The sequence below is a fragment of the Onychostoma macrolepis genome, chromosome 08, assembly GCF_012432095.1.
Source record: "Onychostoma macrolepis isolate SWU-2019 chromosome 08, ASM1243209v1, whole genome shotgun sequence".
NCBI classification, from domain to species: domain Eukaryota; kingdom Metazoa; phylum Chordata; class Actinopteri; order Cypriniformes; family Cyprinidae; genus Onychostoma; species Onychostoma macrolepis.
In genome coordinates this window covers 26,373,509-26,488,196 of record NC_081162.1, presented here as the reverse complement: position 1 = coordinate 26,488,196, position 114,688 = coordinate 26,373,509, and the positions used below count along the sequence as shown (strand labels likewise).

The window sequence follows — 114,688 nt, the reverse complement described above, 5'->3', positions numbered from 1 at the left end:
AGATTTTTCAGCTTTTAAATTGTAGTATATCTCAATATGGATTGGATCATATGGATATGATATGATTTTATAGTTTACATTTATGGTTTATATAAATACACACAGACACACACATTTGGTACCTTGGTGTAAATGGATTAATTGATTAAAGTTTATATATATACTTTACAATAATTAACAAAATTGTTCTTTTCTAATAATCAATTCATTATAATGTATAATTATAAAATATATAGTATAGAAAATAATATTAACTAAAATAATATTAATAATTAATATAGCAAATAAAAAAACTAAGAGGAAATTACACGAACATATAAATTGTATATTTTTTATAATTATACATTATAATTTATCATTATAAATTGACATTTTTAATTATTAATTCTTGTAAATTATATAATTTAAGTTGACCAATTTATGCAAAGGTACCTTTTGTCATTCTGCATTTAATTTGGTCTAATTTAATTTTTATATTTAAAAAACATTATGACTGTATTACAGTAATGAAAATATAATGAGATGTATTATTGAAATTAATGAGACTATAAACAAGCTCAAAATTAAATCATCTGGATGCAGATCCGGGAGAAATGTGTTTAATTAAAGTGTTACCATGCAAGAAAAATAAAAAATAAAATAATAATAATAATGAATGGTCTCATAATAGTATTTATTTGTTTGTTTGTTTGTTTGTCTTTTAATTCTTAGAGTGGAATATGGAAATTTTAGGATAATATACATTAAAACAATATAGATGAATGTCACAACTACAGAAATGAATTACCAAACACATTAAGCTGTTCTGTTTAGTGTATTATTTGTTTATTTAGATATTTAATTATGTTTAATTATTTCAGAAATATAGTTGAGTTCAAATGGATTTAAACTTTATTTGACAACTTCAGACAAGCATGCTAAAAGACATGAATGTAATTATCAGGACAGCACACATTCATGACATTCATTGTTTTGAAAGGGTTTGACCCCATTATTACAGCATGAACATACAAACACCAGATTACAAACAGTCAGATTACTGAAAACATTCCACAGCAGCAGAAGTTGAACATCTGTAGGGAACACAGGATTGCCTTCCACCCCCTTTGGCACATCCCTGTGATCTGATCTGCTTGAGTGTCCGGATCTAACGGATGTCATTTAATCTCATCTCACTGTGTTGAGCTCAATCATGGTGCGAGACATGCTTCAGTGCGCTTGTTTTCTATTGGTTCAGTGCTGCTCCTGTAGCATGTGATGAATGTGTTTCAGTGAGAAACAAAGACTTCACTTGTGGACCATAATATTGACATACAAAGGAAAGTGGGTCACTCATTCCGGAGAACAAACTGTCCGATCACTGTAGGGTCATTTACTGAAGGATGAATGGGAGAAACAACATGTTTGGAGGAGCTTCAGGGGATTGAGGCTGCATTTGTAATCCTGGTGATTAAAGCACAGTCGCTCACATATGAGATGATCAATCTGCTCAGCTTTTGTTAAGAGTTAGTTAATGCACTGCAAAATGGTTATCATCATGCAAATTTACAGATGTACATATATTCACAGATTAGTTGAAGATTTTAAGTATAATGCATTATAAAAGCATTCATGTTTTAAATGCATGTTCAATATTCAATTTAACATTCATTTAAGTACGTTATAATGCATCACATCTTTTCATAAATAATTGCTACCAAAGATACAGTGCATTTTAATATTTGCAGATTCCTTGTTACATCTGAAATTGGTTGTTTGTCATGTTATTTAATAAAATATACCTTTTAAATGTGCAATCATAAATAGATTAGTACTATTTTGGATTATTAATGTTACACAATTATTCAGTACATTACAAGATGCATAACAAGGCATTAATTAATGCATTAAAATAGTTTTATAATGCATTATAAGGCTTCAAGTAAAGTGTTACCAAAATGATAAACTACAATAATATTAATAGAAACTTCCTTAATTTGAAAGAGGAAAGAATAAACCAAAAACTAGAAAAAAAGAAAAATAATAATAATAATACATTTTGGTGTTAGAAAAAGTAAACATATAAAGGAGGAAATAAATAAATAAATATATTCTCTCTCATTTTTGAATACATATGAAAATAACAACACATAAACAAAGAATTGTATCTGTAAATAGACAGATTAAAATATTAAAACAGTAAATAAAACATATAAATAAATAAATATATTCTTTCTTGATAAAAATAAATGGAAATAAAAACACTTGTAAACAACTTGATCAGTAAATAAATAAATAAATAAATGTTCATACAATTGTTTTATTAGTCCAAAATAACTGTTTTTATTTTTTATTTCCAAGATGATATATCAATGCTGCTCGCAGAAATCTTAGCATTATACAGTACATACAGGTGCTGGTCATATAATTAGAATATCATCAAAAAGTTGATTTATTTAACTAATTCCATTCAAAAAGTTAAACTTGTATATTATATTCATTCATTACACACACTGATATATTTCAAATGTTTATTTCTTTTAATTTTGATGATTAGAGCTTACAGCTCATGAAAGTCAAAAATCAGTATCTCAAAATATTAGAATATTTACATTTGAGTTTGAATAAATGACCATCCCTACAGTATAAATTCTGGGTATCTCTTGTTCTTTGAAACCACAATAATGGGGAAGACTGCTGACTTGGCAATGATCCAGAAGACGAACATTGACACCCTCCACAAAGAGGGTAAGTCACAGAAGGTCATTACTGAAAGGTGTGGCTGTTTACAGAGTGCTGTATCAAAGCATATTAAATGCAAAGTTGACTGGAAGGAAGAATTTGGGTAGGAAAAGGTGCACAAGCAACAGGGATGACCGCAAGCTTGAGAATACAGTCAAGCAAAGCCGATTCAAACACTTGGGAGAGCTTCACAAGGAGAGAACTGAAGCTGGAGTCAGTGCATCAAGAGTCACCACGCTCAGACGTCTTCAGGAAAAGGGCTACCAAGCCACTTCTGAACCAGAGACAACGCCAGAAGCATCTTACCTGGGCTGTGGAGAAAAGAACTGGACTGTTGCTCAGTGGTCCAAAGTCCTCTTTTCAGATGAAAGTAAATTTTACATTTCATTTGGAAATCAAGGTCCCAGAGTCTGAAGGAAGAGTGGAGAGGCACAGAATCCATGTTGCTTGAAGTCCAGTGTGAAGTTTCCACAGTCAGTGATGATTTGGGCTGCCATGTCATCTGCTGGTGTTGGTCCACTGTGTTTTCTGAAGTCCACAGTCAACGCAGCCATCTACCAGGAAATTTTAGAGCACTTCATGCTTCCTTCTGTTGACAAGCTTTGTGGAGATGCTGATTTCATTTTCCAGCAGGACTTGGCACCTGCCCACACTGCCAAAGGTACCAAAAGCTGGTTCAATGACCATAGTGTTACTGTGCTTGATTGGCCAGCAAACTCGCCTGACCTGAACCCCATAGAGTATTGTCAAGAGGAAGATGAGAGACACCAGACCCAACAATGCAGATGAGCTGAAGGCCACTATCAGAGCAACCTGGGCTCTCATAACACCTGAGCGGTGCCACAGACTGATCGACTCCATGCCACGCCGCATTGCTGCAGTAATTCAGGCAAAAGGAGCCCCAACTAAGTATTGAGTGCTGTACATGCTCATACTTTTCATGTTCATACTTTTCAGTTGGCCAAGATTTCTAAAAATCCTTTCTTTGTATTGGTCTTAAGTAATATTCTAATATTTTGAGATACTGATTTTTGACTTTCATGAGCTGTAAGCTCTAATCATCAAAATTAAAAGAAATAAACATTTGAAATATATCAGTCTGTGTGTAATGAATGAATATAATATACAAGTTTCACTTTTTGAATGGAATTAGTGAAATAAATCAACTTGTTGATGATATTCTAATTATATGACCAGCACCTGTACTGTGTAGTAAGCAGGACACAAGTATTCCATTCTAAACACATGCATGATGCTGAACCACAGACTCAAAGAACAATACTGCCATCTGATGGAAAACAAGTGCGCTTCATAAATTCTACAAATTGCTGAATATTTTTCCTGTGGGTCAGCCTTAAAAAGTGCAAGAATAATACATTTATTCATGAAGATAAATTGAATAATTAATATATTGCCTAAATAGTTGCACCAGTAGCCTATACAAGGCAACATCCTACATACTATCTTGTAGGATCTTCTCTGAATGCATGCTAAATCTATACATTACTAGACATTTAGTTGCATCCTTACAATTAAAATATTAAATAGATCATCCTTTTCTTATGCTGTTCGGCAATACGCGAATCAATTTACATATCAAATTTACAGTGTGCAGTTATTTAATTTGATTTCAGCACTTGTTTTCTGTGCTCTTGAAATCCCTGGAGGACAAGAGCTCTTAAATGTCCTGATGATTATTATCCCAGTCTGATTGATTTATGATGCATTTGCTGAAGCTCTTTGCTGAATACATTAGAGTTTATATAATGCTCTGAGTCATAGTCCTGAACTAGTGACTATCCCACGGCTCTCTTCTACAGGCCTAAGAGAAAATACAAAGACTTTCAGTGCTGTTACACAATCCATACACAATCCACACTTTTACAGATAAAGAAGCATATGTTAAAGAAGCATATCTTCAAATACTCAACATTTATTACTTACATAAGAACTTCAATATTTCTGTGCAATTCCTTCCCAATCCATTGGAGGGAGCTGCGCTCTTCCTTATCTGAATATATTTTCCCAAAGTCATTCTGCTGTTAAAGTGCCTAGTCAAGCAGAACAAAATAAAGATTATTTAGGATTTCATAAAGCTCAGCCTAATGCTGTTACAACTGTCATCGTAAATGATTGCATACTGCTTCACTGCTGGTCTTAACCGGTTTAAGCCAGTCTGCCAGCCTGGTCAAGCTAGTGTTTAGCTGGTTAAGTCTGACCATCTAAAAAGTGCCCAAACCCCCATCAAAACCAGCCATCAGCCATCAGGGTCAGGCTGGGAGACCAGCAAACCATGTCTGGTTCAAGATATAAATATTTTTTCAGCAGGGAGTTTATGTAGGCTACAATACTGCATGGCCTTACTGTTTACTACGGAGCCCGGGAAGTCACATGTAGGAGAAAAAACAAACAGACAAACAAAAACAAAAAAAACAAAACAAAAAAAAAACAATCCGTGGCGACGGTTTTCCAATCCGTCCTCTGAGTTTATAAACCGTACTCACGAATTCTTAAACTGCTCCCTCGGTTTAACAAATCGTGCCCACTGATGCACGAATTTTGAATCAGTGCGCTCAAATTTTGTAAACCATAACGTTACCTTCGGTTTTTGAATCCATACCCACAAATTCATGGATTACTATGTCGCTGGATATCTGAGTAAGTTTGGTGATCGTATCCCGGAGGACGTGATCAGTTCACCTAAACATGGAAATCATGACAGAATGAATGATTCGTTTAAAGGGATAGATCACCCAAAAATGAAAATTCTGTCATTAATTACTCACCCTCATGTCGTTCCAAACCCGTAAGACCTTCGTTCATCTTTGGAACACAAAATCCGAGAGCTCTCTGACCCTCCATAGACAGCAAGAGTACTACCACGGACAAAGCACAGAAACATAGTAAGGACATCGTTAAAATAGTCCATGTGACATCAGTGGTTCAACCATAATTTTATGATGCTACGAGAATACTTTTTGTGCGCAAAGAAAACTAAATTAACAGCGAAGGTCTTACGGGTTTGGAACAACATGAGGGTAAGTAATTAATGAGAGAATATTCATTTTTGGGTGAACTATTCCTTTAATGTCATCAGACAATGGTTTTATTCAGTAAGTTCTCTAAAGGACGTTTAGTAAGGTGTCAATGGGAAAACGTATATAATTTTTTTTTAGAAATGCAACTTTATTTTAATTTCATTTAGGCTACCTGTATTTAATCTCACTTAATATGTTAATATGTTTATACAAATTTTTGTATACCTATTTTTTTAAAATCGACTTTAACCTGTTCTTGCCAGGTCATGGACCGAAAGGTTGTGACCATGAAATCAGTTATTATTAAGTTAATGACGCAAATTATTCTTTATATTAAAAACTTTTTTTTTTTTAAATCAACTGAATAAATGATTCAATGACTTGTGCATCGTCATGTAATGATGAACTCTTACGTCAGCAATTAAATGTTTTTATTTTTCAACAGTTAGTTCTACTCTCTCAGAAATAAAGGTACAAAAGCTGTCACTGGGGTGGTACCATTTCAAAAGGTACACTTTTGTACCTATTAAGTTCAAATATGTACACTTTAAGTACTAATATGTATCTTTAAGGTACCAAAATGTACCTTTTGAAAAGGTACCGCCCCAGTGACAGCTTTTGTACCTTTATTTCTGAGAGTGTAGTGGTCTAATTTGATCCCTACCTTTAGTATCCCTTCACTTGTTTGTGTTTGCTACATGTTTCTTCAACTTCCTTGAATCTTTTGAAAGTATTTCCAATGGCAGAGTGAAAATAAACAATACAGATATTCAGTAACTAACAGCACTGTTACTCGTGAGATATTGATTAAATATTAATAATATTGAGAAATAAGTAAACCCCCACACCACACATTTTCATAGTGCCGTGTATTATAGAGCTGGCGAGAGATGTTTGAAGGCTACATCCACCCCACGCAAACAACTTCAGACTGCAATTAATCAGCAGGTGATCATTCTCTCTCTCTCTCCTCAAGAATTCAACCTCTTCCTCGCTTTATGGCTGCACACTTTCTTTCATATCACAGCATTACACAGTAGACTTTACATCAGCACATTTTCAGTACAATGCAAGATTTACAAAAGTGGCTTCTCTTCAAATTCTACCTGTTTAATCTGTTTTTCAATTTCTCCATCACTTATTCAGGTTACATTGAATACTTCATCCAAAAATAAATATTTATATTTAAATTACTTAATTACTATTCACAGTCATCACGTCTGAGGCAACAATATTGCTAAATAACTTAAATATCAGCCTGTTTCTCACACAAAACATTATATGACTTCAAAATACTTTGAATGCAATTAATTTGGACCATTTATGATACATTTATGATACATTTATGCGTTTTATGTCTCTTTACGAAGATGATAGTTATGGTTTCTATAAGTTGTGTGTGGAGATTCTTAAAAAAAAGTCTCATTTTGTTATATAGTAGACTAAATTATGAATTTATTTTATCCCTTTAAAGGTACTTGACGAATCATCCCAGAATGCCATCTGACAGCCAAACAATCAGTTTGGGTGAGTAATATTTAAAAAAAAAATCATACTTGGTATTTTCAGCTATGCTGTGCATCATAATTGACATGCTATGATGTAAATGGGAAATGATGTAATTGTAGCCCTAAACAATCTATTATTAAAATATGAATGAAAAATGGCCCTTTTTTTCCCACTGTCCACCATTTCCCTTATAAATACTCATTTGTCATTGGCTCAGATAACAGCAATAGCCTGTTGCCTGGTAACATTTCTAGAATGCTTGTGTTTGAGAGAGAAACACTGCTTTTGTGTCTCTGTCCCTTTTCCTTTATATTTCTAACAATAATGTTTATACTACACAACTATCTAAATTTCTAACAGTACACCCACTGATGATGATCTTTATATGTAACAATCAGTCTGGACATTATTTTGCAATCTGTTATCAGTGGAATTATTTAGCAGCTTGATATGAAGCATAATGCAGAAGCTGACAGGAAGCATCACACCACATGCCAAAACTTTGTCACACTTCCCTGGCTATTAATGAACACTCTCTCCTCAGTCGATAAATCATGGAATGATGTAAAATAAGCTAGTCTTTCATTAAGAAATGTGTCGGTCTTTAGTTGTGAAATTGACTAGGACAACTGCGGCTTTAATGAGTTTTGGCTGAGAATGAATTCATACCAAAGAGTTCCTGATGGCAGTGCCAACAGCTGCTAATGAGCACGTTAATTTGCACAGTCGAGTTTGTCATCAATGAAAATAATCCAGATGTAACTCAGTTAATGCCAGAAAGGCAGATTTTCTCGGATACTGGAATCTTTTCAAGGTAAACAAAAGTCAGGAAGGATGAAACTCCAAACTCATGATGTCATTTTAAAGTTGTCGACCACTGAGTTTAATGGAAGGAGCAATGACACCATCATAATCTGAGATTATTACACTGAACAAAATTATAAACGCAACACTTTTGTTTTTGCCCCCATTTTTCATGAGCTGAACTCAAAGATCTAAGACTTTTTCTATGTACACAAAAGGCCTGTTTCTCTCAAATATTGTTCACAAATCTGTCTAAATCTGTGTTAGTGAGCACTTCTCCTTTGCCGAGATACTCCATCCACCTCACAGGTGTGGCATATCAAGATGCTGATTAGACAGCATGATTATTGCACAGGTGTGCCTTAGGCTGGCCACAATAAAAGGCCGCTCTAAAATGTGCAGTTTTATCACACAGCAAAATGCCACAGATGTTTGAGGGAGCGTGCAATTGGCATGCTGACTGCAGGAATGTCCACCAGAGCTGTTGCCCGTGAATTGAATGTTAATTTCTCTGCCATAAGCCGTCTCCAAAGGCGTTTCAGAGAATTTGGCAGTACATCCAACTGGCCTCACAACCGCAGACCACGTGTAGCCACACCAGCCCAGGACCTCCACATCCAGTATCTTCACCTCCAAGATCGTCTGAGACCAGCCACCCGGACAGCTGCTGCAACCATCAGTTTGCATAATCAAAGAATTTCTGCACAAACTGTCAGAAACCGTCTCAGGGAAGCTCATCTGTATGCTCGTCGTCCTCATTTGGGTCTCGACCTGACTGCAGTTCGTCGTTGTAGCCGACTTGAGTGGGCAAATGCTCACATTCGATGGCGTCTGGCACTTTGGAGAGGTGTTCTCTTCACGGATGAATCCCGGTTTTCACTGTACAGGGCAGATGGCAGACAGCGTGTATGGCATCGTGTGGGTGAGCGGTTTGCTGATGTCAACGTTGTGGATCGAGTGGCCCATGGTGGCGTTGGGGTTATGGTATGGGCAGGCATATGTTATGGACAACGAACACAGGTGCATTTTATTGATGGCATTTTGAATGCACAGAAATACCGTGACAAGATCCTGAGGCCCATTGTTGTGCCATTCATCCACGACCATCACCTCATGTTGCAGCATGGTAATGCACGGCCCCATGTTGCAAGGATCTGTACACAATTCCTGGAAGCTGAAAACATCCCAGTTCTTGCATGGCCAGCATACTCACCGGACATGTCACCCATTGAGCATGTTTGGAATGCTCTGGATCGGCGTATACGACAGCGTGTTCCAGTTCCTGCCAATATCCAGCAACTTCGCACAGCCATTGAAGAAGAGTGGACCAACATTCCACAGGCCACAATCAACAACCTGATCAGCTCTATGCGAAGGAGATGTGTTGAGGAAAATGGTGGTCACACCAGATACTGACTGGTTTTCGGACACCCCCCGGACCCCCCCAATACAGTAAAACTGCACATTTTAGAGTGATATTTTATTGTGGCCAGCCTAAGGCACACCTGTGCAATAATCATGCTGTCTAATCAGCATCTTGATATGCCACACCTGTGAGGTGGATGGAGTATCTCGGCAAAGGAGAAGTGCTCACTAACACATATTTAGACAGATTTGTGAACAATATTTGAGAGAAACAGGCCTTTTGTGTACATAGAAAAAGTCTTAGATCTTTGAGTTCAGCTCATGAAAAATGGGGGAAAAAAAACAAAATGTTGCATTTATAATTTTGTTCAGTGTATGTATGTCATGGCAGGTTGTAATTTATACACATGCTACATCAATATTTACATAAATGGTGCAATCATTTTCTTTAGCTTTTGTCTGTCTAACTTTCTGTTTATAAAGATATGTGACCCTGGACCACAAAACCAGTCTTAAGTCACTGTAGCAATAGCCAAAAATACATTGTATGGGTCAAAATTATCGATTTTTCTTTTATGCCAAAAATCATTAGGATATTAAGTAAAGATCATGTTCCATGAAGATATTTTGTAAATTTCTTACCATACATATATCAAAATATAATTTTTGATTAGTAATATGCATTGCTAAGAACTTAATTTGGACAACCTTAAAGGCGATTTTCTCAATATTTTGATTTTTTTGCACCCTCAGATTCCAGATTTTCAAATAGTTGTATCTCAGCCAAATATTGTCCAATCCTAACAAACCATACATCAATGGAAAGCTTTCAGATGATGTATAAATCTTAATTTTGAAAAATTGACAATTAAGACTGGTTTTGTTGTCCAGGGTCACATATTGTAGATAAATAGATAGATAGATAGAGTGACAGAGCAGCAGGTAGATATTGCAACATGTAGATAGAGTGACAGATCATGATAGATAGATAGACAGATAGTGTCAGATAGCATGATAGAGCGACAGATATGACGAGAGGTAGATAGAGTGATAGATAGAGCAACAGAGTGCAATATGTAGATAGAGTAATAGGCAGATAGGTAGACAGATAAATAGAGCATCAGATAGCATGATAGAACGACAGATTGCAATAGGTAGAGAGAGTGACAGATGTGAGTGTGATATGTAGCTAGAGCGTCAGATAGCATGATACTGTAGATAGAGCACGATAGGTAGATAGAGCATCAGATATGTGGATGCAACAGATAATAACAGTGCGATATGTAGATAGAGTATAAAAATTTGAATTTCGAATATTCATAGAATTTAAAATAAAAATCCACATTCGAAAGCAAAAATGCTGCATTCGAATTTTAGATGTGCATCAGGCAGCATTATCAGTGGCGCACAAGATGCGATGGTAATGTAATTGTTGTTGCATTGTAATGTTTTTGTTAGCCTATCCAGGTGAACCCACTAGATGAGGTGCTGCTGCATTATTCATTCAAAATATTGCGAAAAAAGAGAACATCAGTGCGGAGAAGATCTTGTTTACGTCGAAACTGAAAACAACGAAATCTGTTTACGCAGAACACATATTTTACGCATTTTCTATAGGGACATATATCATCGTTACACAAGAGAGCCACATGTTTAGAAATCCATGTAAAATTAATGTGAATTCATCTTTTAGAAAAAACATGTCTAGAGACTTAATGGTGTTTTTACTTAATAGATAAAGTGACAATATGTAGATAAAACATCAGATAGCATAATAGATAGAGGGACAGACTGTGATGTCGATAGAGTGATAGGTAGATAAAGTTTCAGAGATAGCATGATAGACCGAGCAACAGAGCACGATATGTAGATAGAGGGGTCAGTAGATAGAGTGACAGGCAAATAGAGAGTGATATGATAGTGTGACGTAGATAGAGCAACAGATAGAGCGATAGAATGTGTAATAGAGCGACAGATATTGAGAGTGGCAGAGTGTGATATGTAGATAGATAGACTCTGAAAATTCTCTGAATATATGGTATGGAAATAAAGACATACGTAAGCAGCGAGGCACAAAATGTCTAAATTGGAATCAGATGTGGGGAGAAAAGATACATATCAGTTCTGAGTGAGAGAGAGTGAGAGAGTGCTGACTTTCAACAGTGAGTCAGTCTGCTTGTGTTACTGTGATTATTGAGAGCTTCTGCAGTGGAGAGACAGAGAGTGAGAGAGAGTGAGAGAGAGAAGGCTGTGCACGATTCACGGTCTTCTCTAGGATACAGCTCGCTTCTCTCCTCGTCTCAGTGCTCCTCTCTCTTCCCACTCAAGTGTATCTGATCCGTCTCTCCCGCAGCACAACTCCTCTGTTTCTCAAGAACTCTAAGGATGACTCCTCCAGAAACCTCCAGCCACAGATGCCTGTTCTCCAGCTCATGGCTGCCCAGGACGACTCAACACTCTTGGGCTTCCCTCGTGCGGACTTGCCCTCTTTAAAGTGGATCCAAAGCAGAACAGCAGCTCAAGCCGGTCTCCTTTAGGGTGAGTATCATTGACAAGATATGAGTTTGTTAATGTTGTTTACTGAACCACAGAAAGAGATTAACACAATCCAGTGCTTTTTTGTGGATGTGCGTTTCATTGTTTTGCTGTAAGCAGTTATTAATGTGCAACTCCTTGTTGCATATTGTCATTAGTGATCGTATAAAAGCTGAGAATACGTCCAGGTGGCGTCTCAGATGGGTGCAGAGAGAGAGTTGAGGCTAGTGGTGCCAACACAGATGCCAACACTGTCAGCGTGTGAACTCTCACTGCGTGTCATGACACCAGGTCTGTACAGAACATCACCATTGTGCTGGTCATTAGTAATCCCAGTACAACACAACCGCTCAGATATCAGCTGCTGACTTATTCTGTAGTGATTCCATCAAAAGTATTGAAGTCGAGCGTGTGCATTATGTGCTGGTACTTTATTAAGTGATCAGATGCACCAATTTCACCAGAAAACAGGTGAAAAATCCAGAGCACGGGGTCTTTTGACCCTAGCAACCACATCGCAATGCCCCAGCAACCAGCCTAGCATCGTGACAGAGTTTTGCACCACTCGCATTTTTTTCAGCAAAATCAAATATTTATCGATTCCCGACCGTGTAGTTCAGGTAACTGGTCTGTAGAGTGCTCAGGGAGACAAATGCAGTATGTGGGTGTAGTGAAATAGAAATGTATGCGGAAAAGAGTAGCAAGAAGGTGACAGAATGGACTTATTTCTATGGAAACAGCACTTTCCTCTCTTTCTCCCTCCTCCCTCCATGCACTGCTACTGAAGACTCATATGGATGTTTTTATGTTCCCCATTGAAAAGAATCCGATAATGCATTTGTTTGCTATTTGAAGGGAAATGCATCTACAAATGCCGATAATTTCTTAGATGTGTTAACAAACTAAAAAGTTGCTCTCAGACATGCCCATATACCGCATCACTTCCTGTGTTTACCTCATTCTGCTACCACTGAAGTGAAGTCCTCTAATCCGGCTGCTGGAGATTTCAGGAGAATCGTGTCTTTCTGTCACTCAAGCTGTTATTAAGCCACTTAAACTGTCTGAATCTCACACTGGATTGGCTCTGTTTCAGAACACATGCCCAAGCAAATAGACGAACATTTGGGACTTGAACCTTGCTAAACCTGCTAATATTAGTATAGTTAGTCAATTCAGTTAATCTCTGCTGCTTTTTGGTTTTAATTGCTCTCATAATCCTAAACCAGCAAACACTCCTAAATAAGCTTTGTTGACCTGTTATATTTGTATTTTTTGTGGTCGTATCTATTAGACAAAATCTGCGCAATACAGCCTGTAGAGATCAGTATGGCACGATTATGGAATTATTGATACAGTATTTGAATGGCATTAAGGATGTGCAGTGATCCTCATTAACATTAATACAGAGCTGTCTGAAAGTGTCTGTAAGTTTGACAGTGAGATGATTTCATGCAGCAGCCTGCGGTGTGTCGTGATGCACATGCTCAGTAATCCTTGAGAGCTTTTCATCCGCTCTCAAACACGATCCCCCCCCACACACACTGATAACTGAATATTATTTTTGGGAAATAATAATGTTATTGATGCGAGCACTCACGCATAAGTGCTGATCAGGTAAAGGGATCTTGTGGTCGTGACTGCAGCTCAGACAGTGTCTATTCTATGGTTATAGAGAAAAGCATGCGAAACAGTGTTATTTTTATCTTTACGCACAGAAAGTGTTACTGTGAATGAACTCGGTGCATGACCTCAACACCAGATGCATGCATCTGTTTGTGCATTCATGAGGATGCTGCAACAGGCTCTTCAGAGAATCAATCAATCAATCAATCAATCAATCAATCAATCAATCAATCTATCTATCTATCTATCTATCTATCTATCTATCTATCTATCTATCTATCTATCTATCTATCTATCTATCTATCTATCTATCTATCTATCTATCTATCTGTCTGTCTGTCTGTCTGTCTGTCTGTCTGTCTCTCTATCTATCATCTTTTGGAGCTTGACAGTGCTGTATAATAAAAGTGGATGGTATCTATCATATCAGTCATCCATGTTCAGATTTAGGTGATCACTCATAATTCCCTACTGTTTGTTTGTTTGTTTGTTTATTTATTCATTTTATTTGATTATATATTTCAATTTGTTTATTTTATTTCAATGCATATTTATTTCAGTTTTTGATTTCTTATTTTGTTCATTTTATTTTATTGAATATTTATTTATTTGTAATTTGTTCATTTACTTATTTTTATTTTATTGAATATTTATTTATTTGTAATTTGTTCATTTACTTATTTTTATTTTATTGAATTTATTTATGCATTTTTACTTTAATTTGTTCATTTTATTTTATTGAATTTATTTTAATTTATTTCGGTCATTTTATTTTTGTTTTATTTTTTATGTTTTTATGTTTGTTTATTTTTTAATTTCTTGATTTTATTCTATTGAATATATTTAAATTTCTTGATTATTCATGTATTTATTTTTATTTTGTAAGATTTAGCTAGTTCTAGCCACATCAAAGAATGACGGTCAAGTGTCAGACCTGTTGTCCACATATTAAACATATCAGTTATACCTTATCTGTCAATCATCACAAGTTCTTGTTTACATTAATGCTCCATGATGTTAGATGATCAGTGATTTCATATTCATTCAAGCCTTCGGCATGTCAATGTGTCATAACTTTTAAAAAATTCTGCTTTGAGAGCTGTTGTGATTTTCATCCCCTTTGGTCAGAGTTTTTTGTTTGTTTCCTATTTCTCCACAGCTGAATTTCTCTTATTCCCCCTCCCCAGAGATCAGTATTAGCCGAGAGATCAGAATAATTAAATCATGCCTCATCTTGAAACACTGTGTTGATTTTCCACGTACTAAATTATGCATCCAGCTGGCTTCAGAAGAATAATCATATTTTTGCATGACCATTTGCATGTTCTGGTGATGTAACCTGCAGTATGTTTTATGGCGGATTGGATGCAGTTTGTTTTAGTGTTGAGGAAAAATGCACTAAATATTATGTTCACTTTCAAACTTTTGAACTTTGATCACAGGATAGTTCTAAACATCAAATGAAGATCATAGTTAAAATCATGCATATTATCTTTTTTTTTTAAATTTAATGTAAAAGTGGCTTGCAAGTTTCGAAGTGATGTCATCATCTCATAAATAGCATCTGTGAGAATGTTAAACACTTGCATGACGTGGCTGTAGTCACGGGCTTGAGTCTGTATCGCACATGTGTGAATCGAGTCACGGGACCTTCAGCAGGTTTTACGTGTTTAGTGTGTGTGTTCTTGAAGGCTGCACGTTTCTGTGAATGTGAACATGAGTTCATACCGCTGTTTTGGGTTCAGAAAGCGATTCCATAAGCATCTTTTGGGTTGTGTGTGTGTGTGTGTTTTGTAATCTATAAGCCTCCTAACGCTGAATTGTAAAGCCTCAGGCTACTGAAAGAAAAAGCTGGAGAGAGAGAGAGAGGGAATGATATGGAGGAGTAGAGATGCTTGTGCTTTTATTAGGAGCTCTTTTCTTCTGTCGTTCATTTTTTCCCTCCATCTCCGAGGATGCCAAGTAGAGAGTGGCAGTTAGAAACAGTCTGTGCATATCTAATATGATTGGGCTTGTTAAAAATAGACTGCACTATACGCTCCGTGCTGAGCTCGTATGCGCAGAAAATACTTGCTTCTGTGGGATTCGTAAAGCAAAACACAGTAAGGATTCAGTATACGTTTAGAGACTAGAGAGGATTTGATTGGACAAAAATTGTATGTTCCCCTGAGTGCAAGATGATGTCAACAGTATTTTGGTTTCTATGGTAGAGAGCTTGTGCTACATAAACTACCGTTAAAAACTGTTTTTTATCAATAATTATTTGATCAAAAATACAGCAAAATACTGTAATATTGTCAAATATTATTACAATTTCAAATAAGTGTTTTCTATTTGAATATATTTTAAAATGTAATTTATTCCAGTGATGCAAAGCTGAATTTTCAGCATCATTACTACAGTCTTCAGTCACATGATCCTTCAGACATCATTCTAATATACTGATTTGCTGCTCAAGAAACATTTCTGACGATTATCAGTGTTGAAAACAGTTGTGCTGCTGCATGTTTTTGTGGGAAATGTGATATATATTTGATTTTTCAGGATTCTTTGATGAATAAAAAGTTTAAAAGAACAGCATTTAATTGATAGAAATTAATTAAATGAATTAATAGAAACCTTAGGATGTATTTTCTATTAATCTTAATAGCAATGAATATAAATATTTTGTAAGATTGACTATAAATGTCTTTACTGTCACTTTTGATCAATTTAATGCATCCTCACTGAATAAAAAGTGCAGCTTGTTGACTCCTCTAAGCAATCGGACTTAGAGGATGCTAAAAATGTGATCAAATCTGACTTGCGTTGAAGCAGGGCCATAAATCACACAGATTTGACAGATTTAATTCAGATCTACTTGGATAATAAATAAATTTAATATCTGAATGCAGATCAAATGTGTGTCCTGGCATCATGTTTCTTTTTCCTTTTGGAATCAAATCATGTGCCTTTTTGTAATTGCAGTGATTAATTATTGGTTGTTTGCTCTCATCTTTTTGGAGCTTCTTAGATTTGTGTTGCAAAGTTTAATCAATTCACATATCTCTTGGCTTAATTAGAGCTGAAATGGAGCATTTAACTGTTTTGCTGGCTTTGTGGATTATCAGACCGGTAACGTTTACTATTAACAACAGTAGTTTAAGTAATTTGTTTTGGTATAATTAAAATTTAAATGTGGTTTCATGTTCTTCAGCATCTCCTGTTTTTTCTTTCTTTCTTCTAGAAAGGGCACGTTCATTCAGACCTCGTCTTTCAGCATACAATCACACAAAGAACAAGACCTTCAGAGCCGAAGCTTTCAGATTGCTAGAGGAAGGGCAGACAATCATATGTAAAGGTACAGTTGACAGTGACGTCTTAAGTAATTTTATGGATAATTCAATCCCTCATATGTGTACCGATGCCTATTTTCCTTCTTGTTTTGAAAGATGGAGCAGGAGATTTCAAAAGTGCAGCGTAAGATGTCAGACCTGGAGTCCGTTCTGCAGCAGAAGGACGTGGAGCTCAAGGCTTCAGAAACCCAAAGAACCATCTTAGAACAAGACTTGGCCACCTATATCACCGAATGCAGCGTGGGTTTACTGTTTGCATGTGGAAATGTGGCGTGATCTGAATTGCACAGATTGGTTTGTGAAATGTTTTGTGTGTATTTCAGAGTTTGAAGCGCAGTTTGGAGCAGGCCCGCATGGAGGTGTCGCAGGAGGATGATAAAGCTCTGCAGCTCCTGCACGACATACGGGAGCAGAGCAACAAACTGCAGGAAATTAAAGAACAGGTTTGAATTCACTTCAGACATTTCTGTAGCATTTTTGACAATGTATATTATTCCAGTGAGTGGAGAGCTCTAAAAACTGCAAAAAGAAGTTCCTTAATCAATATTTTTGTCTTGTTTTCTAGAAGACATTAACATTCATGCAATTAGCAGATGCTTTTATCCAAAGTGACTTAGTTTGCATTAATACATTTAAAGCTGTATACATTTTTATCAATTCATACATTCCCTGATTATCAAACTCATAAAGCTGTCATTGTAAAGTGGTACCAACTTGTTTTTGGAGAATATGCAGGGACTTTAAAGGAATAGTTCACACAAAAATGAAAATTTGCTAAAAATGTCCTCACTCTCAGGCCATCTAAGATGTAGATGAGTTTGTTTCTTCATCAGATTTCGAGAAATGCAGCATTCCATCACTTGCTCACCAATGGATCCTCTGCAGTGAATGGGTGCCGTCAGAACGAGAGTCCAAACAGCTGATAAAAACATCACAATAATCCACAAGTAATCCACACCACTCCAGTCCATCAGTTAACGTCTTATGAAAAAAGCTGAGTGTCTCTAAGAAACAAATCCAGCATTAAGATGTTTTTAACTTCAAACTGTTGCTTCTGGTCAAAATATGAGTCCATAATCCATAATAATGCTTCCTCCAGTGTAAAAATAATCTGGTCTGAATCAGGAGAGAGATCTGCACAGATCAAGTAGTGTTTACAAGCCAAAACAGTCCAAAAGAGCTCTAAACAAATATGTTTGTGTGTTACTATTGATTATGGACTCGTATTTTGGCAGAAAGCAACTGTTTGAAGTTAAAAGCATCTTAATGATGGATTTGTTTCTTACAAACACAAAGCTTTTCTTTTCATAAAACGTTAATTAATGGACTGGGGTGGTGTGGATTACTTGTGGATTATTGTGATGTTTTTATCAGATGTTTGGACTCTCGTTCTGACGGCACCCATTCACTGCAGAGGATCCATTGGTGAGCAAGTGATGGAAAGCAACATTTCTCAAAATCTGATGAAGAAACAAACTCATCTACATCTTGGATGGCCTGAGGGTGAGTATATTTTCAGCAAATGTTCTTTTTTTTTTGCTGAACTGTTTACTAATTAACTAAATCACAACACAAACACAAAATGTTTTTAAAACAAAACATTTCACAATACATTTTTTTATGTTTGTGTGTCTGCAGTGGTTTATGTACCTCTGACTGACATAACCAGAGGTTTCAGGATAGTGTGCATTGTGGTTCATTAAAGTATGTTTATATACTGGAGCATCTTGTGACATGTGTCTTTGTTTAGCACTGGGGGGTCTGAGTGAGCATTTCACAGATTTCTCAGATTATTCCCATAGAGCGTCACAGGCGTCTGCTAATAAGAGCCCTGCTGATAGAGTCCACAGTATGAGTACAAATGATCTCTGTCCATGTCAGCTTCTGAAACACTATCTGAAATAGCGATGGCCACTTACAGCCACGAGTAAAGTAATAGAGAACGTAAGGCTGAAGAATGAGATGTGAAGGTAAGAACATAATGGAAAAACAGCCTGCTTTCTGCCGCTTCTTGCACGTCTCCCCCAGAGCCAGGCTCCATCGCACTGCGGTTGCCATGGAGACAAAAATGGTACCTCGCAGTGAAGGATGTTGCAGATGCAATGGAAATGCTGTCGTGACAAACTGGCAAAGGTCTCAAATTAGCAGCAATCAGACTTTAAATGAAGTGTTCACTTTTCATTTATCCTACAGATTTGACCAAACTGTTTGGTTTGATAAATTTTCAGTTTGGTTTCACAGAACTTTGCTGCTAGTTGATGCTTTCAAACTCTGCTGCATAGAGTCATGTTGTCTTTGTGCATGTGTTTTGTTATATTTATGAATATTTATGAACTAAACAAGGAAAAGCGATAAGATATATAATTATTTTTTTAAAGACTCAACCATATACTGTAAATATATATATATATGTATGTGTGTGTGTGTGTGTGTGTGTGTGTGTGTGACCCTGGATGACAAAACCAGTCTTAAGTGTAAATTTTTCGAAATTGAGAATAAATAAGAATAAATATTCTTTCCATTGATGTATGGTTTGTTTGGATCGGACAATATTTGGCTGAGATACAACTATTTGAAAATCTGGAATCTGAGGGTGCAAAAAAATCTAAATATTGAGAAAAACGCCTTTAAAGTTGTCCAAATTAAGTTCTTAGCAATGCATATTACTAATCAAAAATTAAGTTTTGATATATTTACGGTAAGAAATTTACTAAATATCTTCATGGAACATGATCTTGATATCCTGATGATTTTTGGCATAAAAGAAAAATCGGTAATTTTGACCCATACAATGTATTTTTGGCTATTGCTACAAATATACCCCAGCGACTTGAGACTGGTTTTGTGGTCCAGGGTCATATATATATATATATATATATATATATATATACACACATATAATACATACACACACACGTTTGTTTCTGTGGACTTTCCATAGATTTCTATTACTTTTATACTGACCAAAGATATTTTCTATCCCCTAACCCTAAACCTATCTCTTACAGAAAACTTGTTTGCATTATTATACTTTCGGATGAACAGATTGATGGTCCCCACAATGTAAAAAAATTCAGGTTTTACTATCCTTGTATGAACATTTGATCCCCACAATGTGGCATAAACAAGTACACACACACACACACACACACATAAACATACATTTTAGTGCAACTGTCAAGCAATTATTTTTTTTTTTAATCTAATTACATGATGTGCTGTTAATTAATCACATCAAAAGATCATTTAAACTCATTATTGTGTTAGATGAGAAGAGCATTGAATAGACATTACAAAAAGTAGCGTTAGAAATAAATATTTTGATTTAACATTATATAAATAATGATTTGATAACACTTTACTTAAAGCCCTAATATAAAATGCATTATAAATGTAGTTTTAATGCACCTTATAATGCATTGCTTGATCTCATTAATAATTGTAACCACAGTTATAATACATTATAATATTTATCCGTTGTTACACCTTTAGAATGTTTAATCCATTAAATCAAATGAAAAACAACTTTCAAATATTATAATTCAATTTAAGTTTGATTGCAGTTATTTATGAAAAGTTATAATACATTACATTATGAGTACTTTTATAATGTATTCTACATAAATGCTTTGGTGTTTACCAATGTTTTTTTTTTTAATTTTATGAATGTTGAATAATGAAAATAAAAAAATAAAAAAATTTAAATGATATGCTCAATATGAAACTAAAACTGCCTTGCTTTTGCTCTCTGTTTCTGTTGTATGTATTATTATTATTATTAATAAGTTACTTTGTAAGGACATACATTTTCACGTTAGTCTGAAATGTTTGAATGCACTAAAAAATAAGTTAATATTTAATAGAAAACGTGTTAGACGTAATATTGTCTGTTTTTGCTCCACCGTGAAAATATATTTACAAACAAAGACAAAGTAGAAGCAGAAACAAAGTGTTTCTTTGCGAATAAATCAAGTGTTTTCCAACAAATCAGTTACATGAACGATTCAATGACTCATTCTTAAAAGCAGTCACTTGTGTCCTTCCTTAATGAAGTGGTACTTTTGAACGAACCGGTTGAGTGAATGAATTTAATGACTCTTTCTTAAAGAAAGTCATTTGTCGCCACCTCCTGATTAAAAGTAACTTGCAGAAACAACGTATGCTTGGAATTTGCACAAAACACCAACAAGCAAAAAAATGTTAATAGAGCTTTTATTCTCATATAAGTGACTTGTAATCAGCAGTTTTACAGTTAAGTTATTAAAGTTAAAGTTATTAGCAGTGCTTTATATGGGATAGTAGTAGGTCATTTCCTCATCACTGCTGACTTTTGAAAGCCTTTATTAAATTTTAAGTTTATAATGTTGTGTTTCATCTTGGACCAGGTTTTGGTTAATGACTTGGAAGTCTTTACTAAAGTTTTTGTTTTTAAAAAATGACTGTAGTTGTTGGGCTGTCTTATGCTTAAAAAAAAAAAAGTGGCACAGAAAGGCGTTTGGTTTCATGAATATGAAGTTTGTTAAGCTCAGGGGGGAATCGGTCCATTAAGCTGTCAGTTCAGAGCAGAGCTGCTTTTAAAGGGTGATTTCCAGTTCAGATGGAAGTTTTAGCGGCTGACAGATTCGGTTTGTGCTTTGGCTTTTAGCTTTTGGGCTTTTTGGGAACTCGCTCATTTGAAAGTTGCTTTGGATAATGTGAATGGTGTTTAAAAGACTAAAATTTTTGTTTATTAACTGCGTTCAGTTTGTAGTCATGAATTAAGGCGTGTTCATTTGAACTAACTTTAATTATACTTTAAATTTACAAAATTGTAATTTTCTTCTAAATATAAATTTCGTCTCTGTTCTTCTTAAAAGTAAATGGACATTAATATCAGATTTTAAGACATTGTTAAGATCTATTGTTAAAGTCTAGAGGAGATGCATTTTAGATTATGTACTGTAGTGTTTGATCGATATGGGTTTTTCAATGTCTGATGTTGATATATAAAGTGCTGTATTTCTGAATTGCTGAAATGACAAAAAAATCTAAAAAGAAAACGTGAGATTTAAGCAAAAACATCATTTGGCTTTTCATTTAATCTGATCGGCATACAATTGATGTATTCAAGAGGTCTCATTTGTGGTTTTCTTTCTGATGAATGAATGTTGCATTTGGGATCTTTTTAGTGCTTGCAACTATTATGGATGCTGTAATTCCAGGCACTTTCTGGCAAAATGTCATTGTCACGATTGACGTTATTTGTGCAGGAGAGCAATTAGCTCACTATTGATAATTAAGCAATCACATTAGCATAGAGGACTGACAGATGAAGATTGTGTTGACTCACTTTGAGCTGTTTTTTTTTTTTTTTTCATATTATGACTTTCATTTGGGAGGCAATTTTACAAAATGTCAAGCACCTCTTTTCTGTCATTTCTGGTGCATAATTATAAATCTCATTATGGTGATGTAAAGCAAAAAGCACAAACATGCTTTTCCATATCTGTTTTTGTGAACTTCATTGTTTTTCCTCTGCACTCATGTAGCATGGTCTCAAGTGCCATATGCTTTTTTTTTTTTTTTTTTTTTTTTTAAAGGCTACTGCATAATATATGGGACAACAATAATATTAACGGAGTAGTTCACCCAGAAATAAAAATTTCCTCACTTTCAGGCCATCCAAGATGTAGATGAATTTGTTTCTTCATCTGAATAGATTTGGAGAAATGCAGCATTACATCACTCGCTCACCAATGAATGCTCTGCAGTGAATGGGTGCCGTCAGAATGAGAGTCCAAACAGCTGATAAAAACATCACAATAATCCACACCACTCCAGTGGATCAGTTAACATTAAAAATGTCTTAATAATGAATTCGTTTCTTTCAAACATGCAACTTTTCACTTCACAAGGCATTAACTGATGGACTGGAGTGGTGTGGATTGCATGTGGATTATTGTGATGTTTTTATCAGCTGTTTGGACTCTCATTCTGACGGCACCCATTCACTGCAGAGCATCCATTGGTGAGCGAGTGATGGAATGCTGCATTTCTCCAAATCTGAAGAAACACTCTTCTACATCTTTGATGATCTGTGGGTGAGAACATTTTCAGTCAATTTTCATTTTCAGGTCAACTGTTACTTTAATGCTTGGTCTCTATGAGTGCAAACTACCCAAATTCCACAGGTGCATGTCCAACATGCTTTACAACAATGTTTAATAAACACAGACAGTTACTGATTCTATCTTCTATGCCTGTCATGCTAGATTTCCTTTTCCCCTTTAACGTAGCCCAGGCTGTCGTTTATCACTAAACGCCGTAAGACGTCTCGTTAGGCGATTGTGGCCTCGTCACACATGGCGTGGATGTGATTTGTGACCTGTAGCTAATGGCTAATGAAACGACAAGGGCCGATTTGGACTCGGACTGGCACACTCACACCGTCCGCCCACTCGCTGGCCTTTCACCCACTCAGCACACTTATGTATCCACTTCTCCGCTCTGCTTTTCATGTGCTGGTCTCTCTCTATATCCCGCAGTTGGTTACTCAGACTGATTTCATCTCCTGTGCCTCATGTTCTCTCACAAAGGTCTTCTGATTCTCCTGTTTAATTTGATTCTGCCATTTTGCACGAAGCGGTTTGCTTAGTGCTGCATTCAAAATGGGTTGCATGAGCTCAGTCTGATTCCTTTATACTTTTTGTAATGCTTCTTTAGCCGTATGAATGTTTTGCCGCGTCGAACGCAGGAATATTCCACTAAAATAATCTCATAAATGCCCTTAAATGATCAAGGTTGTCAAATTTTTGTTGAAAAACCTGTTGCACATAATCTACTACATGCTTTCTGTCGTCTGATTGATAGTTAAGATTTTTTTATAATTAAGTATAATTAGTATAATTGCAAAAATGTTCACTTTCAGCTCATGCTTCACGTGTCTTTTTGCTGGAAAATCTTTGCGTGAACATAATAAGTAAACGTAATAATAACTTTTATATCGTTAGTAAGATTTCAAGGTCACTTACTGGACTGAAGTAGGTTTACTTGATTATTAATAGATGGTTGTTTTTGTTTTTTTTAGAAAAATCATGTTCAAATACATCAAATAGTCAGGCCTTTGAGGAACATTTATTTGTTCATCTCTCAATCATCACTGCGATATGTTTTGATCATAAAACTAAGCATTTAAATATCATCTTACTAAGACATATTATTGGAGATATGGAGTGAGGACTGATATTTATATGAATTTTATGTCAGTCTGTTATACAGTTATAAAGTTCTCATTGAGTTACTTTACAGGCATCAGAATTTCATACTTTTTGGTCATAAAAATATCAGTATCTGCACCAAATTGCATATTTTTGCTCAGATTGGGCCTCTGAATAAAACTGACGTTTATTTTTTATCATATGACACTTTATGGGCCGTAAAAGCCTGATGTATCAAATATGATGCTCAACAAAAAACCTCATACAAACTTTTATTTTAAATTATATTAAATTGTTCCATTAAAAAAAAAAAAAAAAAAAATATATATATATATACATATATATATATATATATAATTTCTTTTGTCAGACTTGACAGGATTAAATTGCAATGCAAAACTTTGGATAAAAGCGTCTGCTACTTCCAGTACTTGTCCATATGAGCTAAATAATAAAACATTTTGAGCGTGTTTCTGTTCTTTATAGACACGGACACAGAGGACATGTCCCTCAGTAACTAAAGTGCCATTTTAACCATTTATGACCCTGCAGGAGTACCATGCTCAGCTGGAGGAAATGCGCGTGTCTATTCGTCAGCTGGAGGAGAACCTGTCCGCTGCTCGCCGCCGCAGCGACCTGTACGAATCCGAGCTGAAAGAGTCCCGCCAGACCAGCGAGGAGCTCAAGAGGAAGGCTGTGGAATACCAGCAGAAGATTCAGAAGGTTTGTTCACGTTCAAAGCGAGAACCGTCCTGCTGATGCACGCTAGATGAGATGCGATCAGTCTATGTTTTGATTTTGCAGGCCAAAGAACAAGGCAAAGCCGAGATGGAAGAACTTCTGACCAAATTGCAGAAGGTAATTTAATCACTATTTACTCTCTGTTTCCATTGGTAAGAAGACCAACATATTTTGGTGCTAGACTTCCTAACTTGCTTAACCAACGATACCTTTACTTTATTTGTAAATGTCTCAGACCAATGCAGAGCAACAAGTGAAGATTGAAGAACTCCAGGAGAAGCTTGCCAAGGTACCATGCGCATTTATTTAAAAATCAGCCCTTCTTGAAGAACTGAAACACAATTTGTTTATTTTAAATTCAGTAATATTATTAAGTTAAATGTATTGATGCTGTCATTGAACTGAACTGAGATGATAATGACAATAACTTTGCAACATCAACACTGTTATTGATTTGAATTGAATCAACACTGAACTGACTTGAACTGAATAACAACACTATTGTGTTTTGTAGAGATGCTTTACCGCTGAAATATAAAGTAGTTTTATAATTGATTAATTTTACAACATTAACACTTTTATTTTCCTGTTTATTTGAGGGAAGCCAAATAAATAAATGAAATACAAATAAAAACAGTGTTTCCGATACTACAAAATGAAATATTGATGCCTATATATATTTTATAACTTATAACCTTATATTTCATTAGGTGATATAATGTTATAATATATGTTATAATATATAATATAATATAATTTATATTTATAAAATATGAAGCTAATTGGTTAAACCAAAATCTGCTTTTTACCTTAAAATGTAATAATACCGAACACTGTAAAAAAAGAAGATTTTTTGAAGTTAAATAAAGTAAATAAAACAAAGTACACAAAACAAAGAAAATGCTCTTTCAGTTTTTCTACTTCAAATGTCATTTATTTCATAAAATTGTGCAGCAGTCCTTGTACTGTTTGCACTGTAAATTATATGTTAAATTATAGTTTGTAGTTTCAAAAACTATAAATTTGACTGCATTTCACTGGATAATTACATACAATGCCTTGTTGAAACATTTACAGTTTTTCACTGTCTATGGTAAGGTCATTTACAAACCAATTAACAGGTTTTTACTCTAGCTGTTTTAGTCTTTTCTGTACGTTTTGTACAATGTTTCCCTCTCTCTCAGGCCGTGAAGGCGAGTACAGAAGCCACTGAACTCCTGCAGAACGTCCGCCAGGCTAAAGAACGTCTGGAGAGAGACCTGGATCGTCTGCAGACCAAAGAGGACTCCACCGACAGCCTGCGCAGACGCCTGCGAGAGACTGAGGTGACGTACTGATCTATTATGATTAGATCAGATTCCACTTTATTGTCATTGCACAAAGAATAAGCAGGAAACAATATCTGTACCTCAAACAGTATATCCTGAAGTGATTAAATAAAAATAGACATTGAATGCAGTTACTCGCTTAGGATAAAATCATCTGCCAAATTCATGACTGTAACTGCAAATCTAAACATCATAATTAATTAACCTATTGTAATCCACTTTTGCTGACATTTAGCCTCAAGCTCACAGCTGATTGGTTCATTGTTGATGACTCTTCTGATGTGATTTTCCATTTCAACAACTGCAGAAAATTATTTTCTTACTTCGTATTGTTGTCTTGTTTTCAAGTACAAATATCTAAATGTTCCTTAATCAAAATATATTTACTAAAGAAAAAAAAATGACGTCAGGTTTTAATTTTGCATTTTGCATCTCAAGTAAATGTATCTTGATTAAAGAATGATTAGATATTTCTACAGGGAAACAAGACACAAATACTAAAGATATTGGATAAAAAAAACTGGATACGAAATTGCTTAAAAGCAGAAAGAATATCTGCCAGTGGGTAATAATAATATTCTTGTTTTCCCTTTGAATTACTTTTATTTTTCTTACCCAATTGGCAGATATTTTTTCTTGTTTTAAGCATAAACTCACTTAATTTTGACACGTTTTGGGAAACAAGGCTTAATTTTGTTAAACTTTTTTTGCCTGTGAAGTACATTTATTTTGATTAAAGAATGTTTAGACATTTATATAAATGAAAACAAGACAAAAATACAAAGAACATTTTTTGCAGGTATTTAGTTTTTTTTTTTTTTTTTTTTTTGAAGAATATTTAGATATTTGTACTAGAAAACAAGACAACAATACTAAGTAAGAAGATCATTTTTGCAGGGTATTTGGTTAAAAAATCCTTAAAACAAGAAGAATACACAAATAATAATACAAATATCCTTGTTTTCCCTTTGAATTAATTTTATGTTTCTTACCCCATTGGCAGATTTTTTTTCTTGTTTTAAGCATAAACTTCCTTAATTTTGATACATATTTCAGGAAACAAGACTTAATATCTTAACTAATTTTTCTTCTCAAGTAAATATATCTTAATTTAATGTTTAGACACTTATGCTGGAAAACAAGACAAAAGTACTAAGTATGATAATCAATTTTTGTGGTATTTAGACCACCTCAGGTCGTCGTTTACAGTTTAACAAAGCGTAACCTTAATTTTAAAATCTGATTTATTAATAGTAATACTGTTCCAGGGGCTATTTATTGGTGAAATTCATTTAAGTTGAAACTGTGATGCTAAGTAATATTTTTGACTTGAATAAAATGAGTTCATTTAGATGTTACTACATAAGTTCATTTTTTCCAGTGTAAGTTGCCATGAGAACATCATCAAAATGAGGTTTTTCCTTTTTTGGGATGGAACAGGATGACAAGAAAACCCTGGAGAACCAGGTGAAGAGGCTGGAGATGGTGGAACGGAGAGAAGCTAAACTCAAAGAAGACATTCAGACCAAGTCGCAGCAGATCCAACAGATGGCTGATAAAATCATGGTAAGCCTGAGACGCGAGGGAGTGCTGAACTCCTGCTGATTTACACATTCTGTATCTTAAACACACACAAACAAACAGGTAAACACTGGAGCTGTTCAATCAACACGACGTGTTGATGAAATGCGATTGCTGCGCTCCAGAAACATCTTCTGGAGGTGTCACATGCACATAGTAAAGCTACTTAAGACGCGTAACACCTCTTAGTCACACGTGGTATACCTCCTCAAACCCTCACGCTTGCATTAAACACACATGTTTTCTGTTTTATTCGTTTTTCTTCGACCTGCTTAGCCTGGCAGTGTCAGCTCTTCTTTTCCTCAGCTCCCAGCATGCTCTCTGGCCCTGTCACGGCTCCAAAAGTGACAGATTGCAGTGGATCATCTCAGTCTTTGGCCACAATCATGTGTGTCACAATGACGATGTGTTTTTAGCTGGATGATTTATACCGCACATTATTGATTTTTATGAATTAGTCATGATTAACAAGTGCTTCAAAATGAAATGGCACATTTTGAGTTCATCTGGAGACCAGAGTTGTTATCGTTAATTAATAATAAAACTATTAAATCTATTAAATCTAGACTCAAAACAATTGTTTAGCTGGATTACCTTACTTTGGATTACCATTTTGTATGAAATGTGCTATATACACAAACGGTAACACTTTATTTTAGGGTCTCTTAACTAGTTGCTTATTAGCATGCATATTACTAGAATATTAGCCATTTATTAGTACTAATTAAGCACATATTAATGCCTTATTCTACATGACCTTATTCTACATCCCTAATCCTACCCAATACCTAAACTTAACAACTACCGCACTAACTATTAATAAGCAGCAAATTAGGAATTTATTGAGGGAAAAGTTGTAGTTAATAGTGAATAAGTGTTCCCTATTCTAAAGTGTTACCAAACAAACTTGCCTTGCCTATTAAAAATAGTTTTATTTAAATAAAATAAGGCTGAAATAAAATTAATTATAAATATGTGACCCTGGAGCACAAAACCAGTCTTAAGTCGCTGGGGTATATTTGTAGCAATAGCCAAAAATACATTGTATGGGTCAAAATTATCCATTTTTCTTTTATGCCAAAAATCATTAGGATATTAAGTAAAGATCATGTTCCATGAAGATATTTTGTACATTTCTTACCGTAAATGTATCAAAACTTAATTTTTGATTAGTAATATGCATTGCTAAGAACTTCATTTGGACAACTTTAAAGGCGGTTTTCTCAATATTTAGATTTTTTTTGCACCCTCAGATTCCAGATTTTCAAATATTGTCTGATCCTAACAAACCATACATCAATGTATAAATCTCAATTTCGAAAAATTGACACTTAAGACTGGTTTTGTCGTCCAGGGTCACATATTGTGTGTAAAAATTGAAATACAAAAATGACTAAAACTGAAAGAAAAGTAAATTAAAGCTAAATAGAAATATTTAAAAGTACTATAAAATTACAAGAGCACATAATAGAATTACTAAAACAAAAATTAAAATAAAAACTGAAAATACATTACTACATAAAATACATACAATACTGTATACATACAATACATAAACAAGGAAAAACAAAACTATTTAAAGGAGTGTTTGATTGCGATTTCCCTTTTTTAACGTTAGTTAGTGTGTAATGTTGCTGTTTGAGCATAAACAATATCTGCAAAGTTGCAAAGCTGAAAGTTCAATGCAAACGGAGATATCCTCTTTTAAAATTCTGGCAGTGTAATGCCTACAAAAACGGCTCATAGGGACTACAACGAGTTACTTCCCGGGTTTGTGACATCACAAACCCAGATAAATCCCGCCCCGGGGAATATGCAGTGAAGGGGGCGGGGCCATGCTGCGCTGCTTTAGAGAAGAGGAAGAGAAAACTAGGGGTGTACGTAAAAATCTATTCATATATGAATCGCAATTCTGTCTTCTAACGATTCTAATGGATTCACAAGTTTCAAAATCAATGTTCTACAGCAGCGGTTCTTAATACTGCTCTGCACACGCTCTGCATCTCTCTCTCTCTCTCTCTCTGTCTCTCTCTCTCTCATTCAGATCATCAGCTTAGCTCCAATAATGAACTGTTCCAATAATACACATATTTTCACATAGCAATGAGAAGCGTTATACATGGACATGTGTGCGGTTGCCGTGCTGTATTAAAGCTTTAATCGGGATAAAACCATATATTAGAAGCTAACATGGAGTAGCATTTTCAAATAACAGCGTATCTAAAAGTATGAAACAACAACAAACAAAAAACATACCATTAAGAGCCGTGCTTGCACAGGTTCTGCGCGATCCTCTTCACTAATATCCTCTGCGTCTCATTCGGGCTCAAATTGATAAGCAATATTGACGACGCCATTGTTTACAATACAACCGGAGCACATGCCGCTGAGCTGAGGGGCGGGACGTTAAGATGCACACTAGAGGTGGTTTAGCCAATCACACAATCAAGCCTAGAAAAAAAACAGTCAACCACCCCTTTAAATAAACTATCTGCTGTATACAAACTAATAACTAAAATGATAAACTAATAACTTTTACTGTATTTCACAGTAAAAGTTATGGTTTGTACTTCCAAAAATGATACATTTGACTGTATTTTACTGTATAATTACATGTAATGCAATATTAAACCATTTATAATCTTTAAAAATATATATGGTAGGGTAATTCGCAATTAACTAACTAACAGGTTAATTAAAACTATTAAAAATGTTTCATTAATTGAATTAAAGCTCAAATAAAATATTATATAAATATTATATGAAAAACTAAATTGTACTAAATTGAGATAAAAATAAATGAAAGCTAAATACACATATTTAAAATATATTTAATATGAATGACAAAGGCACAAAAATTAAAATATAAACTGTAAAAGTATATAAATAATTCAAAAATAGCACTGATGGAGACCTGTTAGGGCAATATGTTATCAACTAAAACATGACCTACAGTTTTTCCTAAAATAAATTAGATTAAATAGAGACTTTTACTGAAGTCCCACACTTTTGAATTTTTCTTCTGGGAAAAATGCCCTAGCAATTCTTCCTCTATTGTCTGTACGCAGGAACTCGAAGAGAACTTGCGTGAAACACAAGCATCAGCGCAGCGTATGGAAACCCACCTGGAACAGAAGAAAAAGCTTTATGAAGACAAGATCAAGGTCAGGCCACACACACACTTCTGCTTGACAAATATCAATGATGTTCAACAGAGCGGTTTACCGCCATCGTTGAGTTTACACAGGACTGATATACAGTACTTTAGTGCTCGTTATTAATTTTATAGCTACTGAATAAAAGATCCTGACTCCTTGTTTATCTTTGGATTTAAATGAAACCTTTAAAGGCCTCATTTTGAAGGTACTTTCTGTTCGTTTATCAGGTGTAATAACCCAGTGCTTGTGTTTTGTAGGTTTTAGAGACTCAAATGAAGGCTGATTTGGCTGAAAAGGAGTTGCTAGAGTCCAAGCAGAACACGTATGAGGAGGAATCTCGCGAGCGGGGAAAAGTGATCAGCGACCAGACAGCGGTAACATGTTATTTTGCTTTTTCTGAGAGACTATCATTTTTCATTGGGAAAAATTGCATAGTCTGACCCCTGCTGTCAATTTGTTGATTTAAATGAAAAATCATTGTATGGCAATAATTGTTTTCCTCTAGTGCAATAAAAAAATACTGTATTGACAATATTAGAATAATCAAAGATAATAGGAATTACAAAAAATGTGTTGTGACAATAACAACTAAAATTTAATTTTCCTCTGTACCAATTTCACTACCATACCAAACACTATTGGACCTATTTAAATATTTTATTTAGTGTTAAAAAAAATTAAATGAGTTAATTAATTCTCCTAATAATTTTAAGTAAATAATACATTAAAGCTTTAGCATGTAGACTGAAATATTTTTATATTAAGTAAGCACTGGTTTAAAAAGGTCAAGTTATTAATAAAGTTAAATGAAGAGCAAAACACCTAAGTGACTCAGTAATCCGTATCTTTTTGGTAAGATTAAGAAACTACTATAGTTTTAATTAATAGTTTAAATTCATTTTTATTTGTATATTTTCACTTTAATTTTAGTTAACGTTTTAGTAATTTTGTAGTAAATTTATATATATATATATATTAATAATTGTGTGTGTTTATATATATATATATATATATATATATATATGTGTGTGTGTGTGTGTGTGTGTGTGTGCACGCGCGCGTTTTTGTGACAAATCAGGACATAGATTTGTATAATGACATGGGTATGATAGGTATTACAAGGAGAAGGTGACTTTTCAGGACATTAAATCCGTGTCCCCACTTTTCAAAACGCTTATAAATCACACAGAATGGAGTATATTGAAAATCTGAAATAGCAGAAAGTTTCCTGTAAGGGGTAGGGTTAGGTGTAGGGTTGGTGTAGGGCAATAGCACATACAGTTTGTACAGTATAAAAACCATGGGATGTCCCCACTTTTCACAAAAACGAACATGTGTGTGTGTGTATTAATAATTTTATTATTACTTTTATTTTAAGTACGATTTTTTTTGTTATGTTTTAGTTAACTATAATAACCCTACTCAGTATCATTGGTACTGTAGGAAGACTAGTATTGTTACTTTTGTAAAATTTGGTACTAAAGCACCAGTACTTTTGACAAGACAATACTATACTTGGTTGACTATACTGATTCACCAGCATGACCTGCACTAACCAGCTGGCCTCGTAAAGAAATCCAAGCTGGTCTGTTCATTATTGAACTAAGGTTCTGCTATGTCTAATTTACTCATCAGTGACTCTGTTTCATGTAGACAATCAATGCCATGGAGTCAAAGATGACCAATCTGGAGCAGAGGATCTCTGAGCTTTCCGAGGCCAACAAACTGGCAGCCAACAGCAGCATTTACACCCAGAAAAACATGTGAGTTTACATCCATGAACACACAGACTCCAGCTGATTCAGTGATGGATGGAAATCATTTACAGTTGCTAACCATAAACAGCCTACAGTTAGACTAACACATTATATTACTTGACTGAAGAGTTGTTTGTTTGGATTATTTTTAGTAACACATTTAATTATTAATTCAGTTTTAGTTTTTTATCATATTGCGGGTGCTTGTTGTTGTTATGTAAAAGCAATTAGCCATTCTGCTTCATGATGTGCTACATAATGTCATAAAATACACAGTTTGTATTGGATATGGTATTCTTTGCAAATACATTTTTGCATTTAAGCATATATCAGTCACTTAAAATAATGTTGAAGTGCTAAAATTACTAAAACTGAAATAAAAATAAATTAAAGCTAAATAGAAATATAAAAAAAAACTAAAAAACTAAAACTTGAACTATAATGAAGACTGAAAATAAAAAAAGTACATTGCTGCTAAACAAAAATAAGAAGAAACAAAACTATTTAAATAAACTATAATCATATGTAATATTGTGAAGGGACTTCTGGGAATGTCCTTTTATTGTTACTGTAAATTGTATCGTTATTTATAGTGTATAAAATCAAGTAAAAATTAAATAAATATTATATAGATACTTTTAATATATATATATATATATATATATATTTTTTTTTTTTTTTTTAAATAAAAAATACATTAATAATAATATTTGTATGTATCTTGTTACAGTGACTTTACTGCAGTACCACCGTAGTAATTATTTGCAAGAGTCTTGTGGCTTCTTGCTTTTGCTGCCATGTAATATTAGTATTAAGACAGTATTTTCAAAGCCAATTTCATGCCGATTACATGAATGAACTGTAGACATTTGGATATGAAATGTGTTTGAATGTAAAGGTTAATTTCGAGCTAATGTGCCATGATTGCAGATTTTCAGGGTTAAGCACAAAGTTAATGAACGATGAACTGGTATATTTGCATTATACTGAGGCCTCTTAACAGCTTCATATTATCCCTGATGAAAAGGAACGGTAGAGTTTGTCACCAGTATACGTTGTGGTTTAGATGCTGCTGTGCTGATGATGTTCCCACTTGACTAGCTTAACCAGCATGGTTATTCAGTTTTTGACTGATTGACTAGCTTTATAATTTTCAGCAGGGTTTTTCTCCAAAAACTCTTCAAATCTTGTTTGTAATCTTTAGGAAAGCCCAAGAGGAAATGATCTCTGAACTCAGGCAGCAGAAGTTTTATCTGGAATCTCAGGCAGGAAAGCTGGAGGCCCAGAATGCAAAGCTGGAGGAACACCTGGAGAAACTGACACAACAAGAGCAGACTAACAAGAGCAGAGTGCTGGAACTGGAGGCCAGACTGCGAGAGGTGAGTGATGACCAAGACTATCATATGATGACGATGATGATGATGATGAGACAGTTTGATGAACTTGAGGAGAGTTCTCCAAAACAAACAAAAGAATCAGAAGAAATGTATAAGAAGTTGAAAACAGTTGTGCTGCTTCTTATGTTTGTGGAAACAGGGATCTTTTTTTTTCAGGTTTCTTTGGTGAATAGAAAGTTCAAAAGAACAGCATTTATTTGGAATTTTCTGTAACATTAAAAATATCTTTAAAGTCACTTTTGATCAATTTAATGCATCCATGCTGAATAAAAGACCTAATTTCTTTCAAATGATAACAAAAATTGAACTGACCCCAAACTTTTGAACGTTTCTTGTTTTAAATCATTTGAATCGTGCCTTTTTCAGTTCATTTAAATAGCCCAGCAGGGTGACAAATATTCCATGTAGTCTCTTAATTAATATGATTATTATGAGCGCTAATCTGCAAAATATGACTGTAAGGCATGAATATATTATATATTACAAAAATTAACATCATGAATTTCTGTAAAGTTGCTTTGAAACAGTTTGTATTTTGTAAAATGCTGCACAGATACAATTGACTTGATGCACTGAGGGAGAATTCTGAATCATGTTTCACCCAAAAATCAACAGAAATAAATAAATTAGATTTTGCATATAGGCGATGAAGTCTAAAAAAAACTATTAGAAAACTATATATATATATATTTCTATATTATTTTCTATTTCTCATCACTGTAAAAAATAATTTGTTGATTTAAGTAAAAAATCATTGTAATATGGCAACAATTGTTTTACTGTGATGCAGTAAAAATGACTATATTTACAGTAAGGAGAGTAATCAAAGATAATAGGAATTATAAACATTTTACAATAATGACAATTTTGGGGAAATTTGTGCCTAAAAGAAAAGTTCACCGAAAAATGAAAATTTGCTGACAGTTTATTCACCTTCAGGCCATCCAAGATGTAGATGAGTTTGTTTCTTCATCAGATTTGGAGAAATGTAGCATCACTTGTTCATTAATGGATGCTCTGCAGTGAATGGGTGCCGTCAGAATGAGAGTCCAAACAGCTGATAAAAACATCACAATAATCCACAAGTAATCCACACCACCCCAGTCCAGCAATTATGTCTTGTGAAGCCAAAAGCTGCGTGTCTGTAAGGAACAAATCCATCATTAATGCATTTTAACTTAAAAACGTCACTTCTGGCCAAAATACCATAATCCATAATAACTCTTCCTTAAGTGAAAAAGTCAAAATCAAAATCCACCCAAATGTTTGTTTAGAATAAGTCTGCTTTGGCTTCTAAACAGTGCTTGACCTGTGCAGATTTCAGCCCTGATTCAGACCAGACAACTTTTCACTGGAGGAAACAATATTATGGATAGAGTGCTTGTATTTTAGCAGGAAGCAACGGTTTAAAGTTATTAACGTCTTGATGATGGATTCGTTTCTTACAAAACACACGGCTTTTGGCTTCACAAGATGTTAATTGATGCACTGGAGTGGTGTTGATCACCCAGTAACTACGGTCCTGCTGTGTGTTCCTCCACAGATGGGTCTGGAGCACGAGGAGCAGAAGCTGGAGATCAAGAGGCAGGTGTCGGAGCTCACGCTGTCCCTGCAGGAGAGGGAAGCTCAGATCAGCAGCCTGCAGGCGGCCCGGCACGCGCTGGAGAATCAGCTACAGCAGGCCAAGACCGAGCTGGAGGAGACGACCGCGGAGGCTGAGGAGGAGATCACCGTCCTCCGGGTGAGAGATTACATTGTGACGAATGAACCTGAAGTGACCATGATCCAGATCCAATCCATCTCTTCCTTTCCCCATCATTTACTAGGTAACAGTTTAGTTTGGAGACCAATTCTCACTATTAACCAGTTGCATATTAGCATGCATATTGCTAAAATTTTGGCTGTTTATTAGTACTTATAATTAAACCACATATTAATGCCTTGTTCTTCATGACAATATTTTAGTTCCCTAAACTTAACAATTACCTTACTAACTATTAATAAGCAGCAAATTATGAGTTTATTTAGGCAAAAGTCATAGTTAATAGTGAGAAAAGTGTGATTAACATTAGTATTTTACTGAGGTCAGCGATTAAAAATGTCTTGCTGTTTCACACACTACTTTTTAGAAAATAGGAGGCAGAGTACAGCAATAAATAAATGTGATTTTAGTTATACACATATGGGAGATGAAACAGTTTATTGAACCTAAATTCTAAAAGAAGAAAGTTTCCATATGTGTTTTTATTGTTGAGTATCATATTTGATTCATCAGGCTTTTATGGCTTGTATAATGTAGTGAGAATATGGAGAATATGGAGCAAAAAAAAAAACAATTTTGTGCAATGCTGACATTTATATGGACAAAAGTATGAAATTTTGATGCTTGTAATGTAAATCTTGATAAAAAAAAAAAAAAAAGTAGATCGAGTCCAACAAGTTTTTCAGCAAAGTTTTGATCGTCTTGATTATTTAGAGACCTTTGAAATTTCCGTATCAAATATAATGCAGTAGTTTTTTGTAAGTAACTTAAGGAAAAGGCAGTTTAACTAAGTTTGTATCTCAGCAAGCTAAAGTTTCAAAGTAGCTTGTGAAGGATCAGCAGTCGATATAATCGCTATCATTTCATACCACAGACTCCACGCATCTCCTTTATATGGTTCAGTCGTAATGAGTAATCATGTGGCGAATCTCTCAGAGGACCATTGTGTTCCTCTTCTTCACAGTACCGTAAACATCTTCCCACGCTCTTCTGCGGTACGCGAGGGCTGTGGTGCTCCGTTTCAATGCATCTATGACACGGTTTCATCCTCGTGCCCTGCCGCTCTCATGCATGACACTTGAATTCATTTCACAGCGCCGCTGCTATCTGCTCAAATGCACTTTACTGCAGAACTCCACGCAGCACTCTGGCAGAGTGAGCACTTCTTGCAAACATGGCAATTTTCACTCTCATTTCATTTCTTTTTTTTTAGGCCCATCGGGATGAAATCCAGCGCAAGTTTGATGCCCTGCGAGACAGCTGTGCGGTATGCAAATCAGCTTTTCTCTGTTTTTGACTCATCACTTGTGACCCACACCAGTTCTACCTGTACAGATAGAAAGTGTGGATGGTGCAGTTTCCATAAGCAGCAGTCAGAACTAAATCCATAAATAAAACTTTTTTTCCAAATATCACCATTTTAGTTTAAAATGTATATGAATGTAGACTAATGTTTAAAAGTTTAGGGGTGGTAAGATTTTTGAAATATTATTGAAAACAGTTGTTTTATGTATACCAAGGCTGCATTTGATCAAGAATGCAGTAAAAACTGTAATAATGCTAAATGTTTTTACAATTTAAAATAAGTGTATTTTCTTTGAAAATAGATTCAAATGTAATTTATTCCTGTGATGCAAAACTGATTTTTCAGCATCATTACTCCAGTCTTCAGTGTCATATGATCCTTCAGAAATCATTCTTATATGCTGCTCAAAAACATTTATTATTATTATCAATGTTGAAAACAGTTTTTTAAAAGGTTTTTTTTAATGAATAGAAAGTTAAAAAGAACAGCATTTGTGTGAAATAGAAATATTTTGTAACATTGTTTTATTTATTTTAAATACTTACGTTCACTTTTGATTAAATTTAATGCATCCTTGCTGAATAAAAGTATTAATGTCTTTTAAAAAAAACACTCCTTGAAGTGTAAAGGCAAAAGTGTGTCTTTTGAATCAGTGACTGGATCTGTATCATTTTAATCAAGCTTTTTTCAGTTCATTTAAATAACCCAGCATGGTGGCAAATAATCTCTTAATTAAAAGGAGCTCATAAAAATGGCATGTACTCTGACATTTAGAAAAAAATTTGAAAAGAATGATTTAAAATAATTTTAGATGAAGAATAGCATTTCACACTGCTGTTGCAGTTTAATAAATCATGCCATGCAACCCATTTACCAAGATATTGAAAAATATATATTTATATTTTATATATTTTTTGCATTTGTCACTTTTATCCAAAGCACTTTATTATCCCATGTAAACAATAACCAAAAATTACCAAAAAATAAAAATAAATTAATTTAAAAAAAGAAGGATTTCTGAGGGATCGTGTGACACTGAAGACTGGAGTAATGATGCTGAAAATTCAGCTTGGATCACAGAAAATAGTTATTTCAAATTGTTATAATATTTCACAATATTACTGTTTACTAGACCTTTGTGAGCAGAAGAAGCTTAGGAATATATATATACTATATATATATATATACATACACACACACACACACACACACATTTTTGTTAGTGGAAAGTAATGCTTTCCACCATTTTATTTTCAAATGCATCTGTTTTCAAGCATCCTGAAAGTTGTTCCTCCAGCAGTCATTGATTTGGGGAACGGTTGCATTTTGAAGTGCTTTTGTTTGCGTTGCCCCTGGAGTGTGTTTCATTATTATCAAGCACAGAGCATCTCTGCCCTACTTTCACTGTCCACCCACACTCAAGCTGTTTGAGCGTCTCCACCGATGCAATATTCTCACCCGGCCCCAGCGCTGTTTTTAGACGCCCATCTTCTCCACCGCGCTGAGGAGTTATATTACATTTTTCCTTCATCATACTCCTTTGCAATCATAACTGGAGCTCAGATGAACGTATAAACTTGGAAATGAGAATTTGATTAAAAAGAAATATGAAATTATTACTTATTAAAATGAAAACTTCTTTTTGTATGTATGGCAAGTCAAGTATCGCTATTACTATTGCTCATACTTATGGTTAAGGGCTTGTGTGAGTGCTAATAATAGTTATTCCCAGCTTTAAAGAGTCTGAAGCCTCGCTGTCAGTCTCGGTGAGTTTTGCTGATGGTGGGACTACAGACAGACAGGAGAGCGGCGTTTGCTCTTCGATCTGTCTTTCGTAAGCTCTTATAATCCCAGCCCCTGGTGATGGCTTCTTTCCACCAAACACGCTTTGATCTTCTCAATTTTTGAGCTGTATTATGTATAGAAAGGGTATAAAATAACATTGTATTCCTTTGCACTTTTATTTGACTAATTACATGCATTTTAAATGCATGTGCGACTCTAAAATCAAAGCTAGGGTGTTGTGCTGTGGTTGCTAAGATGATTTTTTTTGTTTCTCTTGATCATAGATGGCATAAATCTTATTTAATGATATGCTCTTAATGTTTTTGTCATTACATCTGAATATCAGAATTTGTGAGATTTAGTCATTTGAAACAGTTTTGAGGTTAATATTTTACTAGAAAATAGAAAATACATATATAGAAAATATATAAAATAATTATATTATGTTGAATATCAAAGGTTTTTTGTGTGTGTGTCTGTTTACTAATGTGGGCACATTAATGTTTTATGGATTTATGGAGTGCAAAATATTGTTTGGATTTTTAATGAAAAGATAAAATTCGACCCAGAAGGCCCCAAGTGGCATCTTATGTTTGTTTGTTTTTTTGTTTTGTTTTTTGTTTTTATTTAATACTTATTGTAATATATTGGGTTTTTCATTTTAGACATCCATATAGGATAACTGAGTGAAATCATTCAATTTGAAATAACAGTGTTGCTGTTATGCAATATTTTAACTTAAATATGAGTAATGAAACATGTATATATTCATATTCCTTTACAGAAGTCGTATAATAATTTACCTTTCAGATGAATCTCTTTTACTGGGATTCTGCTTTATCTGATATTGGTTATTCAATTATTCAAACAAATGTAAAAATAAATGAATGAATAAATAAAAAAGTATTTTTACAGTATTTTGAAACAATATTTTACTTTAATGACACTTACAATTTTATAATATAAGAATATAAGATAATATAAGAATAATATTAAAAGTAATGCATTCAATGAAAGTTAGTGAGGTGGCTTCTTTGAATAATTTTACATTTAAAAATTGAAATGGAATAGTTGATTTAGTATTTTACATTAATGAAAATGTAAAAAATATATAATGTTATACTAATATAAAAAAAAATATGTAATATAAAAATCATTTATACATTTTGTGAAAGTTAAATGGTGAGATGGCCTCGAAATAATTTTACACTTTAATAATTTGTCCAAAAAAATTGAGTAGTTGATTTAGTAGTTTACATTAATCGCACTTAAAATTATAATAAAATGTAATACAATATAATGAATAATTTGTGCTATGAGAACTATTTATTTTCGTTAACACATTAGCTGATGCATCATCATCATCATCCTGCACATGCTTAACTTGCATCTAAATACATTGCAATTTCTACCTGAACAATAAAAAAATGCCTAGCAACCTTGCATAACACCCTAGCAACCACACGGCATTGTGCAAACAGCAATTCAGAAGGCGGCAAACTGGTGAAAGATGATAAAAAGCTAATTACAGGGCAAATAACCTAGAGCGGGGTAAAAAAAAAAAAAGGTTTTTTGGTCAGTAGTTAAAGTGGGTCAGTGTGTGTGAGCGTGGCGCTGTGCCTTTAACAATAATGACAATAATAATGAGCGCAGAAACCTCCTCCGCACCAGAGAACTGCTTGGCACTGCCGCGCGCCAGCACTCTTGACCAGCACTGCAATTTCATGCAAACCTGCTTCTCTTCTGCTTGTCAGATGGAGGCTTTGGAAATGTGTGAAGAAATGAGAAAACGCTTCTAAAAAGGGTTTTAGTCAAAGAAGGTTTTCTGAAGTTCAGAGTACACTACCAGTCAAAAGTCTTTGAACAGTAAGATTTTTAATGGTTTTTAAAGAAGTCTCTTCTGCTCACCAAGCCTACATTTATTTGATCCAAAGCCAAGCAAAAACAGTAAAAAAAATTATATTTTTACTATTTAAAATAACTGTTTTCTATTTAAATATATTTTCAAATGTAACTTATTCTTGTGATTTTAAAGCTGAATTTTTAGCATCATTACTCCAGTCACACGATCCTTCAGAAATCATTCTAATATTCTGATTTGCTGCTCAAAAAACATTTATAACAGCGGAGTAGATTTTTTTTTCAGGTTTCTTTGATGAATAGAAATCTTTTGTGACATTATAAATGTCTTTATCATCACTTTTGATCAATTTAAAGCATCCTTGCTAACTAAAAGTATTAATTTCTATAATTTCTTTCCAAGCAAGGACAACAAAAAAAAAAAAAATTATACTATAAAATTATATTATAAAATAGTATAGTGTATAATGTTACAAAAGCTTTTCATTTCAGATAAATGGTGATCTTTGGATCTTTATATTCATCAAAGGATCCTGAAAAAAAATTTACTCAACTGTTTTAAATATTGATAATACTAATAAAAAATGTTTTTCTTGAGCAGCAGATCAGCATATTAGAATGATTTCTGAAGGATCATGTGACACTGAAGACTGGAGTAATGATGCTGAAAATTCAGCTTTGATCACAGCAGTAAATTACATTTTAACATATTCACATAGAAAAAAGTTATTTTAAATTGTAGTATTAATTCACAGTATTACTATATTTAATGTATTTTCGATCAAAATAAATGCAGGCTTGGTGAGCAGAAGAGAATTCTTTAAAAAAAAACATTAAAAATCTTGCTGTTGAAAAACTTTTGACTGCATCTTGCTTTGAGTGATGTTAAAGTCTTTAAGAACATTTCTGGCACTCGACAGGATTAAATACACGGCAGGAGTTTTTAAGGACAGGACACGTCTAGAGCAACAGGAAAATGTTAGGAAGAAAAACGGAGAATGGCATCGGGACTGTTCTTTAGTAGGAAAGCAGTAAATTCATACAGGTCTGAGTCGTGCTTTAGTGGTTTTTAGCAACTTCAACTTATTCTGGCTTTAAACCGCCCATTTGTGATGTAATAATGTCCAGTCAAAGTTTCTTTTGTTTTGAAAGTAAATCTGAGTTCAGTCATAAAACAAGAATACTATTATGTAGAAAAAGAAAAAATTATCCAAATTTACTAATGCCATGTTTTTTTGTTGTTTTTTTTTAAATTAATTAATTAATTAATTTATTTTTGTAGTATAGTATTATAAAACAAATACTATGGGGTTTGGGTTTGGTATGTTTTTGAAAGAAATGCTCTCCAAATATGCATTTATTTAATAAAAAATACAGTAAAAACAGTAATATTGTAAAATATTACTACAATTTCAAATAGCTGTTTTCTATTGTAATATATTTTAAAATGTAATTTATTTCTGTGATCAAAGCTGTATTTTCAGCATCATTACTCCAGTCTTCAGTGTTACATGATCCTTCAGAAATCATTCTATTATACTTATATGCTAATATTTAATATGATTTGCTGCTCAAGAAACATCTCTGAATCTGAAAACAAACTTTTGTAACGTTATACATGTCTTTGCTGTCACTTTTAATGAATTTAATACATCTTTGCAGATTCATCTAAATTTTATATTATTTACATCTATTTTTACTTTTTTTCATCAAATTTAGTCATGATTTTTAAAATATTTAATAGGCCTGCAAATAACTATTTTAAAATGTCCAGATATTTATGGGTTTCTGTGACACTTACCTGTATGTTATAACTTGTATCAGCAATCATTTCATTTTCTATTATTTTTCCAGTTTCATAATGACTAGACATTTTTTCATTATAATTTTGTAGTTTTATAGAGCTTCACAAAGAACAATGTTTAGAAGATAAAATTAGTAGATAAGTATAACTTTTTTGAGGTTACATTTTATTTAAATACATTTTATGTACATTTTAAGTATGCATAGGTTTTATTTGAAATAGAAATCTACAAATGTCTGTACTGTCACTTTTGATGAATTTAAAACATCTATTTATTTTTATTTACATTATAAACTAAATTTAATGAAAATAAATGTAAATAAAAATATTTTAAAATTACCAAATATTTCTGGGTTTCTTTATTCGCAATTCTATTATTTTTCAAGTTTGACTGGACAAATATTTTCATCATAATTTTGTAGTTTTATAGAGAACACATTTACAAAAAAATAACGTTAAGTAAAGTAAGTTTTTTTTTAAGAAACCGTAATTTTATAGTAAATTTTGAATAAATCTTTTTTTTATGAGTTATCAATTTTTTTGACATGCTTTTGTTTCTATTGGTCCTGAACATAGACAGAAAATGCACGTATACATTTACAATGTTACATACTGTATGTGGTTACATATATTTAAAAAAAAACATTTATGTAATTTTCTCAATGTTAAAATACTTTCTCATATCCAAATATTGTAGTTTGGCTTTTTTTGAACTACTCTTGTTGCGCCTATCTCAGGTGATCACGGATCTGGAGGAGCAGCTGACGCAGCTGACGCAGGAGAACGCCGAGCTGAACCGACAGAACTTCTACCTGTCCAAACAGCTGGACGAGGCCACGGACGAGAACGAGGAGAGACTGCAGCTCAAGCAGGATGTGGAGCGCCTGCGCCGGGAGGTGGCCGACCGAGAGATGCACCTCAACAACCAGAAGCAGGTAGAGTCCACACACACACACACACACACACACACACACACTGTCTGGTGTGCTATCCTTGTGGGGACTCTCCATAGGCGTAATGCTTTTTCTACTGTACAGACCGTAAATTCTATTGCCCTACACCTAAACCTACCCCTTACAGGAAACTACAGATTTTCAAAAAAATTCATTCTGTGTGATTTATTCTGTTTACCCGTGGAGACCTCAATTTAGGTCCCCACCGTGACACGAGTCCCTATGAGTCTGTGTGTATTCAGGTTTAAGTCCCCACCTGAATAGAAAAACAGGTACATACACACACACACACACACTCCCATTGGCAGGTGTGAGAGTCACAGACACACTTGGACGCAGCGGGAGAGAGATGTGGGCTGAATTTAAGAGCCCACCGCAGGTGCTGCTCACTCTGAGAGGATGTTTAGCTGTCATTAGCATCTCCAAAATGAGCGGAATGTAAGAATTTAACACATTAGGGGGCTAAAAGCTGTTCTGTAAAACATCCTGTGAATTTAAGAGTTTAAAACATTCTTTCCATTCCAAAATGATCATTTATTGAAATTAAACCACAAAAGTGAAGAATTCTGAATTCTGAACTTATTTATTTTAGTTCTTCTGGTGTTTACTGTTTAGCATTGATAATGTTCTGTAAGTAATAGTTCAGTAATAATAATGGCATGTAAACTTTGTTCAACAGTTTAAGGTCTTTTTTTTTTATTTAATTTTTTAATAAGATATTCAGCAAATATGCATTAAATTGATCAAAAGTGACAGCAAGGACATTTATAAGATTAAGGATTAAAATATATTCTATTAAAATATCTTTTAAATGTATTTAAATAAAATGTAGTTCATAAAAAGTTATACGTGTCTGCTAATCTCTAAACATTTTATCTGCTAAACATTGGTGTGAATTAAAATGATTTAAACTTATAAAAAGTTATGCTTATCTACTAATCTACTTTCTCTTCTAAACATTGTTCTTTGTTATTGTATTCTCTATAAAACTACAAAATTATGATAAAAAATTGTCCATTCATTATGAAAACTGGAAAAATCATGCAATATTAAATTTACTTTATATAAAGTTATACAATTATAAGTGTCATAGAAAATTACCATTTTAAAATGGTAATTTATTGGGTCTGAAAAACATAGGAAATTACTAAAGTATTTTTATAAATATTAAAAAAAAAACTAAAAGTAATAAAAATAATTAACGTATAATTCAATAAAATTTATTTAAATTAAATCAAAAACTAAAAATAAATACATTTATAATGTTACTAAGATTTTGTTTTCAACTGATAATAATCAGAAATGTTTCTTAAGCAGCAAATCAGCATTTTAGTGATATAATGATTTTATAATGAATCATATAATGATTTCTGAAGGATCAAATGACTCTGAAGACTGGAGAAATGATGCTGAAAATTCAGCTTTGATCACAGCAATCAATTACATTTTACAATATATTACAATAATAATAATATTTCACAATTTTACTGTTTTTACTGTATTTCTGACCAAATAAGCCTTAGTGAGCAGAAGAGACTTCTTTCGAAAACATTAACAAATATTACCAACTCCAAATTTTCTGGCCTGTCATATATATGGTGGTCATATAATTATTTATTCCTCGATCTGATGGCTAAAAGTTTATGGAAGTTTGTAATGCATCATATTTGCAGTTTAGTTTCTGTAAAAGCTGTTTCTTCTGTGGAAGACATTTAAATGATAAAGCATAGTACGTTTTCTCAATTTCTCATGAGATGACTGTTTTATAGTTTGAAAAGTGATGACACAACACATGAACAGCAAATCACAGCTGTCCTCCTCAGTGCCAAAACAAAGCTGTTTAATAAGCTGGAAAATGATGCTCGCAGGTTCCATTGTTTTGCGCGATGATGCCGCAGCGAGCTGCGCGCGCGTGTGTGTGTGTGTGTGTGTGTGTGTGAGGTGATGTATGCGCGTGGGACGCGTGTGTAGGTGTGCAGTCCTCGCTGTTGTATAACAGCAGCGGATGGTAATCATAGACGCTGGTAGGAGGCAGAGATGTGTCATATTCTCCCCTCTGCCCTGCCAGCGTTGGACTTCACAGGGGCAAAAGCACGCCGGCTATATTTGGAAACTCTCTCTCTCTCTTTCTGAAACGTGGTGATATCCAGTCCTGCCACTGAGATGCACTTCCGAGCACATCTGCCTGATTCAAGACACCCTCGATCCCCCCACCGGCTCTCTGAGGATCAATTCCGATTGGCAGCAACTCTGAAATCCGGACCTGCTAATGAAAGTCGAAAAGAAAAAAATCTGCAGCTTCCTTTCCACATCTATCAGCATAATTTCGGCGTTACATCCTGCAGTTCCTTAGATGCCGTCTGTTGGTTTGTAGCCGATGTATTGAATAAGTTATCACTGATCTGTTTTTTTAATCAAGGTTCCTGCCGTCATAGAGATACGGAAAAATCTGACCATTTTAAAATAGTGATTTCCAGGCCTGGAAAAGTCTTTAAAAATTATTTTAAATGAAATAAGAATTGAATTAATAAAAATGTATAAAACTTTAAATTATTTAAAACTTTAAAAATCATAGAAACTTTTATGATGACAGTAAATGTGAATAAAATAAGATTGATTTCATTTAAAGTTAAAATTATTTCAAATTAATTTAAAATTTAATTTTAAATAAATAAAATTTTATTTGAATAAAATATTCAAATGAAATTTATTTAATTCATAAAACGTATGTTGATCTAAATTTCCAGACCTAGAAAAATCTTGGACATTAAAATCTTGGACATTTCTATAATGAAAATAAATGTAAATAAAATGTAACTTAAAATTGTAATTGAATTTAAATGAAATTACAATTATTTACAATTTATTTAAATACAACTTATTAAGCTTATAAATTTCAGGGCTTGGAAAAGTCTTGAAAATTAATAAAATCTTTCAAATAAAATGGAAACCTCTGTAATTAAAATAAATGTAAATTAAATAAAATAAAATATATTTAACTTAAATTATAATTTAATTAAAGTATAAATTAATTAAAGTTTATTTATGCTAAAAAAAGGACAAAATAAAAATGAATGAAAATAAAATAAAAATCTAAAAAAAAACTGAAAAATCTAAAATTTTATAGCTTCTTACATTTTTAATTCTTGTTCTTTTCTAAATAGCTACTGTTAAATTGAAAGGAGTTGTTGTGGAGCGAGGGGAACTAAAATAGTTTATAATGTTTGTAAACATTTTGCGTCGGTATTAGGCCTATTTCTGAATGAAATAATAAAATGCGACTCTTATGTTTTTTTTTTTCTCTAAAAACGCATTTTTTTAATAGGTGTAGCATATTTTAACCGTGCAGCAAACCTTTTAAAATATTTTGATAAATTAGGCCTACTGAATTTTTTTTTTTTAATAAATTACTTTTTAAACCTTTTAACTGATTGTAATAATCGGTCAAATTCTATGCGTCGGTTAACCGGTTAAAATGAACATCCCTAATTGTTGTTTGAGTAACATTATTATGAGCAGTGATGGGGAAAGTTACTTTTAAAAGTAATGCATTACAATATTGCATTACTCCACTAATTACGTTACTTAGTTACTTTTAATGGAAAGTAATGCGTTACATTAATTTTGTGTTACTTTTTAAATCTGGGCAGGGCTTACTTGTTTGTTTTTAATATAAAAAGTTGTGTTTTTGGCAAACGTAAAAGCCCTTTCACACCAAAAGTGAAATGAATAAGCCTCGGGCTGAAGGGAAAGAAAATTCACGTCTGTACAGTAGAAAAAGTGCAACACACTTCAATCAGTAATAAAAAAAAAGAAGCACAAATGTTTATCTAGAGTCATTTTTGCTTAGTATGGTTGAATTGGATCATCGAAGGTCAGCAGCAAAGACATTGTGTATTTAATCCCATTTTATTAACCAAAGGATATTTATGTTATTTAACCTTTAATTATAGCAGGTTTGGGTCATATTCTGAGTTTGCATTTCACTGTTTTTATTGATTTTGAGGAATACTGAGTCTGTTTTTTTGGGGGGTTTTTTGCAAGTGAGATGAATTAATACATGTTCACATTTATTCTAGAACTACAGTAACATCTTACATGGGGACAGGAGAGCTGTCAATCAATAAATGGGAAAAAAAAAGTAACTCAAATATTTTCTTAAAAAGTTATGCGTTACTTTACTAGTTACTTGAAAAATCTGATACGTAACTCGCGTTACCTGTAATGCGTTACCCCCAACACTGATTTTGAGTGTATTTATTTGCTACAAAAGTGTGATGTGTGATAGCATAGAAATGATCCATGTGCTTGTGTGTGTAGAACATCGAGACGCTGAAGACCACATGTACGATGCTGGAGGAGCAGGTGCTGGAGCTGGAGACACTAAACGATGAGCTGTTGGAGAAGGAGAGACAGTGGGAGAACTGGAGATCTGCCCTGGAAGAAGAGAAGAACCAGGCAGAGCGCCGAGCCAGAGACATACAGAGACAACTGGACAATGAGAAGCAGAACAGGTACAGAAACACACGCGTCAGCACTGTGAGAGCTGGATGACAACTGGACAGTGTCAGAGCCGTGGTCTAGCCGTTAGTGCATGACACAGACTCCTACATAATGAGCTGTGAGTTTGGATAGTCAAAAATAACATTGCAGTTTATTATGTTAAAAAGTCAGTCAAGTCAGCTGTATTTTTATAACGCCTTATACTTTACAGATTGTTTCAAAGCAGCTTTACAGTGATAAACAAGAAAATAGTTTCAGTGATGCAAACAAAATTCAATTCTGCTGTAAAGCAGCTCTAAAAATACAATAGTAAACAAAGCACTCCAATCTAGCTTTATACAATGAAACCTGTAAACTGAGAAGCATTAAGATTTATTAGTTTAGAATATAAAAATTTTAAAATATATAATTTGAGAATTTCATATAAAAAAGATTAAATATAATATATGTATAACAATTATGCAAATAAAATTATCAAATAAAGTTATAAATAATTTCAGAACTTTAAAAATTTTTTTTATCAGACTGTCATTTATTTCTGTATTTATTAATGCTAAATTAAATTGAATAAATAAATGCATATATTTAATGCACATAACTACATTATTTCAGTACATATGTTTAGGATATAAACAAATACTAGCTATGCATATAGCCTTACTCCAGAAAAATGTTTCCTTGCATATTGACATGATAAAATAAATAAAATTAATTAATTAAATTAAATTAAATAAATAGATACATACACAAAATCATTTTGTTGGATTTATGATGATGTCAAAGGACTTTATACAATGAAAACGGAAAACTTAGATATAATAATAATTATTATTATTATTATTATTATTATATAACATATTAAATATTTTATATTGTTAAATAATTAATAAATAAATATAGATATAAATAAAGGCATGATAAAAATGTTGACATTAATGCAAATATAAATGAATGGATGCATATCTTTAATGCAAATCAAAATATATTATTAAATTAAATGCATACAATTCTAGATTTGTATATAGCCTCTAAAAAAAACAAATTCTGCTGTGATGTTTATATATAACTGTTGGACATTATCAGTGTACAAAATAAACTAGAAAGTGTGTTAAAAGTTTGTTAAAACAGTTTATTTTTTAATGTCTACAGGGCCAGAAGTGTCCATAGTTATATAAGAGTTACATAATGAACGTTAAGTATAGAGATAGAAACACTGAGTAAGAGACATACTGTGTCCAACACTTCATTGTTCTATAACTCTCTCTCTCTCGGTCTCCAGACTCCGTGCAGAGCAGCGCAATTCTGAGTCTCGTCAGACTGTTGAACTGGCGGTCAAAGAGCACAAAGCTGAAATCCTGGTATTGCAACAGGCCCTGAAAGACCAGAAACTCAAAGCTGAAGGTCTTTCTGATACTGTAAGTGTGCCAGTGCATGTTTGTGTCACTGTGGATAAAAACATCTGCTTAATGACAACAGGAATACTTATTCTGTATCAGGGTCAGAAATGAACTTTTCCATGAAGGGGCAATATTTACCCTCTTGAATTGATTTCCAGGGGCAGTTTTACTTTATTACTTGTGTCTGTGTTGTCAACCCTCTGGTGCTGTTTGGTCATTTTCGATTTTTTTCTTTAGAATTTTTGGTATTGAATGGTACAAAATGGTTGTGAACACACACACACACACACACAAAATAACGTGGACCTGATTTGAAATGGTTAAGTGGTCCTGAAAAAGTTGTGGTATTGTGCCTAAACTCAAAGGACATTTTTTGAGATATCAACCTCAAATTTGGAACAAAGCTTGTTTAGATTTATGGCTTTGATTTTGGAAAATATACATTCATATAAAATTTAAAAAATAGTATATTTGTATATTTTTCATAATAATCTTAAACTTCTGTAACTTTTTTAAAACTTATTTTTTTCACTTCAGCAAAAATCTGCCAAGTGTCTCTTTTAAAAAGAGACTAAACTTAAGTCTGTGCTGATTTACATTTAGGTTGGAAATTTCATTTTCATATTCCATGAATATAATTTAGTACTACAGAATCACCAAAAAATATCAAATATTTTAAAAATATATATATCGAACTAAAATGTAACACATTCATTTAATTTTTAAAAAAGCCAAAAAAAAAAAACAGAGATTTTTGACCGCCACACGAGCAGCACCAGAGGGTTAAATTTAACCAATTACTTCAATGAATCTGAATACAGCAATAACAACAAACTGATTAAAATTGTATGTAAATTATAATTTAAAAAACTTAATTATTATTGCTAATATTGTAATAATTATGATTAATGTAGATTAATGAAATATTTATAAAAACAAATTTGTGTTTGGAGAATATGTCATATTCTGGTGTATTCTCAATCTCTACACAGACAAACAAGTTGTTGCATGACGTTAGTCTAGCACTAATTATGCAATGTTATTATCACTAAAGCTGTTTACAAGGTGAAATTAAGCTCTTACATCTATCTGAAATTTGTTTATGCCCCATTTTTGTCCTATTATCTTGATTTTGTGAGGCATTTTTGCCACCAGCCCCCATTAATTTCCCTCCATGCTCTATCTTCATCAGCTGAGCGATCTGGAGAAGAAACACGCCATGCTGGAGATGAACGCACGCAGCCTGCAGCAGAAGCTGGAGACGGAGAGAGAGCTCAAACAGAGGCTCATGGACGAGGTGCTTCACTTTACTAGCACTCAAAACATGCACTTACTGTACCAAATGAACAAAATATTCGAGCAGAATTCATCACGCGTGTAATCGTGCATCCTTACCATAACCAGTGTATCTTTTTCTCTCAGCAAGCAAAACTGCAGCAGCAGCTGGACATGCAGAAGAGCCACATCTTCAGACTGACTCAAGGACTTCAGGACGCGCTGGACCAGACGGACCTTCTGAAGACCGAGCGGACAGACCTGGAGTACCAGCTGGAAAACATACAGGTGCACACATACACCTGGACCCATGCTTACTGCAGAAGAGTAGCTTTGGGCGTTTAGAATGGCAGTCAACTATACTACTCATACTAGGCATGCAGTATTTATGCTGTGTATAGTATGCACAATTATCTGTCCCCATCAGCTACTATAGTTGCCAAAATGTACAGTTTGCAACCATAATAGTTCCACAGTGCAGTGCGCTCTACTTGAACTTTAATTTCAAGAGTGATGAATTACACAATAAGTGAATGCTGTCCTCTTTCAATATTTGATTGGATTTACAAAAGATTCTTTTACACAAAATTGGTAAAAAAAATTAAACAGGCAACATAGCGAGGTGACAGTATTGCAGCATAACGCCCACTGCATGCTATTTTTAAAAATAACACTATTTGCTGCACTGTATACAGTATGTTGTATCAGGATTATTTTACTATTATCAATACACAATTATAGCTTTTATTAATTTTTCGATTTTTTTATTATTCTATTTTTAAGAAAATTCAAGTTTTTGTAATTACGTTGAGTGTTTTTGTCAATTATTTATAGTTTCTATTCATTTTATTTAATTCAGTTTTAGTTATTTTAGTACTTCAACTTAAACTAAATGAATGGGTTAGGGTTAGGGTTAGGCACCTCCTTTTGATATTTTAATTCAGTTAATGTTTATTTTATTTCAAGTAAAAATAAATGTAACAAGGTTTTAGTTTTAGTTAATGAAAATTAATGACAAAATATATATATTGTATATTAATAATAATATTTTGTATGTTAAAATGAATAGTATTTTAATAATAGTAATTTAAGAATTGATTTATTTTTGAATATATATATATATATATATAATAATAATGTTATTATAATTTTATTAATTATAATGATTATAATTTTATTATATAAATATTTCTATTTATCTTATATAATATTTTAAATATATTTTTAATTATTATTTAATTATTTAATTAATTTTAAATAGATTTATTTTATATAGCTGCCAAATGTTAGGACACTTTCACACAAAATTGGATTAAATAATGCAAAATAATATGCCATATTATACCGGATAAAATTGCTGCATACTACATACTGTTTAAAAATAGTATGCGGTGGCAGGAATGCTAGTGTTCCATTCCAAACACAGAGGTGTGTTCCAATAGCGGTGTGGCTCCCTCTGCAGGCGGCGTACTCTCACGAGAAGGTCAAGATGGAGGGGACCATCACCCAGCAGACCAAGCTCATAGACTTCCTGCAGGCCAAGGTAGAGCACCCCTCTAAGAAGAAAAAGGTCAGAGTCATCCGCTGTAAATTCACTTCATTAACTAATCTGACTAACTGCTTGCTGAGCTGCGCATTAGGTGTCCCTGGAGCTACACACACAAATAACCGCATACTAACCGCGTCATCCGTCAGAAATCTCATATGTATTCATATATACAGAAGCCCTGAATAAGTGAGTTGTAGAAAGGGACACCTAATTTGACTGGATATGTAGGGATCGAATGGCAGGATAGAGTCCTAGCATGTCTGTGGGCGTGAGCCTGGGCGATTCACTTGCTCTCGTGTTTTGGGTGCAGGGGCTGTTTGGCGGACGGCGTCGAGAGGATCTGCTGGCGGCGCTGGCGGCGCAGGGACAGACGCAGGTGCCCCCTGTGCCCACCGTGGCCCCTGTCCCCCTGCAGTACAGCGACCTGAAGACCGCGCTGGAGAAGGAACGCGCTCGCTGCTCGGAGCTGGAGGAAGCCCTGCAGAAAACACGCCTGGAGCTCAGAGAGGGTGGGACCATCATACTCTGCTTTCACATTCAGTTGTGTTGTTACATTTGGAAACTGGTTGCTTGTTTTCTTGAAGTTACAATGAACAGGGACTAAAGTTTTGTCAACAATTACACAAAAGCAACATGAAACAGAATCATGAAATTGTCTTTTTGTGTTCCTCAGCAGAAAGTAAGGGTTTTTTTTTTTTCAAGATGAGCCTGAGATAAAATATCATGAAATACAGATTAAAAGCGAAAGAGAAACTTCTTAAAGGAATAGTTCACCCAAAAATGAACATTTGATGTTTATCTGCTTACCCCCAGGGCATCCAAGATGTAGGAGACTTTGTTTCTTCAGTAGAACACAAACAAAGGTTTTTAACTCAAACCGTTGCAGTCTGTCAGTCATATAATGGCAGTCAATGGGACCCACGGCTTTGAGAGTAAAAAAAAACATACACAGACAAAGCCAAATTAAACCCTGTGGCTCGTGACGATACATTGAGGCCTAAAGACACGAAACAATCGGTTTGTGCAAGAAACTGAACAGTATCACGTGCCCTGGCATAGTAGACGCATGTGCGGAAGCGATCTAAACAATGAGTGACGTATACATGCGACAGAACGAGCTCAGGACAGTTGGACATTGCGGTGGCTCAGAGGTAAAAAATGATATAAATACTGTTCAGTTTTTTTTTTTACTCACTGGGTTGGCAGTCATTGAATGGCAGTCAGACTGACAGACTGCAACGGTTTGAGTTAAAAACCTTCGTTTGTGTCACATCACATTCATTTTTGGGTGAACTATCCCTTTTAATGTAATTTCCTCATATGCTGTCAGAAATGTTTTTAAAAAGGGAAATGTCACTGCATAATGGAATTTAAAAGAAAGTTAGGGACAGATTTTTGCATAAAATGCATAAAGAATTTCAGAAAATATAGTGAAAGTTTGATAGTTTAATTTTAAATATAAAAGTTAATATTAATATAGTTTTACATAAATGTACGGTTTTGTATTTTTACATGGAAAATGCTTTTAGAGTTTAGAAGACTCGAATTCTGACTAGAAAGAATGTTAATGCAGACTAATTATATTATAATAATGTTTTTATAGACTCTAAATTACAATATATAACTTACAATTATTGCAATATATACTACTGTTTAAAAGATTGAGGTCAGTAAGTTTTTTAATAATAGTTATACTTAAGTATTAATAGTAATAGTTTTATTCATCAAGGATGCATGAAAGTGATCAAAAGTGAAGTAGGTAAAAATATTGCTTTTAAATGCAAATTGTTGCTTTTGAATATATTCTATTCATCAAAAATATGTAAAAAATGTATTGCTGTTTCCACAAAAATATGTGATTTTTTTTTTAAAGATAATTTAATAAATTTGTATTTTCATTTATCAAGGATGCATTAAATTAATCAAAAGTAACAGTAAAGACATTTATAATGTTACAAAAGATTTCTGTTTCAAATAAATGCTGTTCTTTTGGAGTTTCTACTCATTGAAGAATAAAGCATCACAGTTTCACAAAATATTCAATATGGCTAATAATGGCTAATAATCAAAATGGCTAATAATTAGAATGATTTCTGAAGGATCATGTGACACTGAAGACTGGAGTAATGATGCTGAAAATTCAGCTTTGATCACACTTTTACATTTTACAATATATTACAGTACAGAAGTCATTTAAATTGTAATATTTAACTGTTTTTACTGCATTTTTGATCAAATGAATGCAGCCTTGGTGAGCAGAAGAGACTTTTGAGCGGCAGTGTAATAAAGGGTTTTTTAAATGACATTTATTAAACAATAAGCAAACGTGCCACACACTGTGTGTAATGTTCTCAGACATGCTGGTTTTCTCACTGTATTCCCTCCACTCAGCAGTTCAGTTTAATAAAGCCCTGGAGCACAGCGGTACTCCAGCCACCCCGGGTTTGGCTCGTCAGCAGCTCATGATGTCCACCAAATCCAACAAATCCCCCGAGCACCAGCCCAGCAGCGGCCTGATGTCGTCCAGCTCCGGCCGCAGGAAGGACGCTGCCAATCCTGAAGGTTAGAAGCCAGACGCAGAGCTTTTGCAACCTTTTTAATATTCAAAACATAAGCAGAACAACAATTGTGTTCTCTTGGTCCTTCTTGCCATTTCATCTCATGCTATGAAAAAGGAAATGAAATCAGAAGCTTGTAGAATCAAAATGTTGATTTGATGTGTATTTTGATGCTGTTTCAATATAAGATAAGGAGGCTCCAGAAATGTTTTCGCTCATGTCTGTCCACACTCACTGTCCTCTCTGTTGTCGTTTCACAGAAATAAGGAGAGTCACCTCTGAAAGTAAGTTCTTACATAACAGGCTCAGGCGGCCCACTCTCAAGAAACCGTGCCATTTGTGCTTGAAATATCAGGATTTTTTATTTATTTCATTATTTACACTTTTATTTCTAAAGGTTACTGATGAACCTTCAAGATGAGGCTGATACATGCCTAAAAATCCTGCAATACAGATAAAAATAACAAACTAACGTTTGAACTATATGGTCAGAAACACTTTGACATAATTTCTCAAATATAATGTCAGAAAGGTCAAACCATTATTTTAAAATGTGGAAATTTATCAAAATAACAGTTTCACATTCACAGCAGACACATTCTAAATTAGTGTAATAAAGCATTTTAGATTTTTTTTAAATGTACATACTATTAATGTTTTTATTATACATATTAATATGATTATATATATATATATATCCGTTGTGTGTACATATACACACACACACACACACAGACATACGCACACACAATATTTGACACAATATACACAATATATTTGAAAAATATGTATTTTATATATATATATATATATATATTTGCATATTTACTATTTCAAATATATGTGTTTTAAATGTGACAGTGTTCAGTCATGGAGACACAAATGGCACCGTTTTCTGAGAATGAAGCAGGCGTCTCTCCAATATCTTTTCTTTCTTGATATGATCTTTATATCCCTGCAGAGATAAGCTCTCTGGCCAAATCCAAACATGTCATTCAAGGAAATGCTTCAGTTGAAGTCTTTTGGCTGTTCTATACCCAATTTATTGAACGAACACTTGCTGTGTCAGGTCATCACAGTTTGATGACAGCAGACTTCCACTCAGGACATCATGGCATGATTGTGGATCTTCAAAGCTCCTGCACGCAGATCTGTCAGGACACTGAGCTTATCTCGTATATATGGCCATACTCCTGCTGTATGCCATGCGGAATGCCAGAACTCCGAAATCCTTGCATGCTCGTACCCAAGCTCCTAATGACAGCTTGGACACTTCAGTGAGCTGGTTTCACCCTCTGGTGGAGAAATGTTCTCAGGAGAGGACATTTTCAGCTTGCTTTGGCCTGTTTGCATAAGTTATATAGACGTGCATAAAAGACACAAGACCGTTTTTAAGAAAGCACATTTGATTGTTTGATCCTGTAGAGTACACCAGACGTGTGAAGGACAGGATGCATCACAACACTCCTCACCGCTTCACGCAGGGGCTCAACATGAGGGCGGCTCGTTGCACCGTCTGTCTGGACACTGTCCATTTTGGACGGCAAGCCGCAACATGCATCGGTACGGATTACATGTAGACCATTTCCAAATACATGGTCACTATACTTACAAGTAGGGATGTGCCGATACGACTTTTTCCATGAGTACGATACCGATACTTATATTTTTGTTACTTTCCGATACCAGTACCGGTATTGCATTGCACAAATATTGGGTAGAGAAACCACACAGAAAAATGGTAACATTAAAATTAAAAAACATTTTCCCCAAGTATTATTCAAAATAAAAAGTATGTTATTATAACATCATTGAATCAGCCTAATTACATTATTTATACTATCAAAGCTATTTTTATGGGTTAAACTAAGTAGAAATAGCTTAAGTAGTACAGGTTAACACTTTTTGTTGTGAAAAAGGGTATCGTCATTGTTTGGTTTAATTTTTTTTAGTAAATAAATGATTCCTTTAGTCACTTTATTTCTTATTTTTTCTTGTCAACCCTGTAAAACCTGAAGCTAAATGAAGTTGTTTTTTCATATTATACATCATGTGAAATGTGCTTTCTTCAATTGCAACATGTCATTTTTTCAGGAAACAAATGACTTTTAATATATTACAGTTACTGGTCATTACTATTAGGGATGTAAAAATTTCCAGAAACTTTACATAATTGGAACATTTTATAAAATCTTGGAAATTTTCTGCCTCTTTGCAACCCTAATAACTATGTGTGATGAGTTTCTAAATAGAATTTAATAGGAGAAAAATGTAAAAAATGGAAATAGATTTTTTTTATTAAGAAAAAAATGTTTTTCCTCCTGTTCCTCCTCAAGCATGATCCCTTTTCTGACAAGTTTACAGTTATTAAAATCTAGCAGTTTTTTATATTTAATAAAAAAAAAAAAAATGCATTTATTACACTTTTGTGTTATACTGCCTTAAATTGCATTACATTTCTAAAAACTAGTCAGTGCTGCTGCATTAGTGTATCTAATACAATGGCTGAGCAAATGTATATGTTTTTTTCTTCTTTTGGAAAGTCATATTGGGTTTTATTTCTTTTGATAATGGAACCTCTCATGAGAATGCAGAAATTATTTGTTGTATTGTTCATTCACCGCTATAGAAGTTACTATGATGACTTGTGCTTCTGAAGAACACAGAAATAGGAAAAGGGCCAACTGTTGTTTTTAATAGATCGCTGACCCAAGCAGGTCAACCTGGGCTAAAGCTGAAGATGCTGATCCTCTTTCTGTGTTGGTTTAACCATCTTCTCTCTCCTGCTTCAGAATGTCACGCTTTGTGCCACCCAAAATGCTCCCCGTACCTTCCAGCCACCTGTGGTGTGCCCACCGAGTACGCGCTGCACCTGTCCGAGGCTCTGTGTCGGGAAAAGGGAAGCACCTCTGGTCTGAAAGATGTTGGTGGACACATGAGGCTGGAAGGATGGCTGAAGCAGCCCAGGTGAGCCGTGTGCCGTGAGCATGAACACCATCAGAAGAGAAGCAAACACTAAGTGTACATGGAACTGTGGTTGTCCTCCTGCAGAAATGGGAAGCGTGGTCAGGGCTGGGAAAGGAAGTACGTGGTGCTGGATGGATATAAAGTGATCACCTACGAGACAGAACCAAGAGATGGTTTGTGAATGTTTTTACTTTTCCCAGTGTGCAATGGTTGTGTTTGCACACAGCATATTATTACAGAGCAACAGTTCATCCCTGCTGGAAAATCTTTAATCATACTAGGATATCCTGGTCAAGCTGGTTTTTGGAAAGTGGTAGCTTGTTTTGGCTAACTCTAGGCGATTAGTTCCTCCTGATCAACTATCTAGACATCTTAAACCAGCTTATGGAGGTCTGCTGGTCTCCCAAACCGAGCAGCTGGCAAAAATCCAAACCAGCCTGACCATCGGAAACCAGATTGATGACCATGTGAAAGTTTGATCTATTTTCCAGCAGGGATAAACAGGTGTGGAATGATGTACCTTGATGTGAATGATGTATAATCATATAATAATCAATAATCTTCTCAGAGTCAGTGAAGCCTCTGGATGAGTTTGAGTTGTGTCTCTCTGATGGAGACGTGACTGTTCATTCTGCTGTTGGAGCCTCTGAGCTGCCCAACACAGCCAAGACAGGTGACAGACTTTCTGTAGAATTACATTGTACCATGTACCTACCTATCAAAGTTTTTAGTCTGCTGCATATCAATTCAGAAAGTATTCCATGTCTGGAAGATGTAACATATTTTTCTGCTTCCTAACATACTTGTATGTGTTCAGATGTGCCATATGTGCTGAAGTTGGAGTCGTCTCCACAGTCAACATGCTGGCCCGGTCAGACTCTGTACCTCATGACCTCAGGGTTTTCTGAGAAGCAGCGCTGGGTGGCTGTGCTGGAAGCCATTGTGGCCAGCAGTCGTGGGGCGAGAGAGAAAGCCGAAGCAGACGCTGTGAGTGAGAGGAAACAGAAACACCCACGGACTGTTCACAGTGACATTTAAAGAGTCAGTGCAGTGACATGTAAGGCGGAAACTGTAGGTTTGTCTCTTTTTACCAGTATAGCGGGATGCAGGGAAACATACTGATAATCCTAAAAGCTCTGCGAAGTGCATGAAACATTGAAACATACTGCTCACATCCTCTATAATGGTGTTTTTGGTTCTGTACAGAAATTGTTGGGTAACTCCTTACTCAAGCTAGAAGGAGATGATCGCCTGGATATCAACTGCACCCTCCCGCTGACTGACCAGGTACCTGCGTCGTCCACTAATACCACAATCACTTTGAATTTTCAAGATTTATTTCATTATTTTCAGTCTATATTTGTTAAAGTTTAATATACTGTCATCTTGTTTTTGCCATCAGATTGTGTTGGTGGGCTCTGAGGAAGGGCTCTATGCCCTGAATGTGATTAAGAACTCCCTCACTCACATCCCGGGTATGGGATCCGTGTTTCAGATCCACATCATCAAGGAGCACGACAAGCTGCTGATGATCGTGGGTGAGCAAAGATCACAGCCCTTTACTGCTCGTTTCAGAAACCAAAACTGAATGAATTTGACTAAGAGTCCTTGTGTAGTGGTCCTACTCGCCCCGCGGCAAGCGGGTTTCAAACCGCAGTCTCCGGTGTGGGAGGCGTCGCTCTAACAAGGAGGCTAAAAGCCACGGCCTATAGCGTCAGTCGCTAGAGCGCCACTTGAGATCGGGGAGTGAGGTTTTACCTGCACAGCACTCACCCGCTGGCCTCTGCTACACTTGCAACAGCGCAAAAGAAAATTAGCATGGTATACTGTTTTATTTAAGTTTTGTTGAAACTTAAGTTAATATTATGCGTTTGCGCACTAAGTACCATGATAATACTATTTTATTCTTTAAAGTATTCCCATAGCTCAAACAGTAGAGCATGGCGCTTGCAACACAGAGAACTATGTAAATACCTTGGGATGTTAATATGGTAATCATTAGATCAAAATACCATGATATTTCGCTGACACTTTTACCCAAAGTTACTTACAAATGAGGACAATAGAAGCAATCAAACCAACAAAAGACCAACAATATATAAGTGCTGTGACAAGTCCTGGTTGGTCTAACAAAGTACATGGAGCAAGCTTTTTTTTTTTAAAAATAAATTAAAAAACAAGTAGATAGAATAGAAAAAGAATAGTGAACGCTAGTGTTAGAGGGTCCAACTGCAACTTCCTGGCTGTTCTGGAAGGTGTTATGGTTGATGAGCGTAGTTGGATGGAGAAATTGTGATGAAGTCATGGGCTGGCTGAAACCACAAGCAGTTCTGTCTTGGCAAGGTTGATTTGAAGGTGATGGACATGTTGAGATACGAGCAGCTGCAATCGTCGGATCATCAGGATGGAAGGAGGGGTAGTGTTGAGTGTCATCAGAATAGCAGTGATATGAAAAGCCATGTTTCTGAATGACAGAACCTTGTGATGCTATGTAGACAAAGAGAAGTGGTCCCAGAACTGAGCCCTGAGGTGCCCCAGTAGTTAGATGTTATGACTTGGACACCTCAGTCCTCCAAAATAACTTATTGCATAATAGCATCACTGTGCCATAGTAACAACACAGTACTATTTGACAAAGGATGCATTTAAAGTAAGTTGATTATGATGATGTGTTGCAGGGGATGAGCGGGCACTCTGTCTGGTGGAGATTAAGAAAGTGAAACAGTCTCTGTCCCAGTCTCACCTCCCCACGCTACCTGAGATTGTGCCGTATATCTTTGAGACAGTCAAGGGCTGTCATCTGTTCGCCGCGGGCAGGGTAAGGCTGCAGTTTGCGTTTCACTGCATTGCAACTTCCTCTCTGTGTATTTTTAGTGCACTGTGTTGCATCATGCCTTTTGTGACGTGCAATGCAACGAATTTGTACCTTACATGATATTTTGTGTCTTTTCTTGCTTTAGATAGAAAATGGTCCATGCATTTGTGCTGCAATGCCCAACAAAGTCACAATTCTACGATACAATGACAATCTGAACAAATTCTGTATACGGAAGGTAAGTGATATTCGAGGTTCTGGGTCTTGAAGCAAAATAACTCATACGTCACAAGAATTTTAGCAATGGCATTCCTTTGCAAACAGCTGCGATGTTCGACATGCTGTTGCCTACTGGTCTGACTCCAGAGATCACTCACACGAACACACCCCTAATGATAAGCCTTTTTATCTCTCAGGAGATTGAAACGCTCGAGCCGTGCAGCTGTGTCCACTTCACCAGCTACAGCATCATCATTGGTACCAATAAATTCTACGAGATTGAGATGAAGCAGTGTGTTCTGGACGGTACGTATATCAATGACGTCCTGTGGGCACAGATGATTGTTTTTAACCTTCAGGTCAGTCCACAATCTACTGACGTCTGATATCTCCTGTGATGGATCTGTTATTGAAAAGGATTCAGCTAGTCATTGCAGTAACATTTGCATATTCCAGGTTGGACCGGCTGGCGGACCATTTGTGAGAACATGATCAGGCACTTATAATTTGTAATTGTGCATTATGTAAACAGCATTTTGCGTGATGGGCTGTTTTTGGCAGAGTTCCTGGACAAGAATGACGTGTCTCTGGCATCGGCTGTGTTCACTGGATCCTCCCACTGTTTCCCAATCTCCATCGTCCAGGTGTCCAGCACTCCACAGAAGGAAGAATATCTGCTCTGCTTCCACGGTCAGACACCCATCACACCATCTAAACTACAGCAAGTTCCTGTTGCATGAAAATATTAGTTGCATGAGCAACAGTTCATACAAAATCATTACAGTCATGTTGTTCCAAACACAATGTTTTTTTTTGTTTTTTTTGCTGTTCTATGGCTGTTTAAATACTCCATTTTCTCACATTGCAACACTCTACTTCAATTTTTAAATCTGACGAATGAACAAAAAACATCTATTTATTTGATTCGCCAAGAGAGATTTTTTTTAAATCTCTGATTAAATATGCAAAATAACTGAATATTTCAGTTATAAAACCCTATTTATAAAACTGTTTATATCGCATCTCTTCACTGGATGCCGCCAGCTGCTGAATTAAACATTACATACGATGACAAAGCAGTACTCTGTATAGTACATGCTGTACTATGAAACATTTTTCAGTATTCTTTGTTACTAACTGCATACTCTTTTAAAATAGTGGGCAGTATACAATAGTAGGGTCCTACGCAATTTGTTTCTTTTGTTCCCCCCCCCCCCCCCAAATGCCATTTTATTTTGTCCATTAAAATCTTTCTGGATTCCTTTTTAATCTCCATTTAAATATTCCTGACTCTGTTTAAATGGTTAAATTCAATTTTATTAATCAAAAAGCATATCTAATTAATTGAATTAAAAAAATGATTGTAATTATTTACAATAACAGCGCCCTGTGTTTATTTCCCCTGGAAAATCACTTAAATTGCATTGATTTTCTACATTGTTTTTCTTTAAATGTCTAACTTCTAATAACAGAGATCGGTGTGTTTGTGGACGCTTACGGTCGAAGAAGTCGCCCTGATGATCTCAAGTGGAGTCGACTTCCCCTGACATTTGGTAGCCAGTTTTCCATTTGTAACAACCCAAATGTGTAAAACATAGTGATGAGGATCTTCAGGATCTCTAACTGAAGCATCTTCTGTTTCCAGCATTCAGAGAGCCGTATCTGTTTGTGACCTACTACAACTCGCTGGATGTTATTGAGATTCAGGGACATGCAGCTCTTGGGTAGGATGTATAGCAACATGCATGCATATAAGACAGCAGAAATAACATTAGAACTTGAGTGTGACACTAAGTCCTCTTTAAAACAGGCCTTCCAGTCTTGTTCACCTGGACATTCCTAACCCACGTTATCTGGGTCCGGCCATATCGTCTGGTGCCATCTATCTGGCCTCGTCCTATCAGAACAAACTGCGGGTCATCTGCTGTAAGGGCAGCCTGGTGCGGGAGTCTGGGGAACTGCAGAGGACCGGTTCTAGCAGGAGGTGCGGGTTATGGCAATTTATTAGAGTGAGAGCCCGGCTTTAAATTCTGAGTGAATGAGTCACTATTGAAAATCAGATGTTGTAAATTTGAACTTTGTAGATTTAAACTTTTACTTTTAAACTTTTAAAGTTACTATACTGCTTGGCAACTGAAAACAGTCGAATTTAATGGAAGAATTATATGTTGCGATTATTATAAATAATCAGGGATTAAAAAACTTTTTTGTTTGTTTGTTTGGTGCAGAAAACAGAGCCAGAAACACATCTTAGTGTAACCTAACACGGTCACTACAGTCAATTGTGGACTGTTATTTTCATATTATTTAGTATTCATGTTTTAGTATTGGTTTAGTATTTGGTATTATAGTATTCAGGGTTTTTTAAATAGCTTTTATTTTTAATATTTTAGTTTTAATTTGAATTTTAGTTTAAGTTTTAATAAATCTGCTTTGTGCTTTTAATTTTTAAAATTTGTAGGAACAAAATAATAATGCTATTAACTAGTAACATTCACAATTGTTGTAACAATTTTCTCTAATTTTTTGTTCTGTTTCTAATCCTAGGAAATAGTAAATGTAATTATTTGATGTCTACTATCTATGGAAACTTATTTTTGCCAAAGAATAAAAAAAGTTAAAAGGCAACTTATATCTTACAATTTGACCTATCGGTAAGCCCCTCCCCTCAAACGCAGACTAGCCAATGGCAGTTGAGTATCAGTTGCAGGGGGAGCGGAACTCGGACATCTTTAGGTTTCAGCGCCATAGAGAAACTTTGGAAGATACGAAGTTCGCATCGGTTTTATGGTGTTTTTATTCTGCAAAAATGATGTGCCTGTGGTACTTGTAACACTGATTCCAGGTATCCTGAGAGGATGGGCAATATAATTTATTTTATTACATTTCCTGAATCTAAACAAAACAGAGCAAAATGTCCCTAAGCATTCAACCCCAATCCAAATGAAGACAAAATTCGTTCATTTTCTGGTTGTCATACACTCATTAAGTTACTATTTTCATCTGTTCAAGCAGAACATTAATGTTATCTGGTTATTAATGTTAGTGGTATCTCTGGCTAAAACTAGCTAACGTTAAAGTTAGTGAGTCCATGTACAAACCTAAATAGCGGACTGTTCTCGCGTCTTGTACAGTGCCTTTTTTCAGTGCCTCTCCATATTAAACTGGTTAAATGTACATTAATTTAATCGTTCCCTGCGATACATGGACAGTGTTGATCCTGCATGTTGTCATCCGCGATCGTGATGACCGACCGTAATATGAGACTTCTCCCGCTTGCATTGTGATCTGTAAACCCTCGCTTCGAGTTAACGTACCCACCGTATTTATTTTTAAATATTTTACAAATCCCTCCATGGAATATTTAATTCCCATTTGGTGGCCTTCTGTGTCCAAAATTCTGCAAAAACATCGCGGGACAAGGTTTTCACACTGCAGCTGTCATTGTAAGACAGTGAGCAACTCTGTATGTTTGTCCGAGGGAGCAACAGTAACTAAGGGGGCTTACCGATAGGTCAATTCAGACATTTTCTCAGAATTGTAAGCTTATATCTTACAATTGACCTGACTTTTTTCTCTGAATTCTGCATGCAATTCCAAGAAGTCAGAATTGCGAGGTGTAAATTCAGAATTCCAAGAAAAAAAGTCAGAATGGATAGATGTAAAATTAGAATTCTAAGAAAAAAAGTCAGAATTCTAAGTTTACTTTAAGGAAAAAAGTCTGAAATGTGAGAAAAAAAAATCTGATTTGCAAAATGTAAACAGCATTCAAAGTCAGAATTGCCAGATGTAAACTCTGAATTCTGAGAAAAAATGTTTAATTGTGAGATATAAACTCAGAATTCTAAGGAAAAAAGTCAGAATTGCGAGATGTAAACAATTCTAAGAAAAACAAGTCAGATTTGCAAGATGTAAACTCAGAAATCGAGAAGAAAGTCTGAATTGTGAGATGCAAACTCAGAATTCTGAATTTACATCTTGCAATTCTTTTTTTCTCTTAATTCTAAGAAAAAAGTCGGAATTGCAAAATGTAGATATGCAATTCTGATTTTAAAAAAGCTGCAATTCCCTTTTTTATATTTTTACTCTGTGGCGGAAATAAGCTTCCATAGTTAATCATACTGCTGCTGCTGTTAGTGATCTTACCACGGTTAAAGGGATTCTCGCTAAAAACATCCCTTATTTGTGGTAAAAATCACACACATGTGGCCTTGAGTTGCTTATTGCTTCATCAATATTTCATGTTCACAAACCGTATAAATCATCTTGTGTGCAGTCAAAGCATCATGCATTTACCCAAATCTTCACAGCAGCCCAAACAAGCGCGGGCCGCCCACCTACAACGAGCACATTTCCAAGCGCCTGGCCTCGGGTCCCGGGACCCAGGAGGGGCCGCTGCACCGCGAGCCCAGCACCCCTCACCGCTACCGCGAGGGCCGCACGGAGTTCCGGAGGGACAAATCTCCGGCCCGGCCTCTGGAGCGCGAGAAATCGCCCGGTCGGGCTGTGCTAGACAGCCGCAGGGAGAGATCGCCCGGGCGCTTCGAGAGCAGCGGCAGCGAGAGAGACCGGGAGCGTTCGCGCCTTCACACTAGCTCTGTTCGCACCCAGCTGACTCCCGTCAACAAGGTACGCATGAGACACTGCCACGTAAACTGTGTATCCTTCTAGGGATACAGACATCAGGTTTGACGATGTTCATGCATGCTCAAATGCATGAACATCCGCTGCTTTGTAGTTAAATTCCTTCTAGTTATGGCCTCAAACAGGATGCTCAGTTAATGTCCAGCCTTTAAAGAAAATTTAAAAAAGTCTCTGGGAAAAGACGTTAGAATCGGCATCCTTTGCAGCAGTAATGATGTTTCTGAGCTGATCTGCGTCAGACAGGGCAGGCAGCCTGTTGAAGTGTTGAAGTGACCTCTTTATCCTGGTGGTGGTGTAGGTTTGGGACCAGTCTTCAGTCTGAGAGTGTCCCGGAGGGATGACGTAAGAGCCATCGTCCACCTCCCGCGTGGATGGACTTGCCCTTTTAACAGGCGCTTCGTAAAACTCTGAACTATATCATCTCATGCCTGTAACCGTGAACAGAGCCATGTTATTCCCTCGCAGCCCCAGAGTCTGGGACATTGTGCTGATGTTGTAAACTCTGTCCATGCTGTAACCATTCATGAAGGTCTAATGTAAAGAAAAACAACTGCGATGTTTTGGGGAAAGACTTTGAAGGAATATCCCGGGTTCAGTACGGTAAGCTCTGTCAACAGCGTTTTGTGGCATAACGGCCATTACTGATGTTGATTCTGCCATTGTTTATTTATTTTATGTCAAAACTGTGGTAACAGTAAGACATTTACAATGGAAGTAAACAGGAACAGGTACTGGTAAATTTTGCGATTTTAGGCAATTTTAACGTCACCTTTCTTTCATCCAATTTTTATTTATTTATTTTTATACACTTTATCTGTTAGCATCAGTAGATTTAAATTATAATACACTAGCCATTTTCTCAAAATGAGTTTTTCCCCCACTGCAGCAGCACTTAGAGCAAATTTTACAGTTTCATTCATATAACATTTTATTTCTTAACACTGATATTTTTTTCTTTTTCATTTTCTGATTTATGGAGTGGTTTAAAAGGAAAAATTTAAAATCCTGTCTGTAAAAACATTAATCAGTGTCAACAAATTGAAACAATAATTTTGAACCTGGCATTATCCAACGCTCAGATTTCTGTTCTGGAAATGTATGTTTTGAACATAATGTTTACCAAACATTCTTCAAAAAAAAAAAAAAGATCTTCAACAGAAGAAAGAAACCCATACAGGTTTGGAGCAGCTTGAGGGTGAGTAAACGATGACGGACTTTTCATTTTGGGGTGTGAACTATCACTTTAAAGAAAAAGTTAATTGCATAACGCTAAAACACACAAGTTCTTATTTAAAAATAGATATATTTGAACTATAGAGTGTCTTAATCACCCATTTAGTGGTAGGACTACTTTAGGTTGTGTTGTTTTCTTCATGTAAACAGGCTCATCGTAGTATCCCTGTATGAAAACCTTGACCAGCACTGATGAGGTTAGTAAGCAATTTTATCTCGCATTAAAAATGTACTTCCATTGTGTTTTACTGGAACCACCATTTTTGGTTTAGCTGAAATCATCAGATCTGCACCACAAATGCTGTACATTTATACTAAACCCAGAATATTCCTTCAACTCAATCACGTGATTAGCACATTGTAAATACGGTGATTTCAATTTTTATAGCTAAACGGAACTTGACTGATGAAGCTACGAAGTCTATTTTTTATGCTATTAAATGGTTTGTATAGACAGTTGAATTGGGTTCCCTACAGAAGAGTACAGAAAAGGTTTTATTTCCATGTATGTTGTATGCTAATGTGGTAAACAGTCAATATGGCTGCTCTTAATGACAGTTTGTCCAGTTTTTTATGCTCTATTTGACTGACATTATCAAACCTACCGCACATTGTATATTTTTATGCTAATAGAGTCTGAGCTTGTAAATCTTTTTAAAGAGACACGTCATGTTCTCGCTACAAGTGTCCTTGTGATGTTCAAGTGAACTTATCGTATTTTTGTCGGAAATAACGAAGCTTTCGTCGACACACTCGCACACAGCAGCGGTTCCGCGAGGCTCTTCTGGACATTTCTGCTGCTTATCCGTTAACGGACGTCCTGTTCAGCTGTGACGTGAAACAATGTCCGGTAGCCCTCAGGGTTTGTAGAAGATCTTCTGTCGTTCCTCGGAATACGAAAACAGCTCAGAGGCTTTTTGAGTTCATGGGTTAATTGTAAGCAAACGCCTGAGTGATCATATCAAACGCATGAGTAAATTCTGACTTGGTTTTGGGACGTCCCGTCATGTACTACTACCTTAATATTGATAATCGATGTTTTTCAACTAACAAGGCTGCTTACCTTGAACTTTCTTTTTGTATAAAGAAATGAAGCTATATTAAACACTATTAAAGTACGAGCCATACTCAGTTCTCCTGGCGTCGAGTCGTTTTTTGGTCTGTCAGAATTGGAACACGTGATCATCACAAGCGCGCTCGCGCCCGCGCTTCCGTTCATTACCGATTCATCACCCGAGCCAGACCGCAGGGATCGTGGGACTTGACAGCGGAGCAGAGCATCCAAAAGGTTTGGAAATGCTAAACATTTGGCAGATGAGAGACAAAATTAATAACCAGTTTCTGATGTGAAGGCCAGCAGGCAACGGAATGACGTCAATGCTGGAGTAGCAGGTGGATCCAATCTATAACATTTTGATTATTTGAAAAAAAAAAAAATTATATATATACATATAATTTTTTTTTTTTTTTTGGATGATTCTAATAGAGTCGATATCACTGTAGGGTGCCTTTTGCCATAACTTAAGATAAGGGTGTGACATACATATATTCATGACAAAAGCATTACTTAGCTCTTTAGATACATTTTAAATAATCATATCTATATAATCCAGCGTGTTCAATAGCAAGGTGTGGGTACAATAACATGCAAACAAAAAACTAATAAGAAAAAAAAAAAAAAAAGCATGTGCGAGTTTCTTTAAAAACACATGGTTTACATAAAATCTTTTATGTATTTATAATTTGAAAGCAAACAAATAACCCTGTTTAGGAAAGGGACATCATATCTTTCAGAAAATATAATTTGCATCTTAATTTTGCAATGAAAACATATTTAACAGTAATATGTGTGTCCATGACAGGGTGGACACAGGCTCTCTTATGATTTAGGCTTCGAATAAAATAAAAATTGAAATCAAATAAAATGTGGGAGCTCAGCTAATATGTTTCTATTGAACTTGAGTGTCTACCATTTATGACATGACAAAGCAAATGGGAAATTAAAACCTAAATTTTTAAGTATTGTGAGGGTTGAAAGGCACTCTGTGGTGATATTGACCCAATAATGAGGTTCAGTTTAGAATTTTTGTTATTCATAATTTTATTCATTTTGTTGATGTTTACCGTTCCCCCTCTTGTTTGTTACATGAGAAATTCTTTAGAATTAATGTTCTCTTGAAGGTGTTTGTACGTGTGAGTAAAATAAAAATGCACCTTAAGGCAATGCCAATCAGGTAAATGGGATTTATTAATATGCTTCATGACTCCAGGGACGTTCATGCACTACATTTGACTCTTGAGAAATTTAATTTTGGTCTAATTTCTCACTTATTTAAACCGAAAACCCCTTTCATAACACAAACCATTTGCTATTGTGTCATGGTAGTAAAGCTCATTCATTTTTATCACGTATGATTGACTTTTTTCGTCTCTAAATTAACAAGACATGGCAAATGCCAGCACAAATTAACAAATGTAATATTAAACTTTGCTCACAATTCAAGATTTTATCAAATTTGCATGCATTAAATAATTTGAGGATGTTTATCGTTGATAATGTTGAAAGCTAACGTGATTGACTTATTTACTGTAGTAGTGATTTTTGTTCATTCAACTCTAAAGTGCTGAGGATAATTATCATCGCTGGTTCATTATTTTAAATGCTGTTTACAGAAAGTTCATGTTGAAGTCTTCGGGTTTTCCTGTCTGCCTATTTTGAGCAAGAAGATAGCTTTAATGGAGCCAGAGTAATTATGTAATTATCATATTTTCAGCTTTAAAGTGATGATATTGACGGAGTTTCATAATTCAGGGCTTCCCAAACTGGAGTTCGTGAGGAAATATAATTTTCAACTAAAAAGCAATAAAAATAAATGTTATAATATAAATAAAGTGAAATATAACTAGTTTATAAAAAGAGATTCAATATTTTTATTTACCAGCAGTGAAGCTTGAACATGTGAATGTGTTAAATTACTGAAAATATAAACAATGAAAATATTTTTTAGATCAAAGGAGTTCAGATGACAAAAACAGTTTGATAATTCATGTCATAGATCAGTGAAATGAGTCCAGCATTCACTTCAGTTTGGAATTCCACTGTTTTATTCTTACAGAAATCTGCGACAGTGTATTTCTGATGATTACCAATGTGCAAAATATAAACCCATGGAATTTACCCTTTCTGGAAAACAAACAAAAAAAAAATTCACATTCATGGATTGGCGTTAATGCAAAAGCTGTCCCACCGCCGACACTCGAAACACTCTACAGAGCGGCACAGATGTCATCAGCTTTAGAATTAACGCCCATCATCACGGCTCTGAACCCTCGCGTCACCGGCGAGACCCATGACAAGGTTATAGGCCACCGCAAAAAATTTAAATGGTCATTATTTACTCATCCTCTTGCTATTTACAGGAGTTTTAAAGATTTATGGCGCTCTTTTTCATAGACATCAAGCTCCAAAAAAAGAAACACTTGCAGTCGCTGTCATCAAATGGAAAAGAGCTGCATAAAGTGTCTCCAAAATCCTAATTTTGAGAGGAAAAGACAACATAAGGGTGAGTAAATAGTGAACTCCTGATTGAGGGAATTGTCTGAATGAACCTCCAAAAAGCAAATAAAATGGGAAGCAAAACAAAAGAGACTTTGATTGTGATTTGTGCGTCATGTGTGTGAGGAAGGGGCTTCATCTTCAGTGCAAACGCAGCTCAAACCCATCAACACTGATTATCCTGTGGTCTAGCAATTGTCAGGATTGAACATACGATTCAAACGAAATAAACCTGATAATAAATAAGTGCTGGGAAGAAAAAAACAAAACAAAAAGGGGCCCTACCGCAGCATATCTCATACAATATCTCTCTCCACATACAACATCTCTATTCGTCTGTTCAGCGTCGCTGGGAGAAACATAAGAAATACATTAAAAAGAAAAACCCCAAATGGCTACAACTGGGGAAAAACAACACAACTTATATTTGGTGACTAATTTAGTGAGCCACTATTTAAGAATTCTATACAATTTCTCATCTTAAATGCTATACGTCTCATTCTTATATCATTCTAATATATTATCTCATTTGTCTCGCATTTATGTTACAAAAAAATGCACTAGTGAGAACGTCGGCCAACGTCCAACACAGCAGATCAGAAAAACAAGAGTGCCATCTAGCGGCCCGTCACTATACAGTCAACATTAGCCAGAGGGAGAGAGCTTTCAATCTCAGAAAGAATCTAACAAGAGTCTGTAATTAAGGGGGAAATTGGATGCGTTCGCTGTGGCGTCCAGAATCACCTCAAAAAAAGAAGAAAAAATAAAAAATAAAAATAAAGCCCGCCAAAGAGATGAGAACTTTAAAAAAAAAAAAAAAAAAAAAAACACACTAGGATCTTGCGGTCTCGTCCCAGCAGCACCTTTCTCAGGAACGCCATTGATAATCTATCTTAGTGAGATGACGAGGGAAGAAATCCTACTTTTGCACACCGTCCGTTGGAGAAAAGCTTCCCTCTATGCAGCAGGTACAGGACAAGTTTCATCGCAAATGAAGACGAGCTCTCAAATCGCACTCTGTCTCTTCTGAAAGTGCTAAGCCTCCTCTCCTCATCGTTCCATATATACACATGATTCCCTTTCGAGTGGGAAAGAAGCGTTTTCGGCCCCACACAACAGTCTCTGGAGCGTCTCTGTGTCCTCAGCAGCGGTGCGTCTGGGATCAGTTGGAGCTGGCGGTGATGGGTTTGTCCAGCTCGATGTTCAGGGGTGGTGCGGGAGTCTGCAGGCTGCTGAAACACGACTTACACACGCGACTGGGCTCAAACAACTGCTGGCTTGGCACCGGGATCTTCTGATCGCAACAGCTGGCACAGAACACATTCCCACAATTCCTGCAGGGGCAGCAGAGGTCAGGAGAGGAGGAGGAGGAAGTCAGAGAAAGGAGTTTAGAAAGGAAAAAAAAAAAAAAAAAAAAAAATAGAATTAGTGCCTTTATAAATAACTCTTAGAATTTAAACTAGGGATGCCTAGAATACATTTTTATATATATATATATATATATACACACACTAAACTAGGATCTGAATGCACTGAAACTGGGGAGAAAAAAAAAAAAAAACGACAATAACCCATATTATATATACAGTATATTAGTGCTGTCAAACGATTAATCGCATCAATAATAAAAGTTTGTGTTTACATAATGTGTTTACACTGTGTATATTTATTATGTATATATAAATACAAACACATGCATGTATATATTTAAGAAAATTTTACATATTCTTATATTTTGTTATATATAAATATATTTCATATGTATAAATGTAAATATTTTCAAAATATATACTGTATGTGTTTGTATTTTTATATACATAAAGTAAACAAAAACTTGCGATGCGATAAATTGTATTAATGCAATTAATCAAATATATATATATAAAATAAATAAATATTATATACACACTTAAAAAGTGATATAATAATAAATGCATTATTAAAACAATTCATATTAATATATTTTTAAAATAATAATGCCTAAATTCACAAACTGAATGCATTAAATGTAAAATTAAAAACATTATTATTAACTTATCATTAATAATAATAATAATATTTTATTTAATAATAGTAATTAACATACAACATAACATGTTTTAATTGCATTAAAATAGAAGGCATTACATTTTGAAATAATTTACATTTTAATACAAAATAAGACATGAATTCATTAAAACTGAATGCATTTTGAAATGAAAAAAAACAACAATAATAATAATAATAATAATAAAGTACTTTATTTTATAATAGTAATATTTTATTTTAACAAAATCTTATTGCATCTTAATACATTAAAACTGATTGAACTACATTTTAAAATAAAAATTTATAAATTCACATTTATTATACTTTAATTCCATAATCGGAAATAAAAACATTCTTATTGTTATTATTATTACTTAGAATCATCATATTTGACATGTGAGATTACTAAGAAATATACTTAAATAAAATTGTTCACTATTTTAATCTGCCGAAAACTCTAATTTACACACATTTTACACAAAACATTGTACAAAACATATATTAAAAGAGCTCAAGTTCTTCATGTCCTGAACAGGAAATAACAGTGTTAAAGTGTTAAGTGTGGGAGGGACTTCTTCAGGTCTGGACAAAACATAGCCCATGCAGATTTACTAAAAGAAAACATCTAATTAATCACAAACGAGTGAGAAGAGGTGCTCTGACAGCGCCACACACTGTGTGTTATACAGAACACACACACACACACAAACATGCAGCCCTTCATACATTACTGTCACACAACACACACACATGCAGAGAGAAAAGAGACTCTACAGAACATCAATCACTTGAACCTTCATTTCACATCAGTCATATCACTGAAAACAGAATTTCTGACTCTTATGAAGCTCATAGAAATACTGCAGGTGTATTCAAAGATCATCACGGTACAGACGTCAGAAACATGAACATATGACCCTCATTTACATACCAAACCCGCTCAATATTAACTCCTTTCACATGCAAGCAGATTAACCGATCAGAAGTCTTTCACATATGGAAAATAGTCTTAAAGGTCTAAAAGATCAGAGAGAGTGTGGAAAATGGTTCTGAAAAGCTGAATTATGACTGGTTTGGGTCCAAGAAACACTGACTAACATTATAAAGAGACTTCGTGTGTTCATATTTGACACTTTTACAGCATTTTATTTTTCCCTGATGTCCCAATAAAGATCATATTTTTTTAATTTTAAGCTTGGGGTCAGTAAGTTTTAAAAAAATGTCTTTTATGCTCACCAAGGCTGCATTTATTTGATCGAAAATACAATACTAAGAAATATTACAATTTCAAATAAGTGTTTTCTATTGTAATATATTGTAAAATGTAATCTATTCCGGTGACGTAAAGCTAAATTTTCAGCATCATTACTCCAGTCTTCAGTGTCACATGATCCTTCAGAAATCAATCTAATATGCTGATTTGCTGCTGAAGAAACATTCCTCCCCCTAAACGATAACAGAGAAAGCCCGTGAAGAGATGGATGAGAAGAGAGCAGGGTTAGGTCACTCTGAAGCGATGCAGGGTTAACAGGACGTACAAGAGCCTGAGAATGACACAGAGAGGGCAATTCTCACCAAACCTCTTCCATACGCTCCTTGCCTCTGTGGTACAGGAGGAAAAATCAACTTTAAAACCTAGTGAGATTTCTAACTAGACAGCATTAGAGGGCATCACTGGCCAAATTCTAAGTATGTTGTCAGCCAACAAACAATCTCAGAATGCATGATGGCCAAAACGGCAGATAAGAGTTGAGAGAAATAAAAAAGACTGCAAATAATAGTTCATATTCTCAACTGAAAATAATGCATATTTGTGTGCATTTATGTTTATTAAATCTATCATGTCAGCAGTATTGCAACATGCTAATGTCAGTCTCTATCGCAATCTATCATGCACTTCACTATTTGTGTGGTGTGCATGTCGCATTAAGTTTCTTCCTAGGTGGAGCGTTCCAAATCAGTCACTTACGAGCTTCCATTTCAGTCAGGATGCTCTCTATGTAGACAGTAGGCAGCTCATTAGCTCACTGCTGCTAAAAACTGAAACTATGCACAACTTCAATAGAAAAGCTCGTAGGTCTGTGTCCTACATGTTGACTCGAGCATTTAGCTGTTTACTCACTGGGCAGTCTGCACTAGTCCTCACAGTTGAATAGTGTTTAATCTGCTGTTTACACAACTGCTGCTGTAATGAGTTAGGAGTCAACCATGGAACTCTTCTCCAAATGTTTCTGTTTACTGACTGACCGGAGGCAGAGGAATTTTAGAGAGGAAAAAAGGGAGGTTTTCCAGAGACGTCAAGAAAATGAGTCAACACTAATGCATCTGACCCGAAAAGAGGTACATAGAAAAGAGAGAGAGAAGACTAGAGGTGTGTGCGTTTGTGTGGCAGTCTGTGATGTTGCCTTACCTGCAGTGGTGTTTTCTAGTGGCCAGCCAGAATCCTCTCTCACAGCCGTAGCACTGAGCGGCCAGATGATCCGGGTACCACCGGGTCACCTGTAACAATAAATAATATAGGCTCTAAATGAAAGAATCAATAAAAGACCTCATAAAGACCTTAAAGACAACGTAAAATGGCATTCATAATGCACTGAACTTAAAGCAATGTGATAACTTTTGAGTGAAATATTAAGAAAACAAACACTATTTAATCTATTTCTTTAGATTAGCATGCACTGAGGAATCACTCAAATCAGAAGAAATATCTTAGTATAATTCCTAAACAATCACAAACCTTTTTTTTTTTTTTAAAAAGAAAAATACTTGTATTCAATAAGGATGCATTAAATTGATCAAAAGTGACAAATATTTTGTAACATTATAAATCTTTACTATTTCTAATAAATGCTGTTCTTTTGAACTTTCTAATAAACAATATCTGAAAAAAATGTATCACAGTTTACACAAAAATATGAAGCAGCACGACTGTTTTAAACATTGATAATCAGAAATGTTCCTTGAACAGCAAATCAGCATATTAGAATGATTTCTGAAGATCATGTGACACTGAAGACTGGAGTAATGATGCTGAAAATTCAGCTGTGCTTCACAGGAATAAGTTACATTTTAAAATATTCAAATATAAAACCATTTAAAAATCTAATATTAATATTTCACAATATTACTGATTTGCTGTATTCTTAATCAAATAAATGCAGCCTTGGTGAGCATAAGAGTCTTCTTTCAGAACGATGAGCATAAGTGAGCATAAGAGAGTCTTTTTTTAAAATCGTACCAGCCCCAAACTTGTGAGTGATAGTGTACCTTGTATTCCGTCGTAATAATAATAATAATAATATTATCATCATAATAATAGTGTGTACCTCAGTGTCCTGTTTGTCCACCTGCTCCCAGCTGGCCTCAGAGAAGAGTTCAGTGCTGCAGCGGGACAGACAGTTGGGCTCCAGGTTGAAGTCGGAGTCTGTGATTGAGGTCTGACAGAAATATGAGAAAAACTCTCTTAAGATAAACCATCATGCCTAAAACATCTGCATGTAGGTATATGTATAGAATGCTATGTATTCTGTGATTTAATTTTTATTTCAGTTATATATTCCATGTATAATGTCTGTGATATTCCTTCCTCTGTATTTTGCCTTTAAATTTTTTTTCATTATTATTATTATTATTATTATTATAATAATAAATTCTCTCTGTAATAGCAAAAAAATGCAAAAAAAAAAAAAAAACACACATGCCTAAAACCCCAACCCAAGCCATATGAGCAAAAGAAACAAAGTGTGTACTGCTCACCACTTCATCACCCATGTCTCCATTGAGTCGCAGCATCCCGGCGGCCTGGTGGCTCTCCAGACGGCTCCAGAGCTCCTGTACCTGCCTCTTCAGAGCTTCCACCTCCAGCTGGTGACCGGCCTCAATCTGCCGCAGCCGCTGCTGCACGGCGTCCGTGTGCAGGGTCAACCCGTCGTCGTCTAGATGGCTCCGGGACGAAGGGGGTTCTGGGGGGCTGAAGCTCGGCCGGCCCAGAAACCCCAAGTGCAGGCAGCGATGGTGGGAGCAGGCGCCCCGTGCGTGGAGGGTCAGCGAGCCGCAGCTGGCGAGCGACACCTGCCGGCTGAGTGTGGCCCGTTCCCCGTTTGTGCGCGCCGCCCATTGCGGCGTGGAGGGCTCGGGGTCTGGGGAGTCTCCGTTGCACACCGGGTGGAGGAGGTCAGTGGAGGGAGGAAAGGCACTGAGAGACGGCCGTTTGGGGATGTTGTTTAAAGTCCTGGGGTCAGTTGAGGCGCGGAGACCCTGTTTGAGGCACGATGATTCGGCGAGGGTTTTAAGAGGTGGTGGAATAGTTAAAGGTCCCAGACTCTCAGGCCGAACGCCCAAGTCCTCCGTAAGCGTCTCTGTGGAGCTCTCCAAAAGAGAAAGACGCTTCTCCTGCTCAATGGTTTCTAGCCCATGGCCGTTACTCACAGTCCTGAGGCCACTGGGAGGGAAATTATTTGTGTTATGAGAAGGATTGTGTTCTTGTATCGTGCATTTCTCGACTACTTCTTCTAAGTCTTGGCTTCCCTGGCTGAGAGCAGAAGATGCTTCAAAGCTACCGTCTTCTGAAAAATCTCCATTGACATTTGCATCTCCAAGGCTTTTAGCTTTGCTCTCCTGAGCATCAGCAGTTAGCTGTGCCTCAACACTACCCTCTTCTGAACTTTCAACATCATCACTCTGTCCGTTCAGAGCGGAGGTTTTGTTAGTGTGGTCTGTCTTTGTGTCTCTGTGGCTATCTGGTGGCGATTCGTCTTTTGTAGCTTCCTGGAGAATGTTCTCCATTTGGCCCACAGCCACACCAACTGTCAGCTCCGCCTCGTCGACGCCTTCCATCATTGGCAACCTGACATCCCCGAGCCACTCCCCATTCTCTGTGCCCCCATTGGGCAATGTTCCCATAAGCCCCACCACGGTTTGTCCATTGACCCTCTCATCTGAGTCTGGAGATGCAGCACCGTCAGCTCCTGTCCCGATGTTGAGCTCCAGAGACCTGCGATGGTCCTGCCATTTCTCATTCAAACTGGGGTCGCTGGAACGTCGATTGGAGGCCAGTGGGTTTCCGACTTCACAAGCGCTGGGCAGGTTATCGAACGAGCGGGTTTTAGGACGCCTGTGGGCACAAAACAAGATGGAACCAAGCTCATGACTTAATTTCTAAAGACTAAACGACTTAAAAATGTTCAGATCAATATGAAACTCCATTTGCACTTCATTTTACTTCTGTAAAGGCTGGAATACACTATACAGCTTTTAAAATTTACACACTACCAGACTTTCAGGTTGTTCTGAACACAGCAAACAAGCAACTCTTTGCTAGGAGATGCATTAACAATGTGTGTTCTAAAATCAGCTCAAAATATCAAATATGCTTGATCTCTTACTGGCCGGAATCAGTCTGATTATCTGTGAAATTTGTCCACTTAAATCTGAAGACTGACTCTGACTTTCAGCAACTAGGGTTAACGCATCCAGACCCTAAACCAGGGCAAAAACAGTGTAGTGTATTCCAGACTTAAAGTGAAGTATTTCAGATTATAAAACACAAACAGAGAGCTATTTTGCATTAGTCAATTACCTGCTGAGGGGCTGGTCCTCAGGGTTGGCACCAGGTGCAGGGTAGGGGGCACAGGAGTCATCTGAAGGGGTTGTGGGTGAAGAGCTGGGTAGGTAAACTGCTGTCCATAACAGGAGATTGCGTACGTGACACACAGGATGAAGCACCTAGTACAAACAGCAGAGATAGAATATAATTAGCTGATTGATATTGCTTAAAAATGGGTTAATCTCACAACAAAATGCCCAGGTCATACCAAAAACAGATATTGCATAAAGACTTATTTCTTTCATTTTTTGAATCAGACATGTTCCTGAGAGGTTTCGGTAAATTTTATAAGTTGTTGGTTTAGTTGATCCAGTCAAAGCAGAAATAAAAAAGGCACAGAACAAGACAAGATGTTTTATCAACTGCAAATAACTAGAGGTTATTTACATTGTCATCATTTTCACACAGAACCGACAACAGTGTTGTTTTTTTAAATACATTTACATTATTTGAAATAAAAAAAAATAATAATTAAAAAAACTTTAATAAAGTTACTAAAGATTTAGCTAATAAAATGAATGCAATTAATAAAATAAAATGTAAAAAAACAGAACTAAAACTGAAAAATTAGAAATTAAAAATAAAATCTAACAAAACCAAAAAACAACAACATACAAACTAAAATTTAAATGAAAATGGATTTAAAAGTAAAAACTGAATTCAAATATTAATAAATAATATAAAAAGTATATTAATGATCCTAAAATAACACTGCCCACCAACAGGGTCAACATACTGATCCAAAAAAATAAAAAAATTCAACAATTGTTGTCAACAAAACAGAGGTATGAATTTTGAGGCAAAGGCAGCTGAGGGCTGTTAGGAAAGGGGGGAAAAAACATTGCAATGAATAGAATCAGTGCTGTACAGACATGACTAACGATGGACAGAAAAATGGGCCATGCCAAATAATGGTACTTCTTTTGATTGACTGATTGATTGATTATTAAAATACATTTATACTTCAATGTATAACACAAATGTTTATCTTCTCTAATTATATTATACACTACCACACAAAAGTCTTTGGTCAGTAAGATTTTTTAAAATAATTCTTTTATTTAGCAAAGGGGCATTAGAAATCAATATATTAGAATGATTTCTGAAGGATCATGTGACACTGAAGAATTGATGCACATGCAGTTTTGAAAACATCATTAATTGAGCAACTACATGTAATTAAAAAAAAAAAAAACACTGCAAGAAAAAGTGTATATATAATAGTCAATCAATCTATTATATCTGCTCTTTGGACATTGGCATCAGCTCCTCCTCAGTTGTAACCTCATATAACCTCTTGTGAGTAAATATTTGTAAGAGTGTAATGAGTAAAAGATAGACAGATGAGTTGACGTACGGTCTCTGAATGAGAGGAGTACAGCATATTTCTGAAGGAGCGGTTGGCGGCTCTGAGGAGAGACCAAACGGAGCAGGTTCTTTCCTGGATGTGTCTGTCCTCTCTCTCCTTCCCGCTGTTACACAGGAATGTCCCGAACAGACACGAGTATGTGTGCTGCACTAGTTTCACCTGAACACACAAAACCAAAAGACTCAGAGCTAACAACTTAAAGTACAAGAAACATGTTTAATATTAAAAAGACAGGTTTATGCCAACTACCAGAAAGGCTTCGTTGAACTCAAAGGAACATGGGAATTGTCTCTGGAGCTGGTGCACACAGTCTAACCACTGCAGGAAGACAGGACATCTCTCGTTCAAGTCCTCCGCATTTTCTCCGTGACCACAGCGGTCTGCAAACTTATGACCGAAGTCCAACCACTCGGTCTCAACCAGCACCTGAAAACCCTGCCAGTAGAAAGATGATTTTTTGTTTATGATGTCAAAAGTTTGATGTTTGCTCGATGTCCTCCAGAACACATGTATTCAACAATAGACAAATAGAAATGAATGTCAAAATACAGTACCTGATCCAGCACTTAAGATGACTCTTAAGATGCATCTTCTGAGTTCAAGCTCCAAAACTACATTCATCTCCAGTTTTCAATTTACTTTTTCCATAGAGACAGCTTGCTATTAGTTGTAAAAGAAAGTCTCTAGGCATCATGTTCAGTAAAAATATTTTACAATAATTTATATACAATAAGAGTTATTATTAACATTTTGAGTGACCTAATATTTAAATTTTCTCCTTTTAATTTTAGGTTAATTTATCAATTTTAGTAATATTACTATTTAGGTTTAATTACTTTTATTTCAGTTTCAGTTAATAATTTGTGCTTAAACTTATTAGTCGCCAAGGCACCATTTCTATTTTTTTTCCTATGCATTTCTTTTATTTCTAATTTAAAAAAATGTTTGAATAGTTCTAATTGTAGTTTTAGCCATCGATAATCCTGATAAAACATTCAACTGAAATCGACTATGCTGCCCACTTGCAAAATCTTGTGAAAAAAAGGTACCAGATCGGGAAAGATTAAAAACTCAATATTCCTTATGAATATAGGTTTTTGTTTGCAATTAAATACCACTGCTATTGATAGCAAGAAACAGGCTAAAATGAAGCAAAATCAAAAAAGAAAACCAAAACCAAATATATTGCACCCTAGCATACAGGGCATAAAGGAGGATCTTCTAATATCATCCAACCAGTTCCTTTCATTGTTTAGAAGTTATTAGAAACAGAAAATATTTGAATCACTATTATTTTGGCACAGACCCAATTCCCTTTTGATGTCAGAGTTTGGCCTATTTGGATGGTGTGAAAGCTGTAATCTCACCCCACACTGAGTCCACTAGTAAACACTGGTCTGTACTGTATTGCTGCCTAGATCCAGCTGCTGCTAGAAAATATCTAGACTATGAAAAGTCACCCAAATAATACACTACACTCACTGGGGTGGTACCCTTTCAAAAGGTACATCTTCGATCCGCTTCTTCGGTTTAAAGGGTGCATATTAGTACCTTTTGAAATGGTTGTCCCGCAGCGACAGCTTTTGTACCTTTTTCTGAGAGTGTATTAAAAGGAAAGGTTTACTATAGCAGAAAAGTGACTCTCTACAGGGCTCCAGACTAACTATTTTTACTAGGAGCACTGTAGCCCCTGACAGAAAATGTTTAGGAGCACAAGCCGAAAATTTAGGGGCACACCTTAAATCAGACTGCAATGCAATCATTCACATACATTCCCCATTTTAACTGTATTACTGACAAATGCTTTGATGGTAAATAGACTTAACTCATAGAAATTACAATGTGCAGTATTCTTTTAATTTAATTCTTTTAAGTATTTCTTCTTAATTTCAGAGGGATATATATATATATATATATAGCCACAAAATGTGACCAATTGGTAGCAGTCTGGAGACCTGCTCTATTGTTCAATTGATGTTAATTAAAGTGTGTTGTGCTCCAAGGTCGGGCAGCATTACAAATATTTTAACATTTCCTCTAAGCCTTTGTCTATGTAAACATGTCCTTGTGAGCATTTCAAACCACAGGATTTTAAATAAGCCCTTGTGGATTTTTCCAGCATGTGATATAGCTTATGAATTCCTCTCGTAATAATTCGGAGGGAGTTTTAATGGTCTTCCCCCTCTTTGTTCATTATGTCACCGCTCACCTCGATGGTGCGGTAGTACGGGTCCAGCAGGAGTTTGGCCAGCGCCGCTATCTGAGGGGTGCGATCCCAGCCGTCTGAGCAGTGCACCAGCACGGGCCTGTGGTCGCGGTCCACGGCGTTCACAACGAGGAGAGATGCCTTGAGCAGGAGGGACAGATGCTGCAGCCACTTTGTGCTCTCCAGAGCAGACAGCCAGCTACAGACAAAACAAAACTCACCATTACACACTTACATCTGAAGCATGTTCCAGTGAATATGCTTATATTATATAAGGTTGTTTGCGGCAAAAACAATACTTAGAATGCTTTTTATAATTATATAAATTTTTATTCAGCAAAGATGCATTAAAAGCAATCAAACAAATGCTGTTCTTTTGAACTTTCTATTCAAAGAACCCTGAAAAATAATAAATAACGGTTTTCAAAACAAATATGAAGCAGGAAATTTTTTTTTGAACATTGATAATCAGAAATGTTTCTCGAGCAGTAAATCAGCATATTATAATGATTTCTGAAGGCTCGTCTGGCACTGAAGACTGAAAATAAAATCAGCTTTGCACCACATAAATTACATTTTAAAATATATTCAAATAGAAAGCGGTTACTTTAAATTATAATAATATTTTACATTATTTCTGTTTTTACTGCATTTTTATCAAATAAACACAGCTTTGGTGAGCATAAGATACCTTATGTTTAGTCTCTTCAGAGACTTAATGTTTTTTACAAACATTAAAAATAAAGATTTAAAAATAAGCTGATGGTTGTAATGTCCAATGAATGAATGAGTAATTCTGCAGATTAGTTTGAATAAATATCCTAAAGTATGTCTGCATACTGAAAAAATTGCATACTATCCTGTTTCCAATTATATCTAATGTAAGGGAAACAAAAACGGCTTTATACACAAGGAAAACTGAGTTTAAATCTTAATGGAAAACTGTGAGAAGGACTAAAGAAAGCTGTTTGACAAGTGTTGTTAATACTCATTATAAACGTTTTCCAACATGGTCAAATACAGCCAATGCAAACTGACATCAGCCAAGGAAACGCAGAGTGCAGGTAACCGGAGGAGACATTCAAATTATCGCTCCCAAGAGAAACATGAATCAGAATCGTGTTTAAAAAGAAATTCACCTTTGTATGAATATGACTACCTCATGTAGCGAGACATTTACAATCAGAATAATCAAAGGAGAGAATTAAATTTTTTTTCCCTCTGAACAATTCATGTCTGTTGCCTAGAAACGCAGCTCTTGGCCAGAGTTTTTCATGCTGACTAAAAAGAGAACGAGAGAGCGAAAGAAACCGAAAGAGTCACTTGGAAGACTTGCTGTTGACTTTACAACAAATAGATGAGTGGAAAACAGCATGGATGGAAAAGGAAGCAAATATGAGCCAGTGCTGGAAATCACAGACAGATGCCAGGAAAAGAACAATAGATGGAAAAATAAAAAAGCTGAGCTCATGAAGGAAGAGTTTGAGATGAGCACAAGTAATGAATGCACTTCAATCACTCATGTAAAGCAGGAACTGATAGTCATTCAAATTAAGTTTTTGATCAAAAGGTAAAGAATTCAACCGTAACTGTCTACTTCCTGTCTGGGTTACAGCCTTAACATTTGATTCAAAGCAAAGCAGCATTATGTTGACCATATTATAGTACTTATTAATTTCCCAGTGTTAAATCAACACCGCTTGGTGTGCATGTATACATACATACACACATTTCTATTTAGCTTTATTTTGATATTATTAATTTTATTACTTAAACTTAATTCATTTCAATTTATTTCCAAAGCAAAATTTCTAATTTTTAGTTTTACTTTTAAGCTTTTCATCTAATATCCATATTTAATTTAAATTGTTAATTGTTTTAATAAACAATGCAACACTGATACTGACTACATTATTAGTTAGCCAATTACCAAACTGGCTTTAGCTTATAGGACTGAGTTGCAGGTCTATGATGTCACAAGAAACACTGAAATTCAAAACCTCAGAGCTCATAATACACTGAAAATTATTAGTGTAGAATTTGCTTTGCAAAAGTTTTCATTTAGAAAATTGCTAGCAAATTTCACAAATAAGTACAAAGAAATGGCAAGTCAAATATTGAATTAAGCATGAAATACTGAAGTAGAAAGACTGAAAAAGTATTTTCTTGAAAAAAGTACTCCAATAATCTTTATTTTCAAAAACAATTTTTTACAGTGTAGATCTATCTAGAAACAGATTAAGAGCAAAATTTTTAGTTTGCCTTACAATTTGAGTCGAATACCCATAATATACTTACACATACCTCTATATATATCTATATATCTATATATCTATCTATATCTATATCTATATCTATATATATATATAACACTTATATACTACAATTACTTAGAATATATTTGTACAGCTTGACAGATGTATTAAAAAAAAAAGTTGCCTCAAAGGGTGAAATACAACAATAAACAAAGGGACAGACAGATGTTTGCTGGAAGACTTACTTGGCTGGATCAGGCATTTGTGTGCAGAGGAAGCGCAGAGACTGGAAACTCTTACGGATGGAATGGATGTTGGCCATACCCATAAACACCACCTCACAGTTAGGGTAGTACTCTACGGGGGAGAACAACATGTCATTATTGAGTGGGGCGTCTTGTTTTATTGTGATTTTTGAAGGAGCACCTATGAGAAAGTACCTGGGCATTCACACCCTCCTCCTTTGGCTCTGTTGGCTACGGCAGCAGCATATGACCTGGCGTCCAGGATCAGAAGCTTTCGCGGTTGGATGGCCAGTGTCTCTACCTCTGCACTGTTAGTCATAGACGAGTCTATAGAAAAAGACATGCGTGTATAGATCAAGACATATAATGTGACAATCAGTACAGAGACCTAAATTAAGAATTTAGTCAACATTTTTAAGGGCCAAGTGGTACTGACCGAAGTCCACATCTGAGAGATCGCCTCCGTTGGTGTACTCGCGGGAGAAGGAGCCGTTGGAGACGCCTTTACAGGAACTGCTGTCCACGGCACAGGCTCTGGCGATGGACTGCACCAGGTGCTCATCATCTGCGTTCCTCCAGCCCCACCAGCTGACCTCAGGTTGACCACAGCGAGCGATCACTGCCCCTGTGCTCTGGTGCCTGGGAAAGAGTGATTAAAGATCTCGACTATTCCTCTGACGGTTCTGGAAAGCTTTGTTGTAAAACTAAAACTAGTAAAATTGTTTTCATTAATTGAAATAAAGATTAAATAAAGCATGAATATAGAAATATGAATAAAATAAAACCATAAAACAACTCATTATTTGAAATAAAGCTTAAATAAAAGATAAATATAGAAATAGAAATAAAATAGAAATAACAACAAAAAAAAAACAGAAAATGTTTCCTTGGCAAGTAACTAAAATGAAGTTCAAGTACCAAAATTACTAAACTATTAAAAAAAACCAACAAAAAAAGACAAACACACAATGAAAATCTTGATTTGTGCTTATGTAAAAGTGCAATATTTCTGATAAAATAAAACAAATATATAAAATGACAATAATTATTAATAATTATTGATTGTTTTTGAGCGATTGTGATTAACAGTTTAACCATTATTATTGTGTAGCCATACATAGAATGATAGATAGAATGACATAACGAAAGATAGAACAGCGTAAAGACAGAATGAAAGATCGATAGAACAATAGATAGAATGACCGATAGACAGACAGATAGATAAAGAAACTATAAAAATATTTGTATTATTTAATTGAAATAAAGCTTAAATAAGAGATAAATCTAGAAATAGAAATATAAAAAAAAAAGTTTCCTTGGCAAGTAACTAAAATGAAGTTCAAGTACCAAAATGACTAAACTATTATAAAAAAATAAAAACTGACAAAAACTCAATGAATTCCTAAAAAGTTGCCTAAGGCCCCGATCACACCGAACACGTTTTTTAGTTCTGAAAACTTGAGGCTGCCTTTTTTTTGGTGACCTCTCACTACAAAAAACGCGTTCGGTGTGATCGGGGCCTAAGGAGGCAACTCACTAGATTTTGGATTCTCAATGTATTTTATGAACAGATTTAGCTGACTGACCTGTAAACCACAGCCGGAATCCTCTTCCAGGATCGGAAGGCCGCCACATTCTCCAGCTCCTTATCAGTAATCCAGGCTGGCACCAGCAGCAGCTGAGGGTAGCTGGAGCACAACCTGTGCCAAGGGGCAAGCAGAGGGCAGTGTGATCGGACTGACTGACTGATGCCTGTCTAAAGTCATCTAATCCTGAACAGACCCGCCGAGCGCAGCAGGACAGGACTGAGTGTCCAGAGCTGTTTAGATGTGCTTGTGTTTGAGAGAGAAACACTCACTTGTACTTGTTGTTGATCTCAGACACTCTCCAGGCGTTCTGAGTGTCGAAGCCCATCCGCTCCACCTCGTTATGGAAACGTGACATCACGTGATCACCTAAAAAAGAGAGGCGAGTGAGAGATGAATCCTGAAGGTAAAGAGGAAGAGGATTTACAAAGAAGAAATAGTTGGACAAATTTTGAGTGGTTCTTTGTAAAGATATACAAGTGTATCTTGTGGACTCTAAGTGGTAAAGCTGTCTGGCTATGCAAGACTAGCAGGAAACACAGAGATGAAACTATTTGAGAGACATCTGATTTCAGCCTCAAGCATCCAGACAAGGTTTGAGAAGGTCAGACAGTACCTGGCCTACACAGATCCCCATGCTGCTCCTTCTCCACGCACCACGCGTGGAAGGCGAAGGAAAAGAGCTCCTCTATCTGGGATGGGGGACGGACTGCAGCATTCAGCCTCTTCAGCCACTCCTGACACTGCTCAAATGTGGAAAACTGACACCTGTCAAAACACACATCAGATCTACTGCATCAGAGAGACACACTGACATAGAATGAAAGAGAACGTCAAATACAGACAGACTTGGGTTGACCTAGATTTCTGTATAAAATGGCTATGAAACGGTTTACATTTTCATTTAAGTCACAATTGTCAGTCTGCTTAAAAAAAATAACACTAAGCATTTTTAGATTTAGATCTATCTTTTAGGTAGATAGATGGAATAATAGAATGATAGACAGACAGAGCGATAGTTAAAACAGTAAATAGAACAGAGTTCTAGGGCTGCAATAAACTATTTCAATTGAAATCACAATTTCTCTTGATTTATTAAGCATAGTCATCTGCGATATTTGCCAGCTGGTTTTTTATCCTAAAATTTTCATTTGGAATTTGCATTGAAAACATGTAATTTGGAGTTTAGTGATCTCCACTGCGATATTCAACTGAAAGTGTAACACAGCCAGTCTGTTTTCTTTCACACAGCCATTTGCTGCAACCAAGGCGATGGTCTCTTGATTTTAGCCTATTAGCTATTTTTATTTGTCTTGTCAAAATACTAAATTCGTTTAACATTTTGCTGTACACAGTAGGAAAAGTGTCGCAGAGAGAAAAAAAAAAAAAAATTGGCTACAACATCTGTCACTTAAAATTATAGGCTAAGCAAAATATAAACAAAACCACGTTTTCAAGGACAGCGCATCCACATTTTGCTCCATCCTTATCCTGCTCTGTCACTCATCGACAACCTGCCTGTTCCGTCTGATGTTCTGTCTGCTACAGCCTGCTCTGAGCATCGTTATGCACATGTTGCACACAGACCTCGCAAAAAATAAAATAAAATGTGTGACGCGGAAAGCACTGGTTCATGCGTGCAGCGCGTGCATAACAGTCCTGAGCGCAGGCTGTACCGGTGGTCAATAATAAAAAGGGCAGATAAGCTGTTCTGAAAGGATGTCGGGAATGGGATATTGTTAGACCAACAGCTCCAGTTCAAATTACACCAGAGTTACCAACTGCTACCACATTTTATTCAGGAATTTAATCCCGCGTCGCAAGATCTGGTCGGGTCCTGCGGATGCCACGGGAAAGCAGACCTCTATTCTGGGGTGTCTTTTTAGCAGCGTATAAAACAAAAACAGCTCCGGTTTGAAGTATTCCAGCTGATGTAACCTATTGTTATGTAGCAGATTAATCTTTTCCAATAAGTTTAAGTTGATTTTTACCTTTTATGGGCATTTTTACCTTTATAAAGCCATTTTTTTCCCCCTAAAAGTGTGCATCAACTTTTGAGTCAATTTTTTTTTTTACATTTAATAAGTCAATAAGACATTTGGGCTGTTACCAAGCAAATGAAAAATTAATCTTTGCAATGCAGAGGAAACATAGAAGTTGCATCTGAATGTCATTTAGATGCCTTTACACACTGTTTAATGCAGCTCAGAGGGACATGTAATGGTAATGACATGTAATCCTGCAGTTACAAATGCATAAATAATGTTTTGATATTTTAAACATAAAACATTGAGAAGTGATGTTTGAAATTAATCAAATAATAAAAAGATACTTTAAATGTGAAATTAAAACCGCCAGCAGGTGGCAGCAAGTCACCGTTAATAAGGGAGTCATTGCGATTGAACTGAATCATTTAAACAGTTGATTGATTCAGGAACGAAACACCATCATGTTCCTCAGAGACGCAAAACACAGCTGTGGCTGTTGTCGAAATGGAGTAAAAACAGGCTGTCTAAAACGTAAGTCTCACCTGATGACCTTGCAGTCTTTGCAGGTGATGTGCATTTGGAACATGTCCCGACATTCTACACTTTCTATCAGCTGCAGGGGAACCTGAGAGAGAGAGAGAGAGAGAGAGAGAGAGAGAGCGAGCGAGAGAGCGAGCGAGAGGGAGAGCGAGAGGAGAGAGAGCGAGAGAGAGATTATTTTTCATCATTGGCACTGCAAGTCTCGGCACACCAAACGGAGCATCTAAATCAGAAGTCAACATTAACCAAACCGATGCTAATGATTAAAACCAACCTGCTGAATCAATCACACTGAAAGTTTAGACATGGGCTTAGAGTTTACAAACATGGTTAGTGATTAGCGTCTGCAGATTATTTCAGACAAACTCATTCTTTGTTCTGCAGCTCAAGTGGCATGCCGATCAGCTTCAATCAAGTGTGTGTGTTTATGTGTGCGGACACCACTGCAACTGTGCGGTTGAAACGCAGTTCCCCTTCAAACTCCGGAACTTGTGCGTGATCGCACACTGATCGCATGCAAGTCACATCTGACCACGGCTCTCACAACTCGCAACATCATGCAAACAGACAGACTGTTCTGTGGTTACTTACTGACACCTCACACGAACAATTCTGTTCACAGAGAAAAAGAGGGAAGACAGAATCACGAGGTGGACGTGTACACTGTGGTTTTGGCTCCTCTGTGATACACACATTCCTGGGCTGTGGTTTAATTCCACCACACTAATCTGACGACACTCAAACATTCCTGTGGTGCTTGTTGAAGGGTCAGAGAACACAATCACATTTGTGAGATAATAATTGATGCGTATTAAGAGATAGAAGCTTTAATATTTTCATCTATAAATTTAAGAGCACCATCACTACAGTGCTGTGGAACAAATTCAGAAACATGACAAAAAGAAAAAAAAGAGAAGGAGCTGTCTTATGTCATCCTCTCTATTTTAATAGTGTCAGGACATTGTTCAATATGACTAAAAAAATAATAATTAGGGATTGTTCGGCCGAAAGTAGCAAAAAAAAAAAATAAATAAAAATAAATAAATAAAAGGTCTTTTGTAGTTTGGCCGAATAAGCAAAAAGACAGAATAATATGTACCGAACAATGACATGTCGTGATCAAACAGAGGCGCACTAATGCAGCAAAAACATCAGCAGTGTGGAGGCATTTAAAAGTGTCAGGGAAAGACGCAAAAATCATTACAAACACCAACAGCGAGAGACTGTTAAGCACTGCATCGCATGTCTCCGATGAGAAGAGGAAGGGTGGCTGTTGCTGTATGATGATTGAAATTTCAAAATGGCCTTAAACAATTAGTAAATAAACTGCAGAACGTTATGTTTTCTAATACACGCATGATTTGCAGGTATTCAAATAGCGCTGAATGAGCTCGTGGCGCCAGTGTTCAAAGTCAAAGTGCGAGGCATGGATGTGACAATGTGATACGTGCAACAAACATCTTCCCAAATTCTTAATGAGAATCATTTATAAATCTGCTGCTTTCAACAAAAAGCACTACTGAGGTCTTCCTGTGGGTTTCCACCTAAATAAAAGCTCCGTCAACATTCATACACGTTAGTATTGTAATTTCACTGTTCTTCTGTAAAATAAAGTAGACAATAATAATGATAATAATAATAATAATAATAATTACAACAGCTATATTAATAGTCATTATTACATTCACAGTGTTCAAATCTGTAATAGACTGTGGGATCTGAAATATTTTTCTAATGTTTAAAGAATTCTCTTCTGCTCGGCAAGGCTGCATTTATTTGCACAGTTAAAAAAAAAAAAATGCATGCATGATTCAAGAAGGGGGTCTCAAATTACCCCAAGAATTATTTTACTAACTTATTAATTTGAAGTTAAATTGTGCTTTGTTGGCATAATGTCTGCTAGAATTTTAGGAAATGTTCAGTGTTAAATATTTTTAAATTATCGTTTTGTAATTGAATTTTTCTTTGAAAAGCAAGTCAAAACAGTAAAAAGCAAAATTTGGGTATTTAATTTACGCAATGGTGAAAAATTGGCGAAATACATGGGGGGGAGGGGGGAATGCATTTCATTTTGTTCAGCTTCGGCCAAGAATTTTCATTTCGTCGCATCCCTAATATTAATAATTATTATTAATTATGCAACCTATTCAGTTACTCTAATAATAACAACAACTATTATTATAATAATAATAATAATAATAATAATATGAAACAAATATAACGATGATTATATAGCATATACTATATATTATACTATATATAATTGTTATATAATTATATATTGTTAATTAATTATAATTATTCAACAGGTTTTTATTAAATTATAAAAAAAATACCATCTATATTATAGTAAAATATAATTTGGGTAATATTAATAATTGTAATAAAATTACGATAATACTATTATTAAACTACAGAGCTTTTATTTTGGAGGAAAACCGCAGGAAGACTTAAAGTTTTGCTTTTGTTAACAACAGACAGACGATTCACAAATTTGGGAAGATGGTTGCATGTGTAGCGTTTTCAAATGCATGTGTGTGTGGAGCAGAATTTACTTTGAACCAAGCCACTCTGAGCTGCTCAATGTACTAGATCATGAGTTGCTCCATGCATGAAAGAAACTTGATTTAGTAATTGTTTACTGCCATTTAGCAATTTAATTCCTTTTGTTTCTTAGGTCAGAAAGAGAAAAAAAAGTTGCAGTCTTTATCAAAACATTTAAAGGCAATTACTATCAGACTTCAAAATGACGGCTCTAAGCAACATTCCAGTTATTACACATCTGTAACCCGCACAGCATGCCAAAACCAACCCTTAAAAAAAAAAGGTCAAGACTTCTGCACTCTGTTGTGCTCTGTCATTTGTGCATTTCTCAAAACTTTAGCAGTCACAATTCACATTCTCTCAACCTCCTTCCCCTTTTCTCTCCATTTCCAGCCTACACTGTACACTTGCTCTTACTTTGTTGCTTCACTAACTGGCCTGTAGTCACACACAGCATCAACCACACACATCACTCTCTTCTTTCTCACGCACAACACTCTCTCTTTCACAGGCACACAGAGAGCGTCACACTCATTTACTCTGGTGAATAAGTGACTGTCACAGATATCAACTGACGAATCAACACTGAGCTGATCACGCACCAACCACAAACAAACCCAGCTGCCTGATCGCATGTACATGAACAGAATATTTTGGGACAACTCAAGCTTAACAGTATCTGTCATTTTGATAATTATTTTGTCTATCAGTTTATAATGCACTTGCAATAAAACCTGAAAAAAGAAAAAAAAAAAAAAAAAACACGGTTAAGCGACAATGTACAGCCAGCCAGTCGTTACTGCAAAATAAAGCCCAACAGAGATCAGGACTCTAATGCAAATCGGTTTCTGTTCAGGGCAGAGTGCTTGGGGGAAATTACTGCAATTATATTAAAGCAACATAAATTATGCACTTAATCTTTCATATAAGCACTTAAGTGTCATGAAATGCTAAACTCCCATTTTCTGAGCTTTTAACAGAGGTCTTTGTGTTGCACATCCCAGTGCGCAGTGAATGTAGGCATACGTTATTTGTAACTGGTTAATTGAGCTTTTTTTTTTTGCTTTATTTTCATCTTCCGGATTTAAAATCTACATTGCGTCAACGTCAAAGACTGTGGCAAATGACTATAGACTAAAATTCATAGAGCAAAGTTTTTGTTTTTTTCTTGTCAAAGTCTCTTAGTGGCATAAATTCTGTTCTAAAGACCTCGAGTTTTGATCAAATAGATTATATAAACATTGCAAAATAAACTACAAAAATTATTAAAGGTGCAATAGCACATTCTAATATATTTTCCACGCTGAGTGGAAAATATTGCAGCCAAAAAATTGCAGGGTGCATTTGAGAGATAGACTTCTATTGTAAGTGCATTACTTTAAGCACAATTTACATGGATTGTTGACAAACTTTTGACAGTATGCCATTTCATGTTCTGCATTTAACCCAGAATATTCCTTCACTCCTCCTGCTCTCGTTCCAGCAGTAGTTCAGGAACAGGCAGCTCTGTTTGCGCTGCTTGAATGGTTTCTGGATCATGACTGCTGGTCTATGAGGGGTATAGTAGAGCTGATTATTAGTATATAACCAGAACCTTATTATAGTGCCATGTTGATAGCACGGGGGTGGACAATCCCAATCAAAAAGCCACTGCAACCATGGCAACAGGCTCGGGAAGAGGTAATAAAGACAGACCTGTTTGATACAAACACGGTGATGGCAGCCACTGGCCTGTGTCAGAGTGCCTGATGTAACTGGGGCTCGCTGTCCCTAAACACACTTTACATCGTTGGTGGGCTCTAAATTTAGCAGCATGTCATGCACCATATAAAAGAGTCTTTTCAGTGACCACTGGACTGGCTATCCATTATACATACACTATGGCACAACCGACCACAATGCAGTTTTACTCTGAAGGTGAAGGTAAAAATAAATAAATAAAAATCAAATAAAAATAAATAAAAGTCTATGAAAAAAATATTTATTTGCAAATATTAAAGCAGTCCAGATCAGAACTGAGCAAATTCAGTGATTTTTGCCATTTACACTGTCATATACATATAAAACTATGCAAGTTTTTTTACGCCACGGGATAAAAAAAAAATATTAAAAGTAACTGCAACATTTTATCCCATAATTCTGACTTTTTGTCTCAGAATTCTGAATTTACATTTCATAATTTTGACCTTTTCTCTGAATTCTGAGTTTTCACCTCACAATTTGTATTTTTTTCGCAGAATTCTGATTTTATATGATGCAATTCTGACTTCTCAGATTCAGTTTTTTGTTTCCGCCAATAAATAAAAGAGAAAAAAGGCAATAGCAAGTTAACATTTCATAAAACTGAGTTTCCTCACAAAAAGTCAGAATTATGAGATATAAACTCTGAATTGCAAAAAATGTAAGTCAGAATTGTAAGATAAAAAAATCACAATTATCTTTTTTATATTTTTATTCTGTGGTGAAAACAAGCTTCCATACAAAGAAGAGCTGTGTTGTATGTGAAAAATCATCATATATGGGACACATTCAAATGTGGAAGTCAGATGAACTTCTGAAAATCAAATGAATTAAAAGCAGAATATTTGAGAAAAGGCCTGAAATGCAAGCACGACTCAGTTTAGTTTGATCTGGTTTCAATGCACGAGATCTGTTTATTCCACTTCAATTGCTTAGACATGTTGAGCAGCTCTGGTAATAAAAAGTGTAATTGAAGTGTTGTGGAAAAAAAAAAAAAAAACACCTCACTCACATTAACAAGCGACTCCTTGAACTTGATGTGCAGGCGGTAGCTGGACATGGCAATGATGGCATCCTCCGCCCTGCCCACGAACTTCGTACACTCTCCATGCAGCTCTGGGAAGGGCACCTACAACAGATGATCATTTCACTCATATCCAACAAACAACTTAATATCAGACCAATACAAATATTTAGTGATATTTAGAGTTGCAAACCAAAAAATTAGGCATTTACAAAAACCCTATCAAAAGTAAAACCCTTGATGTGTTTTCCTGTCAGAGGTGCTGAAAACAAAGGCTCTGATTTAAAACCTAAAGCTGCCTCATTTTCTACTGCATAGTAGGGATGGGCGATATGGCCTAAGAAATTTATCACGATAATTTCAGGTATTTATTGCGATAACGATACCAATGACGATTATTTATTTATATATATATATATATATATATATATATATATATATATATATATATATATATATATATATATATATATATATATATATATATATATATATATATATATATATATATATATATATATATATATATATATATATATATATATATATATATATATTAACTGGGGAAAATCCGGTCCCGTTCCACTCCCGGAAGAATTACTCCCATTCCCTCCCACTCCCGTTTTTTTAAATTATTATTATTTATTTTTTTAATTAATTGATTTTTGGCCGAAATCTGTCAGTTACAGTCACAGCGACCTTAGTTGAATAAAAACCCAAAATGTAGTTTTTTGTTATTATATTGAACTGAAAGCCAGTTTATGCAAAGTGTAGGCTACGTTTCACACATTAAATTTTATGTAAATCACCCATGCTAACACGTTTTCTATTTGAATTTTGTTCTTTCATTTGAAAGTAGACATTTCACTCTCTATAGATATATTTTTCAAAGACGGAAGTTTCTCGCTCAGAGACCTAAAGCGCACCCTGTTTGCTTTAAAGCGCAACGTTTCGTTGTTATTCTGTGTACACAAATAAACGTAGAGTCTTTACAGATTCGAAAGATGTATTAGGCTACTTTTATCTGTATGACCAAAAATTACGGATATTTTAAGAGCAAGTGAGCGCACCGGCGCCTGTCCTGCAGCGAGCGCGCTATTCAGCTTCCACTCTCCACACAAACACTTCAGTAGCGCACATTTCTCTATATTAACATCATATTGAGCGGCCATGTAAAGTTGCTACTACATACATCTTTCAGATGAAAAGCCATATTTGAGGTCGATGAATGATAGTGTGTATTAGCACACAGACCAGCCGTTAACGATCTGTCCGTCACGGACTGCGTCATTCACTTAACCAGCCACACCCAAGCAAACAGGAGGAGAGCGAGACAGGGCAACTAGTTCCGAATTAAAATATACAGTTTATAGTTTATTTATATAAAAGGTATATTTGTGTATAAAGTTGGGTATCATTACTATTCCGGTCCGCCCACTCCCGATGACATTTTTCCTGTCCCGTCCCAATCACGTGATTCGTAGCGATTTTGTTTCCCATCCCGCGATTCGAAAAATGTCAGCCTCTACTCCGCATCTGATTTTCTAAACCAGTTCCAAATTGTGGAGGTAGCTCCTTGCTTAACAACAAGCTACTCCTCAGCCTCACGTCCGCCTTCCGCCATGCTTGTTTTCACTCCACACGTGAACAGTGAATCGGTCGCGCGCAAAACTACGTCATCAACTAGACTTATCGTTATTATCGCGAGGAGAAACATTTTTATCGTGAGGAGAATTTTCAACGGTATATCGCAAACGATAAGATATCACCCATCCCTACTGCATAGAATTAATCAAAACAGAAACTGTACCTTATAACTACCTGATTTTAAACACTCTTCATAGCCAGCAACTCTATTAATAGTCAGCTGTATGTGTCACACTTGCATCATCTTGAGTGAAAATTTTCACCATACTTGTTGCAATGCACTGTAAGTGATGCAGCCTTAAGCCCAATTTATACTTCTGCGTCGGACCTACGCTGTAGCCTCTACGCCGTAAGCTGTGCGTCAGTTTTCATTTATACTTCTGCGTCGACATGCAGTATACATGTGGACCGCTAGTCTGCAGTGTCCACGGGCATGTTGCTGGTGTAATCCGCAGTACCACAGCAAAAGCCGAAGAAGCAGCAGCTCGTCAGAGAAGCAATATAGCCGTGACGGCGGCAAATAAATATCAAATCGTTATTAAATTATATTAACAGAACCACTACACCCTAATGAACAACATTCATCTTGGCAATGGTCTTGATTCCCACTTACCTGAAGATCGTCATCGTCCAGGACAGGGGGCTTGCGAGGGAAGATCTGAATGGCCTGGATGCACTCCAGACTCTGCTGCCCCTCCTCCTCCTGTCAAAAAGAATATAGATAAGAAATGCACTGCATTATTATTGACAATTACAATCAAGAATAATGTAACAAAAAAAAAAAAAAAAAAAAAAAAAAAAAAAAAAGAAAAAACTACGGATAGAATTTGGCAGGGAAATGTGCTTCATTCTTGAACATGAAATGCAAAAATAAAATCTTAATTGAGATCAGATATTATTTTCTTCATGCAAAATATAAATTTATATAAAAATAAATAAATAAAAGTGTATTCTTTTTTTTTAATGATGCGACCCAAACATGTTTTCATTATTCACACCACATCACAATTTATATTTGGCTGCAACAATAGAAGAGTGTGAGAGCCTCTTTATCAAAAGCCAAACATTTGACACCACAAGCTAAGAATGTACAAACTCCTCCTCCAGTTTTATCACTCCCAGGGGCCAAAAGGCAAACTGTTATATGGATAAAACATTGTCCATGACTAAACCTCTGATTAAATGAGTGATTATCTAAGCTAAACTGGGGACAGAGTGGTCAAAGAATTTCCTTAACCAATATCATTTTTGGCTGGGCTTCAAAGTGGCAAAACATTTGTAATGGCACAGGGAGAGTTCGCCAGTACTTCCTGCTCTGAGGTCACTTCTGCCATTTCTGATATAACAGGCACTCTTGTAACCGATACAGTACGGCGGCTTTACATAAGACTCTAAGGGCACTGGGTTATAGTAAATCATGACCACTACTATCACTCACACAGACACCAGCGACAGATGCTATATATGCCATATGATACACATGCAAGTGAAATGTTTGGACTCATCTACTAAATGAGAATAATAGTAAACAAATGTGAATTATGTACTAAAAAAAATGTAAAAATGAAAAATGTATCCTTAATACACATTTATATTTAATTTCCATGGCAAGACCCTATTAGAGTTGTACTCTGCCTTCAACACAATCTGCGTGATGAGCTTCAGGACTCAGAGCAGGGCATAAGTCATTCCATTCACTTCTGTATGCAGGAATGAAAGGCTACGGCCCGCAGTAGCCTTGAGAGTTCAGATTGGCAGAGAATGTTTGGATTCTGTTTCCACAAATAGGAGAGTCTCTGTGAGAGAGGGCAGCTGTGTCGCCATGTTGTCTAGCTCAAACACGAGAGTCCTCAAGACTGGTTGTGCCATAAAATGCTGCCCAGTCAAAGACAAGAGTGTACTGGATGAGATATGTACAGAGGAGTTGTATTTGTGCATAAACTAATTAACCAGCCAACTAACAAAAATTGTATATATTAGGGCTGCACGATATTGAAAAACACAGTTAAAAATAATAAAACAACGATACAAATGAAATAAACAGTGCTGTACATTTTTCAGGTATGTCTTTCAGTATTCAGGTACAGAAATTGAATAATCAAATGTAAAATGACACTGCATGGTCTTCACTGTATAAATTAAATCTATAAATCTGTGTTAAAGCTACAAAAGTGATTTTTCTCTGTGTTTTGCTTGATTTGAAAAAAAAAAAGCCTCAGGAACATTAAACTGCCGTGAAACAATATACTATTCATTTTCTTTCTCAATTGTTTACCTTCACCTAAGCCATAAGCAACCGTGATTACAAGGATACTTGCAGAGACATGCATTTTGACAATAGTTTTGTGCGTATGTTATTTCAGGCACAAATAGACGCGGAGATGGAAGGAATTCAGTGTTCACATGCATCTGTGTGGCTCTCTCCAGGCCTACACCGGGCGTGAGCGGCACGACAAAATACAACAGAACCCATTATAATCAGTGATGTGGTTTACACTGGATGCGGCATGGCACGACAGATCTCTGAGAGGAAATCCCTCATTCCTTTTATGACGTAATGACAAAATTCACACATTTGCAACGGTCGCTTTGTCTTGTCCAGGGTAGACAGCCTCTAGCTGTTGCGGTGTGACATGACAGCTGTCATGAAATCGATCAGTATAAATATAACGATCAGTACTAAACAGGGCTGTCAAAATGGCTGAAAAACTAAATTCAAATTTTGTACTTAAATGTTATCAAAATTCAAATTATATTCGAATTTAAAAGGCATAAATTCAGTTAGGGGGAAAAAAGCTTTTGGCTTCTCTCCTGAGGCCACAAGAGGGTGCATCGAGCAAAATATTACTAATCCACGGTTCTTCAAAGCATAAAATAACACGATAAATACAATAAAACTACCTTTGAAAAATGTTTAAAATAATGTTTAACTTTATATACTATTAGAAACAAAACAGCATCATGTATACAAGTTTAATACAAAGCACGGAAAACCAATCACAAAGAGTAACGTTACTTTTTTCATTTAAAAACATGAGATCCAGTGGAATGGGGAGAGACCCGTCCCGCCATAAAGTTGAGACATGTTTTTCAAAGTTGAACTTACAATAATTTTAAATGGCTTTCTAAATATCCGACTCTCTTTTGCGAGACGCGAGTGCAACTGTGATAGATGTCCCTCTTGAAAATGCGATAAATATGCGTTCTGTGTGAACGGTTTGGTTCCAGTTTTGACAATCTCCGCATTGATGTTCTCTTTTTCCGCAGTATTTTAAATGAACAACATATCCAGTGGGTTCAACTGGATAGGCTAAAAAAAGCATTAAAACGTAATGATACCTACCTACATCTTTATCGCATCTCGTGCGCCAGATAAGGCTGCCTGACGCACCCCAAAAATTCGAATGCGAATGTGGATTTTTATTTTAAATTCGACGAATATTCGAAATTCTATTTTTTTTTTTTGACAGCCCTAGTACTAAACGTCACACATCCTGCGATGTAACTATCGCGGATGCGCACATCGCGATATCAATGCCGAAACGATATATCGTGCAGCCCTACTATGTATCTATATGGTTGTGTATTAACTAACTCTATACATCTACCCATCTGTCTGTCTAGTTGTGTATTAAATAGATGTATATCTATCCATCTATAAACTAACCAACTAACCAATGCTCTTTCTGTCTGTCTGTGTCTGTCTGTCTACCTATCTATCGATCTATCTATCTGATTGTGTATTAACTAACTAATGTTCTATGATATCTGTAGAGAAAAAGGGATAATACAATTTGACTGGTATATATAAAAGTTAGTGAAGGTCTATAAATTTGTCAGGTTGCATGTCCCAGAAGTGTGTGTGTGTGTTTGCTGGATCAGCAGCATGGCTGTCTGTGTGTAGCGCTGACAATGGCCATCAGCATGGCTCAGTAAACACACTAGAGAGGCCAGGCCCGGGGCGGCCCATTGTGGGCACAGGCACAGAACCAGACAGAGAATTACAGGGCACAGACGGGCAGAATAGCAAACACACAATAATGTGCATAACTCATTAGGAATGTGTAAACAAACACATCCATCAGCATTCGAGCATATACTGGAGCCATTCGTTAAACTGTCCGCAGACACTTCAGCAAACAAGAAAATGAGGTACACTTCACTGAACACAGACATATACAGACTCTAACACAAATACCACAGCAAATGCTGCTTCTGTTAGATCCCTTAAAATGAAAGGTTCGTAGTAAAGCTTAGTTTTCAGTTACACTGTTTTACCTCAGTTAAGGGGTGTTGTTAGGTCTGACATTAACCAGAAGGGCTAAAATCCCTTAACCATGGTAAAATCACTGTAATTCAGGACTGGCTGCAAAAGTATTAAATATGATACAAAACACTAACGTTCAATAAATAATTAAATACATTAATAACAATTCACGCATTCATTTATATTATAGACTGTAAGGCTGTTTACTAGTTGCCAAGGAACGAATAGAAGGTGTAGTAAGACAAATCAATTGCTGGTCACAAATGGTGAATGTAGACGCATCTATCTTGATGCATCTAACAGCTGTGAATGCGTTTCATCCCATCAGAATTTGGAGCCGGAACTGTTTTATAACGCAGCACTCACTGATGACACTAGCACACATGTATCCATTTCATCCCGTCTGTCTGTCTAAAGAGGGCACTGATCTGTGCTGAGACAGCAGTCAGGACAGGACACTGTCTGAGCAGCGTTCATTTCAGCTGATTAAAAGCCTGAGAAATCAATGAGCAGTTTCCGATTCAGCATTTGAACCTATGCCTGAGAGTCACGTGCAGGAAAGAGAAATGTTGAAGGTGTTTTTTTTTACCATAGCCCCGGTGAAGGAGTGCGGGTGCAACACTGTTGTGTCTTCTTCCACTTGTTCGCTCTCTCTTGCAGACGTCAGTCTGTATGAAGAAAAATTTTACATTTACTTAATTGAAACTTTCAAATTTAATTAATTTTTAATTACTCTACTACTTCCTAAAAATAACAATGCCATATAATTAGATTGAAGTTTGTTCACATCCTCACTTGAAATGCTCATGGTTTCCAAATGTTTTTTTCATGTATTAATGTTGGTAATTTTTTTTCACCCATTTACTCGCTACTTGTAGAGGTGCATATAAAACAGTGGTGTCTAATCCTAGGGCCCTATGATTACCATGAGGCGGAAAATGTGGACGCAATCGCGTAATCCAGTCATAAAAACAGAATTTACTGTACAACGCGAAATTTCACGCAACTTGCCAAATTTTGGATGGATACATCAAAATTAGGTCAATTACACAAATCAAAATGCTATATGTACTAGTGTCTGTGAATATGGAGCCTGCATGTTCTGCATGTTTCCATGTGAATGAATGGTGCAGACGCACAGCTTTGTTTACTACACACATACTGAAGCGTGCATGACGCTCGCGGTGTTTTCAGCCTTTGCCACCTCAATATATGAGTGCATGAACACACAAAAAAAAACTCTAGAACTGCTCTGAGAGTCACCTCATGAGCATTTTACCATTTCTTTTGAGAAACACTACTGTCATATCTTTTCATATACAAACAGAGACCTAAAAGGACTTCACAGCAACCCATCAAAATAAATGTTCGGTTTAACTTGAAGAAACTGTGACAGTAATATTACTTAATTTTGTTTGTAGTCGTTATATTGTTAAAACATTGTTTTTAAAGGAATATTTACCAGAAAAAAATATTTACCAGAATTTATTTAGCAGAAAAAAATGTAAATTCACAAGGCTATTTCTAAAAAAAAAAAAAAAAAAAAAAATTTAAATCAAATAATAATTATTATAAATATTTTTTTTTTAATAAAATCAATTAATTAGAGATGCTTTTGATTATTAATATTTAATTAAACCATTAAAATAGAATCCGGAAAACTAATGTAAAACAGAATTTGGTAAAAATAAAATTGAATTTGAGAAAAAAGTAAAGCATATTTTACTCTAATTTTAATAAATTGCTGTTTAACATTGTACATTTTAATTTAAATTAAATAGACATGCTTTTGAAAAATAACATTTAATTTATCAAGTAAAACAGTCTAGAAAAATTAAAATGAAAAAAAAAAAAAAAAAAAAAAAAAGGCATCCTGAAAAATTTAAATGGAAAAAACTGAATTTGAAAAAAAAAACAAACAAAAAAACCCAATATATATTATAGAGCCCTACAATCCTTGCCTTACAAATTTTGAATTTACCCAACAATAATAATGTTGGTAGCACTTTATTTTACAGTCCTGTTACTCATGTACATACTATCTACTTATTATAGTAATTTCAATAACTAGGAACTAACCCTGAACCTAACCCTAACCCTACCCCATGTAATTACTTTATATTACCCGTTACTCCTATTTATACTTCTGTGAAACAGAAAGCCATGGCTGGATCATTTCATGTTCATAATCACCCTGGAGTGTTCAAAATCGTGAACATGAATGGGAATATACTTCAGAGATATTTTACTCATAAGAATTTCTAGGGGTGCCAATAATTGTGTCCAACGTGTATTTGAGAAAAACATTTATTTCTTAATGATATTTAAGGTTAAATTTTTGTGAATTTTTTTTAAAATAAAAGATCAGAAGGATTAACAATGCAGATTAATTTTCACAGCCGCCTTTGATCATATTTACCAAGGGTGCCGATATTTTTGGCCATGACTCTCTGTGTGTGTGTGTGTGTGTGTGTGTGTGTGTGTGTGTGTGTGTGATATTTTATATATATATATGGGGTGTCAACGGTAACGAATGCAATTAATAAAATTTTAACACGTTAATTTTAAGGTTTGACACCAACTTCTTGCCGTCATCGCAGCGTGGAAGGTATCATTGTGTGATGAGGGTACAGCGCAAGTGGGCCATTTTGAAAACACAGTCGTGGGAAAAATTAGAGCCGTGAGTTGCGGTTTTTTGGGTTACTTTTATAATGTACCACGGCTGCCCAAGGTGTATATAGACAAATAAAAATTAAAATAGATCCTTTTACTAATGTGTATTATACTTGCAATGTATATCTGGCAACTTAAGAACGGAGAGGCGGTTGTAACATCACTAACAATGTGAGTTTCAGCCAGAGCATACATGTTAAGGCTTTTACACTGCAGAAATAAACATGACAACAGCCACTATAGATTATATAAGATAATAAACACACGATTGCGATAGATATGGTCTGTATGTGATTTTCTTGAGTTGAATGTGTACATCTGAAATGCTAATTTGTGCAGCGATATAAAAGGCTATAAATAGCATATTTTAACAACACTAAACGACCAAATTCCACATGTGATCGTAAAAGGAAGTTATTACAAACACTCGATGGTGGTTTGAAGTGAGTTCTGAGTAAAAGTGTACTATTAATCTCATAAATTGTCTTATGAAGCATGATGCACTAGCTCTAATGCACCTGCAGAACAGGTCCAATTCTTCTTCATAATGCATTTTGTCATAATACTTCATGTAAGGTCGCAAGAAAATGTTTTGTTGTATTTATTTAGAAATACTTTTGATAATAGTTCGGTAAATGTACACTGGGATTGAAGCGATGTGGCTTGGTAAACGTTTTATTGCCAGTATAAAGGCTGAATAAATACAAAAGAATAAGGATTATGTCTCATACCTGGCAGAAGTGTGAAAGGTTCTGTTTCCTTAAACTAGTTTGTCATGCATTTCTTTATTTCAACACATTTACAGGTAATTCCTAGTATTTTAAATTTGTGATTAATCATGATTAATCACAAATTTATGACTATGACATTATGACCGTCCATGACTGTGATTAACGCGATTAAATGTTTTAATTGATTGACCGCATAAATAAATAAATATACATACACACACACACACACACACACACACAGTCCTAATTCACACACATGTACTTAGATCTTACCAAAGTCCTAAAAGCAATGAGGTGAGGTTTGTTTTGGATGATCCCGCACTGCTGGTGTCACTCAGTGTTATGTCATTGAAACCTGTGGAGAGAGATGAGAAAAAATAAAAATAAAAATAATGAGACCACAGTGTTTCCAAGTCATCACTCTCCATTCCAAACATTGCTTAACATCTCTGACAATACTGCTTTTCACACTTTGGTAAATATAGCTGTCCTGGTGCTGATGGTTCTCTGTGGGCAAAAGCGGGCAGAGCTGTTCATGAATGCTTGTGTGGTGAAATCAAGCCAGTGACACATATGGTTGGGTTGAGTTTTCTGAAAACAGGCTTAATTTTAGGCTTAATCACAAATAATTGACTCAAAGCTTTTTCAAAGATCCCTTTTATACCAGCAAAAAGTTGATTTATTGCAGGAGAACACTATATGTATGAGCTCAAAACTACAGACATGAACTAAATGCCACAAAACGTTTTATTTCAGTAAACTGTAACGTCAAAGTTTGCTTGGAAGAAACCAAGCAAGTTTTCACACCTAAAATTCAAATGAGAAACACCATATCATTGATTTCTCTTCTCTGGAAGTGTACAAACCGGTTTTTATTTTTCTTCCAATGGAGGCTATCTATGAAGATGCTAACTAAAGAGGCATAAAGAATGAGACTATGCCGTTCTGCAGATGATAACAAAACCCAAGTTGTCAAAGACTAAAGAGAGCAGAAGTACACAGTGTCATGGATGGGACAATTTCAGTGACCTTGTGTGTCTCCTGAGAGTCATATGTGAGTGAGTTCAGTTGGTTCATGGCCAGAGGGCAACAGCGTCCCTATGCAAAAACGTTCAAACACATTCTTCCAGTGAAGGCCACACCGAAGCCATCTGGAAACTACTGATAAAACATATCTCTAACAAGCAAACGCTCATGTTTACTACAGCTGAGGAGCCTGTCTTCAATCTGATTGGCCCGTTTAGTGTCTTACAACTGTCTCATGACCCGAACAAATGACTGTGCAATGTGGTTCATAGGGGTGGCTCGATACTAGGGATGTACGGGTCTAGTCGAAAAGTCAACTAAACGGTACAGCTCCTGCTAGTCGACACTGAAATCAATAGTCGATTACACGAGAGAGAGAAAATTACCATAATATTAACGTTACATTTAAAACATTAACAACAAGCTAAAATAAAACTTTTGAAAAATAATAAATATCAAAATATTTAAATATATAAATATTTTTAAAAGCGTATCTGGGCGGACACTACACTTTTACCTCAGACCTCGCATGCATTTTCATGTCAGTTGCGGCGAGCTCGAAATGACCACGCGAAGAACCAGTAAGGTGTGGGATTATTTTGAATTAGAAGGAAACGGAAAAGTTGTGTGTAAACTGTGTAATGTCAAATTGGCTTACAATAACTCTACTGGAGCGACGTGTAATCATGTTCAATACAGGCACGTATGCGTTAGCTTGGAGGCAGCCAAAGCCAGCAAATGTCAATCATGTCATACACTACAACCCGCCGCTGCGGTCCGCGATCCCATCCGCGCCGTCTATTCCTCTAAAACCCACTTCGGTGGCGGTGCGGGATTTCCAGGCTCTTTTCGAAACTGTCTGCTTGCTTGTAGTTATCTCTCTGCGTACCTGTGACTTCAGTTCCTGCCGAGCACGTTTTTTTTCCAAGTGCAGAATCGCCTCTAGTCCCGTCTTTCACCAGACCACGTTAACATGTTAAGTTGACTGAACAAATGTGCATGGTCCGAGTAAGTAAAACAAGCATTGTTTTGTTTTTAGACAACACAGCCAACATGAAGTACATTTTTAAAAGCCGTTTTAATGCTATTCCTTGATAAACTTTCCTATTGTTTTTGACTTGTGTTTTAATATGTTGGCTAATGTTATATGAAAATGAAGAATTCTGTCAGTCTATTTTCCATTTCTGCATTGCTCCAACTGATCTGAATAAATAAGCTATGCACTGGTTTATGTTGAGTTTATGCTCTTCCTTATTTTCTGTTTAAACTACCGCCTAAAGTTAAATGATAATGTGAGGCAAGCATACGGCATAATCGTGACCTATTTTTAGCAGATTTCATTGAGGGATTTTACAGTGTGATGCAAAGATTAAGTATTTCAAGTGTAGGCTGTTATACACGCAGTTTTTTTTCTTTTGCCATTTTTTGGGGGTTTCTAGCTTTTAGACTAGTCGACTAATCGGATACAAAACTTCCGTTTAAACGACAGTCAAATTAGTCGTAGCGCACATCCCTACTCGATACCACTTTTTCAGAACCAATCCCGATCTGATACCAAAAATTTAATATCTGCCGATACCGATCCGATACCTGGGCAGTTTTTTTTTTTTATCAGTGTTGAATTTTTATACCTCAATGTGTGTTGACATGATCATGACTTTTTTTGGGTTACACACAATCTACTAAAAACTTTATTGTAAAGAAAAACAACAAGTGAATGCATATATAATTATAATCGATGACAAAAATACTATTATAAACTAGGTTACTGGATAATTAAGTAGCAAAAGTTACTCTAGAAAAATCATGAGTGCACAATTTTATAAAATCTAAAATTAGTGGGGGAAAAAAACATTTCTTTTAAATGTATAGTAACGAGGCAGAAACATATGATAGATAAGTTGAACAAGAAAGGCTATTAATCATCTTTCATTGTGCAAAAGCATGATACGAAAGGCTTCAAATACAGAGCGGCACAAAGCTCTTATGCGCATCCCGTGCACAGAATGATGCGCTTGAAGCAACACGGAGTCACACTCTTTTAACAGTTTTAAATTTCAGTTACTGTGCTCGTATCTAACAAACACCAACACGATTTTGAAAACAGCACGAAGATAAAGTCCTTTTATGCAAAACTACTTATCTTTATTTACAGATCAATTATAATATTAGGAACATTTAATAATCTTGCTTCATCGTCTTGACTCATAAACGAACACGACACGCAGTTTGAATGCTGAATGAAGGACAGCCGCATGCAGCGGAGAAAAAAAGTTTATGTGAACTTGACTTAAATATTCATCTGTACCTCACATTAAACTATGTAATGGCTTCAGAACACTTGGAATATAGTGCACGAAAACTTTATGGTGTTTTATAACGCGTTTGTGGCTTAACAATAACACAATAGTATACGCACAATATCGGATTTGGATCGGTCTTGTCTGACCGATACCCGATCCGGCAGAAAATGCCAGTATCGGAGCAATGCCAATACTGAATATCAGATGGGCGCACGCCTAGTGGCTCATGAAAACTGTTCAACATGCAAATGTAGTTTTGCAAAACAGCACTGTTTCAGGTAGAAGGTTCTGCTTATTCCACGTGATAGGCCTCATATCTGTATTGGGCATTCAGAAACACCAGCTTTCTAGAGAATTCTCCACTTCCATTCAGGTCAACTACCTACAGGTGGACAGAAGAATCATCCAGTGTTTTCTGTCCATCTCAGATGTCACGCTTACTGTCCTGAAGGTCAATCAGCATTGTGTGTTCTCATTCCTAAACCACCGCTGGGACTGATTCGGTTTCATTTGACTAAAACGCCAATGGACAACCACCTTACACACTGGTCATGCACAATATGCACCTTAATGTCCCATTTTAATGTCATATTTTTAAGGTAATATTTTGCTGTCATTATTTTCACTTGCAACGCCTCAAATCACAAATTATTTCTAAGAATTTATAATAATGAAAGTAAACACATTTATCATTAAACTGGAACTGTCATGCATCCTGTAAGAAAATAAACTTGATAACTAGAAAATAACAGAAACCAGAAAAATTGTGTTTTACTGCCTTTTTTCCCCCCATTACATTCATTTTAAATCGAAAACTCACTGAAAAATTTAATAAAAAAAATATGACTGCATTTGCTGTGGTGCTGGAGATTCAACAGTGGTGGAAAATAAACAAAACTTGCAACACTAACAAGAGACCTACAATGGTTCCAATTAGTGTTATGTGGTTTCAAATAATGAGAAGCATTTATAAACCTATTGTCCAACAAAATACACATTTAATAACCATTTAATTATTCCAAATTCACTAAATTCACATAATGTCAGTCAAGTGTTTGAAATAACTTCTATTGTGATCTGATGTGGCTTCTTATTAGGGCTGCACGATATATCGTTTCAGCATCGATATCGCGATATGCACATCCGCGATGGTCACATCGCAGGATGTGCGATTTTTAGTATACTGACCGTTATATTTATACTGATCGTTTTCGCGACAGCTATCGCATCACACCACCATTCACTGGACGCGAAAAACGACCGTTGCAAATCCTTTGAACTTTGTGTTAGTAAGTCATAAAAAGAATGAGGGATTTACTCGCAAGGATTTGCCGTGTCGCGCCCAAGCGGCAACCTCCCGCTGCCTCTAGTGAAACCAACACGGAAGTGACTAAAACTGCAGTTCATCGACTGGCCGCTGGAGGCTGGCTCCAAAAGGGAGTCAATCACATAGACTCCCCATATTAAAATGCCCAACTTTACAGCAGAAAAAAACATGTTTACAGCCTGGTACAAAAAATTATTTTGGTCTATATAGCTAATTTTGCCCTTCGTGACAACTGTGAGGGGGGTGAATTTTTTTTATAACTCATCCGTTTAAATTATATTAAGCCTTAAAGTTCTGCATAATTAAGGGCGTGGCCACTTGAGTGACAGGTGGACTGCCGCGAGCTCTGCTGCTCCAGAGTGTGAAACTCACTAGTGCGAAACTTAGAAAACTGGCTTTAAAGATTTGTATTTGTACAAAAAAAAATAATTATAGGTAGGACACTGGGAATCTGGCAATTAGATGTTTTAATCGTTATTGCTTACAGTGCTTTGTTATATGGAGCAGTTTGTTAGATCGCGGTCTCTCTCATTCAAAATATAAAGCACTGTTTATTTATTTTATATCTTTGTTCTATTATATTTATCTATGTTTGTAATTTGTTCATTTTTCTATGCTGATTTACTCAGCTACAATATATTTTTTCCAAATAGAGCTTTTCAAGTCATCTGGAGTTTTTTTTTTTTTCTTTTTTTTTTTCCATAATCGCAATATATATCGCAGAAATACAAAATATCGCAATGTGAGTTTTTTCCAATATCGTGCAGCCTTACTTCTTATCATAGAATGAGACCCAAAATATATTATTTTATATTATCACACAGCTCTCTGGAATATGTTTTTCAAAATATTGATACTGAATATCAATATATTTCAAGGTATCATATCAAAGTTAGAAAACAACTCTAGTTCCAATAAATATTTTCACACTTGACATGTCTGAATGAATACATGGTGCATTGTGAAAATGCTAGTAGATCGTGTCCACACTTTGCTAGGACACCGGTGGGTAAATTGAGGAGACTTCATTCATCCACTAAACATCATGAAAGAGAAAAAGGAAAGTGAAAGTGAATTTACTCGGAATTTGTACTCTGCATTTAACCCCTATCCAAAGTGCACACACACAGCAGTGAACACACCGTGAACACACACCCGGAGCAGTGGGCAGCCATTTATGCTGTGGCGCCCGGGGAGCAGTTGGGGGTTCGGTGCCTTGCTCAAGGGCAGCTCAGTCGTGGTATTGAGGGTGGAGAGCGCGCTGGACATTCACTCCCCCCTACCTACAATTACTGCCTACTCCTACTCGCAACCTTTGGATTACGAGTCCAACTCTCTAACCATTAGACAACGACTTCCTCTGATTCATCACAACACCAGCTGATTCAAAGACATCGAGACTTCAAAAACAAAGAAGAAAAGTGAAGCTGAGAGAGAGCTTCTGCAGTATTTGTGCACAGATGACTTGATCTAATGGAAAGCATTTTTAAATATGGCGTAACTGTCCAAATACTTTGTGGATTTGCTGTGCTCTAAACAAACAACAGGGACAGATGTTTATCATTATGAGTTCATTCATAAACTCAACCACCCGCCCTCCTGTCACTCTGGTTTACTATTGATCGCCCAACCGGGCCCACGACACGCAGTCAGTGACGTGTAAACACACAATCATTCAGGTTTTATCTGCTGCTGTGTTTAGATGCCATGCATTTGCGCTCATTCAGCAGGTTGAGTGACTTTTAACCCGATGCATTTCGTTCCAAAGTCACACCATGAGTCAGGTTCAAACCACAAGAGAAACCCAACACCAAAACACAGACGAAGAGCCAAAGGATCATCTAGCAGCACCACGCGGATCTGACAGAAACACAACAAACCCAACACATGCCTCTCTTCAGCAGCACCAAGGCAACCACACATTCCCTCAAAAATACCATAGTTACCGCACTGTAACTATGGTAACTATGGGTATAGTGCGCAACTCCTGGGTTCTGGAAGTAAAAATCCAATTTATTTTCTCCACAAGGAAATTGGTCTTAAACAATAACTTAAAAACCTTTAAAGAAAGACATTCCGTGAGCTACGAGGTTGTTTATCAATGGCATATGCTTTGTTGAAGCCATCAGCCCGCATTATTTCAACATATTTTTTAATAAGCATGTTCAACAGAGGAAATCCTGCTGGTAAAACAACATTACTCAGGATTCCACAGAGAAATATAAAAACAATCAGAGAATCACAACAAGCAAATTGCACCAAACACTTTAGCGCCTGTCCACTGTCAAATGAGATTGTAGTTCTTTCCCTCAAGCTGTTAGAGGGACAGTTCATCCAAAAAAATTGAATTCTGTCATTAGTTGCTCACCCTCAAGTTGAGTTTCTTTCTTCTGTTGAACTCGATATTTTGAAGAATGATGGTATCCAAACAGTCGATGGTAGCCACTGACAGAATGTTCATTTTTGGGTGAACTATCCCTTTAAATCTTTTTTATCAGATTTCCAGACACTTTTTTGCTTCAAATCAAAGTTTGTAATCTTGTCCTCGTAGCTAATTGGTTTGTCTCATGGCTTATAACTCTTAAAAATCCCAATGGCAAAAATTAATGGGAAAACCAGAACCAAAGCCGCTGAAAGTTGCACTCATTCTGAAAGCTTCTTAATTTACAATGCTTAAAGAGGATCCCATAATTTAGGAACAGTCACCATGGTAATGACTATGGTATTCTGGTGGTTGGTGTGGCAGTTGTTGTTCCTACAGTAAAACTGTCTTAAATATATTCTAAAGCAGGGGTGCCAAACTCAGTTCCTGGAGGGCCACAGCCCTGCACAGTTAAGATGCAACCCTAATTAAACACACCTGATCCAGCCAATCAAGTCATTAAGGCTTATTTGAAAACTACATGGTATGTGAGTTGGAGCAGGGTTGGAACTAAACTCTGCAGGGCTGCGGCCTTAATTTTTTATTAATAACATGCATTGCTAAGAACTATATTTGGACAACTTTAAAGACGATTTTCTCAATATTTTGATTTTTTTGCACCCTCAGATTCTCAAATAGTTGTATCTCAGCCAAATATTGTCCTAGCCATACATCAATGGAAAGCTTATTTATTCAGCTTTCAGATGATATATAACTCTCAATTTAAAAAAAAATTACCCTTATGACTGGTTTTGTGGTCCAGGGTCACAAATCAGTATTATTAATGTATTACAGCTAAACATTCAGAAGCACTCACATGATGAAATGTTAGTCATAGTCTCCACCAAATTATAATAGCTATTACAGTTATTGTTCCAACTGTGAAGTCATAATAATTACAGGATCTCCTCCAAGAAGTGCAAGAAGCTTCCAGAACACAAACTGTATTAACAATCACTGTGTGAACCGTTATTATGCTGGCAACATGGCGGTTATTGTCTCAAAAGTACTCCTATCTTGATATTATACACCACTATCATAAAAATGAATGTAAAATAGTGCATTATGATTTTGTAAAGCATTACTTTTACCATGGCGCCCATAGTTTCCATTCAAATAGTGAGCGTTTTCTTATTTATAACAATCGTGGTGAATAATACTTTACATGGGTTAAACCGGGTTACCATAGTAAACTGTTGTAAAGGGCTCGATCTGTCAGTCAGATTCGCGGCGGTTGTAACACCGACTGACTGGAGAGCTAGCGAAGCAACCGACAAAAACTGAGCACCAAGGCCGCGTTTCTTCCTCTACCATCGGTCAAGCTTATACCAAACCATCTAAATAGCACCAGGCTCTAAACCGCGGTGGTATTTTACCGCTCGTGTGAAGCATTTCTGACATTTCTCCTCAGCCGAGGCCCGTTTCGGTGGCTCTTGTTGTTGTTGTTGTCGCGAGCGGAGGGCGGACCCCTCAGATAAGGCCTCAAAACACACCGAAAAACACCCGCATTCCGCGCCAAAAGCACTCAGCTCACTCACCTGAGGGCAGCCTGCGAGGCAGAGCGGGTGTACGCTTTCTTCCGAGCCGCAGGTGAGAAGATTAAGGACGAACAAATCGACAAATTGCACCTTGTAGCCATTTGCAGAATCGGCCCGTCCCACTGTGGAATCCCGTCGTCATCGCAGCTACCACGACGTCATGACGTCACGACGCAGATTGCGTCAACACGTTCGAGCGTGTGGGGGAGGGGCGGATATGTAAACAAGCTTTGAAGTGGATGTCGTAACCGATTGCTGGGGCCAATGAATGCGTATGAATAAAGAAATCTTTACAGATAATGGAGATGTGAATTTAACATAAAAATAATGACGACAATATCAAATTAACTTTAACTGAAAGTGAATTAAAGGTAACAATTTGAAAGGGGAGACAGCTGTCACTTATAAATAGCCTATATGTTCAGGTTTATTTAGTATGGCTTGTTTCTGTTTTTCTAAAACCTTTTTTTTTTTCCTAATAATTATGTCTTTATAACTATATTTCACAGTTTTGCCTCCCCGCCCGAGAATTATTCCTTTTTATAATATTATGTATTATATATATATATATATATATATATATATATATATATATATATATTTATTATTTTAAATGTTTTAAAGTTAATTGTGACTTTTTATCTCACAATTCCAAATTGCGAGTAAAAAAAGTCCAAATTGTGAGAGAAGTCGTCACGTTACCTTTATTTTATTCTAACCAGTGAATAAAAATGTTATATCTATAAATCTGCTGACAATTTAATGGTAATATGATGATAATCATAAAATGGTAAGAAAATAAGTATTTATGCAACGTGACATGTTTGTAAATGTGCATGTAATTTAATGCAATGTAAAGCTTTTTTTTTTTTTTTTTTACTAATAATCTTGTTTAATAAAAAAGTACAAGGTATAACAAAAGACACACAGACAAGGTAGGTTTATACAATGATGTACTGTATTCAATAATGACTCGGTACATACTGTATGTGATTAAAAGACACATGACATTTGACATTTATTTGTCCTCTCTTTAACAACCAAAGCTTTAAGTGCTCTGCCATAAGGTCATGGGAAATGTGTGCAAACACACCAGAACATTACAGGAAATTGGATGGAAGAAAAAAATGGCTATTACCTACCCAAATTTTCAGCGCAAAAGAGGAACAACCAAAGAGTTTTGCCTCCTGCTTGTGTTAGATTTCAATCTTGTACTCATCACAGAGCCTCATTTACACACACTCCATACACAAACACACACACACTAAATCATAAGCAAAACCGACAATTAAGTTTTCAAGTCTGACAGTTTTTTAATTCTTCAGCGAGGCTGTTTAATTACTAATATTCTAAAAAACAAAAAGTCAGTGTTTCTGAGGGCTCTGGGATAATTCAAATACAAACAAACTCAAGCACAACAGATATTAAAGTAATCTTGTTTTGGCCAAGTTACTTATGACCTCTAATTTTATTAGACTGGAATGCAACATTCCACAAATAAGGTACAAAACAGCCTGAAACGCTTAAAATCAAGCTTTTTTTTTTCTTTTCAGCAAGTGGTTTGTGAAAGGAGGCGCTTCACCTTTACAAAATGTTGATGATCATCTTCAGGAGGTCAAATGTTTTATATTGCGTTTATTTTATATGAAGTGTTCTGGGACCAGTGTTATTATAGTTAAACTACAACTTCTTTCATTTAAAAAAAAAAAAAAACATTATTTGAAATCAAATAAAAATTATCTGAAAAAAACTAAAAATAAACTAAAACTGGAATAAAACCTATACAGGAAAAAAAGAGAAAAACTACTAAAATGCACAACAAAACTGCTAAAACCTTAAAATAAATAAATAAAACAGAAAATCTGAAAAAAGTACTGTTTTATTTTTGTTGTTGTTGGTAAAAGGGAAAATCAGTTGATAACAGGGGTAGGAAACAGCGAAGATTATTTTTAGTTATTAAAATGAGTTACTTCAATTGAATTTCAATCCAACAGATGTCAATGGTAGACTTCCAACAGTCAAAATTGACATTTTGCATGAGTTTGAAGGTCAGGATCTCTAATTTTCTATGAGATGATTTCTCACATAATAATTCTCACACAAAACTATGCATTTGTGCCTCTAAGAAAAGTCAAAGTGTACCGTATTTGTGGAAAATACACAGCATCCTCCATTATAACCTGCAGGAAGTAAAACTGTGTAAGTGCTGATTTCTCAAACAAAAATACAAGAAACATTCTCGGTCCTTGCAAATAAAAAATAAAAAATAAAAAAAAGCATGCAAATTTCCAGTGTTAAAAAGGATGCACACAGTAAACGAAAGCAGTTTAGAACGGCCAAAAATCTGCTGTCATCAGAGATTTTTTTTACATGAACAGTAACATGGGAGATAAAAAAAAACTAGTGGTCGTTGTTTCACTTGAATCAGCAGTACAGGTTTCTGACGGCGTCAGTCACAAGCGTTCAGATGAGATGCGTTCAGATATTCTGGACCTTCTGTTGCTTATTAATCATCATAAGAGTATGAATTATAGTACATGAGATTCTTATTTCCAATTGATCAGATATACAAATCACACGATCCGACAGATTTACACTTCGTCGAGAACACTGAAAGAAAAGCAAACGGCGGTTAGGAACAGTAAACGTCGACCAGTGGTGTGACCTGACAGGTTTTGTAAAGCTTAGAGAAGCAAGTCTACCCTGAGAGAAGTTTCTAGAACATGGGCAAGCTTGCCAGACCACCTCTGGCTCTATGTGTTTGGTTAATAGAACTGTACACTCTATTAAATATCATCAGCACGCTAGTGTCAAGGACCTAAGATATATCCCTTTCAGTAAATGTGTAATATTTATATATATTATATTTACATATGTTTTAAGATCCGGTCCTCAGTACTCTTAAGACATGTGCAAGTGTTTTCTAACAACCTCAACGAGACATGAAGGCAAAGACAAATGCAGAAGAATTCACCATTTTCTAAGTGCTGCGTGTATTTTTCTGGTGTGGTACTGAGGAGCTCCAAGTGTCCAGTATAAAACATCGTACAGTAGGAAAGGAACGTCAGTGTTTTCAAATATCGTAAAAAAAAACAAAAAACACAGCATTTCAATCGATCGACAGCAGCAAAAACACACCGATGAAGAACATCTGGACCGATCGAACACATCTTTTCAGCAGAGCTTTGATGCATTGTGTGATTTCAACGCTTCGTGAGAGTTGCATAAAACAAACAGAAACCGTGTTTGTTTTGCTTCGGTCATTGTGTTCAGATTTCAATTGCGTTTCGCGAAAGAACATCTGCTTCTGATTTACTGTTATTCAGTGTTGGACCTGAAACAGACTCTAC

The 114,688-nt window shown here is 35.6% G+C and overlaps 2 protein-coding genes and 1 long non-coding RNA gene across 17 annotated transcripts; 1 reads left to right on the top strand and 2 right to left on the bottom strand.

Annotated features, from left to right (window-relative positions):
• The first annotated feature begins 6,653 nt into the window (after positions 1-6,653).
• On the top strand, positions 6,654-67,852 carry LOC131546195 (citron Rho-interacting kinase). Of its 11 annotated transcripts, XM_058785578.1 has the most exons (41): positions 6,654-6,707; positions 7,234-7,286; positions 11,791-11,975; positions 16,822-16,935; positions 17,027-17,170; positions 17,254-17,373; positions 24,679-24,849; positions 24,931-24,984; positions 25,103-25,156; positions 26,052-26,192; positions 27,636-27,761; positions 30,845-30,940; positions 31,192-31,308; positions 32,588-32,697; positions 33,896-34,070; positions 35,632-35,829; positions 37,064-37,117; positions 43,343-43,540; positions 47,879-48,072; positions 49,341-49,476; positions 50,651-50,755; positions 50,881-51,021; positions 52,196-52,303; positions 52,593-52,791; positions 54,674-54,844; positions 55,101-55,124; positions 56,266-56,403; positions 57,633-57,807; positions 57,892-57,980; positions 58,376-58,480; positions 58,625-58,794; positions 59,014-59,094; positions 59,210-59,345; positions 60,486-60,625; positions 60,768-60,860; positions 61,039-61,147; positions 61,403-61,531; positions 62,314-62,394; positions 62,487-62,565; positions 62,652-62,825; positions 65,152-67,852. In XM_058785578.1, exons 5-41 carry the CDS (start codon positions 17,027-17,029, stop codon positions 65,510-65,512), a joined length of 4,896 nt encoding a protein of 1,631 aa, XP_058641561.1. In that variant the 5' UTR covers positions 6,654-6,707; positions 7,234-7,286; positions 11,791-11,975; positions 16,822-16,935; the 3' UTR covers positions 65,513-67,852. The 11 variants fall into 11 exon arrangements, 10 of the variants coding, with proteins under 10 accessions (XP_058641561.1, XP_058641566.1, XP_058641565.1 ...); XR_009272621.1 differs by lacking the exons at positions 6,654-6,707; positions 7,234-7,286 and having other exon boundaries at positions 11,645-11,975; positions 62,652-62,850; positions 65,118-65,470; positions 65,784-67,852; XM_058785583.1 differs by lacking the exons at positions 6,654-6,707; positions 7,234-7,286 and having other exon boundaries at positions 11,645-11,975; positions 65,155-65,470; positions 65,784-67,852.
• On the bottom strand, positions 57,819-67,921 carry LOC131546196 (uncharacterized). The gene is made up of 3 exons (XR_009272622.1): positions 67,847-67,921; positions 58,611-58,792; positions 57,819-57,957 (listed from the first exon to the last, which is right to left on the bottom strand). It is a non-coding gene; the product is annotated as an uncharacterized LOC131546196 (long non-coding RNA).
• A 1,884-nt stretch (positions 67,922-69,805) lies between these two features.
• On the bottom strand, positions 69,806-111,495 carry mtmr3 (myotubularin related protein 3). 5 transcript variants are annotated; one of them, XM_058784346.1, is made up of 22 exons: positions 111,339-111,495; positions 102,996-103,077; positions 99,908-99,986; positions 95,665-95,754; positions 93,393-93,509; positions 88,688-88,708; positions 88,099-88,181; positions 86,185-86,336; positions 85,841-85,937; positions 85,569-85,682; positions 84,419-84,621; positions 84,178-84,309; positions 83,983-84,094; positions 81,486-81,681; positions 79,526-79,711; positions 79,265-79,435; positions 77,881-78,026; positions 76,059-77,415; positions 75,629-75,739; positions 74,713-74,801; positions 73,878-73,904; positions 69,806-71,608 (listed from the first exon to the last, which is right to left on the bottom strand). In XM_058784346.1, the coding sequence occupies exons 3-22, from the start codon at positions 99,908-99,910 to the stop codon at positions 71,437-71,439; spliced, it is 3,579 nt and encodes a 1,192-aa protein (XP_058640329.1). In that variant the 5' UTR covers positions 99,911-99,986; positions 102,996-103,077; positions 111,339-111,495; the 3' UTR covers positions 69,806-71,436. The 5 variants fall into 5 exon arrangements, with proteins under 5 accessions (XP_058640329.1, XP_058640330.1, XP_058640332.1 ...); XM_058784347.1 differs by lacking the exon at positions 111,339-111,495 and adding an exon at positions 109,747-111,318; XM_058784349.1 differs by lacking the exon at positions 73,878-73,904.
• Between the last annotated feature and the right edge of the window lie 3,193 nt (positions 111,496-114,688).

Coding starts and splice junctions, on each gene's coding strand:
- LOC131546195 (XM_058785578.1), top strand. CDS start 17,027: ATGGAGCAGGAGATTTCAAAAGTGCAGCGTAAGATGTCAGACCTGGAG. Junction 24,985..25,102: donor TTCTGACCAAATTGCAGAAG/GTAATTTAATCA, acceptor TAAATGTCTCAG/ACCAATGCAGAGCAACAAGT. Junction 55,125..56,265: donor AAGGAGAGTCACCTCTGAAA/GTAAGTTCTTAC, acceptor TTGATCCTGTAG/AGTACACCAGACGTGTGAAG.
- mtmr3 (XM_058784346.1), bottom strand. Junction 79,712..81,485: donor CGTACTACCGCACCATCGAG/GTGAGCGGTGAC, acceptor TTCTACTGGCAG/GGTTTTCAGGTGCTGGTTGA. Junction 77,416..77,880: donor GAGGACCAGCCCCTCAGCAG/GTAATTGACTAA, acceptor TTGTGCCCACAG/GCGTCCTAAAACCCGCTCGT.